Source organism: Phyllostomus discolor, chromosome 12 (genome assembly GCF_004126475.2).
Source record: "Phyllostomus discolor isolate MPI-MPIP mPhyDis1 chromosome 12, mPhyDis1.pri.v3, whole genome shotgun sequence".
Taxonomy (NCBI): Eukaryota; Metazoa; Chordata; class Mammalia; order Chiroptera; family Phyllostomidae; genus Phyllostomus; species Phyllostomus discolor.
In genome coordinates, this window is record NC_040914.2 from 49098293 (window position 1) to 49235504 (window position 137212).

At 60.7% G+C, this 137212-nt stretch overlaps 2 protein-coding genes across 5 annotated transcripts; one reads left to right on the top strand and one right to left on the bottom strand.

Annotated features, from left to right (window-relative positions):
* Positions 1-8117: 8117 nt before the first annotated feature.
* Positions 8118-49241, top strand: ADCY7 (adenylate cyclase 7). 3 transcript variants are annotated; one of them, XM_036013516.1, is made up of 26 exons: positions 8118-8243; positions 30243-30662; positions 32105-32308; positions 32741-32902; positions 33697-33846; positions 34159-34307; positions 34807-34918; positions 37362-37489; positions 38280-38438; positions 38574-38706; positions 40713-40904; positions 41225-41259; positions 41685-41768; positions 41968-42040; positions 42674-42771; positions 43449-43533; positions 43780-43905; positions 44505-44597; positions 45418-45611; positions 46098-46191; positions 46372-46527; positions 47097-47243; positions 47597-47701; positions 48012-48126; positions 48482-48606; positions 48779-49241. In XM_036013516.1, exons 2-26 carry the CDS (start codon positions 30492-30494, stop codon positions 48923-48925), a joined length of 3237 nt encoding a protein of 1078 aa, XP_035869409.1. In that variant the 5' UTR covers positions 8118-8243; positions 30243-30491; the 3' UTR covers positions 48926-49241. The 3 variants fall into 3 exon arrangements, with proteins under 3 accessions (XP_035869409.1, XP_028357660.1, XP_028357661.1); XM_028501859.2 differs by lacking the exon at positions 8118-8243 and adding an exon at positions 20751-20843; XM_028501860.2 differs by lacking the exon at positions 8118-8243 and adding an exon at positions 20751-20843 and having other exon boundaries at positions 46101-46191.
* Positions 49242-51376: 2135 nt separating this feature from the next.
* BRD7 (bromodomain containing 7) lies at positions 51377-82208 on the bottom strand. 2 transcript variants are annotated; one of them, XM_036013518.1, is made up of 17 exons: positions 81932-82208; positions 81286-81494; positions 72337-72466; positions 71990-72047; positions 68570-68714; positions 63216-63326; positions 59090-59277; positions 58245-58368; positions 57549-57624; positions 56236-56343; positions 55744-55882; positions 55282-55393; positions 54052-54108; positions 52426-52540; positions 52024-52167; positions 51763-51906; positions 51377-51555 (listed from the first exon to the last, which is right to left on the bottom strand). In XM_036013518.1, exons 1-17 carry the CDS (start codon positions 81978-81980, stop codon positions 51494-51496), a joined length of 1971 nt encoding a protein of 656 aa, XP_035869411.1. In that variant the 5' UTR covers positions 81981-82208; the 3' UTR covers positions 51377-51493. The 2 variants fall into 2 exon arrangements, with proteins under 2 accessions (XP_035869411.1, XP_028357561.1); XM_028501760.2 differs by having other exon boundaries at positions 51491-51555; positions 52426-52537; positions 81932-81980.
* Between the last annotated feature and the right edge of the window lie 55004 nt (positions 82209-137212).

Sequence of the window (137212 nt, forward strand, 5' to 3'; positions counted from 1 at the left end):
TTTGTGTTTTTTTTTAAGTCTCCAGCCTTTGCACTTTCTACTTGAGTGTGTGGGTGCGTTGAACCCGGTCCCTCGCCTGCCAGCGTGGAGGAGGCCCCCCTGGAGGAGGAGGGCGAGCGGAGGGGCAGGGGCCAGTGCGGCCTCTGGCGACTGCAGACGCCAGGGGCCTGCCGGGTCTACGGGGGGCCGAAGGAGCCGTGTGGGCAGGGCGGTGACAGCCGGGCGACCCACCGGGTGTTCCCTGCACGTGTGCGGCTCTGCACGCGCTTACTGCTGCTTCCGAGTCCTCCTCATCGTAACCTGAGTCTCCTCCTCCCGGCGACGGCAGCAGCAGCGGCTTCTCCGGGCCTGGGTGGACTTGCAGGGAGACTCGTTTCATCTCAGAGGCGCTGGAGCTGGTCACGGAGATCCTGCAGTGAAACAGGCTGGCAGTGTTCTCCCCTCCCCCCCGCCTCCACCCAGTTCCACGTGCGGGAGGGCGGGGCGGGGGCAGGGCAGAGGCCCTGAGGCCAGGGAGGGGTGGAGGCTCCCGTCCTGGTCTGTCCCTGTCTCCTGAGGATGAGTCAGCCTTCCTGCTTCCAGGGAGGTGTTTTAAGTTACCCTCACCTTTCACCCAGGGCTCTCTGCCAGCCAGAACTCCTTCCCAAACCGTGTCATTTACTACCTTTGGTTATAGGTCCCTGCCTGTCTCTGTCCCTAACCTTCGGCTCCGAAGTGTAAGATCCCCTCTGACTGTTAGACAAGTGGAAATGGTCGGGAGTCACTTCCTAACAAAGAAGCCTTTTGAAAGTCCGGTAATCCTCAAGTCCAAAGAGTTGTGATGAGAACGTGGGCTGTGAACCAAAGTGTCGCAGGTTCGATTCCCAGTCAGGGCACATGCCCGGGTCGCAGGCCACGGCCCCCAGCAACCATACATTGATGTTTCTCGCTCTCTCTCTCCTTCCCTCCCTTCCCTCTCTAAAAATAATAAAATCTTTAAAAAAGTTAAAAAAAAAAGAGTTGTGACGAGTATCGGCATGTTCACGCCGAATCCAGCACTAGAAGCACCGTCCAGCTGCACGCTCGTGTCCAACCTGGGAGGTTGGGGGCAGCCTGGGTAGTTCCCGGATGTACGCAGTTAGGGACACGCTTCCGGGGGGGGCGGCAAGGCATCGATCCGTCTGATCAGAAGGTGGGTGACCCCGAGTTTGTCTCGAGTGACTTTTCTATTTATTCCCCGATCAGCGCTGCCTTCTGTGTTAGGAGGTGTGGGCTCCTGGGGTGTGCTGGAGGTTCGAATCCTCTCGAAAGCCTTCCAATGTGGTCTAGTTACCGCCAAGAGGCGCTAAGGGCTTTACCAGAAAACAACAGAGAGAGATTCGATACAAATGATTCATGACATTGGGGCACATCGGGGCACTTGCCGAGGTCCTGTCACCGGGCACCCGTCACCAATACTGCAAACCAATGGCATCTGGGAAGTTTTTTTTAAACTAATGATTTCTTCAAAGATGCCAATTGTCTGCCTTGAAAATTCTGTGAATTGCACCTGGCTGGCGTAGCTCAGTGGATGGAGCACGGGCTGTGAACCAAAGCATCGCAGGTTCGATTCCCAGTCAGGGCACATGCCTGGGTTGTGGGCCAGGTCTCCAGCGGCGGCCACGTGAAGGGCAACCACACATTGATATTTCTCTCTTTCTCCCTCTCCCTCCCTTCTCTTCTCTAAAAGTAAATAAAATCTTAAAAAAAAAATTCTGTGAATTGCATTTCTATGCCCAGCCACCCCCCAGCATTCACCATGGGGCTTCCTGTTCGCAGTCCACACTCCAGCAGAGCCCCCGAGCTCCCATCCACCTCCCAGACCTCCGGTCTGAGCCCCAGCGGGGGGCCCGGGCGGCCGCTTCTCCGAGACGTGTCTCGTAATGAGGAAGACGGGCCCGCTCGGACAAGGGGCTTTTCTTGTGCTCAGACAGCGTTCCTGTGGGTTTGCATCCTCCATCCTCCCCCGTGTCCCACGTGGAGGGGGCGGAGCCTTCCGGCGCCGTGTTCGCCCCCTGCCCCAGGTGCTGCTCACAGGCCCCCCCCCCCCCCCCCCCCCCCCCCCCGCTGCCGTGGCCACCGCCAGACTGGAAACGGACTCCGTGGGGTTGGGCTATCGGGCTCCTCGCATTCACAAACACGTCTGTACATGTGTACGTACACGCTCTCAGGGATGATGGCCCCCTTTTACCCGGAGGGCACCCCGCGTCCCATCCTGCAGCCCCCCCACGTGGGGAGCTCCTCCCCCGTCCTTGCACCCGCAGGCCCGTGCACCCCTTTTCTCGATGCAGACCTGTGCCCTCGGGTGTGTGCTAACCAGTCAGGCGCCCCGAAGGAAGTGTCCAGTGCAATCCAGCTCACCCCCCACCCGGGTTTATGGGGAGCTGCTGTTGGATGGCACTTTGCTTCTGAACCGAGTTTTATCTTAAAAAATCCTTCCAGTGTTACTGTGTTGAAGGCGGATTTTCGCAAGCCGCTTGGAGAGTTCTCGTCGTCTGACACACTTGGCAGGAGGGAAGGACCATCCGTGCGGCGTGGCCACCCGAAACCGCACCGCTCCTGGCCCTGCCCTGGACAAAAGGGACGGAAAGCGTCCATTGTGCTGGCCGCCCCCACCACCTGCCTCCTCGGACCCTTCAGTGACAGCAGCAAGCAGAACGCAAATTCTCTCCAGAAATAAGTTCCCCGTCTTAAAGGAGGAGGGGCCGTCCAGCGCGCCAAGAGGGGGCCGTGGCAAGAAGAAGGACCCGGGGTCTGGCGCTGGGCGTCGGAGCGCAGGCTGCCCTGGGTGTGCTGGGGAAGTCTGCCTGCGGTCTTGTCGGGGACAGAGGGCGGGAGGAAGGCAGCCGGGAGGTTTCGGATGGTCATCCGTCTCCCTCGTCCACCGTGCTGCCATTTTTTTTTTTCGAGAGATTCTGTGAAATGACTTTCTCAGGCTTATGATGTGCTTGTGGAATTTTATCTGTGATTTCTTTTTTAAAAGGTTTTATTTATTTACTTTTAGAGGGGAATGGAGGGACAAAGAGAGGGAAAGAAGCATCACTGTGTGGTTGCTTCTTGTGTGCCCCCCCCCCCCCCCACGAGGGACCCGGCCCACAACCCAGGCATGTGCCCTGCCTGGGAATCGAACCGGCAACTCTTTGGTTCGAAGGCCGGCGCTCAGTCCACTGAACCACACCAGCCAGGGCTGCTCTGTGATTTCCACTCATTACTGTCCAGTAGAGTATATTACGAGGTGTCCTGGACTTACCAGGAATGAGACGACTTTGATTTAAATTGGGAGGCCTTTTCACCTTTTAAGTAAAATGTTTTATACTTGCTTGTCCTCCTCTCTTCGCAAAACAAACAAACAAATAAAACTTCAGACTAATCTGTCACATAGTCCATTTGGGAAACAGCACTAATTTGTGTACATGTGTATGTTTCTAAAGCAAGTAACTAACTCCTGTTTGGAAACCTGGGATTGAAACCTTGTTGGAGAGAGGCAAACCCATTAGTCAGAGATTGAAAGTGCCCACGTTAGCGTGAGCGGAAGGGGAGGGTCGTAGAAAGTAGCCAGTGGCCTGTTTACTGGCTGTGCCGGTGTTCAAGGGAGCTCCTGCCCACTTGGGGCTGCAGACCATTTTGTACTCACACCCATCAGCGGGCGAGTTCACCAACGTGGCTTTGCACACACACTCCAAGCAGTTGTGAGGTGGGTTCCATCAGACACCTTTATCGTTTTTTTAATGCAGTTCAAGAAGGCAGTTTCACGTGAGCAGGCAAGACCTGTGTGCCCAGGAAGAGGAAGGCGAGGGGTCACACAACAACCTGTGGACAGAGTCGTGGCAGGCGGCCAGGCCGGGCACGGGGGTTGGGGGGACCAGAGAGGCCCAAGCCCCACCAGGACGGTGACGAGGGGTGGGTGGGACAGAGGAGTGGCCGTTCTGCCTCCATTTAAAGCCGAACGGCTCTAAAAGTTTGCCTGCCTCCCTCGAGGCCGCCCCTTCCAACTTTTGGTGGCTGGGGTGGCGGTGGCATGTTCCGCTCCGTGTCTCCGAATGACATGCCTCTAACAACACGTCTTGATTTTTAGTTCTTGAAATTGTGTTCACTTCCCACGCCCGCGGCTCGGACTTTTCTTCCACAACAGAATTTTTTTTACGTTTTGGGGGCTTGGTGGACGTTGCTCTCAGCGGTTGAGCTGTGGAGTGAAATGACTCCTTTTTCTGCACAGGTTGGTTTGTTTATTTGTCTGTTTTTCCTGGAGTTTTTTGTTCTCAGTCCCCCCCCCCCCCCCGGCACTTGACTCAGTCCCCTCACCCCGGCCAGGGCCCTGCAGCCCGCCACGCGCTCAGGGGCCAAGGGTCTGGTGACTCGTGACCTTTTCACGGGCTCCCTCCGGGGCTCCGACCGGCTGTGCCGCTGCTCACACGTCTCCCCGGCCTCCCCACCTCCACCTGCACCTGCAGGCCCCTCCCCTCCCCCTCATTCGCCCAGCTCTCTCTCCGTGAGTGCCGACCCCCAGGGGCGTCCCGGGGAAGGGGCAGCAGCTTTGTTCTTCATTTGTGCTCGTGGACGGCGTGGCCGGACCCTGGAGACCCTCCTCCTCTCCTTTGGCACTCGACAGCGGCGCCTCGTGACTCCTGGCGTCGTGAAAACAGCTAGCTTTAGCCCCCTTTCCCCCCTTTTTTTCCTGCTTTCCCTTTCAGGGTCTTCTCTTCGGTTCCCAAGTTCTGAAATCGCAGGATGGAAATCAGCTGGGTCCGCTTCACCTGTCCCTCGGGCCAGCACGAGAGGGCGGGAGCCGTGGCTGCCTGGTCCCGCGTGCCCTCCCGTTCCGGGGAGCGAGCCCCCGCTTTCACTCTCCTGCCCCTGTTTGCTCGGAGCTCCACAGTGATCCACAGTCACTCGGGGACGGGGTCCCCCGGACCAGCGCTCTGGGGCTCCTCTCTCCTCCCGCCATCTTCCATCTCTTTTTACTTAACTTTACCTCCCAACCCTTCCGTTGGTTTTTCATGTCTGAGGGTTTCGTTTTTGTCCTCAGGGGCTCCTTGTTGGTTTTTTTATTTTTTTTAAGCATTCTATTTGGCTTCGTGGTGGCAGTATACCCTTTACTCCGGGAAGCTAGGAAAGGCAGTTCCTGTCCGCCGGCACAGTCTCCAGTCTCTGTTGGCTCGTCTTGGACGTCCTTTGGGGGCTGGAGGCCTCCCCGAGACTCCCCGGGCGGCTGCTGGTCTGTGCACGTGCACCATGGGGCCTGGCGAGCCCGCGGGACGCTCCACGTGGGAGTCCGCTGGGGCTCCTGGGCGTGTGCAGGCGGGTCGGCCGTGAGGAGGGGCTCGTCGGGGCCTCGCTGGTGGGGCACCCCGAGGATTCTTCCGGCTTGGGGGTAAGGCGGTGGCTGCCAGCACCCTGGGAGCTAGCCCAGAGGGGGAGAGGGGTGGCCTGAGACTGTGGGTATGTCTCTGCTTCCAGTACAAACTGCCTTTTGAATTTCCCTCCGTCCCTGCAGCCGGTGAGGCCCACCCTGGAGTCTGGCGGCTCTGTCAGCTTCTCCGGGCAAAGCCCTGCAGGCCTCTGCCTGGGCGGGAGGGACAGTCACCCAGCGGGGGGTGGTGGTGGAGGGGTCTGGGCGAGGGAGAGTCTGGCCCTCCCAGCTGCGCCTCAGATTTGAACCGACTCCTCCTCTTCCCGCCCCACCTGCTTCCCGAGCCCCCGGGCACGTCCCCCCAGCCCGGCTGGGCTGCTCCTCGGCTTTCCCCACGGCCGGTTCCGGGCTCCGTCCGTGTCCTGTGCCGGCCGAGCCGGTGCCACCGGCACACTGGCTCTCTCCCGCCCAAGTTCGCACTTCGGTCCCTGTTCCTCTCTCTGTTCCCGGGGGTCTTAAAAATGTCCTTTCACAGCCGCTTCGGGACGAAGAGGAGGCAGCGACACTAGAGGACGGACTCGTCCCAGCATCTCGGCTGGTAAGTCCTCCAGCGTCCCGCTGAGTCGCGGCGGGTGGGGGCAGGACGGGAGGGTCTCACTCGGGCATCTGGTGCCGGCCGTTCCCGGGCCGAGGGCACAGGCCCTTGGGGTGGGGGGCGTCTGTTTTCCGGAGTCTGCCACCACGGCGGGTGACTGAGAGGACAGACACACGACATGGATGTTTGGGGAGAGACATCTGACGTGTGACTGCAGCCCTCCCGTGTGGAGTGGGTTTCCCGTGCGGACCAAACGCTTCCGTGTGCACGTTCTGTCCGCAGACACAGGAGCCGTAACCTGCGGGTTGTCGGTCTGGTGTGAGGTGGCATGTAACGGCTTTTCCCAAAGTGGCAGCCACCCCATCCAGCACACTGGGAGGGCCGTCCTGCCCCCGCTGAGCCCCCGCTGAGCCCCCCCCTGCCCCGGCCTCGCTGCACAGGCTGGCCTGAGGCCCCTCGGCCAGTACCCCCGGGAGCCACGCCAGACCCGCTAACCCGGAGGCCCGGGGCAGCGCCCACGGCAGGTGTTTTCAGAGGCGGTTCCGACCTCGTGGCTCCAGCTGGAGACCCCGAGGGCTGGGCCGGCACTGAGCATGAGCCCCAGGAGGGCGGGCCCTGCCCGGGCCCCCCCTCACTCTCCGGCATTGACCTCGTCTGGCCGCAGGACACAGGCCGTCGGGCTGAGGCGCTCACGGTTCTGGAGGCAGGCAGGTGGGTCCCGTTGAGGGGCGGCGGGCCTGGCTCAGGTGCTGGCCCTGATGAGGGCCAGGTGTGCCCGCCGTTGGTGCGTCTACGGCACGGGGGAGTGCCAGCCGCTCGCACGTTCCCCGGTGAGCCCACGGCATGCAGCGGCGACCTTGCCAGGGAAGTGACGCAGCCCCAGCCCAGAGGGCCCACGGCCACCACCCCAGGGACCGTGGGAACCTCTCCTGCCTGGAGTGGAAACCGGATGGATCTCCACTCCCTGAATTCCACCATCTGGTTCCTCAGCATAGTTCCCCGAAGCAGGTGGCCTGTGGGCTGGGCTCTTCCACGGTCACGGTCACAGCCGTGGCCCTCCCGGGGCCTTTTCCCTGTGAAGCCGGCTGTGGTTCCAGGCTCCCGGGTGCCACCACTGGGGTCCGAGTAGACCAGGGTTTTCCTGGTCTGTCCGTGCTAGGGCCGCCTGGTGCCGGTCCATCTGTACACTCCTGGGGGTCCCGCCCACGGAGCTCTGGCCAGGGCCCCTGAGTCTGCACCTGAGAGCCGGGCTTCGCAGCCGCCCCAGGGCCCCCGTCCGTCCGTCCACAGAGGGGGCCCCGGGCTCCGGAACGGGGGTGTGGGCCCTTTGACCCAGTGGGAGGGGAGGGACGCCAGGAGACCTGGGATGTAACTGCCCTGCTGGGCCTGATGATCCCTCATTCTTGTCCTTTGTCCCTCCCAGCGGTGACTCAGGAGCACTTTCTGGCTCACCCAGCCTGGGCACCTCCGAGACGGGGCAGGCCTTTTTTTTTTTTTTTTTTTTTTACTGCTTGCTCTGGGCCGTGTCCTGGGGTTGTGGGAAGGCACCTGGGGGGGCACAGCGAGGTGTTGACAGCCATTTTCCTAGGCTGGCTCTGTCTTCCGGGCCCCAGCACAGACAGAGGGTCAAGGTGGACCCACAGGGCACAGGGCCCTGAGCCCCCACCTCTGGAGCCCCTTGGAGTTAAGGCCTGAGAGAGACCCACGCCCCCCTCGTCCTGGCAGGACGGCGTTAGCCCACAGACCACGCATCCTTCTAGAAATGGGCGTTGCTGGGTTGGGGGGCGGATCTGGAGGAGCAACAGCTGAAAGAGTTTACTAGAAAGTATTCCCCTCTGGGTTGGAGGAGCACCTGGCAGGTTCAAACACGTGTGCGACCGAGAAAACAGGTTGGAAAGGGTTTTATTTCCTGCTCCGGTTCCAAAGGGCCTGGCATTCCTTCCACACGGACCCGGGCGGGCGGGAGGACGGACACGTGTGGCGTTCACGCGTTCCCACACTTCTGGTGTTATCGAGCAGGGTGGCGGCGGGCAGCGACGAGATGGGGGACGGGTCCTCGGGGGCGCCCCTCCTCCCCGCCCACCTCGTCGCCGCCCGCAGCCGGGCTGGGCCGGGCCGGGCGGACCCCGACCGCCAGTGGGGGGCGCCTGTGGCCGTCCCTGCCGCACAGCCGGATCCCGCCCGGGGCGGTGCGCGCGGACTCTTGGGCGGTGGCGGAGACACCGGGGCGCGCAGACACCGGGGCGGCCGCGGCGGTGGAGACACACGGCGGCGGGGCAGGTGAGCGCGGCGGCGGGACCCCGTGGCGGAAGCGCGGCGCCCCGGCCCACGGAGCGCGCCCAGGGCTTGGGGAGGGGTTGGCTGGGATGCGCCCAGCCGGTCCTCGGGCCTGCCTGGCGGTGGGGCCCCACCGGGGGGAGGGCTGAGCCGGCCCCTCCCTCGGCTTCCTCCCCAGGCCCGAGAGGGGCACAGCGGCGGACAGCGAGCGGGTACCGGCCCACACGGGGACCCGGTCCCGCCCCCTCCCCCTCCCCTTCTCGGTCTCTGGCCAGAGCCCGCGGTGGTCTCTCAGATGCCCCCTCCCTGGCCCTCTGTTCTTCCCGCCTCCCCCTCCAAGACCCACGCTGGGGAATGAGCCCAGAAGGGCCCCAGTGCCATTGTGCTGACCACAAGACAGGACAGAGCTCTGTGTCCCTCCCTGGCTCCTCGCCCCCTTAGGCTGGAAAGCCTGGGGCTTTCGGGGGCGGCGGAGAGGGACAAGTTTGCCTGGTTCCCTGCCCCTGAGAAGGGGGCTCCCCCGAAGGGTCCGCACACGGCTGGCCCTGGGACCATGGACGGGGTTTGACTGCGGGGCCCACTGATAGGCGGCGTGCGGTTTTCCTCAGTAAATTCCCAGTCTGTCCACCGCGCCCCTGGGTTTCCCATGCAGGTGTTTGGCGGCCGAAGGTGGGACACGGTGTTTTCCATCCCTGTGGTTGGGGACCCCCTCCCGCCGAGGGCCCCGCGCTGTTCTGTGTGTCTTGTTCACGCCACTTTTTTATATGAGCGGCCCGAGCATCCTAGGTTTCGGTGCTGGGGGGCAGGACTGAAACCAGCAGCCGTGGGTGACAGAGAGTGCTGTGCTTAACAAGCTCTGGGGGGGTCGGAGGTTACACGTGGGTTTTCCACTGTGTGGGGGTGGGCGCCCCATCACCCTCTTCTCTTGTTCAAGGGTCAACTGTAGTCTAAGATTTTATATGTATGTGTGTGTGTGTGTGTGTGTGTGTGTGTATTAGAAAGGGTAAGGGAGAGAGAAGGGGAGGGAAACATCCATGTGTGGTTGCCTCTCGAGCACCCCCTACTGGGGACCCAGTCCGCAACCCAGGTCTGCGCCCTGACTGGGAATCAAACCTGCGACCCTTTGGTTCTCAGCCCGCACTCCATCCGCTGAGCCACACCAGCCAGGGCTGTAGTCTGTTTGAAGTGCAAACAGCTCAAGGGAAGAAAACTCCATGAGGGCCGGACCGGGGTTGGGGCTGGAAGCAGCTTGGCCCCAGCTGACGGTGAGCAGGACCCTGAGCAGTTAAAGGAGGGGCTGTGGCTGGGACTGTGGGCAGGCAGATCCCTGAGCTGGGTCCCCGCTGGGGGAACCCCAAACCTGACCTGTCCCGTGAAGGGAGTGGTTGGAAGTGGGGCCTGTGGTCTGGGGGCGCCCTGTCTCCTGGTTTCTGCCTGGTGTCCCTGCTGCCAGAGGCTGGGAACCCATGGGCTGTGTCCCAGAGCCAGAGCTGGAGACGCGTCTGGGCCCCGAGGCGGGGAGCAGAGCCTTTTCGGTGAGGCCCACGGGTGCCCTGTGTGGCCGGGCTGCGCCCGCTGTCGGTTCAGGGCCCTCGTTGGTGGCTGACGCCTGCCGGAGCGTGATGATCAGCAGTGGCGTGAGTGAGGGAATGAATGAATGAATGAGTGAATGAATGAATGAATGAGGGGGGAGGGAATGGGTGGCCAACAGGAGGGCGGTGGGCTCAGGCACGAGGCTGAGGCGACCCGGCAGGCGGGGGCTTCGGGCTTTGAGACGAGGGGGGCTCTGGCATTCAGTCGCTGCTTTCCCGTGCGGGCGGGTGCCCCCCCTCAAGGAAAGCTCATCCGCTGTGGGCCTGGGGCCGGGCCACACAGGCCGCAGGTGCAGTGAGGAGCCCCGCACCGGTGGCCGGCCGCGCCTGGGGACCAGAGCGGGGCAACCGCGCATGGGGACTTGGGTCTCCGGGTGCCTTTTGGAGCTCCCCCTCCCCCTGGCCCCCACCCCTCGCCCCACCCCAGGACCGAATGCTCGGGATCCTCAGATGGGTCCTCTCTCCTCAGCCCCCAGGACTTCGAGAGTGGGTGCTCTCGGGCCTTTTGTGGGAGAGGGCAGGGGGAGGTGGGAGCCTTCCCGTCTCTGGGGCCGATGGCTGCAGAGCCATGGCTCCCCCCTGGTGTCGTGTGATCCTGTGAGTTAAGCGGGGACTGGGGCCTGGCCTCCCGGCCTTCCCGTGGTTCTGGAAGGGTCTGGCGGGGTGCACAGCAGGAGCTGACCCCACCTCAGCAGGCAGAGTCTGCAGTGGGCCCCATAAACCCTCTCCCAGGGGCAAGACACACTGCCCGCCCACCGCCCTGCCCCCCCCCTCCTGTTCCTGCCCCGTACCCGGGGTGCTCCGGGGCTTGGCTGCTGACCCCTGCCTCCGGGACCCCCTTTCCCTGCAGCTGGGCACAGACAGACTGCCAACGGCCGGCCGCCGTGGCTCCTGTGGCTCCTGTGGCACAGGGAGCCGGCCTGTGCCCGGGAGGGGGCGGGAGTGGGTGCGGTCCTTGCCTCCCTGAGTCTGCCGGCCAATAGGAGAGACAGAGCGGCTGCACCTTGACCCCAGACCCTGCTGGGGGGAGAGGCCCGTGCAGGGCGGGCCGGTCGGAGGAGGGGCGGGAGGAGTCTCCGTTGGGGTACCTCTGGGGAGTTTGTTGGTAGATGGTTTTCTTATTCACACTTCCTGCGTTTTCAAAACTGGCTACAGTGGGGAAGAAAAGCAAAACTTGATTCCTGTTTTGTCTGTTCTGGAAAAGTTTCAAGAGCAGTTCTGTGGGTTTGAAACCCGGCAGTGGGTTTGCCAGCGGGGTTGGAGGCCCGGGTAGGCTTCCGAATTTAATGGGGCGGCCCGTGGGGAGGCCTCGGGGTTTCAAGGTGTTTCAGTGCCGGGTAGCATCCAAACCCAGCAGGAAGCCTGGGCCGTGGGCGCAAGAGCCGCTCGCTGGCCTGCCACCTGTCCCTGTGCGTCCGGTGGCATCTGCCACTCACGGCCAGTGGGCGGGTGGGAGCCGGGGTGACGGCGGCCCCTCCCCAGAGGGGGTCAAGGCCAGGGGGAGACAGCGGCAAGTTGAGGGACCCTCCAGGCCCCGAGCGACCCCCATTCGGGAACCAGAGACTCCGGGAGGGGTTTCCCAGGCTGAGGCTCCTGGCCTGGGGTGGAATGGCACGAGGAGGGCTCTGGGCCCCGAGAGGAGAGGGCAGCCCCTTCTTCCCGTGGGTCCTCAGGGGGAAGCTGAGGTGGGGGGATCCACTGGTGGGCTCCTCCTCCTCCTCCTGGCAGGTCCTGCCGTGTGACCCCCGGGGCCCTGAGCCATGCCTGTCTCTGCCATGTGAGCCCCACTCCCTCCCCTCTGGCCCCCACCGTTCCTGGCTCCCAGAAAGCCTTCCCTGTGGTGCAGCCTCGTTGTGCATCTTAGGGTGCGCTCAGCCCCTCTTGGGCGGCAGACTTCAGGGGTCCCCGTGAGCACACGTGGTCTGTGGGTCAGGGACATAGCCTGGGGGTCCCCCCAACTGGATGGTCACTTAAGAGGGGAAGAGAAAGGCAGGAGATGCTGCCCACCCCACCCGGCGCTGCATGGCCCTCTCTGCCCCGCTCCCCCCAGCTTATACAGAGGGGCTGGCAGGGGCCCTGCAGGGCGGGGCGCGGGGCCCATCGCCTCCGTTAATGAGCACCTGCCGAGTGAGTGGCCGTCCGCAGCCGCCGTCCAGCTGTTTGCGCGAGGAGGCCGCTTTCAGTGATTAACGAAGGCTGGTATTTGTGAGGCTCCCCCCATCTGGAGGGAGCCTCCCGGGCCTGGGCTTGAGTCCCGCTCCCCCTTCCCAGCCGGGTGGCTTTTGGTCCGGGGCTCCGGCCTCCCGGGGCTCCGGTTCCTCGTGCACGACATGCAGGCACTAAGAAGACGTGTCTCAGAGGCCCAGGGGCAGGTCCGGATTGAAGGAGACGAAGGAGGCATGACAACCAGATGCAGCAGGTGAACGTGGGCTCCCCCTGGCCCTTGAGGAGGGGGTGCAGGGTAGGGTGCCAGCTGCCCCGGGAGGGGCTCACGGAGGGGCCCCCGGCTGCCGTCTGCCTCTTGGTTTGGTGTATGTAGGTGGGCGTTTCTCTCCCTGTTCCAGCCCCTGGTCGTCTGTGAAATGGGGCTGTACCGCCTTCTGGAGGGGGTCGGGCAGGCTGGCGGGCCTGGCCTGCAGCCGGGAGCGTGGGGAGCCCTGTGTGTGGGGCTGCGAGCGCTTCCGTGCCACCTTTGGCCTCTGGTTCCCCAGCAGCCGGGCGCAGGGTCAGCGGGCGCCCAGAAGGAGGAGGACCGAGCAGCCGGCTGCAGCCGACGGGCAGGGGGCAAGGCTGGCTGGCTCTGGCTGGCTGGACCTTGCCGGCGGGCCTTCCGGTCCCCACCGCACAGCGGAGACGGTGGGAGCCGCTCGACCGACCGGGTGAGCTCGCTGTGTGGCAGGGAGACCGAGGCTCAGAGAGGCGGAGCGGCCCCCAGGGGTCCCGCTGGTCCAGGCCGCCTGGGCCTGCTGGGCCAGGGCTCTGAGCCTCGTCCCCCCGGACACGAGGAGGAAGTCACCTCCTGTCTCCTCTCTAGTGGCTGTGATTTTGTGTCACAGAGACGACTCCCACTTCTCACTGAAAAATCAGGAACCCTAAGCCACAACGAGGGACAACCCCGAATCTGTCCTCTTGGAAGTAGCCCGAGAACACAGCATGTGCGTCTCTCCAGGCGGCTTTAAAAAAAAACAAACCAAAACACCCCAAACCCTGTGATGGTAGAAAGTCCTGAGCGCCCAGCTCTCCTTCCAGGGCCCTCGGGGCGGCTGGCTCTGCCGACGGCCGGGCCTGGGGAAGGACGGCGAGGCGTCTGCCGGTGTCGCCCGCTGCCAAGTTTCTCGGAGGAAGCGAGGCCGCGGGGTTGGCAGGGCCGCGGCTTCCACATCTGGTCTTTCAGGATTCTCCGCTGTTATTCAACCCGCGGCCTGACCCGGGCTGCCCCCGTCCTCAGCCGGGGCCCTGTTGCCCAGGCTCGGCTGGGATGGAAAGGAGGGGGCGGTGGGACCCGGCCCCCCCGGCCTCCGGGCGCCGTGCCACCACGACGTGGCGTCCCTCATCTCTCTGCTCCGGCGTCGGAACTGGGGCGAGCGGCCACCCTTCTGACTGAGCCCTGCACAGGGGCAGCGGCCGCCGGGGGCGGGGGCAGGGGGCCGGGGCGTTAGGAGAGGCGCTGTGTCCTCAGCACGGGTGTTTATGTGGATCGTTTCGAGGCCCACCCCGCCGCCCCTTAGCACGCTCTGCGGGGGAGTCCGCAGGCCTGGTTGCGTCCCGTAACTCGTACCTGGCCCCAGGGTGCCCTTCTGCTCTGGACCCCCGGCGCCCCGCCTGCCGAGGGGAGGGACCCCTTGCGTGTCAAGGGAAGGGACGGGCCGGAGCCCCTCCCCGTGTTCCCAGGGAGGGACGGGACCGGCAGCGTGTCCCTGAGCCCCGGAGGCCCGGTGAGTCGGCGCGCTGGAATGCACCCCCGCCCCCACCGGGAGGCATCGGGCTGCAGCGGCCCGGGGAGGTGGGCCCGCGGGGACGCCCGCTGCGGGCCGCTTGGGGGGCTCTGCGTCTGCTACCTGCGCCTCAGGAGGGTCCGGGGGCGGGTCCGTGCGGCAGAAATGTCACGGGGGCGTGTCGCGTGCCTGTGCTGGGGCCAGGTGACTCGCATTCCTCCCGAGCAGATGACAGGTGACCCTCCCTCCCTCCTGAGCTGGTGGCACTCGGAGAATGAGTCAGTTCCGTCTGGGCCTGGCCTGGGGGATCCGCTTCCAGGGCGGGCAGGTCGGTGCTGATTGGCAGGAGGCCTGGGTCCCTGCGTGGTGAGGTCACGCGCCTCCACCACGCGCCCTCACCACGTGGTGGCTGCCCGCCCCCACCAGCTGGTTCAGGAGGGAGTGGGGGAGGGGGGCTTGGTGTCATTCGAGGCCCCAGAAGGCCCTCGTGGTGTTTCTGTGCCCTTGGCCACCAGGCAGGGCGGGAGGGTCCAAGCACGGCCGTGAGCGGCGGCAGGCCCCCCGGGCGGCTGATGACCACAGCGGCCTCCAGCTCACATCCGAGCGGCGCAGTGACCGGGAGCACCGCCCCCCCCACAAGGTAGTGAGGAGAAAGGTCCGGGACGGCGTCTCCTTGGGCCATGCTGAGTGACAGTCCCGTTTCCCAGCGGACACTGGAGGGCCGGCTTCCCGTAGGAACAGGTCACCGTCACCAGCGCGGAGGGGAGGGCACGGCACGTCTCTGGGGAGAGGCCCGGGGTGCCGTGGCCGGGGGCAGGTGGCGACGGGGGCAGACGAGCCTGTTTGCCATTCCAGGTGGCAGAGCCACAGCCACCCTTGAGGGCGGAAGGACGGGCAGGGCCGGGAGCGGGCTCGGGAGGCACGGGGGAGCCGGGGAGGGTCTTTGGCCAGGGGACGGGGGTGGTACCTCCGGGAACCAGGGCTTGGGGCTGAGAGGACGCCCCGCCTGGCCGCCCAGCCTTGATCCTGCACTGGCGACGATGTGTCTTGGGCTCCCAGGGAGTTGGACGGCGTTGCCCTGACTTTCTCATTCTCGGGGGGCTCCCTGAGCTGCCGGGGTCAGAGCCACGGGGTGGGTGGGGCTCTCACTCTGGAGCTCTGAAGCCCTCCCCAGCCCACGGGGCCGAGGGGCCGGGCCGGGAGTGGGTGGCCGGGCGAGGAGCGCAGGGCTCTGCTCCGGCATGGCGGGCCCCCAGACTATCCCCTAGACTGTCCCCCAGGGCAGGAGAGACATGGGGGGACTGGAGCACAGACGGTGGTTTTCCTGCTCACGCCCCCTCCCAGAAACCCCCCCCGGAGATCACCGCCTGCTCCGGCCCCGGGGTTCCTCCCCGGCCCCAGTGCGGGGCAGCCGTGACGTGGATGGAGAGGCCGCAGGCTAGCTGGAGGCCCTGGACTTCCCTGGCATGGACCGGGCCCCTCCCCCCGCCCCGGGTGGGGAAACTGAGGCTCGAGTCCTGCGGCGGGTGGGCGGCAGAGGCAGCCCGGGGCCCCGTGCCAGGCAGCACTCGCCGCTAATTGCTCATTAAGCGTGCATTGTCTCCCTGCCCCAGCCCTTGTCTCCGGGCTCCTAATGGAGATTTTTGGTGCTTGTTGTATTATTTTCACTTTTTGAAAATCGTTCCAGCTTAAAGCTTCCAATTTCCATAAAGTCACTGGAGCCAGGAGCCCGGCCGGACGGCTCCCCCTGACCGCCGTGGAGGGCTCCGCCGCGGCTGGGAGGGGGGGCCCCACGCACCCTGAGAGGCGCGGAGCCCGAGGCGCTGCTGCCCCCGCCGACGAGCAGGAAGTTGTGGGTCCCAGACGTGAGTCACTCTCGTTAGGTGGCCGGGAAGGAGCCTTCCCGTGCGTGCGCCTGGGTGCCAGCCGCGGAGGGGCAGGCGAGGGTCCGGCCACCGCCGGGCCAGCTCAGACCCTGGCCCCACTGCCCGGGGGCCCTGGAGCAGAGCCAGGTAAAGCGGGGTGTGGGGACGGGCCAAGGGGGGCCGCTGGACGGCAACACCCCCCCCCCAGGCAGGCCGGGCCCGGCACTGGGTGGACTGGACAGGGTCCGAGCTGGGGGTGGGGGCGCTCTCAGAGCCTCCTGGGCGGCGGCCAGCCATGTGGGCTGGCTACTGGACAGCGGGCCAGAGATAATGTGTCCCGGCCTTCCGCAGCCCAGCAGGAAGGTGGCCGTTACGACCACGGCCCGTCCCCCCGGGACTCCTGGGCGTGCGGACGCTGAGCCCGCGCCTCTGTCCAGGCTGGACTTGTGTGTGCGTCCAAGTCCGTTTCACTTTTCTCAATGACTGCAAGCGAGTGTGGGAAGGGCCGTTGAGTTTATGAGGTTCAGCAGTAAACAGAAAGCCCGAGCTCGCTCGGGGAGGGAGGCGTGCCGGCACAGAACCACCGGGAGGCCGGGGGGAGCACAGGCGGGGTTCTCGCAGCCCCTCCCAGCCCTGGGCCCCGGGACCTGCAGCGTGGGCCGCGGGCAGGGGCTCCTCCCGGATCTCCCCGAGAGCTCATGGAACACGTGTGTGCAGACACGCGGAGGAGCGGCAGCCCCTGGCCTGTCACGGCCACATGGCGTCCGGCCGGCTGACACTGCGGGCTTCCTCTGTGGCCAGCTCTCGGGGGAGGGGCTGGGGGAGGGGCCTGGGGAGGGAGGCAGAGGGCTGGGCCCGGCTCTCAGCCTCCGGGCACCCAGCCCGGAGCTGGACAGCCGGCCAGTGTCCAGTGTCTGTGCTGGGACTGTGGGGCCCGTCACTCGCACTCTTGGCCTCGGAGCGCAGGCGGACAGTGTGAGGGGGGTCCAGGCCGGCCTTTCCCGGGTGGGGGGCCTGCTCGCCCGGGGACCCTCGGGCGGAGCGAGCCTCTGCGTGCGTGACCGTGTTTGAGTCTGTCAGCGGTTTCACGTGTCGGAAGAGCCCGTCCCCGACGGGGACCCTGAGGGTGCGTGTTCTCGAACGCGTCTCAGCCCCGGACACCCCCAAGGAGGGTGCGGAAGCGAGCGGGCTGGAGAGGGGTGGAAGGGCCGGCCGGGCAGGAGGTGCGGGCCCTTCGAGTCCTGGGGTTTTCCTGCGGCTCCGGCCGTGGGGGGTGGGTGTGGAGGCGGGAGGGAGGGAGGCTCTCGGGCTGCTCCCGACTCTCGGCCCTCGGAAAGGAGGGTGTGTGCTTGCGGGGGGAAGAGTGTCCAGTGGCGTTTTATGGAAAAGAGGTGGCCGTTTTCTGGGGGTTGGCGGGGGTGTGGGTGGTCTCCAAGGGCCTCTGTGCTAGGCCGGGGTCTGGGGGCGGGGTCTGGGGGCCGCGAGTGGAGGGACGTAGGGGGACTGGGCCCCCCCAACAGGCTGCAGGGGCTCTTCCAGGGGAGACAGATGTTGCTTTGAGGGCGCGGACCCCTCTTCACAGTCCGTCGCTGCTGCGTTAACCTGGGCCCCACCCACCGCCCTGTGCGGGAGGGGACTTCTGCACCCAGTTCACAGAGGGGAAGACAGAGGCCTGGTGGGGACTGTCCTGTCCTGCTCACGTGGTGGGCGGGTTTCCGGGGTGCGCGCCCCACCCCTGAGAGCTGCCGTGTTGGAGGTCGGGACCCCGTGTCGGTCTGTGGAGAGCGAGGTGGCCCTCGCAGGCGGGGCAAGGACCTGGGTTCCTCTGAGGGGGTCCCAGGCCCGGCGCCCCGTCTGCACCCGCCGCAGGCGGCTGGGCCCAAGTCAGGCTGGGTGTCGGGGATGTGCGCTCCGGCCGGCCCCGTGGACTTCTCCACAACCGGCCAGCCCACCCCCACCCCCACCCCCACCCCCACCCCCACCCCCACCCCCAGGGGCCACGGAGAGCAGGCTGTCCCTCATCCCTCCTCCTGTGCTGGAGGAAGAGGGTGCGGACCATGGTCACACTGAGCTGGTGGCAGCTCTGCCCAGTCGGAGGACAGGGCGGAACCTGCTGGAAAGTTCTGTGCCGTCTCACCGCACGCCTGTATCAGAGCAGCCGAGTCGGCCTTTTGTGGGGTCGGTTTCCGAGGGTGGGAGGAGGTGCTGATGGAGGACGGCGGGGGGGGGACGGGGGGGCAGCATCTGCTCTGCTTAAAGAGACCTGCATAGCCAGGAGCCGGGGGCCCATGTGGCCTGGTCACAGAGGGAATGAGGTCACCACGCCCAACAGCAGTGAGAAGCAGGGGTCTCCTGGAGGTCGTGGGGTCCAGCCCCCCACCCCCAGGCAGAGCTGGGGACGCTCCTCCCTGCACAGCAGGGGGATGGGCGAGGGCCTGGGTGGGCTCCTGACCGCTGGGAGGAGGCTGCTGGCGGCGCCCGGAGCGTCAGGTGCTGGTGGGGTCAGATGAGGCGGAGACACCAGAACTGGCCCCGGCAGGGGAGGCAGCCGGCGACCCAGGGGTGGGGGGGTGGGCGTTGCTGTCGTCACTGTCTTGTGGCCGAGTGTGTCGGGGGCAGACACACGTGGGGGAGGGATGCTGGGAGGGGAGTGCGGGAGGGGCCGGGGGAGGGCAGGCCTCCCTGGAAGCCGACGCCCCGCCCCCCGCTGGTCGGCCTTCCCCAGGTCCCAGGCATCTGAGACCGGCCAGCTCCGGCTAGGGTTCCCCAGGCCACAACCGGAGCCCTCCCGCCAGCCCCTCCTCTGCCGTGTGTCCCTCTGCTCCCTCCCAGCCCCCTTGTCCACCTGTGGCTCTGGCCACCTCTGTCCCCAAAGGGTGGTGGCAACGTGGCCACCCAACAGCCATCAGCATGTGGCTCCACCCGCCACCTCCCTCAGACCTCACAGCTGGGCACACACCTGGGTGCAGAAGCAGCCTTCAGGCCTGCCCTCCCCTGGCCCCAACCCTCCCCTCCCCTGACCCCCACCCCCACCCTGACCCCCACCTTGACCCTAGAAGCCCTCTAGGTGTTGGTGGGGTGGGTGGCGAGCCTGGGGCCAGAGGTGGGCTCAGCTGCTCTTGGGTGACCCTTCTCTTGTGACACGGGGACCATCCCTTCTCCCGCCACCTGCCGACGTCTCGGACAGGTCTGTTTCCAGGTGTTTCCTGGGCCCCGCCCAGCGCCGTGCCAGGGCGCTGCGCCTGAGCTGACCTGGGGTCCGGGTGGACGGGCTGCCTGGCCTCGAGCCCGGAGCACCACCTGGGGGTGTCTGGGTCCCTCCAACACGCCCACCCAGTGGGTCTCTCCTGGCTGGTGTCTCGGTGGAAGCCCCTGTCCTGGCTCTCGGGGCCCCCGCCCTCCGGGTCTGTCTTTCTGGCCCCTGGCTCCCTCGGGGCCAGGCCGGGACTTGGCCAGCAGGTCTGTGCACCCCTCCCCGGCCTCGGCCGTGCCGTCCTCTCCCCGTGTCCTCCATGCGAGGGCTCCCCCTCTGGGGTCCTCCAGCTCAGGAGGAGGAGGGGTGCAGCTGACCTGGGTCGTTGATTGCCCGAGTCACTGAGGCTGAGCAGGCTGAGGTGTCCCGGATGCTGGGGTGCAGCTGCTGCTTGCACAGATGGGGAAACTGAGGCCCGGAAGGCTCCCCCGCCTCGGGGCTCGTGGGAGTTTTCCTGGCAGGAGCTGTGATGCAGGCTCACGTCCCCCGAACTCCATCGGTCAGGGGTGTGGACTAGGGACCAGGGGTCCCTCCTCCTGGCCTTGGTCTCCCCATGTCTGCAGTGGGCAGCCAGGTGTCTCCAGGGCCTGCCCGCCCCTGCTGCTGGCCGCCTTGACCCGTGTCCCTGGGGCCCCCTGGCTGGGAGAGGGCCCGTGCTGCCTCAGGGTGGGGCCTGGCCTCATGGGGAAGCGTCCTGTTCAGAGCAAGCAGACGACCCGGAGTTCCTGCCCAGGTCCCCGGGGAGGGGGCGCAGCAGGGCGGGGTGGGGGCAGCTCCTCTGTACCCCTGCATCAGGCCCCGCTGCCTGGGCAGGGGCAAGGGGGGAGACGTGCCTTTGGGGGGGCTGGCAGGAAGGGAGACCGGGACCCCTGGGTCTTGGAGTGTGTCCCCCGGTGCCCGTCGACGTCCAGCCTCGAGTGGCTGCCCCCGCCCCCGTGTGCGGAGCCGCCGACCTCGGTGTGAAGCCCGGGGCACTGGGCGCCGGTACCGGTCCGCCCCGTGAGCGAGGACACGGAGGCCCAGAGCGGCTGACGGGCCCACCCGGCCACACAGCCGCTCTGATGCGGAGCTGGGGTTCGCACCTGTTTGATCTCAGGGCCTGCGGGCTCAGCCAGTGGGGGGCTGGCCCCCGCCCCGACCTCTGCCCCCCTGGGCTGGTGGTTCCTCACGTGGGTCACTTGCCATGTGTCTCTCCTGTCCCCACAGCATGAGCTCTGTGTCGTTGTGGCGTCAGCACCTTGCTGGGGGGCCGGGGCCCCTCATGTGGGTGGGGGCCCAGTGAGGACTGGTTGGGTGGGGGTGGGGGTGTGGGCTCCCCCACCCCCCAGGCTTGTTTTCCTGTAGCAGAAACAGCCCAGTGAGGTCAAGGTCGGCCCCCGCCATAGACACTTTCTGGATTTATGAGTTTCCATAGCCCTGAGGTCAGGTTGCTGTCAGAATAGGTGGCGGAGTGGGGGACCTTTCACCCCCATGGCTCAGCTGAGGAACCGGGTGCTGAGCGGCTGGTGAGTGGCCGGAGCTCACGCCGGCAGGACAGGGGGCGCGCCCCTGCCTGCCAGTCTGGTGCAGGCTCTGTTGGACCTTGGAAGCTGGATGGTGTGTGGGCAGCCATCGGCCTTGGGGGATGTGTTCCCTGTGGCCAGGCGGCAGGCCAGCTGCCCTGTGCGGCCGTGGGAAGGGTGGGCAGCAGCGGGGGTGCTGAGGCAGGCTCCGCATCCAGACTAGGTGGGGGATTGGAGGCCCTCCTGGAGGAGGTGGCGGCCGAGCCGGCCCTGCAGGGCGGCACGAGTCTGCCAGGCAGAGGCAGTTTGGGGGTGGGGAGGCGGGCAGCGCTCTGAGGCCGGCGCTGCCTGCAGACCGAGGGGCGGAGCTTGTTTGGGGAACCGAAATGAGTCGAATCACGCAGCCCCGAAGAAGGCCGAGCTCGGGTGGCCCCGGAGGAGTGTTCTGGCCAGGGGGTGAGCGGGGCTGGGCTGGGCGTCCCTGGGAGCCCCGGCAGGTGCGGGAGCCCTGGTGGATGGTCCCGGGGGTGGGGCGCTTGCGTTTGGGCGACGTGGGGGGGGGACAGCAGACCGAGATTCTGTTGTGGCGCTTGGCGTGCCCAGCCTGACTCTGGCTCCGGAAAGCAGAGGTTTGTGGGAGGAAGGAGCGAGTGACCCGGGGCAGGGGCTCGGCTCCGGGGCCGGCTGGGGGGGTGCTTCTTGAGCCCCCCGTGTGGGTGCCGCTCCTGAACCCGGGCCGTGGTGTGGGGGGCGATCGGCTGGGGCTGCCCCCCTGCTGCAGGGCTCTTCCGGCTCCGGGCCGGGCCTCGCCAGGTGGCCCCAGCGCCTCGCCCGGGTCCTCGGAAACCATGGGGAAGGTGGGGTCCCGGCCCCTTGGAGCAGGCCCGGGAACTGTGGTGGCCGGCATTGCAGGCGCCAGACTGGGGCCTGTGGGGCTAGGCGGTGGTTTTGGGGGCCCTGCTGAGCTCCGTGAACAGCCGGGGGAGGAGGCTGAGGCCCAGCGTGGCCTGCTGAGTCCTGGTGGGGTGGGGGGTGGTGCTTAGCCCCCGACCTCTCTGTGGTCAGTGGCTCTGCTCACCTGAGCGGCAGGGCCCTCAGAGACACGGGAGGAGGCCTCTCCTGCCCTGGAGGAATCGGGCCGGGGAGGGGCGGGGGCAGAGCTGAGTCTCCCCGACAGGCAGCCCTCGGCTCCGGCCCCCCGGCGCTGCACCGCCCAGGGCAGGTGGGGAGACTGAGGCAGGGGGCCGCCCCCCTCGCGTCGCTGGGGAGAAGCAGGAAGTGCGGCGGGAGGCTCCTTTCCTGGCTGGTGTTTGGCTCTTTCCTGCTCGAGCCTCTCCAGGGCAGAGCACCACACGAACCGAAACTCCCCTTGCTCCCCTGTCTTCCCCTCGCCCCCAGCCCAGAGGCCGGCTCGGGGCAGGCTCACCCCTGCCTCCCTGTGCCCGTCCGGCCCGAGTCAGGTGGGCAGGCGGGCGTGGGGGCCCCAGCCCGAGGAAGCCCCTCGGCCACTGGGAGAGGGGAGGGTAGTGGCCTGCCTGGGGCACAGCTGCCCGGGACGTGTTCTTGGGGAGCGGCCCCGAGCTGGCTCTTGGAGACTCCAAAGTCGGCATTTCCCGAGGAGGGTTCCTGCCCCGAGGGTCCCTCGAACCGAAAAGACCGGGAAACGTCCAGCTGCGTGGAGCTCAGGATTCCCCCGCCCTGCAGGACTTGTCAGGGCCTTTGGTCTGCTCACGGGCCCGGGAACTGGGCGCTGGTGCCAGCCTGTCGCCGTGGCACGGAGCCTGTCATGCCCGCTGCCGGGCAGAGCGCGTCCCGGGAAAGGCAGGCGCAGGGCTGAGAATCAGCCTGGGCCTCGGAGCGGAGCAGGCCTGGGTTCGAGTCTCCGCTCTGCTGCTCCCCAGCCGGGGACTGCGGGCGAATCGGTTAGTGTCTCAGTGTCGTCTCCTGGCGGGAAACCGAGTGGGAGCTACCCCACCCCACCCTGGGGGTCGGGATGGAAGGACCTGGCCCGGCTGACCTCTGCCCTCTGTGCCCCCAGAGGCCAGGCCACTCTCGGGGTGGAATGGGGGCCAGGGCAGCCTGACCCCTCCCGTGCGGTGGGCCGTGCTAGGGTCGGGGCTCCCCCTGCCCACCTGTAGCCTTTGTCCCCTTGCGCCAGGCGCAGCCGTGGTGGCCTGCCCACACGGCGCCAGCCAACCCTCCCAAAGCCCTGGGTGGTCAGCATCACTCCCCCCTGTTGTCAAGCTGGGGACCGGGGCGCAGGCAGGGAGGGTGAGTGACCCCTCGCTCCGGGTCATGCAGCTCAGACATCATGGCCGAGCGGTTTGTTTTCTTTCTTTTTAAGGCATTTCCATGTATGTTTGGCACACACATATGTACATGTGTACACACGCCAACAGACACACCAGGAGCACATCTTCCCATGTCCATGTATGAAACGTACAAGGGTCACTTGGGGTTCTTCTACTGGTGTCTTTGTTTTGGGCTCCTCTCATTTTTTTTAAGATTTTATTTATTTATTTTTAGAGAGGGAAGGGAGGGAGATAGAGAAACATCAATGTGCGGTTGCTGGGGGCCGTGGCCTGCAACCCAGGCATGTGGCCTGACTGGGAATCGAACCTGTGACACTTTGGTTTGCAGCCTGCACTCAATCCACTGAGCTATGCCAGCTGGGGCGGCTCTTCCATTTTAAAGTCCACTCTCCGGCGGCAGGAGGGACACGCCCAGAGCTGTGCCCGTCTCCTGGGCGCACTGCCCCCTCCCCGACAGCCGGGTCATCTTCCAGCGCCAGGCTGTCTCCCGGCCCACGGCCCCGGCACTGGTGGACGGACAGACAGACAGACAGACACACGCTGTTCCGCCGGGGGTTGCTGCACACCAGGTGGCAGCGAGGGAGGCGTGCAGGCCGCTGTTTCGCACACCTGCAGGTGTGCACAGGGTGAGCCCACCCCCGAGGGGTGTGCCGGGGCACAGGTGTGGGTGTGTGCGTGTGCACATCAGCGACCTCGGGAGACAGGACTGACGACTCCTTCCCCGGGTGGCGCAGAACCATACCCTGGTTGGTCGGGGGAGGGGGAGCGTGACTGCACCCGGCCCGGCCCGCGCAGGCCTGGGACGTGCGTGGGGGGCTCTCCGCCCGCCGGGGGCGCAGAAATGGCGTCTACCATGGTGTGAATGAGTGTTGCTCCAGTGCTGGGTTTCGGTGCCAGTCACAGCACCGACCTGTGGCCTCTCTGTCCCTCCCCTTCTCTCCTTTTTCTTTGGGGTGGTGGGTCTTGTCTTTTTTAATCTTTGTAGGAGCTCTTTCCCTAGGAGGGCGCTTCATTCCTCGTGGTGAGAGTTGCAAACGTTTTCCTGATCTCTCCCATCTTCCGATTTTGCTTTTGGTAGTTTTTACCGCGTGGAAGAGTTTTTAAAGACGGAACAGAATGTGTCGGTCTTTCCGCGTTACGGGCCTTCGGTGCTCAGGTGTGGTCGGTTAGAAAGGACGCACGCGCCACCCGAGACGCGAGAGTTCTGTAGCGGCTTCTCACGTGCGGACACCCACCCGGGAAGGTCAGGACTTCCGCTGTGTGCTCCGTCTCGGCCGGCAGCGCGGGGCTTGGGGCTCAGACTTCCCTCCTCCTGGCCCCTCCAGGCCAGCTCTGCCTGCGTGCCCGTGAGATGGGGCTCCCCTCCCTCCTCCCACTCCCCTTCCCACCCTGCTGCCTGGGTGCCCCCCCAACCAACGCCCACCGTCCTGGAATCCTGGGTGGGATGCGCATCGTGTGAGGTCCCCAAAGGCTGGCCAGACTTCCCCTTTCTGGTTTTCCCTTGCCGAGGGGAAAGGGATCAGAAACGTGTTAACCAGGGGCATGAAAACGTTTCCATTCCACAAGGGGAGACTTGGGAGGGTAGTGTGAAAGGAGTGAATCACTAACGGTGAAATGTCAGGCCCGGGTGGAGAGGAGACACTGCTGTGCTTTCCGGGAGGGGCGCGTGGGCGGTGGGCCGGTCAGGTGCCACCCACTGTGCGCCGAGCCCCTGCAGGCCCCTGGGGGAGTGGACCCTGGGGCCCTGCGTTTGGGAGCTCGTGCCAGGAGCACCGGCCTCGCGGCCCCGCACCTGGGGCCCGGCTCGCCCACACGGTTCTCGTGCGTGTCTGTCGGACGAGTGAGCACAGCCTCTCTCTCACGGAGAGTGAATGAATGGGGGGTGTTTCCTAAGCGGTGACTCCACTGGCATTGGAACCGGTGCAGGAGACAGCGAAGGGATTTATTATTGTCTCTGGCGGCTCGTGCAGCGGGCGTGGGGGAGGGATCAACAGGGCACTTGCATTTTGAAGAGGAGAGACTGACTAGGGTAATGCTTCAACTCCCCGCCTGCCCCTCCACAACCCCCCCATGACCCGCCCCCGCCCCTAGGGCCAGGTGGCAGCAGCCCGGCTGTGCCTGCCTGTCCGCTTCCCTGAGGTTCTCCCCATGGCCCCCCGCAGCTGGGCCTCGGGGGTCCGGCACTGCAGCCCTGGCTAGTGGGAAACAGGGGCCCAGGTCAGGGAAGGGGCCTGCCCCGGGCCCCGGGGCAGGGTGGAGCCAGGACTGGGATGCAGGCCTGTGGCCCCCAAGACTGGTGGGCAGCCCTTGGCCCCTGGGGCTGGGGTAGTCAGCCTGGGCGTTTTGGGGAGCAGATGGGGGGTGGGCGGTGGGGCTGCTGGTGTCCTTGGTGGACTTGAGGTTTCACCCTGCTTGGTGGCTCTGCGGGCTATGACCGGGAGGCAGGGAGACAAGGTGGCAGGTCCTCGGGACCCTGCCCCGTGCGTGCCTCTGACCTGTTGGTGCCTCTGCCCCGTGGTGGCCCCTCAGCTCTGGGGACTGAGCCTTCTCCTTGGGCTCCTCGGGCCGCTGTGTCCTGCAGCCTCGCCTGCTGGCCACTGTGACCGCCTCGATCCCGCCACCCACCCCCCCAGCTTAGGTGTCAGCACCTCAGTTGCGGGTGAGGCAGGCGAGGCCCCGGCTGTGGGCAGCCTGCTGCTCCCAGGGCCAGTGGCAGGGAGCTGGGCTTTGAACCTGGGGCTCCTCCCACCCCCCAGGGACAGCTCGCTGGGGAGAGGTGGGACGAAGCTGTGCTTGCTCCCCGTGCTGGGGGTGGGGGTGGGGGCGGGGGCAGGGAAGGGCCCTTTTGCATCTGGCTCCATCGCCTCCGGCCCATGGGCCTCCTCCACTTTCTGCCTCGTTTCGGGGTTCCAGCTGGTTGGCTCATCCGTCCCTGCCACCCCCGGTTGCCAGGGCTCAGACACCAATCCCGCCACCACGGCGTGGTGAGCAGGTGCTGGGCGGGTGACAGGCGTCTGGGAAGGCGTCCCAGGGGTAGGGGGCGGGCACACATCCTGGGAGAGAAGGGGTGAGGATGGACGGCCTCCAGCAAAGGCCAAGGGCTGCTGGGCCCAGTGGGGGTGGAGGGGGGCGCCGAGGCTGGTGTGGGGGTGCTGGGCTCCGGGGCCCCAGGCTGGCTTCCTGTGGCCCCACAAGTGTCCCCTCCGTGCCTGGCGGGTGCTGGGAGAGCAGCATCTGCTGAGGGGACAGCCTGGACATGGGGCTCCTGTCCGCAAAGGACAACTCCCTCCCCCCGTGACCCGTCCGTCCCCAAGCGCTGGGCCAGTCCCGGGACGAGCCCGTGCTGCCGGGGTGGGCCGAGGGCACCCAGTGGGGCCTCTCCTCTGCTCCTCTTCGGGCCTGCCCCCCCACTTCCTCTTCCTGCAGCCACTGGGGCCCCTGCAGCGGCAGGGCCAGAGGCAGCCGGGCTGGGGTTCCTGCTGCCGGCGCTGCCTGGGGAGGAAGTGGGGCCCTGGGTCTGTGGCGCTGGGGCGGCCCCGGGGTGTGGGGGCCGCGAGCCCGCCGTGCGGGGACAGGAGTTCCTGAGTGCCCCCCGAGGCCCGGCCCTGCCGCGCTCACTTGAGGCCCCCGAAGTCCTCCCAGACGCCCTGTCAGCACTCGGCAGGGAGGGCACGGGCAGCCCTGCCTTGTTGGTCGGGGAAGCTCGGAGGGCTTCCCGGACGAAGAGGCCCCCCTGGGTCCTGCTGGTGGAGCGGAGGCTGCTGGAGCCTGGCCCTGGGCCCCGACAGGGGAGGGCGGGAAGGGGTGGACGTTTCAGACGTCGTGGGCTCCGTGGGCGTCAGCGCTGTGAGGGTGCCGGGCAGGACGAGAGGGCCGGTGTCGCTAGCTGCGTGACGTCGGGGAAGTGACTCACCCTCTCTGTGCCTCCGTTCCCACGTGCGCGTGACGGTAGCAGCGGTCGCACCCACCCGCAGGGCAGGGCAGAGGGTTTGGGGAGCCACGGTGCCGGGCACACATACTCCTGTGTGTGTGTGTGTGTGTGTGTGTGTGTGGCTCTGCCCGCTCTGTCTCAGGCCCGGGGGCTGCAGGGAGCTCAGAGCCCCCCGGCAGGGCTCCAGGGGAGGAGGTTCGTGATCCTGGTTTCTGCTCCTGCCTCAGTGTGCCCGAGCCCCCTGAGTCCCCACTGGGAGGCCACTACAGAGGACACGGGGAGCCCCTGCCTGCAGCCCTGGGCCGGCCGGGTCGACAGGGACACAGTGGCAGCGGTGTGAGGGCCAGGGGGTCCCCTGCCCTGCCCGGCCCAGCCCCTCCCAGAGGAAGGTCTCGCCTGCCCATGTCTGCAGGGGCGCGAGCTCACCTCCCACTTAAGTGGGGCCCCTCACCCCCAGCTCTGGACCCATCAAGGGGCCGAGAGGGTGTCCTGGACACAGCAGACGGGGGCAGGGGCCCAACACAGACCTCGGCGGTCGAGGCTGCGAGTGGCAGGAACCGAAAACTGGCCTCAGCTGCCAGCGGCACGGCTTGTCCCGGGGGACTCAGACGTCGGAGGCCGCTGAGCTTCGGGCGGAGCCGGGCCCGGGGGTCTCGCACCAGCCCTCTGCGTGGGCTTCGTCCTCAGGTGGGCCGTGTCTGTCCCTGTGGGCGTCCAGGTGTCTGCCGGGAGCAGGGAGGGCGCCCCTTTCCCGAGGGTCAGCCACCGTCCCGCAGAGGAGTCTCAGCGAGGTGATGCTGGGCACACGCCCTTCCTCACACCAGTCCCTGGGGCTCGGGAGGGGCTGCGGATGAGCCAGACCAGGGGGGACACGCGGCCCCTGAGCCAGGGGACCGAGACGGGGCGGGGGGGGGGGCGCGACAGTGCCTAGCAGAAGTAGGAGAGACCCTCGTCCCCTGGGGGCCCCCCTCTTCTACAAAATGGGGCTGCGCCCCCTGCCCCCACGCCCCCACCAGAGTCACCGTGACACACCTGAGGGACCTGAGACCACCACCCTCCAGGCAGAGGGGCCTCGGCTCCCCCAGGTGCGGGTGTCTGAGTGGGGTGGCATGGGCGGGGGGGAGGTGGGGCCTGAGGGGGGAACCGCTAGCCGGGGCGCCCCGTGGCGGAGAGGCGCTGGGCTCCCTGGCGCTGGGCACCCTGGCGCTGGGCTCCCCGGCGCTGGGCGGTGCAGGCTGAGGCTGCAGAGTGGGTGTTGCTTGGAGACATGGCAGAGGGGCCCCTTTGTCCAGCCGGGGTCTCCGAGGGGCCCTCCAGCTGCCGCTGAGTTGGCGGCAGCAGGAGAGGTGGCTGTCAGACAGAAGGGCCTGGAGACCTTCCCTAGCGGAGGGGGCCTCTGGGCCGAGTTTTGGGGGTCGGCTCCCCGGGAGAAGCTGTCTTTTGAGGAGTGACCGACATAGGCTCCCCGCCCCCCCGGCCCTCACCTGCTGAGGAGCGGGACAAGGTCCCCTGGGGGGCCCAGGGCCCGTGCCCAGTGCCAGTGCCCGTGCCCAGTGCCGTCATTGTCCACCTCCTGACCCTCCTGCCGTTGCCCGGGAAGCGGCCCAATTAGACCCGGAGGGCAGTGTTGACCAGGCCTGTCCTCTGCATGCCCGGCTCCGCCCGGAGGGGCAGGCTGGCAGCGGGGGCTGAGTGGCGGCTCGGGGCGTGTGTGTCTGGGTGTCTGGGTGTGTGGTTTTCCCGGGAGAGCAGCTGTGGCAGGTGCCCAGCCCCCGCCCCGGTGTTTGGGGTTTCTCAGCCTGGCTGCCCCGACGCACCGGCTCTGGAGCCAGGCCCGGGGTAGGGACAGTGCCCAGTCTGGAGCTGGCGCCGCCGCCGGGAGGAGCCCCATGGGGAAGCCGCTCGGATCTGCACGGCAGCGGGGCCGGCCCGGGCCCCCCTGGGAGCACCAGGGCGGGAGCTGGCAGACCTGGGGTGAAACTCCGGGCCTGCTACCGGCCAGCTCCGGCTGCGTGACCTGGGACCGGCCCCTCGGCCCCACTGGGCTCAGATATGTGTCTGTGGCATGGCTGTCACACTGTGGCCTCAGCGGGTTAGGATGGGGGCAGCGGGGACGGCGTGGCGGTGCCGGGGGTGCCCCGGCCTGGGGGCGTCTCAGGGTGGGGGCCTCGTCCTGCCCGGCAGACCCCGCAGCGCAGGGCTGGCGCGGTGGTGGGCACTGGGAGGACGCCGCCCGTGGGATGCAGACCGGCCGGTTTGGAGTGAGAGACAGTACGCCGATGGACTGCGCCGCTCACATGTCCAAGTCCACGTTGACAAGCTGCGTCCCGTGGACGGCTGTGGTCGGAGCTGGACTGAGCGCTCTGGCCGCTGGGCCGTCCTCGGCCAGGGTGCCCGGGGGAAACGGGTGCTGAGGCTGGTGGACCTGCCTGGGCCTGGAGGGAGCCAGGCCCCAGCTGGCACCATGCCCCCCGCCCCCCCGCACCCCTCCAGGCTTGTGGTTTTCCTGTTTTGTGCCTGGGGGGCGGGGGTGTGCGTGCATCAGGAGCTGGACATCCAGCCCAGGGCTGTTCCCTCGACCCCAGGCCCCAGCTCCAGCCCCTGTGTCTGCAGACTGCACGGTTTTGGGCCACTCTGTGTCACTGGGGACTGGGAGCCCCGGGCACAGAGAGCCAGCCTAGCGCACAGGCAGTGTCGGGGGCTGGGCAGGCCTGAGGTGGCGTCGCCAGGCCTGCATGGAGTTTGGGGAAGTGGGGCCCACCTGGGCTGAGCATCGCAGGCCTGGGGTCTGCCCCCCACTCTGTGACGAGGGGTCCACCGGGTTCCGTCTCCGGGGTGCAGTTCCTTTTCTGTGAGGTGGGGCTTGTACACTCTTCCACTTCCTGTCGGTAGGCCTTGGTAAAGAGCGTGCCGTGTGTGCAAAGGTAACGTGACACAGATACAAAGGGGGGGGTCCTCTGGCTGAAGCAGGTGGGGGCCTGAGACTCGGGGCTCCCTAAGAAGCGGGGTCCTCACACCAGGGCCGTGGGGGCAGAGGAGGGCCTGCAGACCCATCCACGGGCACGCTCACCCACGGAGCACACGGGTGGCCCCTCGGACATGCTCTGGGAAGGGACAAGGCGGCTTCGGTGGCCGCTGCCGGGTGATCAGCAAGGCCCTTGGGGAAGTAGATGAGGCTGGACCCGGCAACAGTGACAGTGACGGTGACACAGGCACAGAGTGCTTGGGCAGCCCTGTTGGTGGACATTCCCAGGTGCCCAGTATAACAGCCACTGGTGGTGTGTGTGGTGTGTGGTCGCTGCGTGCTCGAAGCGTGACTGGTGTGACGGAGGGGCCAAGCGTCTGAATCGACCTTCATTGTGAAGGGCCACGTAGGGCTGGTGACGACGGCGCCCCCTAGAGCAGTCCCAGGAAATGCAGGCCGAGCGTGAGTGTGAGTGTGGGGGGTGCAGAGCTTTAAGCAGGACTCAGAGTCAGGTTCAGGTTCAGGCTGATAGCTCAGACCCGGGACTGTGAGGCCCCTCCCTGCCCTGCCCCACTGTCCCCTGATGCCAGCCCTTCCCTGCCCCGGCCTGCCCAGGTCCAATCCCAGGTCGCTTTGTGTGTCCGCAGAGCTGAGGAGCCCGCGTGTCTGGCCAGCCCGGCCCTGCTGCAAGGGGAGATGACCGGAGCGCAGTGACCGCCGCTGGCAGTGGAGCGAGCAGGCAGACCCCGCGGGGCCCATGGAGCTGCAGGCCGCGGGGGCCTTCCCCCAGCCCCGTCTGCCAGGCCGCGAGAGGCCAGGGGCCTAGGCCCGCAGATGCCCCCCGGGCCGGGCGGTCTCCCGAGCAGACGGCCGGCCGGGGGCGCCGGGGCGGGAGCATGCCGGCCAAAGGGCGCTACTTCCTCAACGAGGGCGAGGAGGGCCTGGGCCGCGACGCCCTGTACGAGAAGTACCGCCTCACCAGCCAGCACGGCCCGCTGCTGCTCACGCTGCTCCTGGTGGCTGTGGTGGCCTGCGTGGCCCTCATCGCCATCGCCTTCAGCGTCGGGGTGAGTGAGCGCGGCCCCCCGGGCAGCGGGGGCTCCGAGGGGGCTCCGACCCCGGCTCTGAAGCCCGGTCTCGGGGAGGCCTCGGGGGGGGGTCTCCGACTTTCTCCCTCCGTGGAGTGCCCTGCCGGTGGCAGGCAGGGCTTTGAGACTTTGGAATCTGGGGTGGTTTTATTTTTTTTTAAAAGATTTTACTTATTTATTTTTAGAGAGGGAAGGGAGGGAGAAAGAGAGAGAGAGAGAAACATCAATGTGCGGTTGCTGGGGGCCATGGCCTGCAACCCAGGCATGTGCCCTGACTGGGAATCGAACCTGTGATGCTTTGGTTCGCAGCCTGGGCTCAATCCACTGAGCTACGCCAGCCAGCGCTAACCTGGGTGGTTTTAGATGGGACGTGCATTTGGCCAGATGGGCTGCCCTCACTTTTCTCCACCGTGAACCTGGATTCTCTTGAAGAGCGTGGTCGGGTGGCCCGTGGGTCACTGCCGCCCCGTCTGGTCCCCCGTCAGACATTGGGATTCCGTGCCGGCACCTCCTCACAGAGCCTGGCTGTGGTCCCGGAGTCCGTGGGGGACGACGCAGCTGCCCAGCTGCCCAGCCGCCACCACTGATCCCGTCTCTGGCCCTGCCCCACCCCGGCCGCTGCCTACGGGTAGCCGCAGAGCACTTGACCTGTGGCTGCTGTGGCTGCTGTGGCTGCGGCGCTGATTTCTAACTGACCTGGTGTCGTGGACACTTGACTTTCAGTGGCCACAGGAGGCTAGTGGCTGCTGGATGAGCAGCAGCATCTGAGATGGAAGCATGAGCGAGGGTGCTGCCAGGGTGGAGGGTGTGCCCAGCACCCAGTAGGCGCTTCATAAACCGTGGCACATTCCAGCATTCAGCAAACAGTGCTTGAGTGCCTACTGCGTGCAGGCGCCCCGCTCAGCCTCTGTGCTCATGGAGCCGAGGGCCATGGGGGACACCAGGTGCTGCCCCTGCTGAGACCTATCTTTCCTGCACCCCCCCCCCCCAAGGTGTTCTAGTCTGTTCCTTCGCTCCAGCTCTTCCCCTGTGTGGGGCGTCTGTGCCCGCCCTCTCCACATAGCCCCCTGCTGGTTCTTTCAGGAGCAGCGCCTGTCCCAGCGGGTGTGCTCAGAGCACTCAGGGGCCCAGGGAGGCCCGATGGTGGAGCGGGTGGGGAGTGAGCGAGGCGGGACCAGGCTGTGCAGGCTGCCTGGGGCTGCACAGGGGCCCGGGGGAGGTGGTGGCGCAGGCAGCCCTGGCAGAGGCAACAGCGCGGACCGAGCCTGCAGGTGAGAAGGGACCTGCTGCTTGGTGGGAACGCAGCCACCGCCCACACGGAGGGAGCCGCAGGGGGCTGGGAGCTCAGGGCAGACTGGAGAGGCCACCCTGGCGGGCTCTCTGGAGGAGGTGGCATTCCCACGCCTGTCTTCCGTGCCCAGGAGCCCTCCCAGCAGCCGGCCGTCCTGGGGACGGCGTTCCTGACGCTGGCCGTGTTCGTCGCGCTCTACGTGCTGGTGTACATCGAGTGCCTCGGCCGGCGGGGGCTCTGGGCCTCGGCACTGCTCACCTGGGCCTGCCTCGTGGCGCTGGGCTACGTGCTGGTGTTCGACTCGTGCAGGAAGGCGGCCTGCGCCTGGGAGCAGGTAACGGCTGGGCTGGGAGCTCGTTCCCTGAGGGGCTGGGTGCAGGGCAGCCAGCGCTGAGAGTGGACGGGGCGGGCGAGCAGGCCCTGCCCAGCCTCCTGGTCGTTACCCCTCCTGCGGAGGGAGGGCCGCAGACAGAGGGCAGCAGGTGGGGGCTCCCCCCTCCCCCCCCCCCCGGTCACACCCGAGGGGCTGGGGAGGCTCGGCCTTGGCCCAGGCCGTAAATCAGCTCGTAGGAAATGAAGGATCGAGTTGGCCGGTCTGGCCCAGAGGAAGACGGTGACCTCTCCTGCCTCCTCTGGGCATCTGTCACCGTGTCTCCCCTGCAGGGGCCTGGGCTGGCCGGCCTGGTGGGGCTCCGTCTGGGCTGTGTCCTGGGCTGGGGGCGGTGAGGCGGGACCCCGTGCCTCACGCCCCGACGTTCTGCCCCAGGTGCCCTTCTTCCTGTTCGTGATCTTCGTGGCGTACACGCTGCTGCCCTTCAGCATGCGGGGGGCCGTGGCCGTGGGGGTCGTGTCCAGCGTCTCCCACCTCCTGGTGCTGGGCGTTCTGACGGAGGCCTTCTCGTCCCCCAGCGTCCGGGTGGGGCTGCAGGTGAGGGGCTCCAGGCAGCCTGGGGGGGGACTGGGGTTCAGGTTGTGGGCAGCCAGGCCCGTGGGGGGGGGACAGGGGTGAGCCGGCCCCGAAGCCTGGGGGCGGAGTGTGCAGGCCGACAGCCCTCAGGGCAGGCTTCCTCGGGAGGCCCCCCCTCACTGCCCCCCCCCCCCGCCACTGCCCCCGGAAGGAGCCTGGCCTGTGGTCTTTGCTGGTGCCTGGGAGGCTTGGCCCCTCCCCCATTCCCAGGCCCCTTCCCAGGTGCAGGGCCCTGTCCCTGGGGTCTCACCCTCAGGGCCCTGGCCTGACAGGGCTGGGGACGTCCCTGGACATTCTGCCTGTGTCTTTGTGTTGAGTGAACAAAGTTTGCACACCCTTAGCGGTGACTTACAGGGGCTTCCCTCCTGACTGGGCCCGGTGTCTGCTCCAGGGGGTGGAGGCCAGGCAGCCGGGGGACACTGTACCCCCCACGACAGCCCATGGCACTCCCTCATGGTCTGCGTGGTGCCATGCGCTGCCTCCCCAGCAGCGACCGGCCCCCTGGTCTCGGGGGCCCAGCCCTCCGGACCAGTGAGTGCACGGTGGATGCCGTGTTGGGCCTGTGCCCTGGTCCTGCCATCCCAGCGACTCCCTGCGTGGGCCTCAGTTTCCCTGCCTGCCCCGGGATGGGTGCCCCTCCGTGGGCTGGGGATCAAGGCACGGGCAGGTGTGCCATCCCCGGCTCCCCAAGGGGACGGTGCCCCAGGGGCAGGGACCGAGCCCGACCTGAGCTGCCTGCGCCCGCCCGCCCGCAGCTGCTAGCCAACGCCATCGTCTTCCTGTGCGGGAACCTCTCGGGCGCCTTCCACAAGCACCAGATGCAGGACGCCGCCCGCGACCTCTTCACCTACACGGCCAAGTGCATCCAGATCCGGCGGAAGCTGCGCATCGAGAAGCGCCAGCAGGTGGGGGTCCCGCCTCCCCGCCCGGCCTAGCCGACACCCTGCCCCACGCCCCACGCCCCACACCCCACGCCCCACACCCCATACCCCATGTCCTTTCTCTGTGGACATCGGGCGGCGTGTGCAGGGGGTGCCTGGCGAGATGTGAATGCAGGCCTCACCCCAGGGTGCCGCTGGGGACAGGTGGGGTGGGGTGGCAGACCGAGGCCAGCAGAGGTGGAGGGGGCAGGGGGCAGAGCCAGAGGAAAGGTGTGCAGGCCAAGCCTGGGCCTTGAGATCCCCCCCACCCCCCCACGCCCCGCCCCCCGTGCCCAGGAGAACCTGCTGCTGTCCGTGCTCCCCGCCCACATCTCCATGGGCATGAAGCTGACCATCATCGAGCGCCTCAAGGAGTGCGGGGACCGCCGCCACATGCCCGACAACAACTTCCACAGCCTCTACGTCAAGCGGCACCAGAACGTCAGGTGGGCAGGCCCTCCGGAGGGGTGGGGCGCCCGGCGTCTCCCGGGGGGGCCTCCCTCCCGCCCCTCTGGGCTGTGGGGGCCCCGAGCTCAGGCTTTGGGGCTGGGAGTTGTGGGGCGGAGGGCACGTCCCAGTCCCAGGCAGCCTTAGGCTCCCCGAGCCTCAGTGTGCTCATCTGTAGAATGGGAACCCTGCCGGGGAAGTGGGGGCCACGAAGCACGGGGTAGCTCAGCTCGGAAGTTGGGGTGAGGGTGAACCCCCACCCGGGGGAGGAGAGGGCAGTTGCCAGGTGCCAGCACACTCACCCTCGAGAGCGCCGCCCAGCACCTGCACGCGGTTTGCCTCCGCCGGAACCCTCCGGAACTCTGTGAGGTCTTTGGGGCCGGAGCACCCCTCCTGTCCCCGGGAGGCCTCAGAGTAGTGGGGGTGACTGGGGCTCCGCCCGGCCCCCGTGTCCCACGGGGCCGGCGCTGACCCTCCCGCTGGCCCCCCCGCCCCCAGCATCCTCTATGCCGACATCGTGGGCTTCACGCGGCTGGCCAGCGACTGCTCCCCCAAAGAGCTGGTGGTGATGCTGAACGAGCTCTTCGGCAAGTTTGACCAGATCGCCAAGGTGAGCCTGCCGGCCATGCCGCCGCCCCTCCCCTCTGCAGGGGGTGCAGTCAGGAGCCCCTCCCGTGGGGTCCCGGGGTGTCCTGGGCCTGGCGCCGTGCAGGGGGCGGGATTTTAGCCTTCAGTCAGCAAACGCTCTCGAATGCTTTAGGAGGTGGAGGTCGAGTGGTGGCTGAGGCGGCTAGTGCTGTCCCCCGGAATGTGAGGCCAGTGGGGAGACTGAGAGTCCACGGCGGGGCGGGGGGCGGGCCCAGGGGCTCAGAGCTCAGGTGTGGGCTCCTGTCCACGCCCGGGCGGCTTCGCGTGCAGAGGACCAGCTCTGGCCCGCACGGGGGGGGGAGGAAATCGTCACGGCCAGAGCTCTTCAGTCCTGAGAGGGACTGCGGTGTCCGGAGTGGGCTCTGTCTCTGGAGATGAGACTCCCGTCACAGGGGTAACCAAATTGTAGTTGGACACCACTGACCGACGGTGCCCTGGCGGACTGTCCCGTGCTGTGTGACTCCCCGGGGGTTGGGGACGGAGTGACTCGGCGGGTCTGTCTCGCCCGTAGCCTGCCTTCGTGATTGCTCCTGCACCGCCAGGTGGGAGTTCCCCGGAGGCTGGGCCTTCCGTGGGGCAGGGGCCAGGGCCTCGGGCCACAGCTGGCCCTCTCCCTGCCGCGGAGCCCAAGGGCCTCTGTGCCCTCTTGGACGCAGCCCACCCTCCCCCTCCCCCCCCCCCCCCCCCCCCCCCTGGGGCGGCCCCAGGCGGCAGCCCCATCTTACAGACGGGGGCAGGAAGGCTGTGGCAGGCGGCAGCCCCCCAGCTGAGAGCCAGGCAGGGCCAGGCCCAGCCTCTTCTCCGGCCAGCGGTGGCTCCCAGGACTGTGACTCCCTGGGGAGACGGCCTGCCCTCCGAGGTGTCACGTCACGTCTGGGCTCAGGACCCCACTGCCCCCCCCACGGCTGCAGGTGTCTTCATTGTGTCAGAGGCCAAGGAGCAGCCTCGGGGTGTGGGCTCCTGGAAAACCCCGAGGCGAGGTGGGGAGGGGCGGGGCAGGGCGGGGCGGGGTCCCCTGAGGTCGGCCAGCCTGTGCCTGACCCTCTGAGCAGCGGGCCCTGACCTGTGTGTGGGCGTCGTTGGGCCCTCCCCCGACTTCCTGCTGCTTTCCAGGAAAGCCGTTTCCTCCTCCAGTCCAAGGGCCAGGCGGCCTAGAGGTTAGCGTGGGCCAGGCGGGGCCCTGCAGGGTGCAGCGGGCCTGGACTCAGGTGGGGCTGCTGGAGCGGGGTGTAGAAAGGGGGCCGCTCAGAAAGGTGTGACGGGTGCAGGGACCTGGATGGAGGGACAGTGTCCCCTGGGTCAGGGACGCAGGGCCGTCACCACCCGGTGTGGGAGGGGGAGGGAGCGGGCACTTGACCCGGAGACAGAGGAGGCCTCGGCTGCAGGAGGGCAGCCGGCCCTGGGGGTCCCGCGGGAGAGCGGGGGCAGCAGTGCCCCAGCCCCCGCCTCCTTCCCCGCCAAGCTGCTTGCGGAGGCCCCCCTGGGGGCTCGGGGTGGGCAGAGCGTGCAGCACGGGGCTCCCTGTTCATGTCCCCGAAACCCCATGCCCGGGGTCTTGGTGCGTGTGTGGCCACCTTTGCTGAGGGCTTGTGGAGGGGAGGGTCTAGTGGCCACAGAAGCACCTCAGATGGGACAATCAGATAGCTGGTCTGGGCCTCCCCGCCCCCTTACCCCCCGTGGGCATTTTCCCATGTGACTCAGCCTCTCTTGCCCCCCTGTTTCTGCTCTGCCCTCGGCCCATACCCCACACCCCAAACCCTGCCGCCCGAGCAGCACAGCCACCTCCCTGTCTTCCCTACCGACTCGATCCATGATCCACGTCAGCTGCACGGACTGCCGTGCAGCCGTGGCGGTCTGGCCCCAGGGCCTTTGCACGTGCTGCTCCCTCCTTCCTTCCCCTGGACCGCTCTTCCTCCGGACACTGCTGTGGCTCGCCCCTCGGTTTTCTAGGTCTTCGCTCCGATGTCACCTTCTCCACGAGGCATTCCCTGGCCTCCTGGAAACTTCCACTCCCCTCCCTGGCCTGACCTCCCCCCTCAGCCCTTATCCCCATGGGGTGTCTAAGATTTCGTCCGGCGTAGGGCCCGGTCCTGCCCACCAGTGTGTGAACCCCACGGCTGCGGGGAGTCTTGTCTCTGTTCACTGCTGCACCCCCGTGCCCGGGGTGGGCACTCAGTAGGTGCTCAAACATTGCAGGGATGAGGGAAACACAGGGAGCGCCGCCTCCAGGGGTGTTTGGGTGCTTGGTGCTTGGCATCCCCCCTGGAGGGTCCCCCAGGCCCCCCCATCCTTTCAGCAGGCCCAGGAGCGGCTCCTGGTAGCTCACACCCCAGGAGGGAGCCCCTGGCTGGGAAGCGGGGTGGCCGCCTGTGTGACCCCTGACCCCTGCTGACCTCGCCCCGCAGGCCAACGAGTGCATGCGCATTAAGATCCTAGGCGACTGCTACTACTGCGTGTCGGGCCTGCCCGTGTCGCTGCCCACCCACGCCCGCAACTGCGTGAAGATGGGGCTGGACATGTGCGAGGCCATCAAGTAGGTGCCGCGGGCGTGTCCGACCCCCGGGGGCTGTCCCTGCCACGGAGGCCTCCCTCCCACCCACCAGCCTCCACACCCCACCAGCCTCCACACCCCTGGAGCGCCTCTGGGGCCCCCCTGAAGCTCTGCCCACCTGACCTCAGGCAGCCTCCGCCCCCAGGATGCATGGCGGTTGTGCGGTCCCCTCCCGCTCCCTCTGCCTTTGGCCCTGGCGGGCGTGTCTGGCCCCGGCTGCGCCCCGATCGTCATTCTCAGAGGGCCCCCGAGGCCTGCTCCTGCTGGGGGCGCCCCGTGCCCCGGGGAAGGCCTCACTTGGGCTCTTCGCCCTGAGTGATGCTGCCAGCGCCTGACCCCCAGACCCCACCCTGTGCCTGGAGAAGGCCCCCAAAGGCTGGCCCCTGCGACCTTGGTGTCTGGGGGTTTGGAGGGTCCCCCCCCGGGCCCCCAGCAGCCTTCCCGAACCCGGGTGGGGAACACCCAGGGATGGCACTTTCAGGGTCTTCGGTGTGTGAGCTGCAGAGACAGATGACACTTGGAATTGCCGCCTCCTCCAGCCTCTGACCTTGGGGTGGCCACGCCCCTTTGCGCACTCGCCGGGGATGGGGCGCTGAGCCCCTTCCAGGGGGCAGCCCCCCGGGGCCCAGGGCGTCCCTACACCCTCCCCCACCACCCCGCTCTGCCCCGTCCCATGCTGGGACCTCGAGCCCGCCCTGGGTGGGGTTCACAGGCCCCCCCCCCCAGCAGCCCCGGCTGGGCCAAGGTGACCCCACCTCCCCCGCCCCCTCAGGCAGGTGCGGGAGGCCACGGGCGTGGACATCAGCATGCGCGTGGGCGTCCACTCGGGGAACGTGCTGTGTGGCGTCATCGGGCTGCGCAAGTGGCAGTATGACGTGTGGTCCCACGACGTGTCCCTCGCCAACCGGATGGAGGCGGCTGGAGTCCCGGGGTGAGGCTGGCCGGCGCCTCTGGGCTTGGGGGGGGGGGTCACGGTGGGGTCAGAGGTGGAGGCAGTGACCTGGAGGCGTGGGGAGCCGGCCGGGGCTCCCGTCTGCTGGGCTCGGGCTGACCCGCGTCTCCCCAGCCGGGTGCACATCACGGAGGCGACGCTGAGCCACCTGGACAAGGCGTACGAGGTGGAGGACGGGCACGGGCAGCAGCGGGACCCCTACCTGAAGGAGATGAACATCCGCACCTACCTGGTCATCGACCCCCGGGTACGAGGGCTCGGACACAGCGGGCGGGGGCGCCCGCACCTGGGGGAGAGCCCCGGGGCGGGGGAGAGAGGGGCAGAGGCCTGCCCGGGGTGGGAGTGAGCTCCCCGTTACCAGCTACGGTGCCAACGTCCCTGGGGCCTCAGTGTTCGTCCCCTGAGAAATGGGCGTGACAGCAGCGCCCCCCAAGGGAGGACCACTGGTCTGAGTGAAGCCCTCACTGCCGCCCAGGCGCATCCTAAACACTCCTGAAAAGTCCCCATGAGGTCACTTTCCATGTGGTTGTCACTCATCTCCCAGTTTTCCAGAGACCCGTTTTAAAAACACTCTGAGACCGACTCAGGACAGCAGGGGTGGCCGTGGGGCCTCAGGGCCGCGGGCCGGTCCTCCATGCGTCCTGGGCTCCGACCTGTGGCGTGGGCCTGCCCGGCCAGTGCCCCCACTTTCATCACGACCCTGTGGTGGCGGAGGCCCCGGGCTGCTCCCAGCCCGCCCCGAGTCCGCCCCGGGAGGCCAGCGCGTCCTGGAGCTGCCGGTGAATCATCCTTGGGGCTCGCTCAAGAATGCCGGCCACGCAGGCTCTCTGGGCTCCCGCTCGTCCGGCCTTGGCCTTGGCCATCTTCAGGGCTGGCCCGCCTGCCCCAGCCCCACCCCCACCCCCAGCCCCAGCCCCAGCCCCAAACCACCACGTGCTCAGTGACAGCGTCTCCTTTGGGGTGTAACTGGGTGCCGATACTGCTTCTGGCGCCCGGCCTCCCACCCCACCTTGTGGAATCTTCTTCGTTCTCGTCGTTAAAACGCAAAAAGCCCTGAGAGCGCATGGTGGAGATTTTTCCGTGGGCCCTGTCCACAGCCGGCACGTCCCCCTCAGTGATGGGGTCTGTGATTTCTTGAGTCCCCACCCCAGGGATGTCTGACGAGACGGGGAGATGGACCAGTGGCCTGCCCCCACGCCAGGGCAGGTGCCCACCGCAGGGCACGGTGCAGCCTGGGGCCCTCGGATGCTCACAATGGCTGGCTCCCACGCCGTTCCCCTGGGGCCAGGCAGACGGGACCCTCTTGGGGTCTAGAAGTCCTTCTATCCCAAAGGGAGGCTGGAAGTTGCCAGAGAAGTTGTGCTGTGGCTGCATGAGTTTGTGGGTGTGGGTGTTGGTGGGGACCCGAGGAGGCAGGGGCTCCCAGGGTGCAGTAGTGTCAGGGGCTGGGGGGACTCGAGAGGGCCCAGGCTTGTTCCTGGTGGCCTTGGGGTCTTTCTCGTCCCCCCCTTTTTCAGTCCTGCCCAGCCCCCCAGCCAGGGAAGGTCCGAGGTATGGTGCCCTTCAGGGCTGGGACCCTGGGGGAGGAGGCAGGGCCGGGCCTGGCTGAGCCACCGCGCCCCTGGCAATGGCCACGGCGGACACGGGGCAGGTGATGGGCCTGTGCTGTGGTTGGGGGCCGCACAGGTGGGAATGGCTAAAATGGTGCCCCAGCGGGTGAGGGGCGGCCCCTTGGTGGGGCGTCTCACTGTCTCTCCGGGTTTCAGCCAGCACCCCGCGCCCCACCAGCTGGTCCCCACAGAAGGGCATGTGCCGGCCACATGCGGGAGGGCGACGCCAGTTGCTTGTCACTTCCAGGGGCCCATCTCCCTGGGGCGCCTTCACGGGCAGGGGCCCCAGGGACAGGGCCTGGTTCCCAGGAGGGCAAGTGGGGCCTTAGGGCTTAGGACCTGCTCCTACGTCTGTGCTCAGGGAGGCGGAGGCACAGGTGCGAGGGCTGTGCACAGGTGTGTGACCTGCCTACTTCCGAGTGCGGAGGGCTGGACCCCACGTTGGGCACACCCCTCCAGCCTAGCCAAGGCGTGCGCTGGGCTTCAGCCAGGCCCCCGGGATGGCAGACGCAGGCGGGGCAGCCGGTGGGCCCCGCGCTCCGGGCCGTGTTGGGTGTCGGGGGCGGGAGGCGAGGGGGGAGACAGACCCTGTCTGTGTCCGAGCCTGTGTCGGACTCTGTCCGTGTGTCTGTCTGTGTGGCAGAGCCAGCAGCCACCCGCACCCAGCCAGCACCTCCCCAAACCCAAGGGGGACGCCACCCTGAAGATGCGGGCGTCGCTGCGCATGACCCGCTACCTCGAGTCCTGGGGGGCCGCGCGGCCCTTCGCCCACCTCAACCACCGCGAGAGCGTCAGCAGCAGCGAGACCCCCGTCCCCAACAGCCGGAAGCTCAAGGTAGGGCCCGTCCTTCGGGCAGCTGGGCGCCGGATGCCCTTCGGAGGGGGCGGCAGAGCCGGGGGCGTGCAGTCCTCCCAGCCGGCCTCGCTGTCCCCACCTGTGCGATGGGCCGGGTCTCTGCCCTCCCTCCCGGGGGCGTGAAGGCACGTGGGCAGTGCCCCAGGATGGCTGGGGCGTCTCCATATCCCCAAGTCCCCAGAGGAGCTCAGCTTTGGTTCAGGCCACCCTGCCCGGGTGTCCGAGGTAGCAGACCCGGACCTAAGACGGACTTCCGGCCCCTGAGCCCGGAGAGTGATGGTCTCTTCTCCTCCCTCCAGGCCATGCCCCTGCGGCGCCACCGGGCCCCCGACAGGTAGGTGTGCGGTTGGTCTCCTCCCCCATCAGTACGTGGCCTGCCTTCCTGGCCAAGTCCTGTCCCGGCCACCTCCTCCAGGCTGGCTGCCCTGACCAGCTTCTTGCAACAAGGGCAGCTCTCGAAGGCCTGGCCCTGACCACGGAGCTTGCCGTGCTTCGGGTCAGAATGTTCTAGAAAACAGAACTGCACGGTGTTTGAGCGCCTGCGGCGTGCCTGCCCAGCGGCCGCGTCTGTCGGAGGGGCTGGTGTGCAGGAGGCCCGGGAGGCGGGCGGCTCTGTTCCCGGTTTCCTGCCGGGCCTTGGCCGCCCTCAGCGGCACCTGCCGGCCCTTGGCCGTCCTGCATGGGGCTCCACGCGGCCACCTCTGTCTGCACAAGTGGGTGCAGGGCCCTGGGCTGACGCCTGTGGGTGTCTGGTTGCAGAGGTGCATCCCCCAAGGGGCGGTCGGAGGACGACTCGGATGACGACGAGATGCTGTCAGCCATCGAGGGGCTCAGCTCCACGCGGTGAGGAGCCTAGACCTCTGCTTGCCCAGCCCCCACAAGTGGGGGCTCCCCGTGTGGCCAGGCCCCCAGTGACCCTGCTTTAGTCCCATCCGTGGGTGCTATTTTCTGTCCCTGGGGCTGCCTCCCGAGGGTGGGGTCCCTGCCGGGGTCTCTGCCCTGCTCCCACCCCTGCCACCCACACCTGCCACCCACCCTGCAGGCCCTGCTGCACGAAGTCTGATGACTTCCACACCTTTGGGTCCATCTTCCTGGAGAAGGGCTTCGAGCGAGAGGTGAGGGCCTGGGGTGGTCCCTGGGGGAGGGCTCTAAGGCCTGGGGGGTGGCACAGGGTGCAGGCCATGGGCAGCTGCACCCCCAGACCTGTTCGGGCAGGTGGGGGCTGTGGGGCCCAGGGGGGCGGTAGGCTCTCAGGGCTGGGTTTGCTCCTTTGCACCAGGGAACCTTGTGGTCTGAGGCCGTGTGACGGAGCCGCGTGCTGGGAGGGTGGTGGTGGGGGGGCGCGGGCAGCAGGGGGTCCCTGCCTGACAATCTGGGGCTCGGCTTGGCCTTACTCCTTGGGGTGAGGACAAGACCCCCTACCCGCCCCAAGTCGCAGCAGCCCTGGAGCCCAGGGCTGGTTCCCGGCCGCAGACCCGGGCTTTAGGCTCTCCGGGGGCCTCAGGAATCAAGAGGGAGACCTGGGCAGGGTGTGTATGCGGGAGGGGAGGTGTGGCCGCTAAAGACGCAACAGGGGCAAGTTGTCCGTTGGTGGTGATGGGACAGCGTCACCTGGGTTGTAGGGAGTGTGTGAGGGTTCTTTAAGGAGGTTCACTTGAGCCGCCCTGCCTTCTGACAAGGGGGGGCAGTGGCCCTGCAGGGGGGGTCTTCGGGGGTCCTAGGCGCTGCTCATGGTCTCTCGCCCCCAGTACCGCCTGGCGCCCATCCCCCGGGTCCGCCACTACTTCGCCTGCGCCAGCCTCATCTTCCTCTGCATCCTGCTGGTGCACGTCCTGCTGATGCCCAGGTGGGTCCGGGCGGGGGGCGGGCGGGGGCCGCTGCTGTGACTCCCCTGGCTGCCTCCGTCCCAGGACGGGACCGGTGTGGCGCCCCCTCACCTGTGCGCACCAGCGCCCAGGCTTTGCTGTAGTGGAGTGTGTTCGCCCCCAGAGCCGCAGGCCCCCCGCTGCTGCCTGCACGGCCTGCAGGCATGTCAGTGTGTGACCCTGCCCCGGCCGTCTGCCCCGCCCTCCTCGCTCTCTTAGCCAGGGGAAACTGAGGCTCACCGGGGGTGCACCCCACTGGGAAGCCTGCTTCTGCACCCAGGGCCCTCGGGGTGTGCTCACGGGCGGTGGGGGGAGGTCAGCCACTGGGCTCCGGGAGGGTGGGGAGGCCCGGGGCCCACGACCACTGTGGTTGGTTCAGGGTGGGTTGCCTAGACGAAACGGCACCACACCCGAGTCCCGTCTCTCACACGCGTGGCTCAGGAAGGGGGGCATGAGGCTGGCCGTGTTTTGGCTGGGCCCGTGTGCTGTTCTCGGGGCACTCGGGCCGGAGTGCAAAGGGCCCCTTGGCTGGGGACAGGCAGCGGTTTGGGGGGGTGGGAGGTGCCCGTGCCCCCGGGACCTGGGACTCCAGGAGGCTCGGCCCTGTGGGCAGTCCCCGGAGCTTAGGCCACCCTCTCCTCTCCTCTCCTCTCTTCAGGACGGCGGCCCTGGGGGTGTCCTTCGGGCTGGTGGCCTGCGTGCTGGGGCTGGTGCTAGGCCTGTGCTTTGCCGACCAGTTCTTGGTGAGTGGGAGGCCCCAGGCAGGGCACCTGCTGGGCCCCAGGGGTGGTGGGCGGGCTGTGGGGGGGCGAGCCGCTGCCTCCTGGACCCTCCCTGGCGAGCTGAGCCCACCTGAGCCCACCTGAGCCCCTGGTCTCAAGGGCAGTTCCTGGGCCCTCCCGACACTTCTCCTGAGAGTTCCACCAGCAGCCGCCCCCACCACCCTGTCCTGGGCCGGAGCCGGCTGACAGGGCCCCGTGGTCCCACAGAGGTGCTGCCCCGCCTGGGGGGTGCTCCGGGCCGTCTCTGAGAAGGTGGAGACCCACCCGCTGCTGCGCGTGTCCCTGGCCGTCCTGACCATCGGCAGCCTGCTCACCGTGGCCATCGTTAACCTGGTGCGTCCTGGGCGGGGCGAGCCGGCCCTGGCCCTGGGGCCCCTAGATCCGAGACCCCCCCCACCCCAGAGTCTTGTTGCCTAAAAGCCACAGGTGGGGCGCCCCCCTCCAGGGCCCCGAGGCCAGGCTGGGGAGGTTCAGTGGCCGGGGAGAGCTTGGGGCCCCACTGAGGCCCTGAAGCGCACGCCCTCGGCACCCCACCCTTCCTTCCCGGTCCCCCTGAGGCACAAGCTGGGGGGCACAGGGCCCCTGCATTGGCCGTGATCACGTGCTCTGGGCCGCAGGCTGGTCCCGCTGGGCCCCCCTGCCCCACGTGTAGAGCCAGGGTCTGTCCCCACACAGGAGACTCTGACCACCTTGCTCAGGGGCCCCTGCCGGGTCGTGGTCGCCTCAAGCTCAGGGTGGTGCCCGAGTGTCTGTCCCTGACGCCCTTCTCTCCCCAGCCCTCCCCGCCGTGGGGAGCTGGGGGCCCGGCAGCTCTGGGCCGGCTTGGGGCCGGGTCTGGCGGACACACCTGTGCCGCTCCCAGGGCCCGTGGGCCTGGCCCTGGGCGGCCCGGCAGGTCCTGACCGCCCGTCACGGGCCTGTCTCCTCCGCAGCCGTTGCTGCCTCCCCTGGCCCCGGGGCTGCCAGTGGGGAACCAGACGAGGGCCCTGGGCAGCGGGGATGGGACCCCGTGCGAGCTCCTCCCGGTGAGTGTGCCTGCCCTGGGTGCCCGGGCCGTGGGGGACCCACGGGGGCTGTGCTGGGGACCACGGGGGTCTGGGTGTGGGCACACCGGTCCAGGGCGTGCGAGTGGAAGCCCCCCACGCTGGTGTGAGTGTCCTGACCCCCAGGCTCTGGGTGGCTGCTAGGGCTTCCATTTCGATGACCGGGAAGCGGCTCGGGGAGGTTGCCATCCGTCATGGGGCTGGGACCGGGCCCTCGGCAGGCTGACGCCGGAAGCCCCCCAGCAGGGTGAAGGCTGTGGGACTCCGGGGGGACGGCGGCAAACTGAGCTGCTCCCTGAAGGGCCAGAAGGTGACGGGGGGCGGGCAGGGGGCAGGGCAGTGAGGAGAAGCGAGGGCTGTAGTGGGAACGGGTTTCAGCGGTTGGGTGAGGAAGTGGCCAGCGGCAGGTCTGGGCCGGCCCGGGCGCGGGGCTGGGTCTGGGTGCTGGGGGCAGCGGGGCCCCCACACGTGACCCGGAGCTGAGAGCAGCGTGGGCCGGGATGCGTTCCCGGAAGGGCGGGCTCGTGGCCGGGAGGCTGTCAAGGCCAAGGCGTGTGCCCGGCACTCCCTGCCCTTGTCACGTCTGCACACCCGGGCGTTTTATTGCACCGGTTTCCTTTAAACGAGCCCGCTTGCCGGAAGGGAAAGTGAAATTGCGGTGCAAACGACACGGTGGCGGGAAGTTGGGACGGGAGGTGGGGGACCCACGGGCTCTTCGTCGTCCCTGAGCCGCGCAGGCCGGCCCGGGAGGCGGCTCCCCGAGGAGGGAGATGGAGGGGGTGACCCTGCCCCGTGTCCCCAGTATTACACCTGCAGCTGCGTGCTGGCCTTCGTCGCCTGCTCCGTCTTCCTGCGCATGAGCCTGGAGCTGAAGGTGCTGCTGCTGACGGTGGCCTTGGTGGCCTACCTGGTGCTCTTCCACGTCTCCCGGTGCGCCCAGCGGGGCTGCTGCGGCCTCGGCCTGGGCACCCTCGGCGAGACCAACGCCACCCTCAGGTGGGCCCCGAGTCGCTCACCGCGGGACCCCGGTCCCCCGCCCACTGTGATGGGGGCCCACGGTAGCACCTGTCCCCCAGGAAGGGCTGGCGTGCGCACCGTGCTGGGGAGTCGGGGCCTCTCCCGGGTGGAGAGGAGGGCCGGGCCCGTCTCGAATAGAAGGCTGGCGCGTGAGCCCCAGCACAGAGCCTGCCCGCGGGGTCTGGCTGGCACCCGCTAACTCCTGCTGCTGCTGCTGCCTGGGGGCTCTCTCTTCGGAGGGGCTGGTCCTCACCACGCAGGTGTGAGCTCAGCTGTCACCTTGGGGAGTCCTCCCCATACCCCCCCAGCCCCGTTTCTCTGCACGAAGTTCTCTCGCGTCTTGTTTACCGTCTGCACTTGGAGCGCTGAGGGCCCGTCCCTGTGGCTCTCCCCTGGGTGCAGGCGGTCCCCCCGCCCCGCATGTGGGGCCTGGCAATGACCCCGCCCTCCCCCTCCCTCCCCCAGCAGCCCCCCGGCCTGTGCGTGCAGGGACCTGAAGACCACGATCAGCTTCTACCTGGTCCTCTTCTACGTGACCCTCGTCATGCTCTCCAGACAGGTGAGCCTGCGGAGCGCCCGCCGCATCCCTTGCTCTGCGGAGCTCACCCGCCCTCCTTGTGTGTGTGTGTGTGTGGGGGGGGGGGGTGGGCTGCCTCCCCCCCATGAAGCACAGCCCTGCGGGGAAGCCCCGCCCCCGGCCCGCACCGCACGCTCACGGGGGCCGGGCCGCCGCCCGCAGATCGACTACTACTGCCGCCTGGACTGCCTGTGGAAGAAGAAGTTCAAGAAGGAGCGCGAGGAGTTCGAGACCATGGAGAGCGTGAACCGCCTCCTCCTGGAGAACGTGCTGCCGGCCCACGTGGCGGCCCACTTCGTGGGCGACAAGCTGGACGAGGTGGGGTGTGGGGCCGGGCCGCGGGGGTCATAGCTACAGGACACAGACTTCCCGTGGTGTGGGCCTCGCCTGTGTGCCCGGGGACAGTGCGAGTGGCAGCTGCAGGGACACGGGCTGCGGAGCCAGGGGGCCTGGGTGGGCGGGACGCCCCACCCCCCAGGCCTTGGGTTCTGCGCCTGGAAACCTCGGCCCAGGCACTCGCCGGGCGGGATGGCGCAGGGCTCCGGTGTGGCCGGCGTCCGTGATCCGGGCCACGTGTGACGAAGGCGTGCCTTTGCCAGTCCCCAGCAGCGATGTCACGGAGAACCCGCCTCCTGACTGCTGCCTTTCCCCTGCCTTCCCCCGGGGTTCCCAGCCCCGCACCGCAGGCTCAGGGTGATTTAGAGCAAAAGGCCAGCCCGAGCCTGACACCACCCCCCTGCCCCCCTGACTCCGAGAGCCTCTCCGAAGGGCCCAGCCCATGGAGGGACTCTCCTGGGCCGCCAGGCTGAGGACCGCCCCGGGCCTCCTGGGGAGCCCCCTGGGCGAGGCCGGGTGGGCGCCCTGAGGCCTGTCCCCCTCGCCCCCAGGACTGGTACCATCAGTCCTACGACTGTGTCTGCGTCATGTTCGCCTCCGTGCCGGAGTTCAAGGTGTTCTACACGGAGTGCGACGTCAACAAGGAGGGGCTGGAGTGCTTGCGCCTGCTCAACGAGATCATCGCCGACTTCGACGAGGTGCGGCCCCGGCCGGCGGGTGGGCGGGCGGGTAGAGGGGCGTCCTGCGCCCCAGGGGGCAAATGCCCGCTGCCCCCGGTGGCTTTCTGGTTGTTCCGGGTGAGCGGTCGGCCCCTCTGCGACAGGAGGCTGCCCGAGGGTGGCCTCGGGTCCTCATTGAGCAGTGGCTTACAACCCAGCCTGTGCGGCCGACGGTCCTGAGCAGGGGGCTGCGGAGCAAGAGCCCGGGAGAGCGGAAGGGGCGGCGGGTGGGCGGATGGGAGGCGTGGGGGGGCTCTGGCCCCCAGCAGGAACCCAGGGCAGGCCTGCCTGCTGCGTGCGACTGTCACGGCCCTGCCCCCTCTGTCCCGCAGCTGCTGCTGAAGCCCAAGTTCAGCAGTGTGGAGAAGATCAAGACCATCGGCAGCACCTACATGGCGGCCGCCGGGCTCAGCGGGCCCTCTGGGCAGGAGAACCAGGTACTGGGTCCGGGGGCCTGGAGTCCCAGCCCCCAAGGTGAAATCGAGCAGCTCCCAGACCTGTCATGTCAGCGAGGGTCCCTCCCAGGCCCTGACCTGCGTGTGTGGGGGGCTGTCAGCAGTGAGGGGGCAGGTCCCGGGCCCCCGGCAAGAGCCTCTGGCACATCTCTGCCTGAGACAGCACCTCCCGCAGGCCTCGTGCCCACGGGGTGCGGCGGGTCGGGGCTCCCTGAGCGTCCACCGGGCCTGGTCGAGGCAGGAGGACGGGGGTGGCCCGCCGCAGCCCCGGGGACAGTGCTCTGTCCCGCAGGACCTGGAGCGGCAGCGCGCACACATCGGCATCATGGTGGAGTTCAGCATCGCCCTGATGAGCAAGCTGGACGGCATCAACCGGCACTCCTTCAACTCCTTTCGCCTGCGCGTCGGTGAGGCCCTGACAGGCTCTGCAGCCCCCTCTGCCTCGGTTCAGTCGTGACCCATTCCCACAGAAAGTGGGCGGCCCCCACCGTGGGCTGCCGGGCCCTGCTCAGAGCCCGTGTGCTTGGTTAGGAGGCGAGCAGACGCCGGAGCGGTGGACGCGGCCCGGGCTCGGGCAGTGCCGCCAGGTCTGCGAAGCAGGCGCTGCGCCAGGCTTGGGGAGCCCAGGAGCCTGCGCCCACCTTCCTCTAGCTGCTCCGCGGGTGCCTTCTGGGGTGGGCGGTGGAGTCTGTGCCCCCCCCCCCCCCCCGGGAAGCCGGAGGCGCGGTCCCCATGACCTGACGGCTGGGAACGCCCCTCTAGGCATCAACCACGGGCCTGTGATCGCCGGCGTGATCGGGGCGCGGAAGCCCCAGTACGACATCTGGGGCAACACGGTCAACGTGGCCAGCAGGATGGAGAGCACCGGCGAGCTCGGGAAGATCCAGGTGAGCCCCTGGCCGGGGACGCTCGGCCGCGGAGGACAGGGCTTCCTGGAGGGGAGGGCACCTGGGCCTCGGGCTACCGGGAGACCGGCCAGCAAGTCCCGAGGGAACCCGGAGGCGCGCCCCTCCCCCGCGGGCATCCTGCCAGCTTATGGAGGCTTCAGTTTCCCTCCAGGTGACGGAGGAGACGTGCACCATCCTCCAGGGGCTCGGCTACTCCTGCGAATGCCGAGGGCTCATCAACGTCAAAGGCAAAGGGGAGCTGAGGACGTACTTCGTCTGCACGGACACCGCCAAGTTCCAGGGGCCCGGCCTGAACTGAGGGCCCGGGGGGCCAGGCACGATTGAGCCCGACGTCCTTCCCCAAAGCAAGCTGATGGGGGGCTCAGCCCCACGCCGGTCACGGCCGTCCACGGCCCTGGCCACCACTACCTCCTGGCAGGTGGCCGCGTGTGGCTCCCTGCACTTGCACGAGAGGACTTCTCAGACGCGTGTGCCTGCCCCCAGCTCGAGGGGACCACGGAGCCTCCTGACGCACAGCCAGCCGGACCCTCAGAGCTGCAGGTGTCGGAAACGCGGCCTCCGGCACGGCGGGACAACGCTCCCTCAAGCGTTCCACGTCCTCCTCCAGACCCTGCCCGCGCGAGCGCCCCGTCTTCCAGGGACAGGAGGACCAGGACCAGGGGTGTGAGCTTCTGGGGACACCTTTGCCCCGAGGACCAGCTGCAGGATCCTGCACTTCTCACCAGGGCGGGCCGGTCAGCTGCTGCCTGCAGCCCCGTGAGGGGCTCCCGGAGGAGAGCAGCCCAGCACAGACCGTGCTGCCCGCCGTCTCTGCCCTGTGCCCGTCTTAGACGGATGCAGCCTTGACTGGGGCCTCACCCTTTCCATGGCCTCTGGGAGGCCAGTCACCTCCCCTGCAGCGTGTCACCTGCCTTTCCAGTCGCTGGCAGGAAGCAGGTCGCCGCCCCGTGTCCTCGCTGGACTGTCCCAGCTCTGCGGGATGCGGCATGGCCCTCACGCCGGACCAGACCACTCGGAGTCCAGCAGTCCGAGGTACGGTTTAGGGAGCAGCCTCTCGGCCCTCCTCTCGCCATCCACGCACGTCCGAGCTCTGCCTGCAGGCTCCCCGCCGGACGGACGGGAAGCAGTCCGGAGAGCTGGGATGCCCCCCTGGCCTCTGGGCCGGGCGCTCATGCTCAGGGAGGGCACGCAGGAGGCCCCCCCCGGGCGGCCAGCCCCCTCTCGGATGCTGAGACCTCCTCGCTCTGACCGAGGGAATCGGGCAGCTGCAGGAAGCCAGGTTCGTGAGCTTCAACTCTCACTCCGAAGAAGTCAGGTTAGGTTCTGAGGTGAGAACCAGCCCGCCCGCCCGTCCCTTTTCCTGAATGGACCCCTCACGAGCAGAGCGGCCCGCGTGCCCTCCTCACACAGGTGACTGTCCCCGTGCGGCACCCCCTGGAGTTACAGCCGTGCACAAGGGCGGCTCCAGGTGACACAGGGTCGCAGGCAGGGCGGCTCGGCGTCGAGGGCCGCCTGGGGGTGAGTGCAGTGCTCGGAGCCGGGGCTGGCAGCCAGGGCCGTGACTTGCTGCGGGGCTCGTCCTGAGCTGCTGGGGGCAGGCAGGTGGGCTGGTGGTGCTCCTCAGAGGGCACGTCCGAAAATGGTACGAGTCGGGGCGAGGACGTGCCGTGCACAGGAGGTTCACGGCTGGCAGAAGCGCTGGTACGGGAACGCCAGCCCCCGACACTGCTCAAGGGGCTGGCCTCGGGCGGGCGCTGCGCTGCCGTCTGGACCCCGGAAAGCCGGCGCTCCGGGAAGGCCCCCCGCCAGCAGGCTCAGACGCGCGCCGGGGTGCTGGGCCTGTATCTGTTACTTTTTTTCAGCAACAGAAATCCCGACCTCCCGACCGGGAGTTTAAAACACAAGTGGTTGCCATTATGTATCTTTCTTTATCCCCAGTTAAATTAAAGCACTGCGCTCAAGTAAGATTTTAAGTGTTCGATGTTCAGATCGAAGCACATAACTGACCATGAACGTTTTCTAAGCACCGGCTCATCTCTCCGCGTGCCGTGCTGTTCTGTGCACGACAGGACAAGCACCTTTCCCTACCAGCAGCCTGCCCACGGGCTGAGGACTGCTCAACCGTTCCGACAAAGGTACTGGAGTCCCCGGCAGCTGCGGGTTTAAGAGAACTTCCTGACGGGGAAAGGGGGCCGTCACCGCTGCAGACGCGTGCGTGCAACGGGTGGCTGCAGAAGCACGCATGGAGAGGGCGTGCAAACCACTGGGGTGTGCTGTGTACCGAGTACTTACAGACCTGTAGCCTTTGTTTCACAAGATCGTTTTGTTTTTATAAAGCCCCAGTGTTCCCCCTTGGTTAGCTTTTCACGTATTAAATCACCAGCATGGAAACACGGAGTGTCTGGACTTTAAATGCCCTCCTGGCCTTCGGGACCTTCAACCCAGCGAAAGCAGACCTGAAGTTCAAGGGCCGACACTGCCCTGTCATCTCGGGGGTGGGGGGGGGTGGGGGCGCTGCGGGCGGCTCGCCAGACGGTCGGGGACGTCGGGAGTGACTGGCCTCTTTCACGGGGACTGCGGCGAATGCGGGACACCGAGGGGCTTTCTGCTCTGCTTCCGAGCTGCTCTCCCGCGTTCAGGGAAGGTCAAAGGAAAGGTCAGAGGGGATCTGAGCTGTTACGCACCGTCCAGCTCACAGTCCCAGGTTCGGCCTGGTCACCCCACAGAAGTCCAGTCTCTGGAACGTCCCAGTTAATTGTTCCAAAGTTTAATTAAAAACACAATTTACAAATATTCAGTATCTCGTGAAAAGCACTTCCAAGGTAAGGATGAAAAAGTATGTACATAATATATAATCAAATACCAGTTAGCTTCCACTCCACGCGGGTCCACCCTCAGCAACAGCAGGCTTTTTCGCTCCTTCGAGATCTGAAAGAGATACTTCCTTCAGCGCCTCGTCCTTCAGGAGACCAAAGGGCCGTGAAGGGAGGGGCAGGTGAGGACGGCGTGCATCCTTAGGGGCTCACTGGGCTCTTTCTGCAACGGTGGGAGGCCTTCAGCTCTGTGGACACAACTGGACTCGGGCCGAGAGCCGCCCACGCCCGACCACTGCCCCCGACACGGCCAGGCACGCACCTTCCGTCAGGTCCACCAGGCTGCCCCCCTCGACGGGGCAGGGGACGGAGATGCCCATGGCCTTCCGAACCCCGTACGTGCTGACGACGTCACCTGGCGTCACTTGCTGTGCAAGCTCTTTAAGGTTGTTGGTCACCTGCTCAGCTGGAAGGAAAAAGACGAACATGAATGCAGCTTCTTCAGGGACCAGGGGTGCAGATGCCACGGCTCCAGCGTCCCCCTCTCCCCACTCGGTGCCCCTCCCCCGGAGGGGCCGCCTACCGAGATGCAGCTCCCTGTAGGAGGGGCCCAGGAGGCAGATGGTGTTGGGGGGCGGCCTGGTACTCAGGCGCTCGTTCTGGGCTTCCTGGAGCTCCCGGAGCAGCCTGGTGGTCTCGTCCAGCTTCCTCTGGAATACCTCGGCTTCTGGGGGGCACAAGAGTGCAAGGGAGCTCGCACACCTGCCGCTCCATCCTCCACGGCGGCCCGGGCCCGTGGGCTTCGGCACGCACCAGTCGCCCCCCACCCTCCGCCCCGCCCCACTGAGACCGCCACCGCAGACGGGCCTGCTGTCCCTGCAGCCCGGCCAGTGGTCGACGGCCCCGTGAGTCTGTCCGGCGGGGACAGCAGGCCCCGACTGCCACGTCAGGTGGAACCCCTCCCAAGCCCTCCAGAGACACTCACCTTCAGAGTCGAAAACTTCAGCTGGAGCGCCAAAGCTGGCTACCGCTTCCAGCGCCGCGAGCCTGTCCTGGCTGCCGGCGTCCAGCCGCCCCACCGGCTCCACCTCCGCGACCTGCTTTGGAGAGAGGAGGCCGGGTGGCTGGAGCCCGCCGGTCGGGCCTGAGAGCTCCGTGAGACGGCCTGTGCCCACAGGCCCTGCTGCTCCACCCGTTCACTCTGCGGCTACAACTCAGCGCCTGTGAGAGTGCCCTTCCAGAACACCTGAGAAACGCCCTCCCCAGGGCCCGGCAAAAAGGCGTCCATGAATCCACTGTGCTCGTAAGGCGACAGATGGCGTGTCTCACCCGAGCTGCACCATCTGCTTCCCCACGCCAGCCACTCGGCACATGTGGTGACAGCGGCCTGGGGCGGCCGCCACTGCGACCAGGCCTCTCGTCCCCCAGGCCCACGCTTGCGTCGGCCCCTCCGGCCCCCGTCCCCCCTGCACGGAAGGCCCTCCCCGGGCTTCCTCGGTGCCCCAGAGACGGGCTGTCAGTGCTGCAGGGGAGAAACAAGACCCAGGGAAGGGTGGAGTTTTCATTCTGGAACCGTAAGACCGTTTCTGTAACTTCAGCGCTGCTGCTTGGGAACAGACCATCAGGAACCAGAGCCAGCGGCCCGCCAGATGCCGGCACTGCGCTCCGTCTCTCCGCCAGCACGCAGCCCCCACCCTTCCGGCCCTTTTCCTCTGTCCTCAGCTCCTTCTCTCTCTCCCCTCTCTCTCGTGCGTGTCCCTCCCTCACCGAGCACGCGACCTTCTGGGAAGGACATGGTTTTGTCACCACCGCCTGCACCTGCACAGTCTCCTCCAGCTCGCACCTCCTTCAGGTGTTCTGTGCCCTCAGCTAAAGGGCTTCCTTAGGTCCCAGGTCCTCCGTGTCCCCGTTTCCCCACTCACTCAGCTCCCCGACGTGTCTCCCTCCTGTCCCCCCCAGGTTACCGACAGCCCTAAGGTTACAAGGGACACGCACCAGCCTTCTGTTCCTACCTTAACTGCAGGTCTTCCCCGAGGCCCTGCCCTCTGCCCGCGCCCTGATCCCGTGCCCCCCCCCGACAGCCCCTCCCACACCGGAAACCAGCCAGCACCGCCACCCTGCTCCACGGGTGCTGGGCTCCGCGAGGTGCTCTCCACCACATGGCCTCAGTCTCTTCCTTCCTGTCCCTTATGCTGGTTTTTTTTTTGCTTGGACAAGCCCCATGGCTCCTCACCGGCCCCTCCCTCCAGCCCTCTCTGGCACGCACCATGGTGCCCTGGGCGCTGGGGGAACCGTGACTTCTTAGGGCTGCACACCAGCCTGGCACTTGGGCCCCCCCGGGGTCCCGCAGTCACCCACTCTCGCAGCTCTGCCCATGCGAGGAGGCCCGTCTGTCCGCCCAGACCCAGGTCGCTGGCACCGCCCGGGAGGGGACGCATCCTCAGCCCCCCAGCGCCGGCTCCCCAGCCCACGCCCCCACCACCGCACTGTCGGCGGGGAGACAGCCCCCGTCCCGTCCCACTGGGCCCTCGGTGGTCTCCCTCCCCGCAGAGCTCTACCCTCCGCTCCTAGCTTACTCTCCACTCAAATGTCTTTCAGAAAGGACAGTCACCTCTGCTTCCTTCGCTGTGTCAGGGGTCCTCGTCTGGCCGTCCTCTTCGGGCGATGCCTGTGAGGGCAGAGAAAACCACTCTGTGTTAGACAGTGCGGACAAAAGCAAACGTCAAGGAAACAGAGAAACAGCCAGAGTCTCACGGCAAGAGAAAAGGAGCAAGAACATGGATGATGGGAATAGAGTCTTTAAACCAAAAATGAATCGGGTACAGTAGCTGGCACTTTGAGAGTGCGAGGCCAGAGTGCCCACTGCTAACGGCCTCACGGTGGACAGCCGCTGCCCGGCTCAGAGGCCGCCCTCCGCGGCCCGAGCGCCCGGAGAAATGCAGTCCGCTCTCCAGGGCAGGCCACTCCCACGGGGAGCGCGCAGGGGCTCTGGGCCCCGGCCGCAGGGACCAGGCAGACGCTGGACGGCTGCCTGTGGTGCGCTCCCGAGCCAGGAGCGGCGACCTCTCGTGTGGAAAGGGGGGCTGTGACTCACTTAACTGAGCCCCAACGTTCACATCCTCAGAGATGACTTATTTCCTAGAGTGAACTCCGAGGATCACTGTTAGATCGGAGCGAGGAGAAAGTGTAAATGTGAAACACGTCGCCGCGTTGGCCAAACGAACGCTGTTAGACTGGAGCACAAGCCCCTCCGCCCCCTGGGAAACGCCTTCGGCCCCGGCGTGGGATGCGGCTCCTGTGCACAGGCCCACAGCAGGGCTGGTGGGACCCACGGGGCCGCCCCCGCTCCCCTGGCAGGCGCAGCGAGGGCAGAGGACGAGGCAACTCCAGCCACGGCCACCAGGAAGTTACGACCCCTGTAAGACACAGGGTCCTCCGGGCTGACGGGGACAGGCTGGAGACCAGCTCCCTCGCCGGCAGGAGGAACATCTTGCCGTCCCGACCTTGGAGCCCCGCCTCCAGCGCACCCCACACTGGGAGCTCACTCTGTCCCACTGGGCTGGGGCGGGCTCCCAGGTGCCACTGAAAGACAGAGATGAGGAAGCAGACCCCGCTTCCGTGTCCTTGTCCTCAGGGGATGGCGACAGTCCCTGGCCCTCGGGTGCCGGTGCCCGCACTGCCCGTTTCCGTTCACTGTCCCCCGCCCACGGCCCCGGCCCAGCCCGGGCCATCTCCTCGGGACACCGGGGCTCAGCAGCCGCACTGGTCAGTCCCGAGGTTGCACAACACCGCGTGACTAACACGTGAGCGCTGACGCCTGTTTCTTCAGAAGCATTCTTACCGTCTCCAGCTCCTGCAGGGCTCTGGAATGGCCTCCTTTAGTTAAAACATCCAGTAAGCTGTCTGCCATGACGTATGGGTAATCCTGGCATGTGGCCAGAAACTCGTGGACACTGAAAGCGAGGGAGTGGGGAAAGTCAGCGCTGTGTCCAGAGCATGACGTCCAGCGGCCCACCAGGCCCGCCCCTGCATCCATGTGCTCGTCCCCCAGGCTCAGACTCCCCGGGAGAGAACCACACGGTGCCCACAGGGCAGTGAGGTGAGCCACTGGGGGCGGGGCAGAGGGGAGTGAGGGGCGGCCCTGGGGCTCCAGCCCCGCCCCTGCTCCCTCCCTCAGGGCATCTGCCCCACCCAGAGCCTCCTCCCTCACGCAGCCTCTGCCCCAGCCACACCCTCCAGGTGCTGGAGTGCGGATCCGTGCGGGAGGAGAGCTAGGCACTCTGAACACCGAGGGGCGACTCACCTGAAGTCGCTGGAGACGTCTGAGTCGTCGTCCCCGTAGGTCGAGTAGATTAGGTCGGAGTCGTCCTTGCTGATGTTGGCAAACGTGGAGTCGTAGTGAGGTGCGTAGGAACTGTAGGGCCCGTAGTTCAGGTACAGCACTGTGGGCCAAGGGTGAACACTTGACTGCCCCGCGTCGCCTGTGCTCCAGCCCCCCCCCCCTTCGCTGCTGCTGCAGGAGGGGCTGCTCCCGCCCGGCCCCACTCCCGCGCCCACGGGCCTGCAGCCTGAGGCCGACCGCCCCCCCCCACAGACGTTCCCTGGAGTCGCTGCTCCAGGGCCTTCTCCCCCACAACGGGAGAGGGAATAGAGCGAGACTCGTTTTGAACATTAATATGTAATTTCCCATTTTTTCTGAATTTAGTAAAATAGCTAAGTGATTAACGTGGCACAATCATCAGCGAGAGAGCCCGAGAAGGAAACAGCATGTGGTCACGGCCCCGGGCCACCTCACCTGGGGTCACCCTGTTCCTCTTGTCCTCCTTGAACCCCTGCAGGGTGTTCACCCCGGACTGCAGCCGGCCCGTGGTCATGCCCAGCCGCACGGGGCAGTAGCCGGGCTCTGGAACGCAAGGCCGCGCGGTGAGACGGGGAGGCTGGCCGAGCGGCGCCCTGCCCGGAGCTGGCGCGCACGCAGCTCCACGCCACCTGCCTGTCTGACGTGCTGGAGGCGGGGGTGGAGGGGGCCCTTGCCGTCGCCCCCACTTCTATGGTGAGGAAACCTGAGCTTGGACAGGCAGGCCGGTGGCCAGGACCCAAACCTGGCCGTCCCCATCACACTCTCCTGCCCCGGGCTCTCGCAGTCACCCTGCACCGCACTCGGAACTGCGGTTGAGAAGTGGGACCTCCGCCTGTGACGACGAAGTGAGCCAGCGGGAACGGCCGGTGAGAGGCCGAGAGGGGGGACAGCCTCAGGGCCAGCGCGCACAAGACACGGGGAAGGAGCGTGCGGGAAGGAGCGTGCGCAGTGAGGGGCGGCCCCTGAGGACGTGGCTCCGGACTCAGGCCGAGCAGCCCAGCTGCCGGAGCGCCGTCCCGACGCACCGAGGAGGCGGGTTCTAGCCCTGGTCGGGGCACACGCAAGACTCAGCCAGTGAGGGCATCAGCGAGTGGAACAACAAATTGGTGTGTCTCCCTCGTAAAAGGTCAGTAACGACGTGACCTCCACACGCCAGGAACCAGCCCCTGGGACGACACCGGGCTCTGCAACGAGCAGGACGGTGCCAGGAGGAGACATGGTCTCTGGCCGCACCCACGGGTGCACCCTCCTCGACTGGAGTCCTGGCCTTTGTGCTGTGAGCGCCCTGCCCCAGCGGCTCTGAGAAAAGTCCCCCTCCCCTCTCCCAGGGAGCGGCCCTGCGCTGGTGTCCCCCAGTGGGCACTGGCCCCTCCACCTTAAACCAGGAGCAGGCCCGGGGAGGGGGGCCAAGCCAGCTCTGCCGGTTTGCTGGTGTCCAGACACCAGCGCAGCCACACTCCTGGCGCCGCTGAGGGGGCCGTGCGGCTGGGGTCACAAGCGGGACTCTGAGCTGCCCGTGGAAGCGGCCCAGGGCAGAGACCTGCATTCCCAGCAGACTCGGCCCCGGAGCGCTCCTTCAGGGCGCGGGAAAGCCAGGCGGCTGTCAACCGAGACCCGCGCTGCAGGCCGAGTTCTCTGCAGACCACGTGACAGCCGGAGTCCCCCCCACCCAGGCCTGCCGCACCCCCACCCCACCACTGCCCCCTGCAGAGGGGACGTTCACCCGCACCCGCCTTCCGAGAACCCACCTCCTACCACGGGGTCCGCCGGGTGCAGGAGGCCCAGCGTCGTCGTCCCGTCTGGTTTTCTTCTTTCAAACTCGCACTGCAACGACCGGAAGCATTCACACGGCATCAGCGGTTCTGCACGTATCATGCTTGTGTGCACGCATGCGCACGGATGGCCCTGGAAGCCTCACTACAGCCACACCCACGCTGCGGGGGCTGTCCATTGCACCGCACTCGGGGCACGGCTCCCACACCCGCCTGTGGACACACGTGCCGACGGGCGGGAAGACGAGGACTCGGAAAACCTCGGCATCGGACAGAGCGCCGTGGGTGCCCCAGGCCTCCTCCTGCTGCCCGCGCAGCTCAGGGGGACACGGAAGGCCAGGAGGGGGCGGCCTGCCTGAAGTCACGTGTGAACCCTGGTTTTAAAACCAGCGTGTTAAACGTCATTTCAGAAGACCAGAGTATAAATGTTTTCTTGTAAGCTTAAAACAAAGCACGTGGTTCACCTTCCAATTTTAGAACACATCAACCTCACTACAGCCCCAGCACTAGAGGGCGACACTGAGCACGGAGCTCACGCGCGAACGCTGACTTCTCCAGCCCGAGGGCCACGCGGGGGCTCCGAGGCAGGTGCGGGCCGGGGCACACAGGTGCCGAAGCATGAGCGCCCGCACCGCCCGACTCGGGGCCGGGAAGGGAAGGGACGCCCGTCACCTGACTGTGCGCCAGCCGCCGGGTCAGCTTCCCTCCGGACTCCCTCACGATGCGGTCGATCTGCTCCTGCTCCCTCTCCAGGTTCTGGCCCCTCGCCCTGTCTTCAGCCACGTCCCTGTCCTTCCTGGAAGCACACGCTGCCGCTGAGCGCGGGAGGAGACCAGGTGGAAAGAGCCCCCACCGTGAACGCAGCAGAAGCAGGACGCGCGGGCCCAATCCGACCCCCTGGGAAGGGCCGGCACCCCAGGGAGAGGTGCCCCGGGTTGGTCAGCTCGCCCCCTGCCTGTGGGCCCAGAGCCCTTTACCCCGAAGAACCTGGGTCTCCGCACACCCACAATTTGAAATGACTTCTGCCGGGAACGTATTTTGAAGGCAGAGAGAATTTCAAGTTTGACTTTTCAAATTAAAAATAAACACACATTCACAATGTATAAACCTTCGAGACAAAAACTTGTCACAAGGTTCCGTCCTTTGCACCGTGACTGCCGGGCGTCAGCGCGAGGGGCTGGTCCTGCCGGCTGCGGCCCCGAGGGGCCGTGGGAAGTCACCGCTGCCCCGCCCCCCACCTTCTGGAGGGAGACACGCCCCGTCTCCTCGAGGCGCCCTTACCGGCTCTCTCTATGGGGTGCAGTGAGAAGCACACGTTTCCCCTGGACAAACGCTGCTCCCGGAGACGCCCCACAGCGCCGCGCGAGAGGAGGGCGCCACGCCACAGACTGGGCCCGCCACGCTCGGCCCACCCACCAGGGGCTGACGAGCACCCAGCCCCCAGGGCGGGCACTGGGTCACTACCCCCCTCCCGAGCTGGAGAAAGGCAGCCGGCCGCAGGGCTGCGGACGCTTTACTTTTTGTTCTCCTTGCCGGGGCTCCTGAAGGCCTGGGGCTCCGCCTCGCCCCCCGCGTCCTCCCTGTCCGCGGGCCAGCAGCCGCTGTCCTCCCCGCTCTGCGAGGCGTCTGCTCTGTCCTGCTGCTTTCGGCTCTTCTGCAGGTCTGCCATGAATTCTATGCTCTGCTTCAGGCTCTGGATTCTCTCCTGAAAATGTTCAAGGACAGACACTGTTATCGTACGGCTGTCATTCACTTTTAAAGTCACGCACCGCGTGTCTCCCGAGAGCTTGCACTCCCCTCGTGATTAACTCCAGAAGAAAACCAAGGAATGTCGTTACACCGATGGCATTGTACTTAGGGACCGGGCCAGCGTCCACCCCTTCAGTGCAGAAGACTCCACTCCTGGCACGGGAGAATGCTTTACAAGGTCGCTGCGTCACTGGGACGCTCGCGGAAGCGGGCGTATGGGCAAAGACTAAACATTCTTCGTGGTGCTATTTCTAACAAGTCAGATTTGGTTTAATGGCACGTTGACATTTTCTACTTAACAGAATGGCTTATTGTTTGAATTTTGGGAACTAACAGGGTCTTCAACCCCACAGCACGTGAAGTCTCCTTATATTCCGCACCCTAGGACGGCTGGCGGTGGCTGATGCCGCTGGGACAACGCCACGCTTTCGAGACCCGGAGGCGGTGAGCGCGGCTCCTTTCTCAGAGTGCGCAGCGGCTCTTGTCACCGACGGAGTCTGGTTTCTGTTTCGAGAAGTGCGTGCCTGACGCCCCACCACCCTGGTGGGCTGTGGGGTTGTGCAGCGGCCGGGGCCTCAGGGCCCGAGGGCCCGAGGGCCCGACGGCCGGGAGGCAGGTCTGCTCAGGGTCGCATAGCAACAGCAGCGAAGCCTTCCGCAGATCCACAGGAACTGGGGACCAGAGGGCATTCAGATAAGAGCAGCACAGCCCAGAAACGCCAAGTGACTCCTCCGAGGTCGCCTCAGAAGCAGGCCTTCGAGCAGGACTCGCCTGCCGGGACTGCCAGCAGCGTGGGTGGTGAGAGCCCCGAGAACACGAGCTCGTTATTTTTACAGAGCTTTTATTTTAAAGTCGTCTTAGAAGTACTCAAGTAATGCATTTGGTTCTAGGCAGAGACGTGGGTGGAGGAGAAAGTCAAAGCCTTGTTAACTCACTATCTAGCGAGGAGCGGGGTTGGCAGCTTTATCACCCCAGGGTTTTTCTAAGCGTTGTGCCTGTCAGCCAACTGGGATTTCACCAGACACCTGAGTACCAGAGTGTTTTTCACTTAGTAAATGATAAGCATTTCCCGTCCATATCATTAAATATTCTTTACAGTGCTTCTAATAGTCATGTAGTAATTCATCCTATTTTATGTACCACAATTTAGTTAATAACCTCTCATCAGATGTTTAGATTATTTCAAAGTTTCCACCGTTACAATCTACATGTCTCATGAAGATTATTGTAAATAATCGAAGAATCTAAAAATCTCTCTTTAGGATAAATTCCTAAAAATGGGAACACAAGGTCAAAGGTAATAAGTATTTTTCAGGATTTGCTATTTCCTGCAGACTGCCTTTCAGAAAAGCAGTATCAATTTCTATGTTACTGTTTGAAAATTTCTCCAAGTCCTTGTGTCAAATAGTGTAATTTTTAAAAAACTGCCAATTTGACTATTAAAAACGTGTCTTATTTGAATGCATACTTAAAAAATATCAGGGAGCGTGACTATTTCTGTAACTGTCACTGGCCACGTGTGTTCCCTGGGGACTGTCCCGAGGCCATCTCTCGCCACTCTGCACCGCCAGCACCCGACTCGGGCGGCGCCCCGTGAGCTCCCGGGGGGGCGGGGCACCGACTTCTCCCCAAGCTTTTCATTCCCACCCCAGAATTCACAAAGCAGAACCCCAGCAAGAACATGTGGGGTATTTTGTTTTTTGGTACCGTAACATGCACAAAATTAAAATAATTCATTTTAGAGGAATTTTCAACATTTTGACACAAGTAATGGAAAAAAAAGTTGAGTTTAATTAACTTTACTTTGAAAGCAATGACTTTTTGGTAATTATAATGTCTCCAAATCAGCACACTGTCTACCAGCCCCCAGTTTTACAATGTAAGTGACGGCCTCGCCGACCCCCACCGGAGAGCTTACCTGCACACCAGGGGGCCGGGGCTCCCGTCGGGGCTCCCAGCTCCCGGGGAGAGAGCTCGGCCGCACAGCAGGGCGCCGACAGCCGGGACTCGCACCCGGCGGGTCCGCCCCCAAAGCCGCTGCGCCACAGTGCCGCCCGAGCTGCTCCGTCCGAGTCGCCACGGGGCGGCACCCTCGTGCTTATTAACGACGGAAAGAGTCACTCTACGTGTGCCCGCTCCTCACGAAAGCGAGGTGGGCCGGTCAGCGCGAGCGAGCGAGTGTGTGTGTGTGTGTGTGTGTCTGGAGAAACAACGGAGGGCCGCTCTACAACCTTTGCACCGAGCACTCAAGACAAGGACCTTTTAAAAGACACCATTCACGGAGGGCGCGCTGGGCTGTCCCGGGAACACTGCTATTTGAGGAATTAGCTCAGAAGGTCTAACTCTAAACATTTAAAATCACGGTGGTAAGCAAGGAGGGATCCCTCCCATCTCGGGTGGGGAGCACAGTCAGCAGGAAGCTAGCACAGAGGACGGGCAGGGTGCCCCAACAGGGAGGGGTTTGAAAAAAGGAAGACAACAGAGACAGAAAAGGGAAAGCGGAGAAGACACTCCATTTCCTGTGCCTCCTACCGCCCCACCCCCCGCGGAACCCAGGGGATGCCGGGCTCTCCTGCAGTCACCCCCACGACGGGGTGCGGAGGGGTGGACGGTGAGTGGCGGCAGCCGCGGCGAATCGAGCGGACGGACCGGCTCGGGAAGCGCTCTCCCTGTGACCCACGCCTCCTCCCACAGACCCGGCGCACACTGTGGAGCGACCAGGGGTTGCAGTCACCCTCACACACGGTAGTGACCGGCACCCGCAGGTTTTGACACCTGGACTATGGCTCGCTCTGCACCCTAGGCCTTTCTGCCGAGGCGGGGACGGACATTTCACATCCCGTCACCGCCTCTCCTGGCCTGCACGGGACGGGCAGCCGGCCTGCACCCGTCTCCCAGCCCCCAGGAGAGGACGGGGAGGGGCGCTGTCCGAACACTGGAGGGGCGCGAGAAGTGTCTCCAGTCCAGACGGTTTCCTCTCTCCCGCGAGGGGATCCAGGAACCCCTCGGAGCCCAGCACGGACACGCAGACACGTGCACACCCAGGCGACCGTGAACGTGGAACCGACCCGGATGGTCCCATCAACGCTGGAGAGCCACGTGCAGCTGTGACTCACCCCTGCTGTTCTGACACTCCCCTGGGCCTGAGCTCACGCTCTTCCTTCTGCTGCGGGGAGGAGCAGGCCCTATCTTGGGTCACTTCCTGTCCCCCACAGCTCAGAGTGGAGCCTCAAACACACGCCCTATCCCGGGAGCCCCCTTCTTCTCCCGCACAGATCACCTTGGTTCACCCTCCCCAGGGGGCCAGGGCCTCGCCCCTGAGGGCCCACGCCACCTTCTGCCCCCAGCATGTCCAGAGCACGCAGCCTCGAAGAGGGGCCTGCGCCCTGTGCCCATCCCTCCCGCCCAGAACACCCCTCCAGGCCCAGAGCTTGTCCTCCAGGGAGGGCGGGCCTGCTCCCAAGCTGCGGGGTCCCCGACAGTTCCCGGGTGGTCCCCAAGCTGCACCAGAACTTCAGGCCCAACCTGACAGAGAGCTCCCCTCCCAAGAGGTTTCACAGTTCACCCCCTCAGTTTTAATCCTGGAACCTTATCCTGGAATCCCAGTTGACGTTTCTTTCACAGCAAATATCTGGTGAGTATCAATTCAAGGGCCTCATGTAAATAATTACAAGCGAATACCAGTATTTATTCGTATCGTTTCCAAAGACCCTTCCTGCTGAATTTTCTCCTCTGTATCACTACATTTTTTTTTCGTGCACTATTTCAACTTTAACAGGATCTGCCTGTAATACAACAAACCAGTTCTGAAGCGGATCTGTACCACTATGACCAGAACACAAAGGAATATGAATTTTTTAATTACTACTACTTACGACAAAGGATTTCCTTTACCTGGCTAAGAATTTTCATTCCCGAGTGCAACAGCTTCTTCGCGGCTTTGTAGTAAATGGTCTCCGGCTTGTTGTAGATCATAGCATTAGTGCACATGAGTTTGAAGTGGTCCTGCGGAGAGAGCAGCAAGGGGAAGACGCATTGGAACGAAACAGAGCGCCCTCCTTTCCTGTTCTGAAACCATACGGGTCTTCAAAACTGAACAAAAACCCCTGCCCCCTTCTTTCCCTGTTCATCAGACATTAATAGCAATTTACTAAGTTTTAAGACTCACACACAAAACAAATACTGCTAGACTAATTTAAATATCCTACATTCTTTTCCAAATTCTGAAACTTTTCATAACTGTATATAAACTTCACTTTTACTTTTTACATTTTATTGAGTATGCTATCAGAGTTGTGCTGATTTTTCCCTCTTGCACCCCCTCCACCCGGCACCCGCGCTCCCTCGGGCAGTCCCCCCACCGTCGTTCACGTCCACGGGTCCTGCGTGTGAGTTCCTTGGCTGCCCCATCTCCTGTGCTGCACTTGACGCCCCCAAGGCTGTCCTGTAACCCCGTGTGTGCTTCTCAGTGCCCTCACCTCTGCACCCCTCCCCCACACCCCTCCAATCTGGCAACCATCCAAACACTCTCTGTATCCATGATTCTGTCCGTTCTTGTTGGACTAGTTTGTTTAGATCCAATTGTCAATACATTTGTATTTTTGCCATTTTACTGTTCACAGTTTTGATCTTCTTCTTTTCCTTAAGTAAGTCCCTTTAACATTTCATGTAATAACGGTTTGGTGATGATGAACTCCTTTAGTTTTTTCTCCTCTGGGAAGCTCTTGATCTGCCCTTCGATTTTAAACGGTAGCTTTGCTGGGCAGAGCAGTCTTGGCTGGAAGTCCCTGCTTTTCGCAACTTTGAATATTTCTCGCCAATTCCTTCTTGCCTATAAAGTTTGAGAAATCAGCTGACAGTCTTAGGGCAACTTCCCTGTAGGTAACTGACTTCTTTTCTCCTGCTGCTTTTAAGATCCTCTCTTTATCTTCAACCTTTGGCATTTTAATTATGATGTGTCTTGGAGTGGGCCTCTTTGCATCCCTCTTGTTTGGGACTCTGTGCTTCCTGGACCTGCATGTCTATTTCCTTCACCAAATTAGGGAAGTTTTTTCTTTTGCTATTTTTTCAAATAGACTTTCAATTTCTTGCTCTTTCCCTTCTCTTTCTGGCCCCTCTAGGAAGTTTTCCCGGAGGCTGCTTATACTATCCTCATTTGGGGGGATTCTTTTCTCTTGGTTGCTCTTTGATTCCCTGTGCTCCATACCATTGATCTGAACCTCAGCTCCATCCACTCTACTGTTGTTTCGCTGTGAGTTGTCGTTTATTTCAGTTGGTGACTCCTTCACTTCTGACTGAGTCTTCTTTATGCTGCTGAGGTCCGAAGTTCCTCGAGCAGCCTTATAACCAATGTTTTGAACTCTGCATCTGATAGATTGCTTAGTTCCATTTCATTTAGTTCTTTTTCTGGAGTTTTCATCTGTTCTTTCATTTGGGCCATGTTGGTCTCCTCGTTTTGGCAGCCTCCCTGTGTTTGTTTCAATGTATTAGGTAGAGCTGCTTTGACGGTCTTTGTCTTGTGGCCTAACGTAGGAGGTGTCCTGTAGGGTACGGTGGCACATCCTCCCCTATCCCCCAGGCTGGGCGCTCCAGGTGCACCCTCTGTGTGGGCTGAGTACACCCTCCTCTTACAGTTGAGATTTGGTTGCTGTCAGCAGATCAATTGGAGAGATTTACCCAGCCCAGCCAGCTGCAAGGATTGGCTGGGACCACTGACCACAGCCTCCACCCATCTGATCCTGGAGGTTCAGCTGTGTAGGGGCAGGGCGGTGGCGCTCCAATGTGGTCTGTAGCTGTCCATTGGGTGTGCTGGCCCTGGGGCTTCCCAGGTGGTGCAGGCCAAGGTCAGCCCCACCTGTTTTGCCTGGGGACCCCCCTTCCTGAGCTGTAAAGCAACCTGAGATGGCCGCTACTTGTGCTGGGCTTGGGGAGACCCAGGTGAAGCCAGCTGTGAATCAGTGCTGTGCCTGGGGCTCACTGAGACCAGCTGCTGCCTATCCGAGAGGATTTAGGAACCTGTGAAGCAAGAGGCAAGGCCAGCCATTCATATGGAAAAGCGGCTTGGGCGGGCCCTTAAACTGAGTGGGGCGGAGCCTCTGGGGATGGCCAAGGCCGGTCACACAAGTTTTCGCCAGGTTGATGGAGTCTCAGGAATGGCACCAGCCTGCCGGCTCTGTGGAGGGAGGATTTAGGAAAGGGAGAATGGCCTCTGCTCGCCTTGACGCCAGACACTTCAGCCCCTCCCTTTATGCCCCTGGTGCCTCTCAAACGGCTGCCCCGGTGCTGCGGCTCGGAGGAAGTGAGTCTGAGGAGGTGAGTCCCTGTGTGGGTGTTTTAAGAGGAACTGCTTGGGGCTCTAGCAGTTTCTTCCACCAACTCAATCCCCGCTGGATTTTGTGACGTTGTGGGGATTTATCTTCCTGGCACTGGAACGCTGGTCTGGGGGCCTGGTGTGGGGCTGGGGACTCCTTGCTCCCGAGATATCCTTCCTGAATTTTTATCCGCCACAGGTGGGTGTGGGACCAGCCTGTTCCACATCTCTGCCCCTCCTACCAGTCTGGACGGATGTGGTTTCTGTAATTCTGTAGTTGTCAGACTTCCATTCAACTCGATTTCTGACGGTTCTGAGCGATGGTTGTTCTGTATTTTAACTGTAACTTTAATGTGGCTGTGCGAAGAGGGGAGCTGTATCTGCCTGTCCTGCCATCTTGACCAGAGCCCCCCCCATAACTGTATGCAAACTGTAGATACCAAGATGAAAATTCTAGTCTTACTGCACAAAAAGAAACTATCATATATTTAATAGAGTACTCTTGACTGAGTAGCTAATCTAATTAGAAATATCACTCTTGGTTTTATAAAATATCCGAAGTTTCCATTTATTTATGAATTAAATACTTTGTTTCAGGTCTTGACTGAAACCTGGGAACAGTGAGTGCTAAGTTACCACAACTGATCCCACTAAATCCAAATCACCTGAGCAAAAATGTTACAACATTTACACTGATTTTCTTTTAGCTGTTTGGGTGCTACTATAAGCTGAACATAATTTGCAGAATGTTGCGACAATCGTGCCAGTGTGAAATAAACCGCACAATCTCAAAGAGCTAAAACACAGGAACGGAGTAGCCAAATTACCCAGCGGCACTTTGGTCTGAGCGCCGGAGCACACAGATGTGCTGGAGAAGGCAACCCCACAGCATATTTTCATGGTGAAGTAATTTTTACTTTGTAGAGATGTGAGAGTAATTATGCCAGGGCCTTACTAAGTTAAAATGATAAAAACCAAACAAAATAAGAATCTGATTCCCCCAAACGAACTCTCCCCGACCCAACCCTTCAAAGCCGCTGCTTCCTCAGTGGCGACCACCGAGAACACGGCCTGGAACCGGACCAGGTGGGAACCGGGCCAGGTGGACTGAGCGTCGTGTGACAGCACACGAGAAGCCTGACTCCGGGGTCACAGCTGGTGCTGAACTCTAAGTGGACGAGTCCACATGGACCTCCGGCCCTGGCCAAGTCGCTAACCAGCCGGGGCTGTGCCAGGCCCTGCAGCTCTCACGCGATCAGAGCCAGGGGCCCGTGCACACGCACACGCACACGCACACAGGCCTTTTCATGTGACAGGAGCAGGCTCCCAGCCCCCTAGGGGCTCGCTCGTGGCTGCCCGAAGGACCACAGGCTAAGCTGGCACGGAAGTTCTGACAAGCTTCCTCCGTCCACTAGGAGTTACTGAATATACACTTGGGGGAAGGAGAGGCAGGCGGGGGCTGATCTGGCACGGCACCGGCACAGGCCGCGGGGCTCGGCCGTCCTGTGCCAGGCGTCCCTGGGCTCTTCTGTATGGGCACCTGGTCATCCGAAAAGCTGAGCGACCTTTCCGCATACTTTTCATGTAATTAAAAAATATCTCCAACAGCCTAATGAGCTGGATGAGCTAGTAAATATTACTTTGGGTTACTGAAAAAAAAAAAAAACACAAAAAACAATGCAGTAATGTAGAAAATTCCAAAGAGTTTAAAAATACTTGTTCATTTCCATTATGATCAGCCTGAGCCATTCGCTCAAAAACACTTAGGGGCACACTGCTTCCTCCTCCTGTCACCACAAGGGGAAGATCAGAGGAGAACTGTTCACAAAAAGAAGAAAAAAACAAAACTGTTAACATTTTTTCCATTAAGCAATAATAAAGTCAGAAATATGCTGAAATAAACAGTTCTAGCCTAATTCTCACCAGATGAAAAATTGGGGAAAATTTCCACCTCTCAACACACGAGAACGTAATGCCAGTTCCTCAGAGTAGGGGAATGTTATCTATACATTCAGACGGACAGTAAAGACAGAATTAGGTCCTGGTGTTCATCATAAATCTCAGCTGATTGACATGTGGGTGAAAAACAGAGCAAGTAAATACTGTTCACTGTCTCGTTTTCCTTTGTAACTGACCAGGGCCCGCCCTTAGGTCAGGGGACACGACCGTGTGCCTGCAGAAAAAATAAAGGCAACCAGGCATCTCTCCACACCAGTTCAGTTTGGGGTCGTTTGGCACAAAGCCAATTTGAAAGCGCATGGTGGTTTTTTCTGTGGAAGATTAAAAAGCGAAGTATCACCTCTCAAATCAACATATACCAAGAATATGTAAAGACAGAAAAAACTTCAGCTATAACATTAGGCATATACATAACTTTGGTGGCTTGTAGGTTCTTGCAAGTTTCTCAGTTTCTCCCTTTTAAAATGGAAAGGGATGTGCTCAACAAATACTGATGAGCACGTGTGAATGAACTTAGGAGCAACTGACTTCCACCAAACTAGACACTGCAATTAAACCTGTTTAGTATTTCTAGATAAGCCAATTTATTCTCTATTTCAAAAGATATGCACACCTTAGGTGTCTAGGAAAAAACTACTCTAATTCAGTTTCACTGAAGTACCAATTTTACCTGTATTGATCTGAAATTAAAAATCAAGTATCTTTTCAAGACCTCCAACATAATAGAAGAACAGATAGCTTAATTCATCTGATTTTGTATCTCCAAGCTTAAAAATGTTTTCAAAGACAAAAATATACACAGATTTTTTGGATTAAAATAAACTTAACTGTTTGTAAAACAAGAGCGCCATCAGAAAGATTACGCACACCTGCCACGCAGGTCTCTCCCTCCGGAGCCTGCCCCCGGGTGAGTGAAGGCGCGCAGCTGGCGCCCCAGTCCCCACCCGCCCCGCACCGCAGCGCACACTGCTGCCGCTACCTTCAGCTCCTCTATGGACTGGTAGTCGTTGTTCTTGATCTTCTCTCTCATGGTGCTGAAGTCCATGGGGTGTTTAATGATCATGGAGTAGCCGGGGGCGATAAAATCAGTCACGGGAAATGAAAAGAAAGCACTTGGGTCTTTTCTGTGAAGAGATAAAAGGTGTAGTTGTATCTCTACTACAAACACATCTGCGGGTCTAGGAGCACAAGTCAGAGGAGCCCTCAGATGCAGAAAGAATCTGTAGTACGCTAACATGTTTTCCGCTGAACACTGAAGGAATAATTTTAAAGACTGATAACTAATTAATAACATAGTTAAGATGTTTTACATACTAATTGTCCTCTTAAAGTAGCACCTCCTGCACAGGGAAAAATGAAACAAATACAGAGCCTAACCGACCAACGTGTTGGCCTTTGGGAGACCGGTACTGCGCGTTTCCACCAGCCACAGGCGAAGAGGCAGAGGCGGTGACGACGGGCCCACACGCGCAGCCTTTCCCAGGGGTTTCTAACTACGGGCTCCGACTCCTGGGGGGCCGCACGGTGACCGCGTCCCTGTGAGCAAATGCATTTCTGAGTCAATGGATGTGACTGCTATTGTGTGTATGTCAGGGGGAGGGCCTGGGGGGACCGTTTAAAAAACTGACGCTGGGAAGGTCCTCATGGCTGTGCGTGAGAATCATCAGAGGAGCTTTATAAAAAATTCAATGTATGATCCAAAAATTTATATGAAGCCAAAAAAAGACCCCAAATAGCTCACCAATCTTGAGGAAGAAGAAGAGGTATCACAACACCTGGTGTCAGACTATACTACAAAGCCAGTGTCATCAAAATGGCCTGGTACTGGCATAAGAACAGACACACAGATCCACGGCACAGGACAGAGAGCCCAGAAATAAGCCCCCGTCTCTATGGCCCATCACTATTTGACAAAGGGGGCACGAGCCCACAATGGTGTAAAGACAGTCTCCTCAGTAAACAGTGCTGGGACAGCCGGACAGACACGTGCAGACAAACAGGACCGCATCAAGCGGAAGAGCTGCCGCCCAGCTCAAGAAAACCACCAGCAAGTGAAAAGAGGACCCACTGTGTGGTAGAGCGTGTCTGCTAATGACACGTGTGATGAGGGGTTCATCTCCAACATACACAAAGGACTTACACACCAGGAAGACAACCCGATTAGGAAATGGCAAAGGACCTGAACAGGCACTTCCAAAGAGGGCATACAGGTGGCTGGCAGACATGAAAAGATGCTGTGTCACTAGTCACGAGACATGTGAACTAAACCCACAATGAGCCATCACCTCGCACCGGCGGGAGCGCTGCAGACCAGCAGACCGGTGCTGGCGAGGACGCGGGAGAGGGCACTGCCGTGCACGGTCAGTGGGAGCGCAGATGGCGCGGCCACCGTGGGGAGCAGTAGAGTCTCCTCAGAAAATAAAAATGGAACTGCCTCCTGACCCGGTGACCCTACTCCTAGCAGCAGATCCTGAGAGCCCCAGAGCACCGGCTGGAGAGCACACACGCACCCCAGGGTCACAGCAACGTCACTCACAACAGGCAAGATCCGGGGACAGCCCGGGGGCCCACCGACACACTTCCACAACGGAATGCGACGTGGCCGCACACCCAAGTTCTCTTGCTCCGATAATCACGACAATCAACGTGGCCTAAACGACACGGACAGCCCCAACCTGGGGCGTGTGTCTGCCCTTCGCCAGGCCCCGCGGCCAGGGCTGGACGTGTGTGACGGCCCGTCCTCACGGAAGCCCTCCGGGAAGTGCCGTCTCTGCTCAGAGCGGGTGAGGACGCCGACCCGGCGGTCAGGCCCTCCGCTCCGGGCCGCCGGTCTAACGGGAGACAGCTGGGAGGGGACCCGGGTCCACATGAGCCCGCCTCTGCTCTTCCCAGCGTGGTGCCCGAGCAGCGAGCCCAGACGGGGACTTGGACACGCAGGAATATCCAGTGTGGAGCCCGCACGCGCGGCCACCCGCAGCGGTCCCTGCGAAGACCGCCCCGGCGTCGCTGCAGGACCTCCTCAGGGCAGACCGCCTGCGCCCCGAGAACTGGCCACCGGGCCGACCGAGGATGGCTCTCCTCCCTGAGGTCGGGGACGCTCCTTGCCAGCACCGGGGCCCGACCCACCCAGCCACCGCGGCCGCTTAGAGCTGCGTGGCCTGGACTGTCCTCCTGGAGCCACGTGGCCGTCCCTGGACTGAGACATGATCTCGAGCAGATTTCTTTCAAGGCGACGTTTTTAACTCACATTCCAGCCTTTCGAGAAAATTAAAAGGCCGCCAAAGCACGGGAGTCACACGTTCTAATTCAGTTGGGATGTCCAGTACTTACCCGCTCACCCTTGTGGGACAAGTGAGGAGTTATTTACTCGAGCATAAAGATTTGAGATGAAATGTTTTCAACTACTCCGTAAAGCCACAAAGGGGGGGAGGCTACCGACTTGCGACCGGAACTGCCCGCAGAGACGAACAGGTGAGGAGCACGGACCGCATCGCAGGGGCGGCTGGCCCTCGGCCAGCACGGCTTCGACGGCAGCCGACACAAAACCGCACATCTGCTTAAGACAGCACGAGAACTTTTTTGTGACTGTGTGTGGCAGTGTGTTGAACACGTGGCCCAGAACAACTCTTCTCCCTCCAGTGTGGCCCAGGGACGCCGAAGGCTGGAAACCCCTGCTAGTGGTTTCATCTTTAACCATGGCTCGTGGCGCGCTCTGGGGTCCACCCTGAAGCGCAGGACAGCGAGAGGGAGGCTCCCCGTGAGAACTCGGGCCCCGCCCCCACGAGCCCTCTGCCAGCACGGTCACTGTCTTTCAGCGGAAAACCGCAATTCTGAGCAAAGAAACGCGTCCAAGTAAGTATTTCACTGAAGACTGAGTTATTCTTTTCCCTTTTAAGAACTTAACATTAGCTTCATCTAGACACCGTGACTTTGAGAACACATTTCTGCATTTAAGAAGGTCACGGATCCTATTTATAGTGTCCTGTCGCTTCTCCCAGACTTGGTCATTGTCGGACTTGCGCAGCACGATAAGCATCGCACAAGTATACAAAAGGCATTTTTATCTGTTAGCAAAGTGGAAATGTCCGTGCTGTTTACTTCTGGTCTAAAGCTTTAACATCAGAAGGTACTTCAAATTAGGAAGAAATTTGCCATTAAGAGTATTACGTAATACTCTTCAAGCTGCCAGTGAAAACAAACCAAATAAGAACATCTAACAGCCCGCCTCTCGGAGGCTTCTACTGCCAGGCAAAATATTTGTCATCCACTTTAAAATCAAGTACGCTTGGATTTAGGCCACAAAACGCAGCTTTGAATAATCAAAAATAGACAAGTGGTTTGGACACCATATTTCTCATTTCGATTTCCATGTCATAAAAATACTGGAAAAAACATTTACCTCTGCAACTGTCTCATCAGTTGATTCAAAGCTTCTTGAAGGGGCGTCTGTTCTACTTCTAGAGCAAAGAAGAAAGGAAAAGAGTGTTTTGAAAAGGAAGATGCTAGGCAGTATTATTTAGCTTATTTTACTTCTATACGACATCTCATATCCATCATTAAATCGCTCACGAAGAAATTCCATTTATCTTACGAATAAGTACGAGTTCAAACTGAAGCTAATTTAAAGCTCTTCCATGTCAGAAAAACGAGAAACTTAAAAATTCTAGTGAAAAGTGCTTTCACTTAAAAGTGAAAGCCCCGGCCGCTCCCCCCGGCTGTGGCCTCCCTCCGGGCAGCTGTCCCAACCTTCTTGCTTGGCCAGGGAGCTCGAGAGGGGCTTCTCGGGGGGCAGGTCCAGCCTGGCGGGGGCCTGGCCCTGGAGGTCCTTTTCGGCCTCGCTCTCCCCACGGTCCCGGTCTCGCTTCTTCCTGTCCTCCTAGACAGAACAGAGGGAGGTCACCGAGAAACAGGGGTTTCAGAGTACCTTTAGAACAAACTGTTTTAACGTCAGTGGAAAACAGTAAGACACTAGTGAACATGCTTAATAAAATCTTGACGTATTTTACTGCCACCTACTGGAAAGGGAGAGAATACCAGGTTCACCAAGGGGGTAAAAGGGATTTGACAGCAGATGCCAGGAGAAAACACTCAGAAAAATAATACCATTCATAACAGCAAGATAGCACACCTAGGAATAAGTCTGATAAAAAAAAGCTAATACATCTGGGAACAAATTATGAAACACTGCTGACAGGCCATCGTGGAGGAGGACCGGGACACGGGGAAACGCACCATGTTCGTGAACGGAAAGGGTCAGTTCTCTCCAAAGCAACCTACGCGTAAAACGTAACACCAACCCATGCGGTAAGATGGGGTCTTGCAGGGAACCTGAGAAGCCCATCCTGGAACTTACTCTGGAGCTCAAATCCAGAACCGTCAGAATGGTTTTGAGGAAGGTCCCCATTTCTCAAACAACAAAAACAAAACAAAAACCCCGAAACAGAAACAAGCAGAAGGCGAAACGTGGAGACCTGCCAGAGCTGGGTGCTCGGCGCCACAGTGACAGTTCTGTTCTGTGGTCGTTTTTTTTTTTTTAAGATTTTTTATTTATTTTTAGAGAGGGGAGGGAGGGAGGGAGGAAGAGGGGGAGAGAAACATCAATGTGCGGTTGCTGGGGTCATGGCCTGCAACTCAGGCATGTACTCTGACTGGGAATCGAACCTGCGATACCTTGGTTTGCAGTCCACGCTCAATCCACTGAGCTACGCCAGCCAGGGCTGGTCTGCGTTTTTTAAAATTAAATTTTGAAGTAAAATTGTGCAAAAAATGTCTATTCTGGGCTCTTGAGAATTAAGATTCTCAACAGGATCTTATCAGCTCAAAGTGTGGCCCCCAGCCAACCGGCAGCACCGGCATTATCTGGGGAGTTGCCAGAAACTCGAATTCTGGGTTCCCATGCTGGTGTCCAATTCCCACGTGCACCGCAATCACCTGAAGGTCCTGGTAGAACACGGACGCCTGGGCCCGTCCCCAGAACGAGGGGCCCAGCGGGCCGGGGACAGGGCCTGTGAGTGGCGTGACCGACGAGTTCCCAGGCCGCGGGTGCTGCTGGGCGGGGACCACACTGAGTGCCACTGAGAGGGGCTGCACGCTCTACTCTCGGGCCCACGCCTCTCCCACCCACAGGGGACCGGCTGGCTCCAGGGAGCAGGCGACTTCGGAACGCAGGTGAAGGAACCCGTTTCACCGCCTGGGCGCCCCCCTCACGTCTGGCCCCAGGCCACAACTGCACTGGCCGCACAGTTCGGCCGCCCTCTGGGCACGCTCCCAGCCCCCCCCGCCCCGCCAGCCCCCACAGGAAGGAGAGACGCTGGCCTCGAGACTCCCAGGACACCGTGGTCACACCCCCGTTTGCACTGGCCAGGCCCAGGCCTTCACTGCTCTCCCGCTGAGCTCCAGCAGGCCGGGAGCTGTGCCCTCCTTCTGGCCGGGGAGCCCGGGGAGCCCAGGGCAGAGGCTGGCAGGGAACAGGTGCCTGGCAACGATCTGTTGCATAAAAAAAATAGGTGGGCCTTGGCTCGGAGAGACACGGCTCTGCCGCCCTCAGAGCCGCCCTTCTCTGGGAAGAGGTGTCTGTGGGAGGGGCAAGGGGCAGGGCTGGCTGCCGCCCCAGATAAGCCACAGCAGCCCAGAGGTCCTGGGTGTGGCAGACGTCACAGCACACAAGTCAATGACTCGTGTTTTGAGAGAATTCCCACTTTGCTAATAATCACAGTTACTTGTTTCTCCTCCATAGTTACAAGCTTCCTCCACCTCCACACCTCAGTTAACCCCGCAAGGAAACGACAGTACCTGCCCCCTCACCAGGCTCCCCTATAGCAAAGGGCCGCCGTGCCGAACTGAGAACCCAGAACAGCGCCCGGCACACAGTGAACACTCCAGTGTCGGCTCCCACGGGTGGGCGTTCCCCTCGGGGCCTGCTATGGTGCTCACCAGCATTCGTTTATGTAAAACAAGCTTTCTGTTTTCATTAAGTTTTACTTAACCTCAGCTTTGTAAATATCCTACACGTTAATGCTTAAAGTGAAAAAATTTTAAAATAACTCATTTTATTCTGACAACACCCCAAGCGATGGGACCAGCCTGGCCCCCTGAGCAGCCAGCCCTGCAGGGGACCCGCAAAGCTGTCTGGACGGGGTCCGGAGCGGAGCCGCGATTTCTGGACAGGCCCGGGGCTCGGGAAGGAAGGATGCAGACCCTCGAGGAGCCCTCCCAGAGCAAGCCCTCCAGGGGGCTGCCTCCTCCCCCCACACAGGCTGCTCCCTGCCGACAGGGTCACATCACTGGGACCGGCTTTGCTCCCTCCTCCACTCAGAACACCTGACTCCACATGGCCTGCACGTTCAAGTTCAAACCCCCCACTCCGACATCTCACACCTCACCCCACCCTCCTCTTCACGCTCCTGCACGTCCCCACACACACCCTCACACCTGCCCCGCCTTCGGGCTCCCGTCCTGAATCCCCGATGTGGGGCGCCAGCGGCCTCACTGCTCATCTCTAGGCAGGAGCGAGCGTTCCACCACGGTCCGGCTCTTCAAGCCGGCCCAGGAGCAACGCTGGGGGTCAGCCTGCCTTGATGACACCTGCAGCAGCCGGTAAAACCTGACTCATGGCTTCATGCGTGTGGCCCTTTACGTTTAACCGCGCATCACTCGAAGAACACGGCCGCAGCTGAGCTGTCCGCCTTCGGATTTCGGAAGACCCGCTCCAGTGCGGCCTCCCGAGCGACGTGTCCCGGGGCTCCCCCCGCTGCAAGGGAACTCGGGAGCACGAGCATGAAAACTCGGCACCTGCCGGGCCCGATCCCTCTCCTCCACACGCTGCGAAGGGGCGGAGGCTGGCGGCGTGTCAGCGCCGGTGTTGGACGCAAGCCCCCAGGAGGGCAGGATGCCACTTCCTGCTCCCGCTCTCACCGCGCCACCGCAAGGAGCTACCCCGCCTCCCTGGCCTCCGTCTTCTCGCTCATAAAACGGAGGACAACACGAGCCAGCCGTCCCACTTATGGGAACGTGCCCGGACACGGGGAAGCCGGGTCCAGGGACCACGACATCTGCGTGTGCGGCAGCACTAGTTCCGACAGTGAGCAGGGGGAGCGGAGCCCACGCCGGTGAGGAACAGGCACGCGCAGTGTGGCTCGTACGCACGCAGTGTGGCCCGTCCACACAGCGCAGCGCCGCGCGGTCTCAACAAGGAAGGGGATTCTAACGGGGCCGCACACGGTGAGCCCTGACGGCATCGCGCCCAGATGCAGACAGACGAACACCGCACGCCGCCCCCTGCAGGAGGCACCCAGCGCGGCCTCACGCGGGGAGCGGTCACATACCGACAGAGCGGTGGCTGCCAGGGCTGGCGGGAGCGGGCAGTGGGGGGTCAGCATTCAGGGGCGTGAGAAAGCTCTGAGAGCCGGCTGCACCACAACGCGAAGGTGTTCACCACCCCTGAACGGAACACTCAAACATGACGAGGACAGTAACTTCCTCGCTACACGCATGTTACTGCGTTTTTCTCGAGAGAGGGGAGCCCTGACTGGGGTGGCTCAGTGGGCAGGCGGCATCCTGCAAAGCAGAGGGTCGCCAGGTGGGCTCCAGGTCAGGGCACAGGCCTGGGCTGCAGGTGCGGGCCCCGGTGGGGCGTGTGTGTGTGAGAGCAACTGACTGATGTTTCTCTCTTTCTCTCCCTCCCTTCTCCTCTAATAAGCAATACTAAAAAAGAGAGAAAGATGATAAAGCTCAAGGTGAGGAGCAGTGTCAAGTACATTCGCATTCTGTACACCCGACTTCCAGAACTTTTTCACACCCATCCGACACTAACTACCCATCTCCCCCTCTACACTCGAGGTCTGTCGGGAAAAGCCCAGCCGCTGTTAATGTGACGAGAGCAGTCTGCACACCGTCGGTGTCACCTGGCAGCCAAGGAGAGTGGACAGGAGCGCACGCGCGTGAACCACACCGACTGCACTGTACTAGCCGGTACGGTCGGCAGACACCCGCTGAGTGAACATGTGCACTGTGTGGCCGTCACATTAAAAAATGACGGAGTGAGCAGAGCAACAAATCTGCATCCGATTTTGCATTAAGCGTCAACACTCCGAAACTGTTTGGAAGATTCAGAAGGCCACAGCTATGGGCAACTGATGACTGGCAGCTTCATCACGACAATGTACCCACTCATGCATCATGTCTCTGCAAAGAGTTTTTGGTGCAACATCAAATCACCCAGGTGACTCAGCTCCCCTACAGCCCGGATTTGGTGCTCAGCAACTTCTGGCTTTTCCCAAAACTGAAATCCCCTTTGACAGGGAAGAGATGTCAGGCTGTCTGTGAGATTCAGGAAAACACGACGGGGCAGCTGACAGCCACTGGGAGACCTGGGTGAGGTCCCAAGGTGCCTAATTTGAAGGGGACCGAGGCGTCGTTGTCTTATGCACAATGTTTCTTGTATCTTCTTCAATAAACGTCTCTATTTCTTATATTACGTGGCTGAACTCCTTCTGCACAGACCTCGTACGCACAGCATGGAGCACAGCACCCAGCAAGTAACATGTGCTTAGGAAGTGCCCGTCCTTTGTAAAGTGCCCAGTTTCCCGGCAACTGTGACGGGTGCACGGCTGTGTCACGTGCCTCACAGTGATTCATTCCATAAGCACGCCTGTGATTTCTGTGAGGCACCCCTTTATCGGTGCGATGGCCCACATAGGGCTGCACCTCTGGCACCTTGGTTTACCTAACTGTCCCCGTGTGTCTGCACTGTCACGTCGCGTGGTGTGAGCACTGTTCACGAGCCATCTTTTTTTTTTTTTTTAATAACGTGGGAATAAGTGACTTGAAAACGTTTAAGGCTGAATCTGCAGGAAAGGGCGCTGTTGTGTAACATAGTCATGCCAGCATGTAGGTTCTCTGCCAGCTGCTCAGCGCGCAAATGTTTCAGGAGAAACAGCCACCACACTTCTGCAGCGGCAGCGTCTTCATTACAGTCTGGTTACAGCCGCGGCCTGCCGCACTCTCAACGTTCTGCAGGGGAAATACTACTGGTCCTACTGGTTGGGACATTTCAAACTGACGTCCTCAGGGATTTCCTACTCGAAAGAAGAACATCACTCAACTAAGAAGCCTTTGAAAAAGTATAGGGCTTATCCTCTCACTGCTCTGGCCCGGGAAAAAGAGATGACCCAAACAGACTCTACAGAGCCAATGACCCCGGGGAGCCTGGAACGCCCCGTGATTTCTAGTCCCTGGTCCCCAGGCAGAGGGACCCTGAGCAAATTCACTTCGCTTCTCTGAGCTTCCGCTCCGCCTTCCCCACCGGTCCTACTGTGCCAGGTGCTACGTCTGCACGAGGCCGTGGGTGCAGCAGCATCTCAGTCTGTGGGGGAATCAAAAGATAACGGTAGTTGAAGCCACTGTCAAGAAAGGGCAGCGTGGCTGGAATGGAAGGGGAGACTCCCCAGCACCCACCCTGAAGACGTCCTGAGAAAAGTGCACAGGAAAGATATGCGCATGCACGGTGCGGCTCGCTGCAGCATCACGTGCAACGCCTCACAGTACTGTCCCGTGAGATGCAACGTGGCGCGTCAGTGTAACCGAACAGAGTGGTGAGCAAGAAGAGTGCTGGCCGAGCGAGATGTGCAGAACACATCGGCTGGCACTATGGGGTAGCCGTCAGAAGTACAAATGGAAGTGGTTCAGCGGGCCACACCCCAGTGTCCAGCTAAACAAGAAGATGGCAGAAGGGACAACAGCGGATGAAAGATGCCAACACACTGGGGACACGCAAGGCAAGCAGGTCAGAGACAGCAAGCTCCCTCCTGCATGAAGAGGTGACTCCTGTGAGGCAAGTGCGCACCCCAGAACCCTGAAGAAGCTCAGCACGGGGAGACGCAAGGCACCAGAGCCTCCGGGTCTGGGCCCCGGTCGGAAGTGGAGGGAGGGGCTGGACTGAGGGCTGAGCGGCTCTTCTCTGTGGCCACTGAAAAGCCCAGACGAAGTACCCTGTGGGGGCAGACAGTCGGGGGGTCCCCTCCAAACGATCAGGTCTCTGTTCGGCGACTCTACAGTGAAGTCCACCCACTGACGAAACTTTGTGCAGGCACAGAGCACTTAACCAGCCTTTCTGTGCTACACGTTTACGTGCTAACAGGCTATAAAGGCCCAACAGATAACTAATGGGTGATGTTGACATAAGAGACCAAATCCATTAAAGAACTTCAGGGGGAATAAAGATACTACAGAGAGCAAAAGAAAACTTCAAAGGAAGAAAAAACAAGATGCTACTAAAACAAGGACAATCAGAGGACAAGAAGATTTCTTAAAGCGAGATCTGAAATAAAATTCAGGGGCAGAACCAGAAGATAACGATCAGGCCCTCTCCTGGAAGGAAGCACAGAGAGAGAGAGAGGAAGGAGGAGAGGAGGAGGACGAGCCCGGAGTCCCGCACTGAGGACGGCGGGGGTGCCAGAGAGGGGAGCGAGCGCAGAGTGAAGGGAGTGAGCTCAGGCACACCTCGTGCGCACACCTCAGAACTGAAAGCAAGACCGTTTCTTGTGAAACACAGCACTGGAGACAAAGGGGAGGCTCCCGAGGACTTCGAGAGAGCGGACACTGGTCACACACAACGCACTAAGAGTCACGACAGCAACGGACTTCTCAGCAGCGAATCTGGAAGCCAGAGGACAACTCGGCAATGGTTGCACGGTCCTGGGAGAACACAGTCTTCAGGCGGAATTCCATGCCGAGTCGAGCCATCAACCTACGTGAGGACACTATACGAAGGTGGGATCAAGGTTTTCACCCCGTGAGACCCTGTAAAAATCCACCTCCCACAAACGCCTTCTTAGGAAGCTGCCTGAGGTGAGACCGCCCAGAACCAGGGAACGAATTGGGAGGAAGACGTGGGTCCCGCAGGCCTGGGACACCCTGGTCTGGGCCCGAGCGGGCAGGGCGGAGGGCTGCGAGGACGAGGGCCTGGGACACGGGGGGTGCCTGACTGGGAGTGGAACTGCCATTGGGCGGGTCTTCAGTCTTCAGATCTGCGTGTGTGCGTGCTGCTCACCTCCGTGAGCATTAACTACACACTGACACCAAACGCTGGCCCCACTGCCGAGTGTGCTGCACCCACACTGGGGGGGCGTGAAGCAGTGTGAGAACGTTTATTTAAATCCGCATCGTCTGCAACGTGGCGTCGGTAAAGGACGCAAGTAGAGGCATCAGTAAGTGGCAATGCGAAACAACGTTTAGAAATGGAGAGGGATGTACAAAGGGAAAACTAAAACGTTTGGGAAGTAAATCTCCAGGATGGAGCAGGAGAACGCCTTTGTGTCAGAAGCCATGCAATACTCTTTTAAAAACTATGGTCACAAATTACTATACGACTAATAAAAATAATTAAACAAACAAACAAACTAGTTACCTCCGGAGAGAGAGGCTGCATGAGGGTTTGGGGTGAGGAAAACTCCCTCCCCCATTTTGTTCATTTCCGTATCACCAGAAATTCTTGTTAAAAAAGCACATGCATATATGGACTTGATGATTTAAGAAAGGGAAACACAGGTAGTTCAATACACTGCCACAGTCTGGGGAAAGGCAACGGAACTGAGCAGAGAGGAGCAGATTCAAGAAGCTGCACAGAGAGACCGAGATTAATGACTCCCCACGTGTTCAGTCCCTCGGAACGAGCGCTTCTGTTGGGAATCCGAACAGAAGAGAAGCTGTAAAACGAACCCACGGGAATCTATCTTCCAGATACAGCAGTGGGCCTGGTGAGGCCCTTAGCAACAGGGTCGGGCTGGGGTCCAGGAGAGTTCCGGGTACGCATGCGGTCATCCCCGGATACATGGTTAATTATTACGTCTTGCCCAGCTTACGAACCAAGGAGGCAGCTACTTACTTTCTGTCTATTAACTGTCAGTGGTCAAAAAAATGCTTATTTTTATTATTGGTGTCATATCCCTTAAAGGTCTCAATCCAATTTTCCTCTTCAATGACTCAAACTTTGTTTTAAAAGCTGGAAGTTGCCTGTTAAACATTTGGCATCACAGCATTTGTTTTGGAGCAAAATGTCAACCTTTATAGATCCCATTCACTTTATTTTTTAAAATTTACTGACTTTAGAGAAAGCGAGCGTGCAGGAGGAAGGAAGGAAGGGGGAGGGAGGGGAAGAGAGGAGAGAGAGGAGAGGAGAGAGAGAGGGAAGGAGAGAGAGGGAGAGAGAGGAGAGAGAGAGAGAGAGAGAGAGAAACATCGACTTGTTGTCCCACTTATTGATGCATTCACTGGTCGATTCCTACATGTGCCTGACTGGGGATCGAACCTGCAACCTTATCGTATGGGGCCCACACTCCAACCAACAGGGTCAGCCCGCCAGGGCAGTCCCCTGCACTTTTTAAATGAGTATTTCACAATCCTGGAACCTGAGGCTCTCGCAGCTGGAACCGGAGCTCAGAAGCAGCTCCTGGCGATCAGGGCGGGCTGATTGCGCCCAGGTGTCTCCAGGTGTCTCCGAGTATAATTAAACAAACTGCCGGGACGCCCAGGTGATTCACGTTTCCACTCAGCCCCGCGCCTGCTCAAAACCCGGCGGCCTCTCCGGGCGCTCGGGCGGCACGCGGGCCCGAGGGAAGGAGGTGAGCCGGGCAGCCGGAGGCGGGAGCCCGGAGAGGGGCCACCTGTGAGAAGCAGAAGCCGTCCAGCCGCATTTACCTTCACGCGCCGGCGCTTTCTCCCCTTCTCTTCCCCGGGAACCTGCTTCTCGCCTTTCTTTCTCTTTTTCCGCTTTCGGTCCTTGTGTTTGTCATGATCGTTCTTGTCTTCGAAGAGGCTCGAGTCGTGCCCCGAGCTGCCGGTGGAGAGCTCGGTGACTTCGTTCCCTCCCACTTTGAGGACCAGCTTCAGGGGCTTCTCCACGTACTCTTTAAAGAAAGGGAGAGGGGCTGGATTAGAGGAGGCGCCCGTGGGGTGGCGTCCGCGGCGCCGCGGCCGCCGGGCGGGGAGGGGAGGCGGAGGGAGCCCCGGCGGCGCCGGGCACGCAGCGGGCGCCCCCGAAGCACCTGTTGAATGACGGGCGCTCGCCGAGTGGGTGCCCCGATCGCCGCCGGGCCTCTCGGAGCCTCCCGGGGCCTCTCGGGGCCGTCCCACACCTCCCTACAACACCTGCCGGGGCCAGGGGTCCCGGGTGTCGCCGGGGTCCGCGCCGGGCCCGGCGGTCGCGCCCCCTTCGCGGGTCCGGGCCTGCCCGTGGGAGGCGCGGCCCCGGCCCGCCTCGGGCGCTCGAGGGGGTGCCGAAGGCGCGAAAAGCCCCCCCCGGGCGGCCGCGGGCGGGCCGCCCCCACCGCGGCCCACTCCTCACCCTCGTAGAGGTGTTTGTCCGACTTGTGCTTCTTGTGCTTCTTGCCCATGTCCGACCGGGCCCCGGTGCCCGCCCCCCGCGCCAGGCCCAGGCCGTGCGGCGCCGCTTCCGGTCCGGGCCAGGCGAGCGGAGGGCGGGAGCGGGGCCCGCGAGACCCCGCGCCGCGAGGCAGGGGGGCGGCGAGCGCCGAGCGGCGCGAGGCCCCTCACGAGAAGACGGCGAGCGAGACGCGGCCGGAGCCCGAGCGAGGCGGCGGGTCAGCGAGCGGCCGGCGCCGAGGCGGGAGAGAGGGCTCGGCGGGCACGCGGGGCGCGGCCAACTGCGCGTAGCGGCCCCTGGCGGCTGGAGGTGGAACTTCAGGCTGCGGGCCGGGGGCGGGGCTAGAGCCGGGGGCGTGGCAGGGGCGTGGCCCACGCTCTGAACCCCTCTTTTCTTATCTCCCTCCTCTCTTCCACTTCTCTCTTCCCTATTTCCTCACTGCCTTGCTCTCTTCCCCTGTCCCCTTTCTGTCTCTCGTCCCTTCCTCTTTCCAGCCTTTCCTGACGGTCTCTTTCTCTCCCTCGCTTCATCTCTTTCTTCTCTCTTTTTCTGTTTACCCCTTCTCTCTTTCCTCTTTCCTCGCGCTTCCCCTTTTCTCCCTTTTCATCGCCCCTCCTCCCTCACTGACTCCTGCCTTCTCTCTCTGTTTCTCTTGCACAATATTTAACACCGAGCCCCGTACTGGACGCCAGATCCAGCAAACTCATCACATCGAAAACTGAGGGATTCTAATCTTAAACACACACACACACACATACACCCCTCACAAACTAATGTGATGACATGTAAAGGCCTCCAAGTACAGGGCAAACCTTGGTTTCAGCCACTGGCTGTAACTCCTGTTGCTTAAGGAGGACTGCAGTGCCAGCTCCCTGGTGGGTCTGGCCCCCGTGGTGGCATGCCTGGCTCCAGGCTGAACCCACGAGTTTACCTGTCTGTTCCCAGGTGTGCAGTCAGCTCACCCAGGGCAGGGTCTGGTCTGGTTCCCTTGGTGTCCACAGCACCCAGCACAGTGGCCACTACCGTGCTGACACCCCTCAGAGCTAGCCTACTCTCTCTGTGTGTCTTTTCCGCCCCTCTGACAGCTCTGGCATGTTGGAAGAGGGTCTGGTTAACACTCTCACCCCACGGAGCGAGTGATTTCCCTCCTCCCCTCCGCAGGGGTCCTATACCGCTCCCCCGGTGTCCACAGCTGGGAAAAACGAGTAACCGCCCAAAGCAGAAGATACTTCAGAAAAAGTTCCCAGGAGACAGAAACCCTAACTCACCTAATTTTTTTATTCCCAGCCCCAGGACAGCGCCTGGCACATAAAAGGCACCAGAAGATGCCAGTTGAACTGAGCCATGCTGTGTCAGGCAGACTCTAAAATGACCCCAAAAGACTCCTGCCTGCTGGTATTTGTGTCTTCCACCTGAGCAGGGGCTGCCTAGAGACTCGCTTCTCATCAACAGAATGTGGCAAGGGTGATGAGATGTCACTTTTGTGATCAGCTATGCAAGAGTGTGACTTCTGCATTGCTGGGCAACCCTCTTGCTTTCTTGGCTGGAGTGCTTTGATGATGCAAGTTGCCATGTTGGAGAGGCCCACGTGCAAGGAACTGTGGGCAGCCTCCAGCCAGGATGGGCTCAGCACAGTCCCTCCAGAAATACTTGTTGGATGAATGAATGAATGAATGAATGAATATTAGGTACTGTTTTGTCATGACGATTCCTCCTCTCTGGAGGGTCTTTATGGTTGGGGACTGGTGGCCTCCAGAAGAGTCAGAGGAGGAGGAGGAGGAGGGAGGCACTGAGGAAGGCTGGCCACTGGGGGGTGTGGCATTCCTAGGAAATGGCCTCTGTCCAGCTCTCTCAGGCCCAGGCCTCGGGAGAGGCAGGGGCTGGCCAGGGCCCCACCTCAGCTGGGACTTCAGACATCAGTGCCCCAGTGGAGAGAGACCTCTGGGACACAGCTGATGTGCTGGACCCCTGACCCTGGGGTACAGTGTGGCCTCTCTGGGTTGGGGCAGTTCTGAAAGGGCCAGTGGGGACCCTTGACAGGTATCCCCTCATGGCCGACAGATGGAAGAGTCTTATGGGGAGCAGTGCCCGTGATCCAGACAGACCAAAAAGCCATGAGCACCCGGGGCTTCCCAGATGCTCACCTGTGCCCCTCTGTGGTCCTCAGAGCCCCTCAGAGCCCCTCACGCAGCAGGGAGCCTGGGCGAGGCAGCCCCAAGTCCAGCTGTGCTTGGGCTACTTACTTCCTCTCTTGCCCGTCTGAACCTCAGGCTTCCCCTCTGGGCGCTGGGCAGGCCCAGCCCTGCGCAGCCTGTGTGTTGGGCACAAGGGTCAGGGAAGTGAGGAGCGAAAAGCCTTCTTCTTGCCCAAGTGTGAAAGAACAGAAAGAGGGTACAAAAGGGCCCATTTTCCTGGGTATGCTGGGGGCACCCTCCCCTTGGTCCCCAGGGGAAGTAGGGGAGGTGGCATTTCCTGAGCCTAGGTTCCCAGAGGCTGTGCCAGGTGCCCCAGTTTGGCCAGTACAGACTAGCCAGCCAGGCACCAGGTCTGGGAGAGGCCCTCACAGGGCCAAGGCTGGTTCACTGGACAGCTCTTTGGAGATGCAGTGGCTCGAGGTGATTCGCTGTGACAGGCTGCTGACAGCGCAGCTTCCAGGGTTGCTTGCGGTCATGGCTGAGCTGCCTCTGAGTGAACAGGAGAGCAGCAGCAGGTGGCAGCTGCCCATGTGGAGGCTTGGGCCGCCTCTGCCCTGGTGGCTTTGGAGCTGCTTGCTGGGGGACAGTGAGCCCAGCTGCAGCGTCCACTGCTGACAACCCCAAAAGCCACTGGGACTCAAATTCTGCCACGACAAAGATGAACCTGAAGTCCTCCCTCTGATAGAGGGGAAACACGAGGACCTCCCTCCCCGCCTCCCTTCCTTCATCCAGCTTTGCCGAGTGCCCACTATCGGGCCAGGCACTGTGCCAGGTGCTAGAACCCAGTGGGAGCAAAGTATCATGGTCGTCTCCCTGCGGAGTGTGCCATCTGATGAGAGAGACACACGTTAAACAGGTAGCTGCACAGATAATTATTGAATGACAGTTGTACTAATTGTTATGAAGAAAAACAGGAGGGTGCTGTTACAGTAGGACCGTGAGCCACCTTGGGGGGTTAGGCAAGGCCCCCTGAGGAAGCCATACTGACCTCGAGGATGAGTCTTAGGTCAGATGCCCTAGAAGCAGAACCTTCTAGGTTGATGGGAATCCGCTGTACTCATTCATTGCTAGTATATAGGAAAACGAAGGGGTTTTGTGTATTATCCTTGTATTCTGCAACCTTGCTGTAATCATTTATTAGTTCCAAGTTTTTCTGTTGATCCTTTCAGATTTTTTCTGTGAACAAAGACAGTTTCTTCCTTCTTACATGTATTTCCTTTCCTTGTCTTATTGCATTGTCTAGAACTTCAAGTATGGTTTCCAAAAGTGGGGGTTGAGATGGGACGTCCTTGCCTTGTACTTGCTCCTGGAGGGAAAACATCTGGTTTCTCACCATTAAGTATGTGAGCTATAGGTATTTTTGCAGATATATTAATCAAGATGAGGAAGTTCCTATTTCTAGTTTATTGAGAGATATTTTTAAATTATGAATGAGTGTTGGATTTTGTCAAATGCTTTTTCTGCATTTATTGACATGATTGCATAGTTTTTCTTCTTTAGCCTGTTGATGTGATGGGTTACCTTAGTTGAGGTTCAATGTTGAGCCGGCTTTGCATGCCTGGGATAAATCCCATTTCCTCACAGTGTATAATTCTTTTATACTGTACTAGATTCTATGTGCTGTATCTTGTTGAGGATTTTTATGTCTATATTCAAGAGAAATATTCATTTGTAGTTTTCTTATCTTGTAATGTTGTTGTCTAGTTGTTTTCAATTGGGGTAATGTTGGCCTCATAGAATGAGTTAGAAAGTATTTCCTCAGCTTCCATTCTCTGAAAGAGGTTGTAGAAAATTGTTGTAACTTTTTTGAAAAAATTTTTTTTTAATTTTTCAATTACAGTTGATGTATAATATTATATTTGGCATAGTTCTGTAAATATTTGGTAGATTTTGCCCATGACCCCATCTGGCCTGGTGCTTTCTGTTTTGAAAATTTGTTCATTATTGATCCAGTACCTTTAATAGATATAGGTCTGTCTATTTCTTCTTGTGCGAATTTGGCTAGTTGTACCTTTCAAGGAATTGGTTCATTTCACTGAGGTTATCAAATTTGTGGGCATAGAAATGTTCATAGTGTCCCTTTATTATTCTTTAATGTCCATGGGATCTATAGTGCTGTCTTCTTTTTCATTTGATATTAGTAATTACCAGTTAGTCATTTTTCTTAGCCTGTCTAGAGGCTTATTGATTTTATTGATCTTTTTAAAGAAACAGCTTTCTGCCCTGGCTGGCGTAGCTCAGTGGATTGAGCGCAGGCTGCGAACCAAAGCATCGCAGGTTCGATTCCCAGTCAGGGCACATGCCTGGGTTGCAGGCCATAGCCCCCAGCAACTGCACATTGATGTTTCTCTCTCTCTTTCTCTTTCTCCCTCCCTTCCCTCTCTAAAAATAAATAAATAAAATCTTAAAAAAAAAAAAGAAACAGCTTTCAGTCTCATTGATTTTTTTTTTTTCTCTACTGATTTCATGTATGACCAATTTGTATGCCTTGGAAACACATCAAAATTTGGGTCTTTACTGATTATAAAAAGTAAATGTTAAAGACTTTTAACTTAAAAGATAAAATATACTTGTACGGAAAGACACAATTTTTATTTCTCATACCTAAGAGCTCTGCTGGAGACTGCATTTGAAACAAGGAGTTGCAAACCAATCTTTGAAAACCACTCAGTGATGGGCTCTCCGGGGGCCCTTCCATGACTCCGTGATTCAGTAAGACAAACCACTGCTGTGATCAGATGCTTTTATTTTTAAAATATCCACCTTTCAGCAGACTGTACAGCCACACAGATCAGCCAGTCAAGTGTGATTGAGCAGTTGGATGCAGTCAACTGGACCACAGTCCAGGGTAAGAGAAGTCAGGATACCCGGTCCTCATCCTCACATTGCTCAGCCTCCCTGTGATGGTGAGAATGCTTTGGTTTGGTGGTGTCAGAAACCCACCCCTAATGAGGGTGAGCTCCAGGTATGGCTGTATCCAGGGGCTCAAATGACGTTGCAAGATCCAGGCCTTCTCTAACTCTTGGCTTGCTTCCTCTGCCCTGGTGCCCTTCTCAGACTGGCTCCCATGACCTCCGTCCTACCATTGCATGAATCCAGCCCAAGTCATGGGGCTATCCGATGGTACCGATGCAGGTCATGTGCCCACCCTGAACCCCTAACCACGAAGGAGGTGGGGTGGCCATGATGGTGGTATAATTCAGTGACAAACCAAATCCCAAGTCTACCCGGGGACTCAGATGGGAGGCTGGTGCTACCTGAACCTTATTGCCTGAGTCGAGATCCTCAAGAAAAATCAGGGTGCTCTTACTGCAGAGTCAGAGAACGGACGCTGGATGGGCAAAGCGAGGAGGGAGAAATGAAATGAAACCGTTTCTGAGCTCAGTGTCTTCACCTCCCCGGAGGGGACTGCTGCTGTGATGGGGCAGAGAGGGAGGGTGTGACCCAGAGGAAGGACTCTACTGGGCCTGAGATGAACAGAACCCCAAGGTGTGCTACTGTGCAGATGTGGCCGGCAGGCAATGCTTAGCTGGACATAAACCTACGGTATTTGACAAACACAAACACGCTTCACAAGGTGTGGGCTCCTGCCCTTCCCGAGACTGGTCACCAGTAAAGAGCTGGCAGAGCGACTCTTCCTCCTAATCACCTTCTGACCGGCATGGCCGACACTTGCCCTGCTCACCCAAGAGGCAAATGTGCCCGTTTGCTCACAGAAATACAGCCAGGGACGTTTTTCTGCCCCCCGCCCCCGTGTGTCCTGTGATATTGTCTTTCAGAGGCCGGTAGGGATCAGGCTTGCAATTGCTGACATTGTCGGGCCCTGGGAGAAAATTCGTGAGGCTCAGCCAGATTTATTTATGCCCAATTTTACCACGTTATTGATTTATTTGCACTCAGAACTGCCGATGGTTCGCTGTCACTGATGTGCGATCCTATTTGTAGGTGTCTGGGAAGGCAATCGTGGATGAATGGCCATCTCTGTCTAGTTCCTGAGGCAGCAGAAGGAAAAACACAAGTGTCCCCTTTATCCGGGAGGAGGAAGCTTGGAGTGGGAGATACAACCTCTTCCTTCATTCCTGTCTGTCTAGCTTTCTCTTGGGTTACAATCCCCACTGCAAAGCCTTCCCAGATGGTCCCGCTTCTCTGCCCTTGACACTGACTGAGCAAGAGCTGCCATGTCCTACAGCCTGCCCTCTGCCCCAGTCTCAGCCTGCTCTCCCTGCACAGCCAGAGTGACCTTTGCAAACAGATGAGCCGAGACCGTATCATCGTCCTGTTCACAAACCTTCAGTGGCCCCCTTCCCGTGCAGATAAGACCGAGCTCCTGTCCTGGGGCCGACAAGGCTCTGTGAGACCCGGCTCCGTGTGACCCGGCTCCAGGCCCTCCTCTCCCACCCAGTCTTGTGCCACAGTCCACTTTTACTCATTCTACCACAGACCTAATCTGCCCAATTTCAGTCCTTTGACCATGCCACGCTCTCCCACCATGCAGGGCCTTTGTACGTGCTGTTCCCATGTCCCGGAATGTTGTTCCCACACTCGTCTTTCAGCACCTCCTCTGCCCTGTCTCTCGCAGCTCCCTGGGAGACGAGGCTCCGGATGCCCACAGAGCTAAGCCATCCGCCATTGGCTTCAGTCTCTGCCCTCGCCCACTTCCCAATAAACACGCGTACTCAGATCCTCGTCTCAGGGTCTCCTCTGGGGGAACCCACACCCAGACACTAACTAGGACTCCTCCTGTGGGCTGTGGTTCAAGAGTGATGCAGCCCTAGGAGCTGCCGGCCACTGTCTCACCAGCCACGAGGGGCAATCCCTCCGACAAGGCTGCTGGCGTGGAGAGGAGCGAAACCGAGAGATGGCAAGCGATGTGGCTTCACTGCGGTGCAAAGGCCGTACACACAGGTGAACCGCTTTATGCAATTCCCCGTAAGATCCCTGCGCACCTGTATCTTTTCTCCCACAGCGAGCCAGCGCCCCGCTCTCCCTGCCCTCTCCAAAAATTCAGTTGTCCAGAACCAGTCGTTTCTGCTTCTCTTCGTTTCTGCACTCACTCAACAAAATTAGTCTCCTTGGGGAGTCACACTGGACGCTGTGCAGGTGTGGGCGGGGCATTGTAAAGAAAAAGTAAAAAGGAGCGCGTGCACGAATGTCCATAGGGTGCACGGCAGGTGCTGGGCGGCACACGTGCACATGTGTGCATGCGTGTTCTGCTTCTTGGCAGGACTCATCGCATAGGCTCAAGGTCAGGAGACACGGTTCAGCCTCGACTACTGAGAATTCACCCAAAAGCCGGGATCGAGGCCTCCTCCCCCTCTCTCATCTGTTTCCGTCTCTCCAGAACCTTGCATCTCTTTCCTCTCTGTTGTTCTCAGCTGTCTCTTTCTCCTCTCTGCCGCTGGCCTTTGCTCCTACCTGGCCCAACGTGATCATCAGTCCACAAACCACACAGTCTACTCAGCTGCCAAGAGATGAGCTGCCCTTGGCCATGTCCTGTGCCTTGGCCAGTCAGCTGTGGCCATGGTGCGAGGGGCCTTACAGAAGGTGGCCAATGAAACGCCCTCAATAGCTCCACCCCTTGCAGGTGCCAGCCCCAGATCCTCAGGACAGTGCCTGGGAGGGGAGTTATGCCAATGATGATAACAGGCGGGAAGAGTTCCTGAGCACTCCGTTAAATCAGTGCGGGATGCACATTACCTCTTTGACAGCGCAGTTCGGTCGAGGAATAACAAGTGCAGAAATCTCACGTGCAAGGCTCCATACATGCGTTACTTTTCATTCTCACAGCGCCCCCATGATACAGGATATGACTCTTATCATCTCCAATGTGCAGGTCTGAAAACAGGCCCAGTGAAGTCCATCCACTCACCTAAGGGCTGGACCCGGGATTCGAACCCAGGTCCTGAGTGCACAAGCATTACTGTATACTGCTCACGTGACCAGGCCCACCTCAGGGACTGGTGTAACCTGCCGTCTCGGGCGGAGACAGGGAGACCAACCGGGTGACTTTAATTTCTGAAGTGTGTCGAATGCTGAGCGGGAATAACTCCAGCCTGGCTCTCTGGGCCGTTCCTGCCTCTGTCCCCGTCCCCGCCACTGGGTGTCTTCCTCTGCTTTTGCCCGGGCAGCGCAGCTGCAGCTGCAGGCGGCCCCTGGGAACCACCGAGCGGCTTTACGATGTGCAGATGGTGTTTCCGCCGAGCCCCTCGCTTTTCATGTCAAGCCAGCCCAGATGTCCCTGATCATGGGAAAGCCTCCCCTGGCAAGGCTGGCGGGGGATGCCAGCGACGGGGCCCGCGGCCAGCTCTGGCTCGGATCCTCCGGTGAGGGGGGCTCGGCTGGATGCTAGGGGGGCGACGAGGCTGTGCTGTTGGTGTCCAGCCCTGCGGATGAGGTTGGGGCGTCTGCAGAGCCACAAATATTATACTTCTGAGTCTACAAACAGACGGAGTTTCTGCGTAGCTTAGTTTTCAAAGGGACTGCAGATGTATCTCTTCTTGTCAGACTTGTTGTTTTATCTGACTCTCGGGGCTATCTGCGGGCCCAGACTGCCTCTCCCTTCAGAGGGTAGGCTCCTGTGACGGGGACAGTCTCAGCCCATCCGTGATAGGCGGGGCCACGTCCGGGGGCCGTGTGTCCCTTCCGTGGGACTGGGAATTCTACAGTCCGAGATAAGTGTGTCTTTCCCACCAAAGTAAGAGTCCACAGAGTCAGGGGAAGCGGGACTGTGCTATCCGCTTCCAGACCAGGAGTGCCTCAGATCCAGACCACGTGACCTGCAGCAGCCTGGGAGCTCTGCAGGTTGAGAGCTCCGTGTCTGTCCCTTCCGTCAGGCTGCAAACTCCCCGGGGGCGAGGCCCGTGTCTCCCTCATCGGACCAGGAGATCTGGTTCAGCCGCATCTACTGGGAACTCACAGGGGAACCTCTTCCCTCCCAGAGCATTTAGACAAAGCTCCGCTCACAGAGGACGCCCCGTGCAGGAGACAGGCCTGCTGTGGATCCTGGGGTCAGGCAGCTTTCACCTCGAACTCTGCAGACCTGTCTTCGTCTCGACTGCCTGGGAAGTGTCAGCCGAAGCAGGTGCTGGAGGTACCCGGGTGAGGAAGAGCAGCTGGGAGGTTCAGGGGCCTGCTGTGGAACCCGGCTTCCGGCTCAGGGCTAGCTCCTTAACGGTAGCTCAGTGATGAAGGCAGAATGAATGAATGATTGAATGAATGAATGAATGAAGAACTGGTTCCTGCCCTTGAAAAGCTCACTCTACTAGGGAAGGAATGGCGATCACTTCTCTCGACTGCCTCTACGTGTTGGACATAATTTTAGCCTCTTTCGTGTATATTACCTCATAGAAATCCTCAGAATAACCTTAGAGGATATCTCACTTTTTCACCTTTGTCGATGAGGAACTTGGGGCTCAGAGGGACACAGTGGCATGTCCAAGGTCTCACGGCTGGTGCATAAGAGCAGGAATTTGAACTGTGGTCTTCTGATTTCCAGATCTTTGCCCTCTTCCTGGAAATATGATTGCCATTTAATTTCAGACTTGGAGATGGGTTTTGAAGGATGAGTAGGAGTTCACCAGGCAGAGAAGACGAGGAGTCATGGTTAGAAAAAGACAGGCACGTTGCCCGCCTGAGAGGTTCCCTCAGGGGTTGGTGAGCAGCTGTCCCTCCCACGTGGGCTGTCCTGCAGCCCTGCCTCTCTGGCAGCTCCCCTACCGCCCCTCTCTTTGGGGAGGCAGGCAGATGGAAGCCCACTGTTATGCGGGCACCTCACTGCCAAGACGCCGGGAGACCTCTGTAGGGAGCCTCCCACCCCGGTGCCAGGGCCAGCTGTACTCCTAGGAGGGAGGAAGGGTGTGCCAGGGGCTAGCTCTGAGGGGAAATTTTGGGCCCTTTGAAGGGTACAGGGCAGTGAAGGGCACATAGGACCCTGGTCCTGCAACGGGCCAGAGGGAGGACGCAAAGCAGGACGGGGACGGGGCCATCGTCCCCCAGGTCTGTGACCAGTAGCCCTCTCTCTCTGGTCTAGAAAGTAAAATGTAACTGACCGCACCCTCTGTGAATGGGGACATCCCCTAGGTAGCTTTTCCGGGGACCAGCAGGTGTCACCTTCTCCTGGCTGTGGTGCAGAATAGGCCTTCTAGGTTCTGGTGGCTGCTCAGGGCTCAGACCTGATGAGTGCCTCATCTTGCTACACCTGGGTGGGATGAAGTTTAGCTCTTAGATGAGCTCATCAGGGCCCGGCGAGCATCGCAGGTTCCAGGAGGTCAGAAGGAAGGAGCGGAGCCCCTTGAGACCCACAGCTTTTAAACTGAACGCGCAAAACCTTAAAGCAAGTGGCGGTTTTACCTGAGCCCAATCTGTGTCACAGATACAAGCAGAGAAGTGCATCCGGAGGGAGGTGGGCGACCCCCCCAGCTTCCTCTTGACCCCACCTTGGCCCTCTCGGGACCATTCGTGGAACCCAGTTTTCCCCAGCCCCTGACTGCTGCACCCCAACTCCCAGCATGTGCCACTGGGACAGCTGAGTCACCAAGAGAATGGTTTGTGCAACCTCTCCTCCTCTGCAGCAGGTGTGTGGGGCGGTGTCCCCCCAAATTCCTGGACTGCAACTCAGAGTGTGGGGGCTCTGTTCAGGTGCGGCCCTGGCTCTGCTGACATCTGCCCCAGGTCCTCCATCCAGGCCGGCGGCACAGCCACGGCCCAGGCTTTGGGCTTGGGGCGCTGCTCCCTGACAGGGTATGAGGATCTCTGCCCACGCGGGTGGACGCTATCCTTTTCTCGGGAGCACAGGCCGAGGTCCAGAGAGGACAAGGCTCTGGGTTCTGTGGGTGTCCGGCAGGCGTGCGTGCGGACTGAATCAGAGCCGCCTCTGGTCCTGTTCCTTCAAGATCTTCGCCTGTCCCACGCTCAGCCAGCCAAGGGACACGCTCCCGTGGGCCCCGGCAGACAGCCATCTGCCCGGGCTTTGCCCCGCCGGGAGCCGTGAGAAGCAGGTTCTGATGTGGAAGCTGCCAGGGCGACACTAATGGGCTGTCGGTTGAAATTAGGGCAGCGGGCTTTCATGTCCCCGCCACACCCCCTCTGCTCCGGACAGCCGTGCAGCAAGCAGGCAGCCTCCCGTCCTGACTCCGTCTGGCGGGCGGGTGTCAGGCGCCCCTGGTGCGCTGGGACACCAGGTGGGAGCCGGGCCTCGCAGGCCTCGCTGTGAACCTTCGCCAGGGCTCGGCTCTGCCCCCAGCTGCTGCGTTTCCCTGGGGCCCGAGGCCAGCGGCCCTCAGTCCTTCCCGCAGCCCGGCCGGGCGCAGCCTCTCGTAGCCGCGTGGCCCGGACAGCTCCATCCACTCCACTCAGGCCTGCCTGAGATTACCTAGGTGTTCTGGTGACTTCTGAGGGCCTCGCATGAAAGATAACGCCCAAATCAACAAATCTGCCATTGTGGCTTTGAAGAGACTGTTTCAATCACTTTATTTTGTCTTTATGTCAGGTTTGCCAGATGGCTTGGGTCTTTCTGAGGTCCTGGACCGAGGGGGCGCGCACAGAGCTGGTGCAGCTTCAAAGCTCCTTTTTAATCTTTAGCAACATCACAGCGGCCGGGAAAACTGCCTGGCTCTCTCAAGTCTCCCCCACAAAGGAGGCGCGGCCGAGGCTCTAATGAAAGCCAGATAAAGGGATGGCTGGGATCAGACACAGAGGGAAAAGAGCAGTCGTTCGTCTTTCTTGTAGCTGTTTCAAAAGAAATTCTAAGACAAATTATGGCTTTGGGTATTTTTCTAAAAGGACTGAAGCAGGGAGAGGAGCTGGGGGAGGATGCTTTGACCCCTCCGCACCCTTCCCGTGGCATAAAAGGCGGAGGAGACTGAAAAAAGGCCGAAATACAACAATAAACTTTCCGCGTGCGCGCGTGCGGATGAAAGGCTCGCCGGCATAATTATGGGCGAGGGTGCGGCGGAGCGAGCGGGCGGCCTTACCTTGCCGCCAGCGCTATTAATGATGAGGCTCCCTCCTTCCCCTCCTCTGGAAGGGTGCCTTTGGTTTTCGGGAATGGGAGGGGCCGCTGCGCGACGCGGCTGACATTGGCGCAGGCTGAGGCCGTGCGATGCGACGCTTCCTCCCACACGGGGCGCGCAGGCTGCCAGCGCCCCACCACGCGCGGAAGGAGGCGGATGTGCCCCTGGGTCATCTTCCCTTCCCATTGGCCCTCCCCTAAGGTTTCCAGGTCCGCCTCTCGGGAGCCGGGGAGGGGTTTTCTGACCTGCCTTTCCACCCCCACATGCTGTTTCTTTGCGAGATCAGCCCTATTCGGAAGGAGTCACAGAGGTGGGGGAACCTACCGCTCTTTGGGGGCACCCACTGCCCTAAGTCTTCGCCATCAGCCGAAGGTCAGGCCCTACCTCTGGTGCCGCTATGGCGCCCCAGGCGGCTGTGGCTCCCCTCCCCTCACATCATCATGGTTTACGTGGGTGGCTTGCAGGAATGGGCCCGCTAAGGGGTTAGAGGCAGGCAGGGAGGCAGTGTAGGGGGGCGTCTAGGGGAGCCGCAGGTGGACAGTAGGGGGCGCGTCCCCGTGAGGGCACTGAGGTTTGATGAAGACTAACAGAATCACAAGACCCAAGAGTGTTGGCCCCCAAAAGGGCTGCTCCAAGTAGAAACGGCAGACTGAGGCCCCCGGAGGGGAAGGGGTGACCCAGGGTCACACAGCTGGTTAGGGACTAAGCAAGACTTCAAGTGCATGTCCCACCAGAAGAATCAGATATCCTGACAGAGTGGGGCCCTTGGATAACGTGGGGTCGGAAGAGAGCTCCCCTGTCCGCGGCACAGCACGCTGGGGCACACACAGGCTCTGGGGCCCCATTCTGAGGTGTGAATGGTGCCTCCTGTCCTTCTCATCTGGGGAACTTGGGCAAGCGGCTCCCCCTTTCGGGCCCGCTCTCTGTGAGCTGGGACTGGTGATTGGACTCAGTGGACAGGGTGGCCATGAGGGATAAATGAGTTAATACTTGTCGAGTGCTTAGAGCAGTGCCGGGCACACTGGCTGGCACCTGGCAAGTGTGAGCTGGCGTTGTTCCGGTCCCCATCTCCGTCCCTTCAGCCATCATTGTCAAGGTCAACTAAGTGGATAGTCCACTCTGTGGACCAGGCCTGGTGCTCGGGAGTTGTGGGCCTGCTGGGGTAAATGACTATTTTCTCTTTTTCCCTGTCTTCTGACAGCAGGCCCCTCTCTCCTGGGGGCCTATGCCATGTGGCTTTACAGGAGGGGTGGAGCTTGCCATGGCCATGTGACTCAGGCCTGGCCAATCAGAGAACCTTATCCTCAGGCCACGGTGATTGATTGGTTCAGAGAAGGTCCTAGGACCCAAACCAGGCTAGAGCCCTCCCCAGAATTTTGCTGCCAGAACTGTAAAGAAAGATGGCTTTTATCCTCTGAGATCCTGTGTTCTGAAGGTGACGGAAGCTGGAACCACTGGAAGCCACCTTCTCTAGCTGCGTGCAGGGAGCTACAGCAGGAGGTCAGGAGGCCATCATGTCAAGAAGAGCAGAAATAAGACACAAAGGTGGAAAGAGAGAGGGAGGGAGGGAGAGAGAGAATTACATCTTGAATCCTACCATGTGGGCACTCCCATTCTGTGTGCCTCATGGCTGGACCAATAGCCCCTTTGCACTCAGAGTTTGAGTTGGGGTGAATTGGAAGAGTTGGCTCGTGCTGGCCGGTGTGGCTCAGTTGGCTGGAGCATTGTCCCATACCGAGAGGTTGTGGGTTCGATCCTCGGTCCAGGTGAGTAAGATTCCTGGTCCTGGTGCATATGGGAGGCAACCAATTGGTATTTCTTTCTCACATCGATGTTTCTCTCTCTTTCTTTCTCTTTCCCTTCCTCCCTCTCTAAAAGCAATGAAAAAAATGTCCTCAGGTGAGGAGAAAGAAAGAAAGACAGAGAGAGAGAGAGAGAGTTGGCTCAGTGGTGAGGCTGGCTTGGTTACCCAGGTGCCTGCCCACCCCTCCCAGTCCTCTCACCCACAGGAGTACACAGCCTTTTTAACAGAGAAGTGGTACCGTGACAGCGATGCCCAGAAGGACCAGGGGGTGAGGGGCGGAGCGTCAGAGGCCCCAGTGGCTAGCCTGGGGAGTCGGCATTGGCACGGACTCGGCAGAATGGGAGCCTTTCTGACGGTGGTGGCTGTGGAGCTGGGCTTGACTCCCGGGTCTCGGAGGAATGGAGAGGGGGCGGGCAAGCGTTCCAGGCGAAGGGCACAGCACGAGCTAAGGGTGCAGAGCAGAGAACACGAGAGGTGCCCGAGCAGAGCAGCAGCCGCTCATCTCAGGGCTGGGAGTCATTCCACAAAGCGAAAGGTCACCGGTTCGAGTCTCCGTCAGGGCTTGGGTTCCGGGTTCAGTGCCTGGTCGGGGCATGTGCAAGTGGCAGCCAAGTGATGTCAATCGATGTTTCTTTCTTTCTCCCACTAATATTGCTCTCCTTCTCTCTTTCCCTCCCCGCCCCGCTCTCTAAAAATGAATAAATATCTTTTTAAAAAAAAGATGGTATTTATTTATTTTTTTAGAGAGGGAAGGGAGGAGGGGAGAGAGAAAGAGAGAGAGAAACATCAATGTGCAGTTGTTGGGGGTTATGGCTTGCAACCCAGGCATGTACCCTGGCTGGGAATCAAACCTGCGATCCTTTGGATTGAGGCATGAGTTCAATCCACTGAGCTACGCCAGCCAGGGCCAATAAATACCATCTTAAAGAAGAACACGAAGAATGGAGCCCCGCAGGAGAAAGCAGAGTGGCCGACGGGGAGAGAGAGGCCGAGCCCGGACACCGTCATCAGAGCGGCGGGGTCAGACACACCCCCGGCATGTCAGGCACCCAGACGGCGAGTCTGAGTTGTCTCCTGTGATTTGCAAACAAGAGTCCCCGAGACAGATGTAGTCGCAGGGACCAGCGTAAGCAACGGACTTGCTCTGTGTGTGCCCAGGGGACAGGGAAGGACCGAAGGGGGACGGAGTGGCCAGGGCCCCAGGACCCGACAGGTTGGAGAAGCAGCCGGCAGGGACCGAAGGAAGAGGGTGTTCTTGTGGCGTGGGGCAGCGTCCACCGGAATCCCCCCTACCGGCGCGAACCGAAGGTGGCTGGGTATTTTCTCTATCGGGAGAAAGAAGCACGTTCCGAGAAACCACGTTGGTCTGGAAGGCTGGGCCGCTGGCCGAGTCCATCCCGGGCCAGAGCTGGTGCTTCTGAGCGCCGTGGTGGTCTGCGCTCCACTGACCATTCGCCACGGAGCGTCCCAGGGATGTCACTGTTACGAGTGCTCTTTCTGTTTTCCTCCGAGTTTTCTGGGAAACCATGGGAACCAGACAGTCCATTCTTGGCAAAGTGAAGAAAGCAGACTGGGCCGGCTGAAGACCAGGGTTCACAGCCTGGCTGTGCCCTGTCCTGATGACCTTGAGCAAAGGACTCAGTAGCCTGGGAGATGAGTCACACACAGGTCACCAGCTGGGGAAGAGACATTCTAGGCCGAAGAGCTGGCTGGCGGCGTCCTTGGCGGGAGAGGTCCCGGAGGGAGGCGGGTGGGGCACGGGCTCTGGGGTCAGCTGGATCTGCATTCTCGTTCCGGCCCAAGTGGGTGACCCACGGCAAGTCCTTGAACCTCCTCCGTGTCTCAGTTCTTCATCTGGAAAGGGATGTTAACCTTGCAAGGTTGACTTGAAGATGATTGGCAGACTGTTCTATGACTCGCCTGGTGTGTAGCTGGGGCTCGGTAGAGAGCTGCTTTGCTACTCTTGTTATTTTTGAATGATTTATTATTAGTTCTCAAGGCATGGGGGCATGGAGAAGCATGGTGTGTATTATTAGTCTCCCTTTAATATTATTAATCTCCCTTTAGAGGAGACTAATAAAAGAAACCCAAATCGAACCCACTTGAGGAAGAAAAAAAAAAAAAAAGAACCAACTTGGCCAACTCCCCAGGGTCTAGAAGCTTCTGTCTAGAGGGAGTACACTTCGAGGAGGTAAAAATAAATAAATAAATAAATAAAACGAAGAAAAAAACAAAAGAAAGTTGTTGGCTCACATAAGACTAAAGTCCAAGGGTTCACAAGGATTTCAGGCATGGCTCTATCTAGGGGCTCCGGTAATATCACCAGGATACTGTTTCTTGCTCCATCTTTTGCCTCTGTTGTCCGTGGTAGAGGTTCCATTTCAGGGGCATGCTGAAGCCAACTGCAGAACATTCAGGAATTTTTGAGGCGGTGTTGTTAAACCATCGGTAGCATGAAATTGACCATGTAGGAGTATTTCTGTCATGGAACTTGGTAAATGCTACAAAACGGGGCTTTTTTTTGCAGGGGGTCGGGAGGGAGAGAGTGAGCTCACCGGAACGTGAGTGTTCCATTCTCCAAAAATCACTTCCCTGGGGGCACCATCCCAGCACGGTGCCCACAGCAGCTGGCGTTCGTGTCACCACGCATGCCGCTCTGGCGGGGAGCGGGGAGCTCTGTCCCACGAGTTCCAGCAGGAGTCCAGGGCTGGGTCTCATTGACCTGACCTGGCTCACACGCGCATTTCTGAATCAGTGTCTGCAGCCAGGATGCCAGGGTGCAGAGTATACTGATTGGCCATGGCCGTTCTGGAACTGGGAAACGGGGTCAGCTCCTCCTGAACCATGTGGATCGAGAGTGGGTGGGGATGGTTCCCTTTATCGTAACAACCCCGAGACCTGGAGGCCTGCAGCAGGAAGTCCTCGCTGCTCCAGCTGTCTGTGGTTTGGCCAGAGGCTCTGCCCCAGCCCGAGCTTATCTGAGCCAGTTCGCTAGGGAGGTTCTGCTGGCATTCTCTGTCTCTCTCCTCCTGGGCCCGACGGCCAGCCCGAGGTGTTCTCATCCTGGTGGATGCTATGATTTGCTTCTGGTTGTACCCCTGGCATTTAGCACCTCAGCCTCTCAGGTGGGACACCTCTCGGGCATGTCCCAGGGGTCTGACTGGGATCAAGCCCCTTTTGTCCAGAGCAGTAACCTGCTAAGCCACCCACCCTGCGTTGGCCGCCTTGTCCCCCTGCCTCGCACCCCCCTCACCCCCCTGTGGGAGCTTCCCGGGACCTTCCCGGGACCACTTCCTGATAAGCTGCTTGCATCCGCAGCAGGGCCGGGCACGGCACCAGGGGCTCGCCAGGGCTTCCGAGAATGTGCAAATCCAAACCCCAGGAGGCGCCAGCGGAAGGCTGAAGGGGCGCAGGGATGGTGAGGTCTGTCGGTGCCGTGTCCTCCCAAGTCCGCGTGCCTGCCCACCTCCTTCTCCCGAGCTCCAGACACCCCCATCGGACTGGATGGGTCCCCCTGGGCCCCCAGGCTCAAAGTGTAGCTTACCATCCCCGCCCACCCTCCACCGCCAGCATCCCCCTCTCCCACATGGCTGGTCCCGGGCACTGAAGGCGGGCACTGCCCCAGCCTGTCATTCTCTGGGCCACGCACGGGCTTGCTCCGGTACCGTGCGCATCTTCCCGGAAGCTCTCCACTTCTCTGCGCCTCCCCGACCCCTGACCCCTGCCGCCGCCCACCTCCGCCAGCCTCGCCGCCTCTCGGGAGTCCCTCCTTGGGAACGACCTTGGCCACGTTGTTTCTCATTGAGAAGCGCCGTCTGTCTGCGGCTCCCGATCGCCCTGAAGAAGTCCAGATTCCTCCTGGTGGCCTGACAAGGCGCTGCGGGAGCCGGTGCCCCTTCGCCCCCCAGTCCCTACGTGCTCTCTCCACTCTCCTTAACACCCCGGCCCCCCTGCCGACCAGAACCGCCTCTGGTTGCTGAGCGCTCTCACCTGCAGGTCTTCACACCTGCTGTTCCCTCGGCCCCAGTCGGTGCTCTTCCTCCGTCCTCCCTGGCCAGCCCGACGCCTCCTCCCTCCTTCCTCCTCCCTCCTTGGGGGCTGGCCTCATGCCCACGCCCCTAGGGCCCCAGCCTGGGCTCCCAGGGCCCCGTTAGCTCAGCAACCTCTGTAGCCGTGGGTCCCCTGAGTCGTATCAGCCGCTCGATCATGGATCTCCTGGGAAAGGCAAGCTGGTGGAGCAGGGGCTGCGTCCGAGTCGTTCCCGGTTGTACCCCTGGCGTGTAGCACCACGCCTGGGCGCGGTGGTGACACCGGGGCCTTGCTCTCCCAGAACAGACAGAACCGATGGGCAGCCTTTGTGTCCCCAGGACACCCACTGGGTTCAGGCCCCTGCAGTGGGGAGAGAGGGGCCAGGGGACGGGCAGGAGGCGGGGCAGGAGGGGGCGAAAGGAGGCGCTCCCCCGTGGCCCAGAAGCAGCTCCCGCTCCCCGTGCCTCTCATCTAAGTAGGTCACACGGAAGAACCCCGAGTCCCTGTCAAAGTTTCAGGCAAAAAACAATAACTTGGCTTTGACCTTGCTCTCTTCCAAAAGCAAGTTGCCGCTGAGCCGCAACATCAAAAAGAATAAATAATTGTTTTTCTTTTTTGTTGTGATGGTACGGAGCGTCTGAGCGGTTAGTGGTAAGCAAGCGGCTTTGATTCGGCCGTGGCTCCCCAGTGCTCCAGACTCTCTTCATGTCAGCGGGCTCCTGTTCCCGCCCCGGGATGCCAGAATCCCTTGATTAAATTCCTATTTGTTTTAATCTTTCCCTGCGTCTGATCTCGAGCTCAAAGATGGTCAGCCAGAAAAGCCGGCCGTCCCGCTGCGGCCACGGGGAGGGCCCGTGTCAGGCCCCACGCTGTTCGTTCTGTCCGGCATGATAAGGCAGCCAGCCCGCGGTGGCCCCGCCGACCCCACTGTGCCGGCCCTGGAACCCGCACTGCAGGCTGTGCCGGGGATGGCCCATGGGGCCACTGGGCCAGGGGACAGGCTGAGGAGGTGGGGGACCAGGCAGCTGGCAGTGCCGGCCGCAGCCTCCAACTGGGACCCCGTGCTGGACTCAGGAGTGCTAGAATTGTCTTTAAAATGTCTGGAGCTGCAAAAATTTGGGACCTTAGGTGCATGGGACCTAAGTACTCAATTCATAGCAGGTGACTGTCATTTGTCCGTTTCCCATCCCCCCATTTCAGCCGCCCCCCATCCCACCAGCATGGAGGCCACCTTCCAACGTGCTGGGCAAATATCCCTAAATACATAATGTTGCTTTGTCTGTGGGTGTGTTTCTTTTTCTATCGTGGCAAAGGACGTAACATTTACCGCTTTGACGTGGGGGATTTGAACGCACAGGGAAAGCCACCTTGTGTTCTGTACCATGTAGCGGTCATGAGTCCGGGCTCTGGGTCCACCTGCCTGCGCACGTGACCTCCACTCTGCCGCTTGGCCGCTCGGTGCCTCAGCGTCTCCACCTGGAAATGGGGTGGTGTTCTTGCTCCTGTTTCATGGGGCTGTCTGCAGGGTTAATGAGGCAACACTTCAAAAGCGCTCCGCACACTGCCTGACATATGCTAAATGCTCAAAAAGTGTTAGCTGTTAATTTTTCTATTTCTCATTCTCTATCTTTCTCTCTCTCACTCGGCCCGGTATGGCTGCTGCCTGGGCATCTGGTTCCTTAGTCACCTGTCTTCCCAGGGTGCATTGCTTACCTTTTTTTTTTGGCCCTCTTGAGATGGACCCCTAATTGGCAATGTGGCAATGAACTGCTCCGTGTAGACTCGTGGGAGAATTTCTCCTCCCAGGAGTGGGGTCACTGGATCACTGGGTCATAGGTCAGAGGTTGGCAAGCTTTCCAGAAAGAGTGAGACAGTAAATATTTTGGGGTTTGTGGGTTGCTGCAACCCCTTGGCTCTGTTGCGGAAACTCCAAAGCAGCCACGGGCTGTGAGTAAGTGAATGACGTGGTTGTGTTCTAATAAAGCAGTGCTACAGCAACCCTCTGATGCAGGTGCTCTGACACATGAGGAAACTGAGGCACAGAGAGGGGAGGCTGCTTGCGCAAGGATACGCAGGTGGTACGCGGTGGCACCGATACCAAACCCCACAACGTCTGGCGTCACTGTGTCTCTTCCTAACTCTCATCCCACACTGTCTGCTGCCCGGTTCTGCGCTATAGTCCCTGGGCTGCCTCTCCCTCCTGCCCGGGCTGGCCACGAAGCCACACTGTTCCTGTCCTGCTCAGGTGGCTGCCCTCAGTGTGTCATTTGTCTCCAGGCCACTGTCTGGTGCCACCCTCCCCTGGTCTCCCTTAGACTGCCATCTGGTGAGCTGCCACCCATGGGCCACCGGAAATGAGCAGGAGAACGGCCCTGGGACCCTCACAGAGGGACCCCGCCACAGAACCGCTTGGGCCCCAGGTGTCCCAGCTATCAGATCGCTTCTGGGGAGGGGCTTGCACACCCCATCACTTCCTGGGAGGGGCTTGCACAGGAGCCAGCGTGATGGTGTGAACCTTAGCACACTCAGTTGCCAAGTTTGGCTCACAACACCAGACTCGTCTTTCCTTCAGAAAGATTTATAATTTAGCGATCTTGCTTCAGTCTGGATTCTGCTTTCACACAACAGACACACGGGTGATGGCAAACGTAAGCTTAAGAGGAATGGAATGGAAGGATACTGGGCAGCTCCAAGGAGGAATGGAAGTTTGGAGGGAGTGGGACCCAGGCTCCCAGATTGCACAGGGATGTTCCTGTGAAATAGGAAGGATTCTGGGTAGGAATGTGAGGGGTGGGGGGAGAGACAGACAGACAGACAGACAGACAGACATTGATTGGTTGCCTCCTGTACATGCCCCCAACAGGGCATCAAACCTGAAACCTGGGTATGTGCCCTGACTGGGAATTGAACTTGCGACCTTTTGGTGTACAAGACCAGGCTCCCACGAACCGAGCCAGCCAGACAGGGCTCTTGAGTTATTTTTTTTTCACGACAGTGACTTTGCTGCCCAAAACGAAGAATAGCCAGATGGGGGGGCTCACACTTTCCCCGACCACGGTTCGTCCTCCCGAGTCACACCACGCCGCAGCAGAGAGGACCCCACGCAGGGAGGGAGCCACAGCCGCGCCCCTGGTGGACGAAACCCTGAACTGGAGACCGGGTTTATGTAACCACATGCCACCTCCTTTCCTGCACATTCCCATCTCAACACGACATTTAGAATCTTAACGTTGTTTTCAGGGATCGTCAATAAAAGAAGCTGTGCGTGCCTTTGCCACCTTCGGAAGTTTTGTGTTTCTTCAGGAAGACGACTCAAGGACAGAGTCAACGTGCAGGAAAAGTGGGAGCAGCGTCGCTGACCATGGGAAGTGAGTGGTATGGGGTTGAAGGCGTGGAGAGTTGAAAATGCAAAACAGTTTGCTGGGAGCAGTCCGCGGAATCAGTTTTAGAAAATTGTGAAGGAAGCCCTGGCTGGCGTAGCTCAGTGGATTGAGTGCGGGCTGCGAACCAAAGTGTCGCAGGTTTAATTCCCAGTCAGGGCACATGCCTGGGTTGCAGGCCACGGCCCCCAGCAACCACACATTGATGTTTCTCTCTCTCTCTCTCTTTCTCCCTCCCTTCCTTTCTCTAATAAATAAATAAATAAATAAATCTTTTTTAAAAAAGGGCTGACAAAGTCTATAAAAAAAAAAGAAAAGAAAATTGTGAAGAAGAAATCACCACTGGGTGTACCAGAGTGGTCAAGGAAAACGTTTGTTCAGGCCGGACTCGTTCTGGGCGTTTCACTCAGCACCTGAGACACATGTCAAAATTTGTGACAATGTGCTGAGGTCACTCAGGAAGCCAGAGGGGCCTGGAAACGATCTGAAATAAAAAACAAAGTAGGACAAGATGGAGGGGATTGTTCTAGACTCCAAGAGACCTGAGAGGCCTACCAGCCAAATGCAAGGTTGGTCTTTGATTAGGTCCTAGTTTAAATACCTTCCAAAGAGATCTTTCAGAGCAAACGAGGATTGTTTTTTTTTAATATATTTTATTGATTATGCTATTATAGTTGTCCCATTCCCTCCCTCCTTTATCCCCCTCCTCCCTGTGCACCCCCTCCCACCCACATTCCCCTGCCTTAGTTCATGTCCATGGGTGGTACATGTAAGTTCTTTGTCTTCTCCTTTCCCTATACTATTCTTCACCTCCCCCTGTCTATGTTGTACCTACCATTTATGCTTCTTATTCCATGTACCTTCTTTAACTCCTTGGTTGTTGGACTTACATACCGTTTGATTTTCTGTCAGTTCTGGTTGTATTTGTTGTTCTTTTGGTTGTGTGAGAAGGCACAGTGTGTCTACCTATGTCTCCATCTTGGCCGGAAGTCCCGCAAATGAGGATTTGAATGTGACCGATTATTAGATGATATCAGGGGATTAGTATTGACTTTGTCAGACAAGATAATGGCATTATGGGAAAATACCCTTATTTTGAACAACCCATGTTGAAGTCTTACTGTCCTGATGCCTAAAATTTACTTACACATGATTTAGCAAAATGAAAAAAATATGAAATAAGCATGTTAAATCGAGAGGGAAATGGACTGATTTTCATTTTCTTAGTCTTTTTTTTTTTAGTCTATTTCAAACATGTCTTTAACAACCTTTAAAACATGCCAGTGCGCAAACAGCAAAAATATAGGGGCAGCGGCTGGTTTAGAAAAAAGTTGGGTGGGCTGTAAAACGCTGCCTTTACGGCCCCCGCGGCAGCAGTAACCCGAGGGAGACGTGGGTGGCGGGGGCTGGGTGGGGCCGGCTGTGACTGCGCCGCAGTGTGTGGGACCCCCGTGCTGGTGGCCCGCCGGCTCCTAGGGGAGCTCTTGCCGGGGTTTATGGTCGGGTTTACGAAATTCACTCAATGCTTTGGCACCCGCGCAAGAAACACATGCGTGCCCTTGGAAAGGCGAGGGAGCCCTCGGAAAATCTGATTTTTTTTTTAAACCAAACAACCTACCAGGTCTGTAAATTCCGTGTGGGATCTACCAGCCGTGTTTCACCTCACCCCCATCCTCCTGATTTTACTGTCAATCCCCACCCCCTCCCCCCCGGGGCTGAGGCTGGCCACGGCTTGCCCTTGGATTCAGAAGCTGTGATTCTTGACCTTGTTTGCTCAGAAGGCCCTGGGTGACCTTAGAGATGCTTCTGGCCTCCGGGGGCATTCCGTTTCTCAGCAGTAAATGGAAAGTGACAAAATCTGTCTCTCAGGTGGGGTTTTTTGGGGGGGGATGAAATACACATAACGTACATGAACTATGTGAAAGTGAAGAATTCAGTAGTATTGAGATCATTCAGAGGGTTGTGCGGGAGAGCTTCCTGATCTTCCTAAACGGAAACTCTGTGCCTCACACAACTCACCCCCGCCCCCCCCAGCCCCCGGGAGCCGCCGGTCATCTTTCTGTGCCAATGAATTTACCTGCTGTGGACATTCCAGGTACATGGCCCGATACACACGTGGCCGTGGTGCCTGGCTTCTGTCAGTTTAACACAGCGTTTTCAAGGCTCGTCCATGCTGGAGCAAGTGTAGTAAGAACTTCATTCCTTTTTGTGGCCGAGGAATCTGTACAGAGAGACCGTGGTCTGTTTACCCATCATTCATCCGGCGATGGGCAGTTGGACTGTTCCCGCCCTTTGGCCACTGTGAATGGTGTTGCCATGGTCATACAAACAGGCGGATGTCTAAGCATTTGGCGTCTCTGGGCCACACTGGAAGAGGAAGAGTTGTCTTGGGCCGCACATTAAATACATGTGACATGTCATCACCCCCAAAAATCTCATCATGTTTTAAGTAAATTTACAATTTTGTGTCGGGCTGCATTCGTAGCCATCCGGGGGCAGGCTTCGGGCTGGACACCGCACCGTACAGGCATTTGTTGGCGCTCTGCTACCAGTCCTTCTGAGCGCCTCCGTGGGAGTGAAGTCGGGTCACGTGGTGGTTCCCGGGTTAACTTCAGGATGAGCCGCGAGGCCAGTGTCCACAGTGAGTGGGCCGTTTCGCATCCCCCCCAGCACAGCTGGAGGGTTGCAGCTGCTCCACATCCCACTGACTCTCGCTGTTTTCTGTTTTTTGGGGTTTTTTTTTAAAGCTTTGGTGAGGGAATCGAGAGATTCCATTTTTTTTTTAAGATTTTATTTATTTTTAGAGAGGGAAGGGAGGGAGAAAGAGAGAGAGAGAAAAACATCAATGTGCGGTTGCTGGGGGTCACAGCCTGCAACCCAGGCATGTGCCCTGACTGGGAATCGAACCTGCGACACTTTGGTTCGCAGCCCATGCTCAATCCACTGAGCTATGCCAGCCAGGGGTCGGGTCTGTATTCTTCAAAGATATTGGCCTGTGGTTTCCTTGTACTATCTTTGTGTCGCTTTGGTATCAGAGAAATGCTGGTCTCGTAGGATGTGTAGAACGTGTTGGCTATTCTTCAGCTTTTGGGGAAGACCTTGAGAATTTTGCTGTTAATTCTTCTTTAAACGTTTGGTAGAACTCACTAGCGAAGTTCTTTGGTCCTGGGCTTGTCTTCAAAGTTGGGAGGTTTTGGCGGTCGATTCAGTCTCCTTACTCGGTACGGGCATACTCGGATTTCCTGTTTCTTCTGGGCTCTGTTTTGGTAGTTCGTGTGTTTCTAGGATTTGTCTGTTTCCTCTGGATGATCTGATTTGCTGGCATATAATTGTTCATAGCACTCTCTTGCAATTCCTTTTATTTCTGTAAAATTGACAGTAATGCCCCCCGCTTCATCTCTGATTTTAGTTGCTTGAGTTTTCCCTTTTTTTCTTAGTCAATATAGCTGAAGTTTCACCAACTTTGTTGACATTGCAAAGAATCAGCTTTTTTAGTTGATTTTCTCTATTGTTTTACTTCTGCACACACTAACCAATCGTGCAACTGGAGATCCTGTTTTTCCTCATCTTCATATAAGGACACCAATGCTATCAGACCAGGGCCCTCTGTGACCATATTTCACCTTCATTACCTTTTAAAGGGTCTGTCTCCAAACACAACGGTGCTAGGAGTTAGGGCTTTAACGTGAATTTCTGGGAAACACAAGTTATTGCGTAGCAGACTGGGTAATTTTCATTGTCTTATCTTCCAGTTTGCTGATTCTTTTTTTTTGAATCTCTATGGGCGCTTTATTCAGACGGCTGGGGATCTGAGAAGATGGCGGGTTCTCACCCTAACAGACCATCTTGTCTTTTCTTTCTGGGCCAAGACTTTTCTAGCAGGGAATAAACAAGGTGTGGTGAGGGGTTTTGAAATTCAGGGGCATATTCATTGGATTAAAAAAAACAACTTCAGCATTCTTTTCCTGGATGGTGGTCTTCAACTGTGCCCCAGGTGGTGGTCTTTAGGTGTGTCCTGGGTGTCGGTCACCTCACCCTGGAGCACAATGGCTCAGATGTCACCTTGAGTCACTTGCAGTCCTTTGGGGAACAAAGGTGGAACTGCTTATGGTCTCCTGGAGTCAGGGTGGGTCACACCTTCAGTTCTTAGAACAAAAGCTTTTACATGAATTGATTACTAAGCTTATTGGCTATTACTTAAACTAAAATTTTCCGACTCTTGAGTCCCCTATCATTCCCCGCTGTTAGTATTAAACTATCTCATTTCTATGTGATCAGCTTCATATGGAAGTATTCCTTTTGTTGTTGGGCATATAATTTAGCATCGGACTGTCCGGTGGGGGTTTAGGAAGACACCTGACTGCAGACCCACAGAAAGGGGCACATTGCATGCCACAGCAAGCTATGACACTGAAGAAGATGACAAGAGTAAAAACAACAAATGCTTCTTAGAGACCAGATATACCAGGCAGCCAGGAGGTTAGTTTAGACAAGTCGATGCCAAAGAATCCCTCTCTGTGTTTTATACTGGACACTGCATCATTTACTTGCTTTACTTTATGCTCTGTGAGTTGTGGACTATCAGTGAGGTTAAAACAGCAGAGTCCTTTAAATTCTTCAGGTCCGTGATTAGGCCTTAAAAGAAGGTCATCTATAGCTGCATAAATCACTGTTACAATCCTGCGTAAGGGAAAGGTCCCATCGAACCCGGGTCAGGTGGGGCTTCTGAGGCATAAACACCGCCAGCCCTCCCAGAGAGCGTGGTCCCCCAGAGCTGTTCGCTGGAACATGGGAATGGACAGTGATCCCACAGATCAGAAACCATCCTGTGGGCAGCTTGACATGAGCGTAAGCATAAGATACGTCAGTGGTGGTGGTGGTGCAATTCATCTTCACACCTGCTGAGAGCACCGGACACTTGTAGCACAGTGGACAAAGGTTGCACACTCTCCAGCTGGGGCTACATGAGTGACTCGCAGTGAAAGCATTTCCCTGTCCTTTGTAGTCACCACTGGTTCCCAGTTACAAGTGTCAGAGTAGGCCATTTTCTTTTCGATACGCTCACACACAGTATAATTAATCTCTAAGGCTTTCCAAGGGCGTACAGGCACCTAGAAGACATGAAGCAAGAGTTCGTTCAACGTAAGTTCCTCCTGCAAAGCAGAAGTCAGAAATATTCAGGACAATTTTTGCGAAATATACCCCAATATTTTCATCCCGTTTGAAGGGAGTAAGTTGTCCATAACAAGGGGTTACACAAGAGGTAAAGAAAAGAATATAAGTCATTGTTTCCAAAAGATGACTTTCAGGTCTTCCTCCAGTGCTTTCTTTATTCTTGTGTGATGAGTCCGAGCTTCCCCGCCCCCAACGTCAGCGTGCTGGGGGTGGTGGGGAGTACATCCCAAAGTCCAGTCCACTTTTCTTCTAGCCGGCTCTCTGGAGACGCTGTCATCCAAGTCTTGAGTGGCACCTTATCTGCAGGCTCAAAGGAATGCAGCAAACCTGTGGGGGAAACGTCTCAGAGAGTCCCAAATTCTGTCCCACCAGAGTGGCCAAAATATGAAACCGGAAAAGACACCAAAGTTCAAGCTGCCTGTCACTGCTGAACCCAATAAGCAGAGACAGGGACTGAATCTCTATGGGCGCTCTATTCAGATGGCCGGGGGTCTGAGAAGATGGCGGGTTCACACCCTAACAGACCATCTTCCAGTTTGCTGATTCTTACATTTGCCTGATTAAATCTGCTGTTGAATCTTTCTAGTAAAATTTTCATTTCAGCTACTGCCATTTTTAGCTCCAGAATTTTCATCTGGCTTTTTAAAAATATTCTGTCTGTACCAATTTTTTTGTATTTGTTTATACATTGTTCTTCTGTTTTATTTCAGTTTTTTGTTTGTGGTTTTCTTTGGCCTATTGAACATATTTAAGATAGCTGAATTAAAGTCTTTATTTAGTAAATCTGATATCTGTGCTTCCCCAAGGAAAGTTTCTGGCCATATCTTCCCCCCGTGAATGAGCTATATCTCCTGTTTGTTTATATGACTTGTAACATTTTTGATTATCCATGGACAATGTAAATATTGTAATAGGCTAACTCTTGAAATGAGATTCTCCCGGGGTTTGCTGTTGTTCACTGCCGAGGGCCGCGGCCACTGTTTCCACCCTTTCAAACGATTTTTTGGAAGGACTGTATTCCTTGTTGTGTGCGGTCATGGACGTCCCTGTACCTTTAACTCTGAGGTTCGCCAGTGACCCAACAGATGCTTCCTTAAGTGCCGGGAGCCAAAAAGAAGCAATATGTTATTTTTGGTCTTTGCAGATGGGCTCCGAGCTGGAGCACTCCTTCAGGGCTAAGCCCAGGTCCTGCCTTAGCCCGAAGGTCGGCCAAAGGTGGAAGCGAAGCATCTATCAGATGCTTCCTATCAGATCTTTCCTGAGCATGCATCCAGCCCTGGGCATGTATGTCACACTCCAGAGCCCTGGTGTATGTGGTCGTAAGGGGCCCTGGTGTATGTGGTCGTAAGGGGCTTTTGAAACCCTTATTACCTTCCCCCGCCCGCCAGCCGATCCTTCTCCTTGGCCTCCTCCTTTTTCAGGTAAGCACAAATGCTGCACATTCTTACTGCAATTTAGCAGCTTGTTTCTTAGTGGATCCCTGCCCTGGTTTCTGTAGTTTTTTAAATTAGATTTTAGAATTCCAACAGAGTTGATTCTGTCTGTTTTTTTTTGTTGTTTTTTGATTTTTTTTTTTTTAGTTGAACGGTTGCTTCTTTGAGGAGATCAGTTCTCAGAGCTCCCTACTTCTCCGTGTCTGTGACATCACTCTACTTCTCCCAGGGGGTTACTTTTTTTTTAAATTATGGAAAAGTTTAAGCACACACAAAAGTTGGGAGGGTATTTAAGGGAACTGCCATGCATTTATCAACCAGTCTCCAATATTATCAACTCATGGCCGATCCTGTTCCATTTATTCCACCAGCTACTGATCAAGGACCTACTAAGTGCTGTGCCCACAGCACTGGCTGCCTTATCGCCTTTTCACGATGGCTGAATGAGGTAGGTTTCAATATGCCCATTTTATAGATGAGGACATAGAAACCGAGGGGTTTAGTCATTTTCGCAAGGCCACACGCACCTGCCTGGAACCAGAGCTTGAACTTGTGTCTATGTGGGATCAGAATCATGGCCTAAGCTGGCTCGCCAGTCAATTTTCCTTGGAAACTCATCTGATACTGCCAGTGACCTCAGAGGCAGGTGTGGTGGATGTGACAAATGCCCATTCAGACAGACTTCTCATCTGCTTATGGGTAGGCAGGATTATGATTCTATAACTTTGTAAAGTGAAGCAGCATCCTGTTATGAGTTCTCGCCAATAAAACGTAGCCAGAAGAAACATGCGTCATGACTGAGTTGAAGCACTTAATTGCTGGGGTTCACTCTCCAGCCTTTTCTCTGCCAGCTTCAGGGATGCTGGAAGCCTTGTCTTAAGGTGCTGGTTATAGGTTATAGCCTTTGTCACCTCGAGCCCCTGGGGAATGACTACTACATTAGAGCACAGTTATTTGCTGACGTGCATGGTACATGTCATGTGCATGAGACACAAGCCTTTACTGTGGCCAATTCTGGGGCTTGTTTGTTACTGCAGCAAAACCTAGCCTATCCTGACTAGTAAAGCAGGCAGTGCTATCATCCTTGTTCTGTGCATTGGGAATCCGAGCCCCTGGAGCTTGCCCAGTATCATAAACCAACTCAGTTCTAGGAGTAGGGATGAGACTCACACGCCCAACCCCTGTCCCAGATTCTTCCCCACTGGCTTCTGACAGCGTGGGCGGCTTTCTGCAAGAGGCTGGCCTGACTGTCTCCTCCCATGGTGCCTGTGCCTGAAATCCTACTATTAGCCTACATTTCAAAAGCATCATTTCCTGTGATGGTGCAGGCCCATTCATGGTGCAGATGGGCCGCTCCCAGTGTGTGGGTGCAGCTGGCCTTCGAGTTCTCCCGGATCTCCGACAGTCGTGGGCGACTGGGCTTTTCCAGCGACGTTCTGTGAGAAGGGAGAGCGTGTATACAGTGCACGGCTTTAGGCCGGGGAGACGCAAGTGTGAGTCCCTCTTTCTAGCTCTGTGACCTCAGGTGAGCCAGTTAATCTCGTTAGGCCTCCATTTTCTCAGCTGTAAAAGGAGGCCGATAAAAAGAGATTGGGTTACATGAGTTAAACCATATAAACCACTTGATACGTGACTCAGAGCCACAGTAAACAGTCACAGCTCTTAGGGGAAGACGGTGGACAGTTGGAATGCCAGGATCTTTGTCTAGTAGGTGACAGGGAGGCGTGAGAGCAGCAGCATGGTTTAGGATGATGGGGTGAGGGGGAAGGGCAGGGGAAGGGGACCGGCTGGAAGGGGACCATGTAAGCAGTGGTGTGCAGGGACACTGGGTATGCTAGGGAAGGACAGTGTGAGCGAGCCCGGGAAGCTAGGCCATGGTGACACTTGTGCAACACCTCTTGTCACAGCTCAAGTCACCTGTGTGCACTGGTGTGATTTCACCCTCCGGTCCAGCCAGCCCAGGCCCCGCCCAGCCCAGGCCCCGCCCTGAGTTCTGCACGTCTGTCTGCAGCCTGCAGAACAGCTGGCAGGCCGGGACGCTGGGGCAGGCCGTTTGCAGCAGGCTGAATGCCGATGTCCACGTTACCAGTTGTACTTTGAGTAACAGCCCTGCCTGCAGCCACCTCCTCTTGCCGAGAAAGGGAGAGCTCTCGGGGACCATCCCCGATAGATACCAAGAGCAGATGCTGGCAGCCAGCCCACGCTCGGAGCTGGTTCTTCCCTTGAAAGCAAAACCACTGGCTTTAGGCTTACTGACCCTGGGCACCACTGGGGTTCCCCCCGCCTGTGTCCACAGGAATCAAACCTGCCTGGGCTCTTTTTCCAAGTCAGCTGAAAAGTTTCTAATCTCTTTGCAAAGTGTCAAGTGTCTCCCAGTGCCTGAAAAGGTGATTTTCTAAAAGCGGATCAAACGGTTTTGACATTTGCTGCTGAGCCATTTCAAGTCTACGCCGGGCTCGCCGCCGGCCTCGGTGGCCCCACCGGCTGCAGATAAAGGGTAAGGCGGCATCTCTCCTCGTGGTAGCCACGAGGAGCCTTCCCGTGGGAGCCGCACCCCAGAAGCAACAAACCCTGTAAAAGTTAATGTGCTGCTTTGTCTTGGCCAACGAGTTATTCTTTCATGAAAGCCAGGCTCTTGGCCCCCCAATGGCATTCTGCACACACGTTTTTTTAATTTGCTGGCATTTGCAAAAAGTGGTCCCGCTGCCTTTGGGGTTTTATGTTTAGCAAAATAGTCCCACGGCATCGCCTTCAAAGGACTCCGAGCATCGCGTGCCCCCCAGCTCCATCCCACCTTCCGAGAGGGGAGCAGAACCAAGCTCAGGAGTGCGGGGCCCGGGAGGGGGCCCAGCGAGGACTGTCCGGAGTAGGTCCTCCGACTCTGACGCCTGCAAGGGTCAGGCACACACGGGAAAGGGGCCAAGTGAGCTGGGGGCAGGGGACAAGGAGGAGCGGTGGGGACTGAGGCAAACCAGACAGCCCACAGGCCCTCTCCAACTGGGGCTGCCAGCCTCGGCACAGGACAATTGTCACCGTGTGGGAATGTGGGCCCAGCGCCCTCAGAGCTTCCCGTTTTCCAAAAGAAGCAAGCAGCTGGCATTTGTAAAATGTGAAATCTGTCCGTTTTGAAACGTTGGCCCAGTTCTTTTCAAACACCCCGCAGGCCAAAGCAAACATTGCCTGCTGGCTGGGTCTGGCTGTGGGTTCCACTCCCTGATGCAGGGGCAGAGATAAGGACTGGGGAGGGCTGGCTCACCTTTCCGCTCCGATCCTAGAGGTAATCCAGTTTCATGGTTTTATTTTACAGATGGGGAAACCGAGGCCCACCACCTAGAGATCTCCTCAACTGCCTCTCTCCTCCAAGATGTAAGACTTCAGAAAGTCACTCTCCGAGCTGTGCTGACCCCCAGGACCTGTGTTTTGATAAAGCCTTTACAACTCAGAGAAGCGGTGGAATTTTGGACAAAGGGGCAGGGCTGTGGGGGGTGGGGTGCTTTTCAAAAACCCTTCCAACGCTGGGTGACTGTCCACTCTGCCCAGTCCCCTGTGCCTCCCGGGGCATGTTCCCCCCAGCAATATTTGGGATAGACCCCTGATCTCCCCCATGCTGGGTCCCATGAGAAACTGGGCCACCGAAATTCTGGGGCTCATGTTTGGCACGGTCACACCTGCAGGTCTAGCATGGAATTCCCGAGACAACTGTGGCTCTGGCCACTGGCCACCATGGAAGAGGGTGACTCCCTCCTTGGGTAAAAGAGATCCAGCTGCCAGCCGTCATCTGGGACCTGCTCCAGGCTCGGGCAGAGCAGAGGCAATTTCCCAGGAGGAGAGGGCGGCATTCTCTCCCGCTCTGGCACGGGGGCTGAGTGAGGGTCAGTGGGTCCTCTCCCTGCCCCCTGCTCCCAGCCAGTCTTTTGTCCGCCCCCCTCCCCGCCCCCCCACGGCCTCATGTGCAGCCTGTCAGAGCGCTAGCTGGCCACCAAATTAGCTCTTTGTGATTTTATGTGGCTTTTATTGGCTCAAGCTGGAGGTTGGAGATGGAGCCAGATGTGAGGCTGGGGGACCACTTGAAAGGCCAGGTAATTAGCAGCATCTGCCTCGGCCTCCTTATCTCGACAGGCGGACACACGGAGCCGTGACCCGGGAGCTGGGCGGCAGCTGCCTGCCCCGCAGTAAATGAGGCGAGGGCCAAAGGGGAGGCACGCTTTGCCTGGAATGCCGCCATCTGTGTGTGTGTGTGTGTGTGCGTGCGCGCGCGTGCACGCGTGTGTGAGTGTGTGTGCAAATGTGAGCGTGCTGAAGAATCATCCCCTCCACCCATTGTGTCTTGGCCCCAAATTCAGGAAGAAGCTTCTGCCAACCTCCAGGCAACTAGGATGGAATTATTATTTTCATATCGAGGGGTAAGCTACATGCCGTGCACGGAAAGATCTTAAGTGTGTAGTCGTGGTGAGCTTTCAGGAGTGAGTACAACTCATGTAACCCGTACCCCAGCGAAGACGGAAAACATTTTCGTCACCGCGGAAGGATCTGCGTGTTGCTGTCCAGCGCCTCCTCCCGCCACCCCGCCCCCACGCGGGCAACAACGGCGCTGCTTTCTGCCTCCGCACGAGGCTTTTGCCTGCTCCTAAACAGCGTGTCAATAAAATGGTAGAATATCAGCGTAGACTCGTGGTCTCTTTGTGTCGGGCTTCTTTCGCTCAACACTGTTCCTGAAGCTCGCCCAGCGGTGACACGCGCCGGTCCTCCGCTCCTCTGCATCGCTGAGGGTCAGCCCCCTGTAGGAGGGCACCGCAGCCGGTTTATCCATTCTCTGGTTACTGGGGTTGGGTACTTGGGGGGTCTCTGGCTCTCGGCTATACAGTTTTCTGTGGCTGTGTCACAAAGTGCCATAAATTCAGTGGCTTACACCAACACAAACGTATTCTTTCCCAGTTTCTGTGAGTTGGGTGTCCAGGCACAGGTGTGGGGGGCAGGCAGTCTCTGCTCAGGGGCTCCTCAGGCTGAAATCACTGTGTTGGTCGGGCTGGGGTCTCATCTGAGCCGCTGGGCTCTCTGCCAGGTTTATAGAGGTTTTGGTGGAGTTCAGTTCCTTGTGTGTGTGTAGGGCTGATGTCCCCAGCAGCCAGACACGCCCTTCTGTTCTCGGCCGTGTGGCTCTGTCCACAACACGGCAGTTTGCTGTGTCAAGGCCAACAAGGCTATATCTGCCGCTGTGTCAGATCTCTCTGGCTTCTTCCATCTCTGACCTCCAGGCCGTCTTTAATGGGACTCACCTGATTAGGTCAGGCCCACCTAGGACGCTCTTCCCTCCGATTAAAGTCAGCTGAGTAGGGACATCTGCAAAGTCCCAGCACCTTTGCCACACAACAGAGTGCCACCCCATCCCACCCATGCCCAGGGCCTGGGCACCAGGCGATGTGGGTCTTGGGGGCCACCCTGGAGTTCTGTCCATGGCCAGCCCCTGTGAACATTCTGGAGTTTTGTCGTTCACGTGTGTATCTTTTTTTTTTTTAAGATTTTATTTATTTATTTTTAGAGAGGGAAGGGAGGGAGATAGAGAGAGAGAGAGAAACATCAATGTGCGGTTGCTGGGGATCATGGCCTGCAACCTAGACATGTACCCTGGCTGGGAATCGAACCTGGGACACTTTGGTTCGCAGCCTGCGCTCAATCCACTGAGCTACGCCAGCCAGGGCTCACGCGTGTATCTTTAAAAAAATAAGAGCATTTCTGGTCAAAGCTACAGTAGCACTGTCTCACTTAATAAAACAAATGCAATTGTTTGTAAATACCACCTGACACCCGGTCCACATTCAGCGAGGGGAGCGGTTGTCTTAGTGACCCGCCTCAGCAGTTCGCCCAAGGCAGACTCTCGTCCAGGACCTCGCGGTGGCTCCGGGCATCGTCCCTTTGGCTGCGTGCCATCGGCTCGGCGCCCGTTCCTGTGGCTGCTTGGAGGGGTGGGTCTGCCACTGTCCAGGTTAGCGTGGCCTCGACCTTTTGTCGCCTTAGCGTGTTCCCCCACACCCGGTACGGCCCATGCAGCGGCGGCGGATCTGAAGTTGGACGGACCCCGGCAAGCGTGTTGTGGCTGGAATGTGTGGGAGACGCTGAGGGCTTCAGACTGTGTCACGTGTGTGGGGGGAGTCACATGCCTTCCGGCCATCCTGCCGTTGGCTATTGGCTGTGCAAGACGACTCCTGGGCCAGTGCTGTCCTCCTGGGCCTAAACGTTCGTTAGGGGCCAGGGGTGGACTTTCGGTGCAGCCTTTCCAGCCTGCGGCGCTCGGGTCTGGTCTGAAACCTGCCTGGCTTTGGCCTCTGCAGGCCTGACCTCCCCTCGGCTGGGACCATCTGGTGGTAGACCCTCACCAGGCCCAGGGGCAGAGGTGACCGAGATGGGAGGGGTCGGGGACACAGTGCTATGGTGGCCTGTGCAAGCCAAGCCTCAGGTGTCCCTTCACTGCAACCTCCAGGTGGCTGGACCATGTCACCGCTGAGTGTCCGGGCCCTGGGGCATGCCTCGGCTCTCTGTCTCTCGAATGCCTCTTGGCAAAGGAAGGAATGAAGGCGTGGTAGGCAGATGACTGAATGTGCATCTAGCCCCAACCCCGGGCTCCTGAGCTTCCCAAACCTGCACTTGGCTTTGGGTTCCCCCGTCCTTTCTCGTTCGGGGGGCCTAGCCTTATACTGGGACACTTCTCCGTGGGCCCCTGGCTGCAACCTGCTCCTCGGGGAGCCCACCTGGACGTGCCACCCTCCCGCCCCTGCCCAATGCCCTGGGCTCTGCCGGGGGTGTAGCTTCCTGAGGCTGAGCTCCGTCCGCCCGCCGGAATGGCCTCTCCTGGGGCCTGTCTTGCTCCGGGGGGAGGGGGGGGGCGTCACAATGGACCAGCCAGGCCCAGCTGCAGCTGGAGGCACGGCCGGGCGGCGCTGGCACCGCCACCCACCGGGAGGTGCCCATCTGATAACGAGTGTGGGGACACTCCGGCGACGCCCTGCGCCTGGCCTGCCTCCTGGAAAACAGCTCAGCAGCTGCGCTCCGACTCCAGACCCGCTGCCCCTCCTGCGGAGAAGTCTGCCTTTCATTTAGAACTTCTGTTTGTTCCCCGTGGAGAGTCTTTGTGGCACCGATGAAGGAATGCTTTTATCCCCTCCTGTTGGAGGAGTGAGGAATTTGGGGGGCTTTCTAGGAAGGGCCCCCTTTCTCACCCAGTCCCAAGGCAGAGCGGCTTTTCTTGGGAAGGGGACCCAGCCAGAGGCGCTGGGAGGGACCCCCGGTGATTCGGAGGCTGACACCTATGGGGGGGCATGCTCCATGGCAGGCGCAGCGCTGAGCCAGCCAGAGGCCCACGGAGAGGTGTCCCAGTGCAAGGCTGGGCCCCCCGAATGAGAAAGGACGGGGGGACCCAAAGCCAAGTGCAGGTTCAGGAAGCTCAGGAGCCCGGGGTTGGGGCTAGATGCACACTCAGTCATCCGCCTACCACGTCTTCATTCCTTCCTTTGCCAAGAAGCATTCGAGAGAGAGAGAGCCCGCCACTCGGTGCTCTCCTGCATCTCCCAGCCGCCCCGAGGGAAGGCCCATTGTCCACGGAGGGGGACACCAGGGCTCGGTTTCCGGATGGAAGGGAACCGTCCAGTGCAGGCAACTTGTCACCGAGTGCCTGGTCGGTCCTATCAGGTCATAGTGTCACCCTGAGGGCTCAGCGTCGTCTCTGTTGCTGCCGGATTGGACCTTCTGCAGAGGCAGGAGCTTGACCCACCTTGGTGAGCTCATGTGCTTTGGCTCCTAAGTAGCATCTCCTTCCTGTCACTGTGGCTACTCCTTTTATAAACCGATTTTACCAGCACTGGGGTGGCCAACGACAGAGAGAGAGAGAGAGAGAGAGAGAGAAACATTGATTTGTTGTTCCACTTACTGAAGCATGCATTGGTTGCTTCTTGTATATGCCCTGACCAGGGATCGAACCCATAACCTTGGCATATGGGGATGCTGCTCTAACCCCTGAAATCCCCAGCCAGGGCAAGGCTCTGGGGCAGCCTTGGCTCTGGAGCCCCCTGCAGGGCTGGCATCGGTTCGTCAGGGAGGCCTGCGGCCTGGTGGCTCCCCGCCCAGCCCTGCTCCCCCCTCTTCCATTCACAGGTGTGGCTTCTAACTCAGCGTTTCGCTAACAGTTTTATAGAAATATGATTTCCCTATCGTACGAGGGACCCGTCTGAAACACGCCATTCAGCGGTGTATGGCCTATTCACCGTGGGGCAGCAGTCAATTTTAGAACGTTCTGGTCTCCCCCGAAGAAACCCCCTGCTCGCTGGCGGGCACGCCTCTCCTCCCTGCACCCCAGCCTCGCAGTGCCTGGAAACCCCTCACCTGCTGCCCGTGTCCGTGGGTCCGCTTGTCCGGGCATCACTTCTCTCACCCACCGCCCGAGCGTCAGTCCACGGGTGCGTGCGGCGTTCTCACTTTTTGTCGGTTACGGAGAGTGCCGCCGTCACATCCGTGCACCGGTGGCCGATAGGACATGCCTGTTACTTACCTGGCGAGCACGCCTGGGCCTGGGGTGGCTGGGTGCTATGGTGACTGTGTTTGATCTTTTGGGGCCCCGCCGGGCTGTTTGCCCCAGGGCCGCCGCCGCCCCCTGTGCGGTTCCCAGCAGCGGCGGTGGGGGAGGGCTGGGCTTTCTCCTCATCCTCGCCAGCACTTGTTGTTTGTGTTTTTGATTGTGGCCACTTTATTGGGTGCGAAGTGGGACTGCGCTGTGGTTTTTTGATTGGCGTTCCTCTGAAGGCTAATGAGGGACGCATGGGCCCTCAATCAAGCGCTTGCCATTTCTGACTTCGTCTCGGCACAGAGTCCCAGAGAACCCGAAGTATAGCAGGGCAGAGAGTGCGCGGGGTGGGGTGCTGGGGGGGCCGACGGCTCTGTCTCTCTCTGCCTCTGTCTCTTTCTCTGACGTCCCCTCCCCCTTTAGGCCCGCAGTTTCTGGGAACACATTGGTTATCCCCCATAGCTTTTGCACTTCTTTCTTTTCAATAAAAGCACAAAAACGTCAGCTTGACACCAACCCATGGCCCCTGCCCCCACCACAAGATGCACCGAGTTTCCCCGGGTGTCTGGAGAATGGCCGGTCCCGAGAGCTGGACGGAGGCGGCGGGGCCTGCCGGCCCGTGCACCGGAAAGTCCCCAGCGTCCAGGATGGTGACCTGGGTTCCAGGCTGTGGTATAATGAGGAATGTGTTTGCTGTTTGTCCTTGGGTCCTGGCATAGAGCTCCTAAAACCTTGCTTTTCATAGAATGATAAGAGCCTCTTTTTAAAAATTTTATTTATTGATGTGAGAGAGAGAGAGAGAGAGAGAGTAACTTGTTGTTCCACTTATCCGTGCATTCATTGGTTGATCCGTGTATGTGCCCTGACGGGGGATCGAACCCGCAGCCTGAGTGTATCTGGCGGATACTCTAACCAGCTGAGTCCTGGGCCGGGGCAGCAGTGCCTTTTGTTATTCCTGCGGAGCCCTTTGGGCCACACGGGGTTTATGCTAATGAGGTGACTCAGGGTGGGGCCCCTGGATAGCTTCAGGCTGGGCGTGGTCGCCAGAGAGATTAGAGGTGGCAACTTCAGCCCCACACCTGACCTCTGGGTAGGTTGTAGGTTGGGTTGGGTTCTGAAAACTCTTGCACTGGGACCTTCGGAGAGGTTGGGGCGGGTGAACACATTGGGTGCTTGTGGCGGAGGGGGTGGGGGGTCTATGTCCAGGAGGCCCTGGGCCGCCCCCACCCACACCTGGCCCTGGGCTTCTTGCATCTGGCTGTTCCTGAGTTGCCTCCTTTCTAATGAACCCGTGGTCACGAGTTAACCCTCTCCTGAGTTCCAGGAGCCATTCCAGCAAAGCACAGAACCCTGGGAGGGCGTTGTGGGGACCCCTGAAGTTGTAGTTGTCGGGGTAGAAGTGTGGCTCACTGGGGGACCCCACTTGTGGCTGGCATCTGCAGTAAGGGCCGTCTTGTGGCACCGAACCCCGACCCTGGGGAGTCTGACGCTCACTCCAGGCAGTTGGGGTCAGGACCGAAGGGTTGGACACCCATTTAGTGTCAGAGACCTGGAGAACTGTGGTCAGTAAAAGACACACCCAGGCCCTCGACGTGTCTGTGCGGAATGAACGAAGGACAGTCACTAACGTAAAGGAAGCACCAAGCCCTGTGTGTGTCCTCTGCCAAATGCTCTACATCCACTCACTCAGAAACGCTTTCTGTGTCAGCACTGCGGGCAGTGTGCCGGGCGCCGAGTGCCGGGCGCCGTGTGCCGGGCGCCGCGTTTGGGCGCGGCTGGGAGCAATTAGCCAATGCAACACGCGGGCTTTCAGCGCCTGCCGCATGCTCTGCGTCCAGGGGAGACGGCCGTGAACAAGGCGAGGCTACCCGACAAATAGCTGCGGAGTCCCTACTCTGGGTCCCATCCTGTTCCCCGTGTCTCTTGCAGGAGCCCCGGGGGCTGAACCTTCTGATTCTGGTCATGGCACAGATTGAGGCTCAGAGAGGTGAACTGTGCTCCTTGAGGTCGCACAGCCGGGGCGGTGAGGCTAGACCCGACCCCCGGCCCCTCTGGCATCGGGCTGGTGTTCTCACCCTCGGGCCTCCGCTGAGTGTGAATGTTGGGGACCGCCCTGGGGCCCCCCTGGCTGCGCCCTCCGGAGCTCCTACCTCCCCGGCTGGAGCCTCCCTCCACTGGGCGCCCCCCTCCCCTCCTCTCTGACGCTCACGACTCCGACCGGGGCGGGCGGGGCCCCTGAGTGACAGCTCCGGTGCTGTCACATGTTTTTGTGCTCAAAACCCCGTGTTCAGCAAACTGCGGGGACCAAGAGCCTATCCAGTTACCTGCCACATCAGAGCTATGTCCTACGCCGCCAAGCAAAGCAGAGAAGAATGCTTCTAAGAATTTTGACCATTAGGTGGAAAAAGGCACACCCCCGGCAGCCCCCGGCAGCCCCCACCCGGCAGGCGCGGCCCAGCGGGAACCAGATACAAAGCAAACACGGGCTTGTTCCACGTGGGGGCCGATGTCTCTCCCGGCGGGTCGGACCCCTGGTCCCACACGCTGTCAACACCATCAGCCGCCTGACTCCGGCCGCTGGCCGGCTGGAGCCGTGCGGCGCTGGGGTTCCCACTCGCTGGCGTGGGACCCTGGGCTGACATCTGCCTGCTGGCGTGGGTGACCACCGGGCCAGGTGGCCGCCGGCTTTGCTCTGAAGCCACGCCTCCCCAGTTCTGCCGCCGTCCCTCCCCAGAGCCCGCCAAGTATGAACTGTGGGCGAGCGACAACCCTGTGGAGCCCCAGAGGGGCAAAGGGGGTGGTGATGGTGATGCCTCCCTGGTGAGGGGGCAGCAGGCGCAGGGCGAGTCCGCACTCAGTGTCGTCGGTGGGGTCTTGGGACCGGTTCTACCGTCGGCCAACTGATAGAAACGAGAGTGAGGACCCTAGGGCATCTCGTCAGTGTGTTTGTTGCCAGGAAACTACGTTGAGCAAAAGGACGTCGCAGGAAGACCTGCCGTGGAAGCCAAGGCCTGGCATGCCCTTGGGTGCTGTCCTGGTAGTCATTAGCTGTCACCGGAGAGTCAGACGCTGACGCCACACGTCTCTCAGGAGCACCCCCAGGCCCTCCTGGGAGGGGCAGGATGGGGGTGCTGGCTGCCCCTGTGGAGCCCGCCGCCCATGGGGGGGGGGTGACAGGTGACTTGAGCAAACGGGACATCAGAACTGGGTCCACGACTGGAGGCATTCGCCTGCCCCTGACTCTTTCCCCCTAAAAGGCATCGAAGAGCAAGACTGACTCTGTGCTGGACCCGGTCCTGCAGCAGCCCGCGCAGCCTGTCTCCTGGCACTCAGGAGGGGTCAGGTCAAGTCCCCTGCCCCGCCCTGGGCACTGGGGGTCCCTCTCTTCCCCTCAGGGCTCAGGGCCGGCCTCTCCCCAGGCCAGAAGCCCACCCTGTGGTCCTCGAGTTTGGGGCAGTGGTGTTGGAGCCAGGTGACCCAGGTTTGGGCCCCGGTTCGGCCCGTCACTACTAGTTGCGGCAGGGTTCTTGCCCTTGAACCTGGGCAGGCTCATGGTGGCTTTGACCAAGAGACTATGCAGAAAGAAGTGACACCCTGTAACTTTCAAGACCGGGTCATGAAAGCCCATGGAGTTTCCCCGTCACTGGCTAGAACCTTCTCTCTCTCTCAGAGCCCTAAACCTCCAGGTCAGACGCACACCTGCCCTGAGGTCCCCACGGCGTGCGGAGCCCCAGGCCGCAAGAAGAGGGGGACCCTGAGTCACAGTCTCGGCTGATGCGGCCCAGCCCAGGGGCCAGGCATGTGGATGAAGAAGCTGCTAGATCAGGGGGGTCCAACCTGCGGCCCAACACAAAATCGTAAATTTACTTAAACGATTGCTGAGTTCTGTGACTAAGTTTTATACGGAGGTTTATTACTTAGACATGTGCATGTTCTACATTAGTGATCACAAACCTGGGGCCTGCTCGATGATGTTAAGAGATTTTAGAAAGAGCTGCTGCATAATTAGGGTGATCACATGGGGGCTTTTTTTGCTTCTCTGGGGTGGCGGACACCCCCAAAATTATACACGGGCCTTCTTTTTGCTCATCAGTTTTCATTAGTGTTTGTGTCTTTAATGCGTGGACCCCTCTGTTCTAGACGATTCTGGCCCCCAGCCAGCTGCCGGTCTTCCTGGCCGCCTTCAGACATGGCGGAACAGGGGCCGCCACCCCTGCTGGGCACCGCCCCAGCTCCCGGCTCGCAGATGCTGAGCACCCACGGCTGGCCAGTCTCTGCCGGTGCGCCGGGGTGGGGCGTGTGCTGGCGGATGTTGTACAGCGATGGAGGGTTGTTCTGTGTTGGCCAATGGCTGCAGCGGGGGACTACGAGACATTTTTATTCTTTCCGCTAGGCTTTTCTGGAAACTTCCAGGTTTTTTTTGTTATGAGCCTATGTTTTTATTATTAAGAAAATATATACAAGGAAATGTTTGTTGAGTGAATGAATGAAGGAAGTGAAGACTGAGGGAGCAATGAATTCCAGACAAGGCGAGAGGGAGGCGTTCTTGTGGGTGGGCCCTGGCCCCGTGGTTCTCGGGAACCGCCTCGGGGATGAGCGTGTCCTGTGGGTTTCCTCCTCTGTGGCCAGTTCCCTCACCTCGCGCTGCCCTTGGCTGTGACTGCGGAGCGGCGGCAAGTGAGTTGGACAGCAGCTGTGTGTCTCCGTGCGGCTCCCTCCACCTCTCTGAGCGCACTTCCTCCCCTGCCAGGTGAGGCGCACGCAGACACCGACCGGCACACAGTGGGACTGTGGAAGAAGCAGGATTCAAACCTGGGGCTGCCTGACTTCTGCCCAGGGGGTTCGTCTTTCTCCAATAAGGGGGTCCAGAGAAAGGCCTTGGGGGTTGGTATTGGGAGCCGCCCTCCGGCCTGCTCCCACCTGGGAGCCCTATGCGAGGGTTGCCGTGGGCCCCAGGGGCCAGGCACAGAGCCGGAGGCTGGGGGCCTGGGCAGAGGCCAGGGCTGTGCTGTCCCCCCAGGAAGCCGAGGGGTCCCCCCATCGCCCCTTCACCCCTGCGCTCTCTGAATGAAGCCATTCAGAGGAGGAAACCCGACCGCCCATGTTTTATGCATGTCCGGCCAGGCCAGGAGCGGCAGGTCCCCCACGGAGGGATTAGTTTAAGCAGACCCTGCGAGTGAGGGGGTGGGGGGCTTGAAAGAAGCCACACCCCTCACGCAAGGACCCCTCCCCTGCTGGGTGGCCTTAGGCGCTGTTCACACAATCTGGGCCCAGCACGGGGGTGCTGGCCTGAGCCAGGCCTCTGCTGGGGGCGAGGGGGGTCTCGTGGACCCAGGCCTTCTGTTGTGCGGCCAACTAAAGCAGCTGCCCTCTGTGTGCCCGGGCGGCCCCCCCAGGGGGAGCTCATGCCCTCCCCTGGCAGGTGTTGGCTGTGGGTAAGGCAAAACCCGGGGGAGGGGACAAGCACGTTTCAGAGACTCTGAGCAAGAGGATGTCACTTATGTCAGCCCTTTGAAACTCCTTTTCTGCCGCAAAACCTGGCCTGACTGTTGGGTGGTGGGGCGGGGGGGTGCCCAGCTTTCCTCGCTCCTGGCTGCCTCCCAGCTGCTGTCCCCTGCAGCTGGCGTGGCCATGGCAGGGAGGTTGTCAGCAAATCCTAAACAATTAACATCTTTCCCTGTCACGTTTCCAGGTCCCCCCTCCCTCATTCCTCTTGCTTTGCTTTCAACTATCAGCCGCAGTTTGGCTAGCTAGCACTTATTGAGCACCTACTCTCTGCCCTAGCATTTATTGAGCACCTACTCTGTGCTTAGTGATTTTTTTTTTTTGCACGCTATGTTTTTTAAAACCACACAACCCTCTTGGGGGTAGGCACTGCTGCGGGCCTCATTTTTCTAATGGGGAGACTGAGGCTCAGGAGGAGAGGGACTTGCTCGGGGCCACATAGGGAGTCTGGGCGGAGCACACACTCAGTCCCAAGCCCGCCTGACCCAGAGGAGCGTACTTCGAGGGCTGGCCTGGCGACCTCAGGTTAGGAACAAACAGCCCAGAGGTGTTTGGTACACGTTCTCTCCTTTGGATGGAGAGTCAGAGCTACAAACTGCGGCAACGGGGGAGCCATGGAGCTCACCCGCTGCAGGCTCTTGGTTTCTCAGCTGGAGAAACTGAGGCCCAGAGAGAGGAGGGCACTTACTCCGGGTCCCTTGGCACCCCAGGGGCAGTGCCCTGGGGTGCTGACCCTACTCCAGGGCTCCCACTGTTCCAGGCCAAGGCGTCCTGCCACCTCGTGCCCCTGGGCCTCCGTCTGCCTGTCCGTCCGCAGGGCCGAGCTGTTGAGGACGTGAAAGTGCCCGGTGAGCAGACGGGCCGGGGTGCCTGAGGCCAGGCCCTGGGAGCCCTTGGCCTCATGTGGCGGGTCGGACCCAGGCCACCTCGCAACCCCTCGTGGAGACACCCCTGAGCACCAAGCACCTCCTTGTTGCCACTGTCTCCGAGACTGGGGGCCTGGCTGAGAGCGATCGCTGAATTGTCACTGCACGGGTGAGTGACAGGTGCTGTACAGGTGACCAAGGTCCTGACCAGTCAGAAATCTCTCCAGGTCTCTCCCCGAGAGCGAATTCAACTGAGGGGTCGATTGCACAAGAGAAGTAAGAGCAGACGAGCCAACTAGAGAAAGGACAGACAGCCGGGCGCCTAGCAATGGCAGGAAGCTGCTGCCACCCCCAGGGCTGGGGGCAGATGCGGTTGGTGGGGGTGGGGGGGTTGTTACCAGAGCCTGGGAGCTGGGGCAGGAGCTGGCATCTGGGAGGGGCTGCCTAGCATGGGGTGTGGGGGTGGACCGGAGACTGGGCACAGTGTCCGCTGTTGGGGACTCCGCAGGAAATAGATGGGGTCCTGGGGGAGTGCCTTGGCTTCTCCCTTGTTCTGCAGTGCCTCCCAGACGCCGGTGGCAGGGGAGTCTGGGGGATGTGTAATGTTCCTGGGGCACGGAGCAGAGCAGGAGAAAGGCTAGGGTGGGGTCTGGGGTCCATGGGCAGGGAGTGGCAGGGGGTCATTCATATCATTCGGGATTCTGCAGGGAGGCTGTGGCCCAGGCACCTGTCAAGTGGCCCTGAGGGGCTCTCCACTGGGGGACAGTGACTCCTCCTCGCTGCCCCAGGCTCACAGTCTTGCTGAGAAGGAGGCCAAGGCACAGCCGGAAGGAAGTGTCTAGCAAGGGACTGGGAGAACCAGCTTTGACCTTGGCCTCCTGCTCCGACTCTGTATCCTCTCCATTGGCTCTGGGTCCAGGGGTGCCGCCCTCAGTCCAGGGCAGCTGTTAACATATTATCTCCCGTCTCACAGCAGAGGAAACAGGCCAGGTCAGGGCCCCACCTGGGGCCCTTAGCCTGTTGGTGGCTGTGCTGGGAGTTTGAACCTACCGCTTCGGGCTCCAGAGCACGCGTCCTGAACTCTGGGGCTGGTGGGAAGAGGGCAGTCCTCGGACCCCTTCCCGTGCCGCAGGGGCCTCCCTGGAACCCTGCTCGTGGCCACTGCTCCCTCCTTAGCTCGTAAACTGTCCTGGAGGACTGGCTGGCTGGTGAGGCTCGGGCGGGCCCCGCATGCCCGGATAGAGGAATTCAAAAGGCCATTTATGTGGCAATGACTTCAGCTCATTGGATCACAAAGGATGGAGCCCACACTGTTCTCTGGAGCCACCGTCGTCCCTCAGCTGTGCCAAACCCGCCTTTGATCTGCTCCTCCTGGGTTTATGAGGTTAGGAGATAAGCAGACGGAACAGAATTCTCTTCTCTTTTGGTCCACCCAAGGATCCTCGAACCCCCAAACCTCACAGCTCTCCCTGCAGCCCACACCCCGGGATAACTGAGAAGGCCTGAGGGGGGTCTCTGCATCCTGGGGCACACAGGCCGTCTGGGGTGGCGGGCCCTTCCCGCTGGGTCTGCCAGCTCCCTCCTCCTCCTCTGCCTCCTCCTCTTCCTCCAGCCTCTACTTCCAGCTGACCCCAGGCTAGGGAAAGCAGGCAGCTGCTCCAGCCAGGGGCCTTCCCAAACTGCTGGGACCCTCCTTGGTCCTCCTTGTAGTCCATTCACAAACCTGCCTTTCCACCGGGCCCCCTCCTGCACGGCATTTGCCCTGGAGAGGGGACAGAGACCCTGTCCCTCGAAGAAGGACAAGACTTCAGGGCAGTTGAGTCCAACCCATGTTCACTACGGCGCTCTTGCAAGAGAAACCCCTGGGGAGTGTTTATGAACCAACGAACAGACCAGCCGAGAGCGCCGTGCGCAGCCAGGCGGTACATGCCAGCCCAGGACAGCTGTGTGACCTCGGGCAGCCGGTGAACCTCTCTGAGCCTCTTCACTCACACGAGGGGGATAACGAACAATGGGACCCGCCATCGCTTACTCGGTCCTCGGTGTGGGGATGGAAGGAGGGTGCGGCAGCCTGGTGTGGAGTAAATGCTCAATGGAGGGCACCTGTCTTGATGGCCTGTGAGCCTTCCTGATACGGAGGACAACTCGTGTCGGTGTGGGGTCACCCGCTCATCTGTTTGGTGGAGGGTGTGGGGCTGTGGTCTGCCCCCGTGGGTCCCAGGGACAAAGTGGCCGAACCCTGCCCTGTGGCTTAGGCCAGTGCTGGGAAGAGGGATGGCGGTCCAAGCGGTCAGTGTTCTTGGGGAGACGGGACCGGGTCCAGGTGCTCGGGCAAGCAGCCCTGACCATTGTTCAAGTCACAGACTACAGGGGCCACGGGAGCGAGGGCAGCGGGTTGGAGGAAGGCCGGGATTGATGGGGGGTGGATGGAGCGAGGCCGGCTGGCCGCGGAGCTGGGCCTGGAGTGCAGGTGTCCTGATCAAGTTCACGTGGAAGTCGCCCTGTAGGTGCCTGTAGAAGGTGGTCAAGGGCCAAGGCTAGACCTTGGGTTGGCAGGACAGGGGAGACTGAGGCAGAATGGGCTGCCTACTCTGCACGGGGGCAGGGGGCGAGGTGGATCCGGGCAGGAGCATTGTTTTGGGAGCCTGGAGGCTGTTTCTATTCTCTGAGTCGTTGGCCAAGTCCCCCCCCACCCTCCACCCCCTCCCACCCCCCCATCCCCATGGAGGCTATTGCCTGGCACTTTGGAACCGAGTATTCACTTGCTTATTTTGATATGCATTTCTCTTTACCCTCTCCCTGCAGGCCAGGGCATTGCGGTCTGGGTCCGTCTCCCCTCGTTTGTGCATGGGGTCACCCTCTCTGCCTTTCCATGTCCCGAGCCTGTTGGGGGCGGGGGGTGGCGATAACAACAGACAATGCGCGAGGTGACAAAAGGGTCCCACCCACGTGCGCCTCCTCCTCGTCGTAAATATTCCACGACGATGAAGGTGGTGCCGTGAGACTTGGGCGGAACCCAGGGCCTCTGCAGCTCGCATCTCCGAGTAGGAAGCGTTTGGCTCTGCTGACAAAACAGCTCTTTGCTTGCTCGGCCCACCGCCGAGATGTGTCGAGTGCGGGAAGGACGGCGGGGAAACTGAGGTGCCCCGTCGGAGGAAGAAGACCAAAGATGTCCTCTCTGCTTCCGCTCTTGGGGAGGCGGGGGGTCTGGCTTCTCCTCCTCCTCCTTCTTCTTCCTTTTTTATTTTATTTTTTCCACCATATGCACACCTTCCTCTCGGCTTCCTTCACAGCTTGATCAGTGATTGGTGCCTGCTTCCCACATCAGTGGCCAGGCATACATTTTCCTACTTGCGTGCGACTCTGTGTGTGTCTACGTCCTCGGGCTCCGAGAGAAAGCGGCAGGGTCCTCCTGCAGGAGGCAGGCCGTGTAAATACGTATTCGTCGGGGGAGAAGGAAGGAGGAGTGATAAAATATTCAGAAAGCGGCCTGTTCTGCAGGGATGTTATTCCGCACAGCCAGGGGGCAGATTAATGATACCGTTGGCGAGGAAGGGAGACCGGCCCCATAAAATATGTATCGGCGGGGTTGCAGGTGGGGCGGGCAGGGGTGCTCGGGATGGGCCGTGCGGGGCCCGGCCGGGACATCTGGCCCCCACCCTCGGTCTCCTCCCTGAGACCTCCCAGCAGCTGGCTCTGGGGCCTGGGGCGGGACAGCACCGACAGCGGGTGTGCTGGCCATGCCTGGGCAGCTGCAGGGGGCCCGGTGGGTACATGGGGAGGAGTCCTGGGTAAGGGGGGGCGGGAGGCCCGGCCCTGCCTCTGTGCCGCTGTGTGGCCTTGGACAAGTCACGTTACCCCACCGAGGCTCTGTGTCCTTTCCTCTGAAGCAAACAGCAGACCACTCCCCACGGGGCTGAGTGGGTGCTGGGAGGCGGGCGGGCGATCCTGGGGAATGAAAGGAGGTGGAAAAGGTCGCATTTGTTCGGCTTCCTCGTTGAGGGTGTACCGCACGCATGTCACTGAGAAACGTTCTTGCCCGCACCGCCCGAAGAGCCCACCCTACGTGAAAAGGAGGCAAATGACCGGATAGAAAGTGGGCGGAGAGTAGAAACGGACAAATCCTGGGGGGTGGCCGGCGGGGGAGGGGGCTGCTGTCCTGGGCCAGTAAAGCAAGGTGCGGGCACCTGGGCAAGGTGCCAGAAGATGCTCACCTGCTCAGGATCGGGGAATGCAGGCCACGGGAACCGCGTGGCGGAGATCTGACGGGCCCTCCCCCGCTCCCTCCCACACGGGGACACTCGCTCCCGCAGTTCATGCGTTTCCCGGGAGCCGGAGGCCTAGGGGAGGCCACCCGCCTTCCGATTCTGAAAGTCCTTTCTCTGCCAACGCCCGACGTGGCGCCCTCGCTCTGACGGGGGGCCAGAAGCAGAGGGTCCCTCTCCTCCGCTGCCCCTGCGCCGGAAGCTGGCCCTGGGGAGTCACAGGAAGCCGGAGGTCTGGTCTCCGCGGATTCAGCATGGTGTCATCAAAGCGGGGAAGAGCGCCACTTGCCCTCTGAACATCCCGGAAGGACTGGGGAAGAAGGTCAGCGGGGGCTTCCTCCCAGACCTGCCTGTCCCCCCCCAGCGCTGACTCCTCTCCCGCCGTGCAGGGGCCCATGTCGCTTATTGTATGCCACCATGAGCATCTGCCTATTCAAGCAGCCCGGAGGGGGACCCATGTCAGACCCCCAAGCTGGGCGGGGCTGGGCATGAGTCCCAGGGCTGAGCGGGGGTGGGGGAAGGGGCGCCTCTCTCCACCTGGGGAGGCCCCCAGGAGTATGGGGAAGCTGCCCCCCACAGGAAAGCTTTTCCACGGCCTTTGCTTTGGGGGACACTGGCAGCGGTCACGGAGCAAGAAAGCCCGGTTCTTCTCCCCACGGGGGTGACAGGCGGGAGGGCGAGCCGTCCCAGACCCCCTCTGCTGTTCCCGGTCAGGCCCACCCTGTGGCTCCTGCCGCCACTCACGGGGCTCTTTCTGGATGCTTCCTCTGGCTCTGGGACTTATGCAGCAAAAGCACAGTGGGGGGTCAGCACCCCTGGGGGCAGACTTCAGTCAGTCACTGACAGCTTTCTCGCCCCTCTGGCGGGACACCTGTCTGCCCAGTCCCCAGGGGAGTGAGCCCTCTGTCCTGAGTGTGGCCTGCTCGCTAACGCCCTGCGATCGGCTTCCCCCTCCCCCGTCTCCCTTCCCAACCTGCCCCCAACCACGGCTGCTGCTTCGGATCCCCGCCCATGTGAGCCCCCCTGTTTCAAATGCTGGTCCCAGGGTCTGCTTTTGGGGAGCTTCCCCTCACACTGTAGGCGTAGCAGAACCAAAACCGTTATGGGGTGGGGTTTGAACCAGGTGGGCCCCTCATTGGTGGTGCCCAGGCCAGAGGGCTCTGCCGCATTGCCCAGCCCTGCGATGCTGACCAGTCCACAGACGCTGACCAGTCCAGCCAGGGTCTCCTGGAGGCGCAGCGGTTTCTGGTAGCACAGAGGCCTGTGGCGGGAGCCCACGGGTTTCTGGCTGGACTGTGCCCGGGGCAGTTCTGGGGCGGCGTCCGACTGCCGCACTATCCATGTCGGGAAGCGGGGGGGTGTTCCCTGGACGCTGTGCTTGCTCGTGACCCCCACCCCAGCCTGTATCAAGGGGTCCCAAGAAGGAGCTTCTGTCCCTGCTCCCATGTCGCCGCCCCCTACCCCAGTCTCAGAGGAGGGCTGGCCCCACCCGGGCAGAGTCCAACCAGACACTGTCGCAGGTCGGGCCGGCACAAGGTGACCAGGCAGGTGGGTCTGGGGGGGGTCGGTTTCCACGGTGGGACCCTTGCAGGTGGAAGCCTTGGTGCGTGGGTTGTGTGCTGGTGTTCGGGGAACCTGGTGGGAGAGACGGATGGGTCCCAAGAGGCTCCGTGGGGCCCAGCGTGGGTGCAGAGGAGAAGGCTGTGGGTTCACCATCTGACACTGGGACCGTCGGACCTCTAGAAGTCACTGGGTAGAAGGGTGGGGTTCCGGGCCGGAGACACCAAGTAGGCGCCCTCAGAGGGGCTGAGTCACAGTGACTCTCTGGGACAGCCAGCCGGAGCGTCGCTCTGAGGAGATGAGCCGGCAGGGGGCTGGGAAGGTCCCAGGGCCCCTCCGGTCCAGCCTGGGCCTGCCGCCCCCAGCCGAAGAGCTGCGGCCACTGCAGGCTCCCGAGAGGAGGGCTGAGTGTGGTGGGCTGTCACCTGGGAGGCACCTGCTGGCAAGTCCTATTGGGATGGTGGCAGAGCGGCGTGATGCTCTGTAGGTTTGAGGTCCAGTGGTTTAGCTGGGAGAGGAGCCAGGATCCCCCAGCAGAGGAGTGGGGCGGAGAGATGGGGAGGGACGGCAGCCACCATGGGCAGGGTCTACAGTGGGGTGTCCTGGGGGCAGCTGGGGAGTCCTGGAGCACAAGCTCCTCCCACGCATGAGGAGCTGGGGTCCCTTACACCAGCTTCCCCCTGGACAGAGGTCCAGAGCCGCTCCTGGGCGGTGAGCCTGCCAGTCCTTCCAGCGATTGGGTGGAGTGGACTCTGAGCCCCTCAGGCGATGAGATGTGGATGCCGGCAGGCGAAGCCCCAGCGGTATGGGCAGGGCAGCCACCGCATGGACCCCACTCCCGCTCCAGCCCTCTCCACTGCTCCTGCCGGCTTGGCCCTGACCTTCTAGGCCCTGGCCTTCTGCTATCTCCTCCCCACCAAGCCCCCTTGCCAGCCTGGCTCTTCCCCCACAAACCCTCTTCCGAGCTGGCCCTGGGCTGCCTTGACCCTCTCTGGCAGGCCCAGCTGGTCCCCTCACCCTCCTGACCCCTTCGGCTGCACGGGTCCGCTCGGAACCCCACCCCCTCCCCCTTCAGCAGAGCTGCCCGCTCTGGCTTCCCAGAGGCTCCTGGGAGCCGGGCACCCACAGCGCTCGCTGTGTCCGGCCCAGGGCTGGGTCTGAGTCTGGCTGGTGCTCTTTCCCCACGTGTAGCCTGTTCCCCCAAGTAGACAGCACCCCGTGTCTCCGGTGGCTCTGAGTCTCAGTGCCCTGAACACAAAGTAGGTGCACAGTGAGGGTGACGGTGGTGAGGGTGACCAGGCCTCCAATGAACAGCTCGTGGTCTCACCCCATGGCTGACGGGTCGCCTCCCCACTTTGAGTCTGCGTTCCCACGGCAGAGACTTGCTGCCGGTCCTAAATGGTTCTCCTTTTCCTCCCGGGATCTCGGTGGACCCACACTCCGCCCCCACGGGGTCAGGCGCAGCGGCGGGACTATGCTCTGTCCCGGGCCGGAGGGATGTATATCCCTGGGCGGAGGGATACCCTCGCCTCCAGGCGCTTCCCGTAACGCCCTCCAGGAGTGATCCTTCACCATCGGCGATGGAAGACAGAGCCTGGGCCCTGCCACCGCCGAAGCGGGGCCGCCCCGGAGAGCCCCACACAGGACGTCCCCACTGGGCCGCTGTGTGAGTAGGGAGTCCACTTTTATTTTTAGGACAATGGGAGTAGTCTGTCCACCTTGACTAACGTGGAAACATTTACAGCAAGAATTACGCCGGCATCATGGGAGGGCTGGGGAGGGGGGTGTGGGCTGGGTGGGGGTGGGGGGTAAAAGACAGAAAACTGTACTTGAGCAACAATTAAAATAAAAATTACGCCGACATCAATGGGCTGTCGCTAACGTTCATGGCGCGACCTGTTTAGAGGATGCTATGCTAGTTTGCTGGGGCCACGCTAACAAAGGACCCCGTACTGGGGGGCTTCAACACCAGAAGTGTACTGTCTCGGGGTTCTGGAGGCTCAGGGCCCAGTTGGTTCCTCCCGAGGCTCCTTGGCTTGTAGGTGGCACCTTCTCGCTGTGCCCCCCGTGGTCTGCCCTCTGCATATGCCTGCGGCCAAACTCCCTCCTCTTATAACCCTGTGATATTGATTAGGGCCCACCTTAACGACCCCACTGTTACTCAATCGCCTCTTTAAAGACCCGTCACCCTGGCTGGTGTGGCTCAGTGGATGGGGCACAGGCCTGCGAACCAAAGGGTCGTTGGTAAATTCCCAGTCAGGGCAGGTGCCTGGGTTGCAAGCCAGGTCCCCAGTAGGGGGCGCAGGAGAGGCTACCACACACTGATGTTTCTCTCCCTTTCTCCTCCCCTTCCTCTCTCTCTAAAAATAAATAAAATCTTTAAAAATATATATTAAAAAAAAGACCCTGTCTCCAGGTACAGTGACATTCCCAGGTGGTGGAGGTTAAGACTTCAACATGCGACCTTTGGGGGCACAACTGAAGCCCCCAGCAGATGCTTGGTGACCGTCCCTTCCCCTGTTCTTCAGAAACTCCGAGGTGCCCCAGTGGTCGAGAGCGAGGTCCAAAGCCCACCCGTCCTGCATGCTGTGAAACACAGTGTCCAAGAATGTGCTGCAGACCCTCGGTCCCGAGTCCGCTCCTGTGGTGGGACTGCACAGGTGACACGGTGCCTCTGTGCAGTGGAGTGTGGCAGGTGTGAGGGCCACTGGAGAAGCAAGAGCCCAAGCCGGGCTCGGGGGAAGGGCAGCTGGACGGACCACGCGGTGGACTTGGTCATGACCCCATCGGTCTGTGCGGCTGGGGTACCCCGGGGCAGTCTTCCTGCAGACGCCGGGTCTCGGTCACTTCACCCGTGACATCCCTGCGTTTCCCCTCCTCTCTCTCCTGCCTCCACCCTTGGGCTTTCAGAGACCAGGTCCTGACGGTGACAGCCACCCCAAGCCCCTTCTCCAGCACTTGCGAAGGATCAGACACTTCACTAAGCACTCTCCCTCCGCAATGTCTGTCGCCTGTCTCCGATTCCTCTCTCGGAGTGGGCTCTCTTGTGATCTCCGTTTCAAAGGCCCGGAGAGGTCAGACCGCCTGCCGAAGCTCACACGCAGGCAGAGGCGAGGGCAGCGGTTTGGGCTGGCGGCGGTGGGTGGGTTGGAAGATGCGCTTGATACGAACCAAACACGTGGCTGCTTGGACGAGGCACACCCACCATGCCGGCCCCTGGCGTTGGTGTCCGAGGCTCCGGCGGGAGCCTGCCCCCTCCTGCCTGCAGAACGAGAAAGCCCCCTCCGGCCCCACTCAGGGCTCCCCCCAAGTCTCGCCTCTCCCCCTGTCCCCGCGCCGGTGGCGGGGAGATGTCGTTCGAGTGGAATTGAGCCGAGGACTTGTGTGCGACCTCATTTGCATGTGCGCCAACAAGCCGCAATGTGCACAACCTTGGAACACTTTCAAAGGCAGGAATAATTCCTCTGAAATAGGTCTTCCGAAAGGCTTTATCTTGTCCTTTCTTTTTTAGTTAATCTTGGAGCCCCTTAGCATGTCAAAGCAATTTTTCTAATGTCACATCTTCCAGACATTAGCATGAAAGGGCTTTAAGAGATGATTTGAGAAAGAATAAATGTTGAATGAGCATTTATTATAGAGTCGTTTATGCTACATTTGCATTTTGACTCTCTGTCCGCCGTGGGGGCCGCCGAAGCAAGCTGATTTGAAAGTCAGCGGTGTCTCAACAGGCGAAGCTACAACGGTGTTACCGCTCCGCCGTTTTCCTCCAGGCGTTAATTTCTAGGAAGAGGCGATGTCATGAGGCGGGTGTGTCTTGGGGGATGAGAGTCGGCAGAGCCTGGCTGCCTGGACGCGGAGGTGGCACTGCCCAGGAGCAAAGGTCAGGGGAGCCCCCAGGAAGTCCCCGTTTCTCCCTGCGCGCCTCCTGAAGAAACTGTCTAGCAGTGTCCCGTCGCCTTCCGGAACACGGTCTGTGTTCAATACATAGGAGCCGGTTTTAGCATTTTTATTATCGGGGGCTTCGGAACTCGGCCACCAGGGTTCCAGGGACATGAACTTGGTTTGTGCCAAGGGTGGGCTTTCTCGTGTCTGCACCTGGAAGAGGCTCATTCTGTGGGTTCTGACCACAGACGGGTGGATGTGAGTGGGTCCTGGGGCTGAGGGGTGTCTTAGGGACCTTGTCAGCCTGTGTGTGTGTGTGTGTGTGTATGAGAGAGAGAGAGAGAGAGAGAGAGAGAGAGAGAGAGAGGTATCAGCTCAGCACACCCCAAGGCTCCCTGAAGCGCCGGTCCCTAGAAGCTGGGATCCCCAGCCCCAGCTCTCCATGTCCCTGTGCCCGCTCCTACCCGACTAGAAGCCGCTTCAGGGCAGGGACAGGCCCTTTTTCATCCTCACCAAAACCCAGACCTCCACTGAGGCTCCGTATGGTCGTCAGGCTTGTTCTTTGAATGCTGCTCACCAAGTCCAAGGCAGCCTTAGGTGGGGCCCAGCCTGTGCTGACCCGGGGCGGGGGGGGGGGGGGGCTGCACCACTCAATACTGAGGATGGGGGCTCGGAGACCTGTTCCCCAGGTAGGACCTCTCCCCTCCCCCCACCTCTCTGCAGCTGAGGAGTAAGGCCTCCCCCAAAGCTAGCTCACCGCCTTCATTTCATAGGTTGGGGAGCCGAGCTTCAGAGAGGGTTCCTCTTGCCCCTTGGCCGCACAGCAGGGCCGTGGGCCAGGTTAGGCCCTGGCAGCCAGGCCTCCTCTGGACCCTGTCCCAGCCCTCCTGGGGGGCCGGGTTCCTTCCTCAACAGACCCTGGAGCCAGCCCCAAGGCCAAGGCCGGGTCTGCCCCGCCAGATCTTGCCGTTATCATTCACGCCCCTCCCCACCCTCCACCCAACAGACCCCAACTGCTCCCCTGGCCCCACAGGCTTGATACTTAGGCCTCAGAGCCTTCTCTGCTTCTCTGTCCTCATTTCTTGATTTTTGCAAAACAGAAACGACAGCCGTACCCCTTCTTGGGCGCCTGCTGTGTGCTGGGCATGGCTTGAGGCCCTTACTGGGCAGGGTGGACCCCGTGTCCCCATCCTGTGCCTGGGTGCCCAGGGCCACACAGCTCAGGCCCCAGAGCTGGGATGGGAACCCGGGTTCTGGTGGACGCTAGGGACACCACAGTTGTCACGTGGCCAGGCTGCTGCCACACAAGCATCTCCTGCCTTTTCCGTGGTGCTTGAGCCTACAGAGGATGGAGTTGGCCCTGCTCGGTCCCCTCCCCTTGGTCCCCTCTGAGCTCAGCGCCGAAGACGCCACCAAGCCCCTCAATCCGGACTCACTGACTTGATCACACACTCGTCTCCCTAAGGACCTGATTCCGGCCACTTCCCCGAGACACTGCACACAGTGCGTCTATGAAGAGAACCCGGGAGCACAGGACACACGCTATTTAATGTCCCACTGTAAGTCTGGCAGAGCTGGGTGCAAAGCCCAGCGCCGCCCCTAGCCAGCTGTGTGACTCTGGGCAAAGTACTTAGCCTCTCTGAGCCTTGGTTCCCTGCTCCCTCAGATGAGGGTAATAATAGAGAAGCTGCTTCTTCCGACCGAGGAAGCCGGACCTCGGTCTCCTCCTCTTGAAAACACCCAGGCTGGATAGTCTGTGTCTACATTCCCATGAGCTCAGCAGGTCTCAGGCCTCTGGGGGTCAGGAGTGGGGCTGGCCCCTTCCCATCCCCCACCCAGAGGGGAGAGCAGGCCTCCCCAGGCGCCCATCCTGCAGCTGATCTGCAGCCCCGGGTGAGTCCTTGTGCTGTAGAGAAAGCAGGAGGCCAGGGTTGCCAGTCACGGGCTGAAGGAGAGAATGAGAGAGAATGAGAGAGAGCGCGCGCCCCCATCAAGGCCGGCCCCCTCCTCTCCTGCAAACCTGCGTGCAGAGGATGAAGGGAACAGAGCAGAGGCGAAGCCTGGCCTTCTGAGGAACATGGGGTGCCCACTTTGAACAGTGGCCTTTGTGCCTGCCTATTCAGGGCGGCCTCGGGACAATGGGGGGCAGGCACACAGGGGAGGACAATGACAGGGACATCGCTGCCGCTTTGCATTCCCTTTGAAGTGGCTCTGCCCTGACCCCCCGCCGCTCGGAAAAGAAGGCTTTTGTTGCCTGCTCCAAAGATGCTGTAAGATGCTGCGGAAAAAGTAACGGGAGGGGGTCCGCTCGATCAAAAAAAAATTAAATATAAGAAACAAATCGAGCCGGCCCACGTGGGGGCTGGCGGTAGCTTTGAACCTGAGAGGAGAAGGGACATTACGATCCAACCCTTTCTCCCCCCAGGGTTTCTGGGGGCAGTCTCCGTGGGAGCCGGGGTGTTATGGGTGGGAGCTGGGGGCCCCGGGGTGGGGGGGACTGGGGTCTCCTCTGAAGCTGGAGCTGGGACGGGGAAAGCTGAAACCTGCTCTGGGGCTGGCGGTTGGGCAGAAAGTGCTGCGGGCAGAA

What these genes read in the sequence shown, in the direction of transcription:
- BRD7 (XM_036013518.1), bottom strand. Translation starts at nt 81,980, where the DNA reads ATGGGCAAGAAGCACAAGAAGCACAAGTCGGACAAACACCTCTACGAG. An exon ending in CTCCCTGGCCAAGCAAGAAG is followed by an intron (nt 72,048 to 72,336) that starts GTTGGGACAGCT and finishes TCTTTGCTCTAG; the next exon opens with AAGTAGAACAGACGCCCCTT. An exon ending in CCCGGCAAGGAGAACAAAAA is followed by an intron (nt 58,369 to 59,089) that starts GTAAAGCGTCCG and finishes GTGTGCTTCCAG; the next exon opens with GAAGGACAGGGACGTGGCTG.
- ADCY7 (XM_036013516.1), top strand. Translation starts at nt 30,492, where the DNA reads ATGCCGGCCAAAGGGCGCTACTTCCTCAACGAGGGCGAGGAGGGCCTG. An exon ending in GCGTCCGGGTGGGGCTGCAG is followed by an intron (nt 32,903 to 33,696) that starts GTGAGGGGCTCC and finishes GCCCGCCCGCAG; the next exon opens with CTGCTAGCCAACGCCATCGT. An exon ending in GAGGGGCTCAGCTCCACGCG is followed by an intron (nt 41,769 to 41,967) that starts GTGAGGAGCCTA and finishes CCCACCCTGCAG; the next exon opens with GCCCTGCTGCACGAAGTCTG.